Genomic DNA, 144,179 nt, shown 5'->3' on the forward strand with positions numbered 1-144,179 from the left:
TTCAGATGTGACAATGGCTCCCCTGCTTCTGCCTTTCTGCTCCCTGGCCAGAGTTAGGATTGCTCTGTTGCTCATTAACCACTCATTATGTCAAAGCTTTCTGCATCATTCCCTGCTGAATGCTTTGTTATTATTTTCCCCACATTGCTATGATCAGTTTCTTCACAAACTCTCAAGAAGCATTTTTTTAAAAAAATAACAAAAATAGTCCTCATCTCAAGGCTGTTCAGTGCATCTCATTTGTATCACTCCAACACTTCCTTGTCTACATGGCGTCAGCTCCTTGGATATCTCTCGGTGGTTTTCTTCTGAGATGTCACCTCAGCCTTGGCCATTGATTGCCTCCGTAATTATAGTTAAGGCAAACTGTCATGGACAAAATACTCCATTGCATTTTCCCCCCAAGGTGGGGGGCAGAAATTCCAACTTGTTGCTACGAAACAACGATGCTCTTGAGAAAAGCCAAGATGAAACATATTTTTTCATTTCTTCATACGCCAAAAGTGGAAAAATCTGAAACGAAAGAAGAACGAAGATTGTATAAACAGCTGGTACAACTCTAGGATTCTTGACCCATCACCCTCATGAAATCTAAGTAAACCCAACAGGTGTTATTCAGTGCTAGTCCTACTCTGAGTAGACGTACTGAAGCTAATGGACACAATGAACTTAGGTCTATTCATTTTAATAGGCCTACTTTGAGAAGAACCTAGTTGAGTACCACGCAATGTGTGCCATGGTTCTTGTTGTCCCATTTCCACCTCTTCATTGGCTGTCAGCTATGAGGGCGGGGGGCAATATCTAATGTCATGTGGAACCGGGAGTGAAGCAACAACTCTGTGAGTCCTGTAACATGTATTTATGAAGGGAGCAATCCTAACTCGCCCCCCCAGCTTGGTGAGGCCACTGCTGTGCCCATAGCCCTGCCACATATGGTGGCTGCAGTGGCAGGTGGCAGGCAGAGAGACTGCTGTGCCAGCCTGTGACTGGACCCATGTTAGGCCTGATGTCATCATGCGATGGCAGCAGGGAAGGCTTGGGATTCAATGGCTCTTGGGCTACCATAGCCCCTGGTACCTGTTAGAATTCCTGCTCCATGATTGTAGTCATGTGATTTTTGTCTATCACATGACGGTATATGTTTTGACTCCACAGAGTGGGAAGTGACGGAGACAGGATGTCTGTGTTACTGTGTTCCATGAAGTGGAACTATTGTCCTTTGTTCTTTTTCTCTTTGCTTTCTGATGCTAGAGAGAGAGGGAGCCATGTTGCAGTGCTCTGTGTGTGTTTATATGTAAATAAAAGTAGATTAGCCAAAATGCTGAGTTGCTGAGGTCTGTTATGCAAGTTGCACAAACTCTGCAGATCCCTAACTGTGCTGATGTCTGTTGGCATCGGTCACTGTGATGTTCGGGCAGAAGAAAGCTTTTGAAGCTCCCGAACGATCGACCAGGAGGGAGGGAACATGCCAGTTGGGCATGTGTCTCTGCCAGGGTCCTACTCGAGAGTAGGACGAGATTCTGACAGTCCCTCCCTGCTCCCAGAAAGGCCTGCATGTTTGGTAGATGGAAAGGGAAACTTTGAGCTAGCATCATTCCATAGGTGGTAACTGATAGGCAGCTGACTGAAACTGCCTGGGCTTGGTGGAGGGACACCTCCATGCCTTCTAATTCCACCCCACCCCAATCCAAAGGGGGTTTGGATTGCTTTGTTAAATTTGCATTCCAACAGTTTGACTTCCCGCCCGTAAGGCACACTCCTTCATTGTATCGCGAGGCAGATACAATGTTAATTCAGAATTAAGCTCCATCGATTTCATGTTTGCAAAATAAGTGTCTACCGCAGCCTTGGAATGGTGGAGAGTAATTTTATGGGTGGCGGTGGAGCAGGTTAAGGCATTTATATTCAACCCTTTAACTCCCTTCCTCCCAAAGAGGAATAGTTTCTGTGTGCTGACAGCCATCACATTTAATTTTTAAACACATATTGGATTTCCTATCATTTTAAACAACAGCACAATTCAATCGTCAAATCATTAAAAAAACCATAACAAACAAGGCGCGTAAACAGCTCTCACACACTTATGTAGCTTCCAATCAAGGAATAAGTATGCAAAAATCAATTGTTAAATGGCCCTGCTTAAATCCAATGGCTTTTATCCAAAAAAGACCAGTCACTCTCAGGTCCTGTAACAGACAATGAGACAAGTTAGTCACAATTAATTTAATGGATTTCAATGGGGCTTTGGCATGGACAATCTTCTTTTGATAGAGGGCTATTAGATTTACATACCCTCCAAGGACATTAATAGTATAATCCTAAATCCTAAAGCTTTAGAGAAAAGAATTCACTCTGCCAAGTAGGGGAAGCAAACAGTGCAGAGGAGACCCAGCGTCCAATCTCCAAGCGGTGAGATTCCAGGGGTTCCAGGCACTTACCCAGAGTTTGGTTCCCTTGGAATGGAGGTGAGGTCACATGAGACTGTGGTGTCTTTAGTATATATGGTTTATATACAACCTGAACATAAGGGGCTCACTGCATCAACACCCCAAAAGGTCTTGCTTCTCCCTTGGATTCCAGCACAAATCGAGCCTGAGCCTGTGTCCCAGCTTTCAGCCTACTTTCAGCTCAGCTCACCCACAACTCCTCTCCTATTGTTTTTCTAGCTACCAGCCAGATGGTACTTTTACCTTTACTGCTTCCTTGGATCCAGCAGGGCTCCTTTTATGTTTTACAGTTTCCTTCTGGCTGATAATTTCGTTTTTAGGCAAATTGCTGGTTAATAGTCCAGAATGGTTTGCTGATGGAAATTAATGTTACAGAGGGTTCATTTCTTCATGCAAAGCAATAACTCTGCCAAGGAGCTTTGGCACCATCCCTAAATGTCTGCAGTCATCTGAAGACACTGTGGTTTAAATGTCTTAGTCTCAGACTCTGCCCTCCGCCTACTCTGTCAGCGCAGTTTTCACACCAGTTCTAATGACAGTAAAGAAGGGTTTGGTGCCATCTTCTGGCTTTCACAGTTATTTTAAAGGACAACTTCCTGGGAACGGATAATATAGTCACTGCATTAGACCCACAAGAGTAGAAAAACAGGGGGCAGAGAAGGCAGGGACTTCTACAGACCAACTAAGTCCCCCATCACAACATACCTATTCCTCCCAAACAAACTAAGGAAAATCCCCACAACAACAAACAGGTTTACACAGACCGTGCTTAAAGCATGGAAAGAAAAAGAAGGTAAACTGTCCCCAACCCCATCCCCACTAATACCCCTGGCACAAAACCTCCAGATAAAAACCTGGCAGGCCAAAGGCTTATACCGCCTAGCGGACTTCTACAAAAACAACAAACCCTTATCAACACAAGAAATAAAAGACAAAGTAGGAGACACCCAAATGCCCTGGCTAACACATCACCAATTGCATGCCCTCTTAAACAATCCAGTAGTAAAATCATCAGCTAGGCCCTTGACCACCTCCGAAAACCTCCTCCTAACAACAAAAAGACATGGCAAAGGGATGGTATCTGCAGTATATAAAATATTACTCCAAAATCCCACAGACCCCCTAGACATGATCAAAAAAACAATGGGAGGACAACATAGGCTATGAGATCAACCCCATCCAATGGACTAGAATGTGGTCTAAACCTCCCTTTAAATACATATCAGTGAAAAGGAAATAACTCACTCTGAAACTCACTTACAGATGATACCTAACACCATGGAAACTAGCGCTAATACGCCCAGGAACCTCAGCAAAATGCTGGAGAGGATGCACCTCCACAGGCACATACTTCCACATGTGGTGGGAATGCCCCCAAATCCAACTCTTCTGGACAGCAATCATAAAAGAAACATGCAAAATAACTAAGCATGTATTAGAAGTCACCCCAGAACTGGCCCTACTAAACATCTTCTAAGATAATAATGCCCACTCACATCATAAAGAGCTCATAACCCACCTACACTCAACAGCTAGAAATATCATAGCCAGACACTGGAGAGACCTGTCAGGAGTAAGCATGGACCGGGTCCTGCCGCAGCGGTGACGCGAGGACCCTCAGAAACCACAGGCGCTGAAGCCTGTGGACCTGGTGACTCGGCGGGCACCATTTGCGCCCTCTCTGACCCGAGAAGGAGCCTTTTTAAAGGCTTCGGAACGGGGGACGGGGAGAGGCGTGGTGCTGAGAGTTGACTGCTACTCCTACTGAGTGAAGCCGCATGCCATGGTCGGAGAGTGCTAACTTCTTCCTTTGAACATTTGGACCAAAAGTAAAAGCCCGTGAGTAATACGGAAATCGGATTTATAAAAGAAAAATTTATGTTTGAATTTGGCACGATCGGGGAAGGCGCAAAGAGGAAGTCCGTCTCCCCACCTTGTAAACAATTTGAAGCAAGGACTAAATAACTAAGGTCGAGAGAACATCTCCTTTTTATTGGATAAAGTTATTAATTGCACGATTCGATAGTATAAGTAATCTTGCTGGAGGATAAGAGTTAATTTTGAGAGCTGAAGTGCCACCCCCCCCGGGACCCGGGAGTGATCCGCGAGAGGAGCCTGTTGAGGAGACATAGAAGATTTTGACAGCTGTCAAACTAGCTGTCAAAGTTGGAAAAAAATAGAGAACTTTGTTTCTGTTGTCTTTGCTGGTTATATGCGTTACAATATAGTTATAAATTGCTGAAAACAAAGAAGAACTGAAACAAGTTAACTGGACTTTTGGGCTGGAAGTGGAAGGAATACTAAATAACCAGAATCCCTCTAGAGGGGGTTCAGGGACATTACAAGAATGGCTACAGGTGGAAAAATACAAGCTGAACTGGACAAGGCTTTTTTTCTCTTGGGAAAGTTGCAAGAGCAAAGTGATGTTTTGGCTACAAGTGTTACAACTTTGAAGTCAACAGTAAATAAACTTACTGAGTTGGATAAGGACTTGATTCAAAAAGTCCAGGCAGCTGAACAATAAAAGAAATCTGAGAAATTTGAGGAAGTGGAGAAAGAGATATATGCTGATCAGGATGAGCAGGAAGGAGGGGCTGTAATGCTGCAGATGGCAAAGGAGAGCCAGAAGCCTGTCAAGATGGATACAAAGGAAAATAAGGACTGGATGACGAAAATTTGGTTTGAATTGAAGAATGAGGAATGGAAAGATCTCCTTTTGTGGAGATCTGAAGATCTATGGATTATAAATTTGATTAAGGTGGAAGTTGGAGCTTTTGGGACATTTGGACTTAAAAGGATTAAGAAACAAGATCTGAGCTCCACTTTTGAATATGGAGGTCTGGCTGGAAGAAATATGGACATTATTGGGACAGAGCACCTCCGAGATTTGGTGTTTAATACAAAGGACTACCAAAAAAACCGGCAGAGAGGAATTGAGAGAGATTTAAGAGCCTCGGACGTGAGGTCTCCAGGCTGATAGCAGATGGACTTATGGACATTGGTTTGGGGATCGAAACCGGGAAAGGGAGGGTGGGGTTTGGGAATCCAAAGGGCGTAAAAATATATTATGACTCTTTTTATTTTTGTTTTGCTATTAGTATAAAAATGGGGAATTCGTGGAAGGGAAATTGGGTCAACCTTAGAAAAAGCTTTTAAGTATAAGGATTGATGTATATAAGTTAAAATTTCATATATAAAATGAATTAAATATAATAATGAATTAAGGTTAAAAATTGGGGATAAGAACTTGTTGAACTAACATTTGGAAATGGAATACAAGAAGGGGAGGCGAGGGGAAGTCGCGGAAATAGGTTATTGAAAATAAGGATTGTAAACGTTGAGTGTTTTTTAATTCTGTTTTTTTTTCCTTTTTTTTCTTTTCTGGATTTCCCCCCCCTTCTTTTGAAAATCTTAATAAATATCTTTTTTTTAAAAAAAGGAGTAAGCATGGACCATTGGTAGCAAATAGTATGGGAAACAGTCTTATTAGAAAAACTAACCAATAAACTGAAACTGACACGGGGACAAATAGAAGAAGATGACTTCACCATGGTATGGCTCCTTTTTATAACATACACAGCCCAACAAGACAATGACAAGAATCCCCTGACAGCATACAAATCAATATGGCTAACCTGATACAAAAACACCTGCCCACCCCACTCACACATGAAAACAAAGTTTACCACAGCCAATTCCAAACAAACAACCATACCCTAGACCAACCCCAACTTCTCTCACCACCAAAGGAACACAAGCAAATGGTAAAGAGAACCTGCACAAGCGATGATGACACAAAACCCCACACATAGATTAAGTAAAATAGAAACATCACCATCCGACTCCACCCCCACTCAACACTCCCCCTCCACCTCTTTCCCCCTTTTCTTCCTAATGTCTCAACAAATGAAACTGATCTGTAGAAAACGTAACTTGAAAAAAGAGATATTGCACATACTTTTGTAAACCAAGAAATCTGTAACAACAGCAACAATGGTACAGAACAACTACATAGATAAAAATGCAGGCTTAGGTTTGAAAGCAAAAAATGAATGAAATGGGGAAAATAATTTGGGGGTAGCTGTGATTCCTGCACTCAAGGGGGTTGGACTACATGGCTCTTTGTATCCCTTCCAACTCTACAATTCTATGATTCTACTTGGTGACATCTTGGGCTTCTTGAATGAACAGACAGAAGGGGAAGTGGCAATCTTACCTGCATTTTGCTGATTTCAGCATCTGATTTTGCTGAAAGAATTGGGTTGCATTGCCTCCGGTGATAAAGTACTGCTTGTCACACAGGACCCTGGTCTCCTGACCCTAACACTTATCTAAGCTGGGGTGTCTCCTTCCAGTTCTATCCAAATACAAAGGGGTACTTAGAATGCCCACCTGGGATACTTGGCCTGCATGGCAAACTAATTCTGGCTCTCATTGATAAGAAAAAGCCAGAGGTCACTCCCTCCAAGGAGAGGTGAGAGAGCCTTTAAAAAGCCTTGGTCCCTGACCACTGAGCCACATTGTCTGGGGACTGCTGGGCATTGGAGTCCACAGGCTCCCCAGCTCTGTACTAGAGGGAATTTTAGAAACTGCAGCTTGCCATGCCACAGTGTTAAAAGGGGTGGGGAAAAAATCTGAACTTGCAAAAATATTGATGAACACATGCCTGGGAGCAATTCTCACTGAAGCCAATGCAACTTTATTCATGGTTAGGGCTATGCTGTGAAGCACTGGTGATTATCTTTAGCACTGCAACCTTAAAGTAACAGGATTCCTATTTTGTATTATTTTAAAAGTGGCCATCCTAAGTGATTTTTTTTATTATTATTATCTAAAATGGTATGGAATGCCTTGTCCACTAGATGTCTCTATTGGCTTTCCATATTCATTCTCACGAGCTCTGCCAAAAGTTTATTCTACATTTAAACAAGACACACACAATAATTTAAATAATTAAATGCCAGGTTCTCCCCCCTCCTCTTCTTTATTCAGACATGATGCACAATAAAATCCCTCTGATTCAATCATCCTCAAGCTGTAATGCAAAATGTGGTCACACACACACACACACATGATTCCTTAAAAGTATATTGACAACACATGGTGTCCTCCAGAGAATCATGGGATCTGAAGTTTGTTAAAGGCATTGGGAATTGTAGCTCCGTGAGGGATAAGCTGTAGTTCTCAAGATTCTTTGGGGAAAATTGGATCATAATTTAACTGCACACATGAATGAACTTTCAAACTACATTTTCATTGACAAGACAAACGTGTGTGTGTGTAAAATGTAAGATGTGATGCACGGATATCATACTGATCATGAACCAACTGATTTCAATAGGAAAGAGATAAAAGCAAGCCTATATTTCCCATTAAAGTAAATGGGACTTGCAGCACAATTCTATACAAGTCTTCTGAATTCAGACTTGCTTCCAGATACATTTTCTAGGGCAGAAATGGGGAGCCTGTGGACCTCCTGATGTTGTGGTACTGCGGTTCCCATCATCCATGACCGATGTCCATACTGGCTAGAGATGCTACGTCTAATGTAGAACATGGTCTATGTTCTGATTGCAGCTTTGATTTGTCTGGAATGTTGCATGTGTGGATGAATGAATGGAACTGATAGTTGGGAGAATGTTTCATCTCTCCCCCCCCCTTTGCCCTTCCTAACGTTGGAATGTGGCCCTCAAAAGGTTGGCTGGATTCAAATCCAGCCCTTGGGTGGAAAGTGCTTCTGCATGCCCTACCCCAACCTAGTAGAAGATATAAACCTTCACAACTTGTGGCTTCCTAATCTGAATGCAGCCCATCTGTAGGTTGTCCATGTACTCATCTTTACAGAGGGCTGTCCTCTTCTCAAAGGGCTGATAGATGACAGTTGTATGTTTCAAAGACTATTCCCTCAGAAGGGCCACCCAGTCCAGGGCTGGTTTAAAGACAAAAAACAATAAGAGATACCATGGATATTTGTAGCTGCAGCTGGAGAACAAGCCAGCTACAGTCTTTCCCACTATGATAAAAGGGACTGCATTTCCATTTGTTTCTAAATTTGCAGCTAGATATATAAATGGTCAGATGCATATTTTATGAAATCTGCATACTTTTTTTTAGCGGTACATAAGTGGCCACCTACTTTGTGACTTTGGTGGCTAATAATAATAATAATAATAATAATAATAATAATAATAATAATTTATACCCCGCCCATCTGGCTGGGCTTCCCCAGGCACTCTGGGCAGCTTCCAAAAAATATTAAAATACTGCCCAGAATAAAATTTAAGATTTTGACTGATGCAAAAGATAGGGGGGGTTTTGCTCTGCCGGACTTAAGACTTTACTATGAAGCAGCAGCTTTCTGCTGGTTGAAGCAATGGCTACTTCTTGAGGATACAGACATTTTAGACCTGGAAGGGTATGATAATAATTTTGGCTGGCATGCATATTTATGGTATGACAAGGTAAAGGTTTATAAAGGCTTTAAAAATCATATCGTCAGGAAAGCTTTGTATAATGTTTGGAATCGATATAAGGATTTGTTGGAAAGTAAAACACCCAGATGGTTGTCACCAATGGAAGCTAGAGCGGTGAAAAAACTTAACATGGACTCTAATTGGCCAAAATATTGTGAAATTATAGAATACGATGGTGAAAAGGTTAAATTACAGAGCTTTGAGAAACTAAAATCCAAGGTTCGAGACTGGTTACATTATTATCAGATAAATGAGACTTTTAAGCAGGACAGGAAACTAGGATTTCAGAAGGAGAGGTCAAAATTGGAAACAGAATTGTTAGAGACCAATACTAAGAATCTGTCTAAAATGTATAACTTGTTGCTGAAATGGAATACACAGGATGAAACGGTTAAATCAGCTATGATCAAATGGGCACAAGACTTAGGTCATGATATTATGTTTGCTGACTGGGAACAGTTATGGACCACAGGCCTTAAATTTACGGCATGTAGTGCCTTGAAAGAAAACATAATGAAAATGATCTATAGGTGGTACATGACCCCAGTCAAGCTTGCAAAGATATACCATTTGCCCAATAATAAATGCTGGAAATGTAACGAATGTGAAGGAACTTTTTACCATCTTTGGTGGACCTGCCCAAAGATTAAGGCCTACTGGGAAATGATCTATAATGAAATTAAGAAAATCCTTAAGTGGACATTTGCAAAGAAACCGGAGGCTTTTCTCTTGGGCATGGTCGGCCAATTGGTACCAAAGAAAGATAGGACATTTTTTATGTATGCAACTACAGCAGCAAGAATCCTTTTGGCAAAGTATTGGAAGATGCAAGAATTACCTACTCTGGAAGAATGGCAGACGAAGGTGACTGAATTTATGGGACTGGCAGAGATGACCGGCAGAATCCGTGATCAGAGGAGAGAGACAGTGGAAGAGGACAGGGAAAAATTCAAAATATATCTTAAGAACTGCTGTAAAATTTCAGACTGATAAAATGTCAAGGGGTAAGAAACAGAGAATTACGGCTGTAAATGTTTAAGTTAAGAAAACCTGAGGGAAGTTAAATATAAAAATGGAATGAAGGATTGCTAAAAAATTGGAAACAAGGGTGCAGTGAAGGGGAGGTATGGGGAAGTCATGTGTTGTCTGTGTATGTTTTTTGTGTGTGTTTTTGTTTATGAAAATTAATAAAAATTATTTTTTTTAAAAAAACAAAAAATATTAAAATACTGAAATACATCAAACATTAAAAGCTTCCCTAAACAGGGCTTCGTCATTCCCATCAGCTCATTGTGCTAACCCTTTTCCAGGTTCCTGACATACTGCCCGGGCAGAAGGATCACCGCTGAAGATGGCTTGAAGCACGAATATTTCCAGGAGACTCCGCTGCCCATCGAGCCGTCCATGTTTCCAACGTGTCCAGCAAAAAGGGAACAGCAGAGAGTGAAACGTGGGATGAGTCCATGGCTGCCAGAGGGGGGCTTAGGATACAGTCAGCTGGTAAGTTTCCTTGTAGTCGGCGAAGCTCTGTGTAAAAATTCACCATCCTAAAAGGCCTAAAAAGTGACTGAATGCTTGCTCCTCTACTAAAGTCAAAACCTCATCCCTAAAAAAAAAGAGAGAGAGAACAAAGATTCTTCCTGACATGTCACCTTTCTATTTATTTTTGTATAGAGATGAAATCCAATAGTGTGATCCCCAACCTGCATTCTGAAGTGGTAAAGCCGAGATCTGAGTGAAGAGATCTGGGCCAGTGATTATCCCATTTGGAGCTCGGCTGCTGAACTGTGGCATTTAAGTACAGCAAACCCAAAGAGTGGGAGGATGTTCCCGCCGCCCTTCACACTCTCTCTCCTCCTGTAAATGTTTCTTGACCTGCCTCTTTATCCTGCCCAGGAGATCCATAACTGCTAAATGTATTGCTTTCCACTTCTTTGTGTGCTGAAGTTCAATGCAAAACCTCTGCTTTATTTGGTGCCTGGTCCATTGCCAGCCTTCCTTGTGATATTGCCATCCTTGGAGGCTCACAGTGTCACTGACTGATGGATTTTTTCTCTCCCCCCTCTTTTTGCAATATGTATCTGCTTCAGTACATGTAGGCTCCCCATCTGATCCTTGTTAGCTGAGCTTTGTTTTTCCTCACTGGAATCAGGAAACAAAAATAAAACAGTCCAGACACCTCTCTCTCCTCCAAACCTCCCTCCCCACCCCTTTTTGGCTGTTTGCATAAATGATGCCTAGAGGAGGTGGTAGTGTGGGAAAGAGTCACATGACGTGCCTTTGAAACAAGGATTGCTCTTTCTAATAGGGCAGCTCAGCCACATAACCCTTCAGCTTATTTCTACTGTGGGATGTTTCTCATAACAACCACCTCCCAGATGTATTTGCTTGGACTGAAGTCTGGCAACAGTTTATCTCTTCTTTTCCAGCACTCATCCAAGCAAACTGGGCGCAAACTAAAGTTAGTAGCCACCGGCTATCAATGCTATTTTAAGCAAGCATTTTATGATCAACTGTAGCCACCAGTTCTATGGAAGCATAGAAAGAAAGAGTCCTCTATCAATATGGAGAACAAGCAGTGGGGGTGATGGCTATTGGGAATGGTAGGAAGCTCAGAAGCAGAAGAGCCCATGATCCTGGCGGAGCCAACTATTCCTGGTTTTTGGCCCCATTTTCGCTGTTGAGTTCTGCAAGAGCAAGACTGACACTAAGGCGGGGATGTCTGACAGACAGTACCACCCAATGGACTGGTTGTAAAGAAGGAGACAAGGCAGGTGATGGCTGTTGCTGGAACAATTTGCCCTCCAGAGAACAACAAAATATAATTGATAAATATATGAATGATGCAATCTACAGGTGAACGTTGCAATACTAAGTTTAAGAAGCTGGCAGAATCTACATTGACTTGAGCGGATCTTGGGTTTGGCTTGTGCTGCAAGACATTAAACCCTGACTGTTATAGAAAAGATGTCAAATATAACCCCATCTTGAAAGTCTTCCCTTCTTCAGCCTTAGCTGTGCATGAGTGTCAGGGACTGGAAGGACACTAACAAGTGCGCACCGGGGGCAAGGGGGTTGGAGGCCAGTGATTTGTGGAGACCTGTACCAGCCAGGAGGCAAGAAACAGAGGCAGGGGAAGCTTCAGAGCTGGAGTGTGGAGCAGAGGATGGTTCGTAAGAAGAGGAGGAAGAGGCAGGCCATCCAAGAGAGGCCAGGTGCTTCCCCACCCCCTCCTGCATCCCTGTCTTCCAGAACCAGGAGGGGATTGAAGAGGGAAGAACAGAGACAGCTTCCACACATGTAATAGTAATAGTAATTTATTATTTGTACCCCGCCCATCTGGCTGGGTTTCCCCAGCCACTCTGGGTGGCTTCCAACAAAGATTAAAAATACATTAAAATGTCACACATTAAAAACTTCCCTGAACAGGGCTGCCTTCATATGTCTTCTAAATGTCAGGTAGTTGTTTATCTCTTTGATATCTGATGGGAGGGTGTTCCACAGGGTGGGCGCCACTACCGAGAAGGCCTTCTGCCTGGTTCCCTGTAGCTTAGCTTCTCGCAGAGAGGAAACTGCCGGAATGCCCTTGGCGCTGGACCTTGGTGTCCAGGCTGAATGATGGGGGGTGGAGACACTCCTTCAGGTATACTGGACCGAGGCTGTTTAGGGCTTTAAAGGTCAACACCAACATTTTGGATTGTGCTCAGAAATGTACTGGGAGCTAATGTAGGTACTTCAGGACTGGTGTTATATGGTCTCGGCGGCCGCTCCCACTCACCAGTCTAGCTGCTGCATTCTGGGTTATTTGTAGATTCCGGGTCACCTTCAAAGGTAGCCCCACATAGAGTGCATTGCAGTAGTCCAAGCGGGAGATAACTAGAGCATGCACCACTCTAGTGAGACAGTCCACTGGCAGATAGGGTCTAAGCCTGCGTACCAGATGGAGCTGGTAGACAGCTGCCCTGGATACAGAATTGCCCTGCGCCTCCATGGACAGCTGTGAGTCCAAAATGTGTGTGAGCAGTCTGTCAGGGGGAGGTACATAAGCTGGTGGAAGGAGAACGGCTCCCTGTTGCTGCAACTGCTCCATAGAGGGCAGACCAGGGATTATATCCTGGATGCTAGACTGGTGTGTATGGGTGTTCGGAGCTGTAGAAACCACTGTAGTTGTCCACATTTGACAATAAAGAGTTAACTATCTGCTGTGTGCATTCCTTTGGCTGGGAGGCACCCATGACAGAGATTGCCTTCCACTTTGATCAAAACAGAAGGCACTGCCTATGGCAACAGATGAAGTTCAGGTTAGGAATGAGGAAGTAAATGAAGATCTTCAGCAGCCAACACATAATGCTGTTTTTAGGTACAGCAAATACAGGTTGAGCAGGAGAAAGCACACACACAAAGCCCTTAGGGGGAAAAAATCCAAGACTGTGCTTGGGGAAAACCCAGCTCAAGCTTTTTTGCTGCTCTGGAAGAATTAAAGCATTGTGTTCCACACACTGCATTCCCGGCATAGAGTATCCTGATGAAGAGGAAATATATTTTATGTTGCCCTTTCAATGTTCCCTCTGCACCATTCATTTTAGACTCACAACAGCCCTATGAGACTGAGCTGGTAACTAGGAGTACTGTGTTTTTTTTACCTCAGGTGGTTGTGGTGAACTGCATTAAAGGACTCCCTGGAAGATACAATAGCCATCTTCAAATATCTGAAGAGCTGTCATGTGGAAGGTGGAGCAAGCTTGTTTTCTCCTTCTCTGGAGGGTAGGACCTGAACCAATGGCTTCAAGTTACAAGAAAGGAGATGGAGACAAAGCATTAGGAAGAACTTTCTGACAGTAAGAGCTGTTTGACAACGGAACAGACTCCCTCAAAAGGTGGTGGACTTCCCTACGCTGGAGATTTTAAAGCAAGGATTGAATGACCATCTGTCACAGATGTTTTAGTTGAGATTCCTGCATTGCAAGGGGGTTGGACTAGATGGCCCCTGGGTCCCTTCCAACATGGAATTATATGATTCCATATTTGAAGCTTAATTCTAAAGGGAGAGTCACCTTACCCTGTAGTATATCTATATATTCATTATTAGAATGATGCATTTTTAAGTCAGCAGCCAGGGCTGTCTTAAGCATATCTGGCGCAGTGGTGCGAAGATCCCTCTGGTGCCCCCCCTTTCCCAGAGTTGCCGACCTTTTTTAGGGAGGATGGTGCTGCCGGCGACGTGCCCAGCTTTGTGGGGCTGGGGGAGGTGGGCAGGGGCTGGAAGGCAGCTCCTCCAGCGGGTAAGAGACAGGCTGGACGTGACAGCTCCTGGCTCAGCTGGCCGCTTTGTGCCATGGTGGCCACAGCAGGCGGAGGCTCCGGGTGCGGCGCGGCATGGCGGAGGAGGGCGTGGGCAGTGAGCTGATGCCAGGAGGTGCTGCGTCCAGCCTCTGCCTCTTCCCTGGCGCCGTCCAGAACTTGGCGCCCAGGCGCCCTGCGCCACTAGCCTCTATAGGTAAGACGCCCCTGTCAGCAGCAACATCGGAAGGGGGTTTGTTGTACCAACTCAGATTGTTAGTTCAGTTAGCAGTTACTACTATCTGCTTTTTCTGGTATTAGCAATCCAGGGTCTCCAGCAAAAAAATATTTCCCATCACCTTCTACCTGATCCTTTCAATCAGAGATGCTAGCCAATGAACCTGAGGATTTCTGCATGCAAACTATGTGCTCAGGTTAGGACTTGCCTAGACATACCAAACATTATTTATTTATTTATTTATTAGTGGCAGCTCTAGTTGTAGTGAGCAGACCTTCTGGCTGAGCTGTGTATTCTAACAACACGAGCCCTGTTCCTTCTTACCTGGCTGTCTGTTTCCCCCCAAAACCAGAAGCCATCCCCTGAAGCCTGTTGCAACAGTGATGGGGCTGTCCCAAAACATTTAGTTGCCTGAAGCAGAACAGGAAGGTGTACAATACCAAAGCCTCACTCAGTTATTCTGGCACCTGAAACAGAAAACCCCACAAGCCTCTTCCTTTCCCTGGTTGAAAAGAAAAATAGACTAAATAATTAACAATTTGCTGTCCCTTTGTGACACTCAAAATCATCCACCTGAGGATTCTGCCTCCCTCTGCCTAATGGAAGCGCTGGCCCTAAACAGCAGTCTGTAAAACCCAAGGTTGATAAGCATTTTAGTTCTTTTCAAGAGTTCATTAGCAAAATAAATAAAATAAAATAAAGGTGGAGATTTCCACCAAGATGTCCTACAATGAGAATCTGAAAAGGGATTTCTGAAAAGGGCTACAATATATGAATACAGTTGTGGTTGGTGGGGTGGAACAGCATTGTTTACCTGGCTTCCCAATGTGGAAGTTGCTATGAGAAAGAGGGGCGAGACAGCAGGGAGGTTGGTGTGGTTCAGGCACGGTGGGAGGAGCATTGGGTTGGTTCTGCCACTGTGTCCACACCACACTGACCTCCACTCCTCATTCCCTCCTCCTCTTTGTTGCCAGTAATGACTTCCGCATTGGGAAGAAAGCCATGCCACCCCACCGGCTGCTACTGTTTGAATGGTATTCTATACATGCCTAGGGCCTTTGAGTTTCACCTGCCTGGATTAAGTGTTCTCTAAAGTTTCTCCATCTCTGGGTCAGAGTTTATGAAGTTATTATAGTTTTTGCAATCAAATGATAATATACTGTAATGGTTCTAGGGGTTGCTCGTGCATAAGTCGTCGCCACACCTGGCTGAGTCACCTGGGTGAACCCTTTCTGTCCGGACAGCCACCCATCCGTGGCTGTCTCAATTGCTGGCAGAATCCGTCAGTGGGTGTTTCTTGAACTTCTTCCAGCAAAGAAGTTATTTGACGCCAAGTCTCCACCTACTCTCCCTGCGCGGAAGTCTTCTGCGCAGGGAGGGTGTGGGCAGTGGAGGACCCGTGCTCTCCCCACTGGTCTCCGGTGAGGAGTCATGGAGCCTCCTCACCGATTCCCCCATTTGGCCCCCTTCTCCACTGGTGCTACGCTGATTTCCTTCCCCCGCAGATGGGCTGCCTATCTCCCTCCTGGGACGCTCTCCGGCATCCCTCTGGAGCACTCCCTCCTCCTCTGGCTCCGATGGCAGTTCCCTGACATATACATTGGAGGAAGGTATTTCTCCACTTCTGGGGGACTTTGTCCTTCTTCCCCTAAAGAAAGGGTGTGTGTGTGATTGTACAAATCAGGCCTCCACAAATACAGGTCTCATCCCATGTCCCAAACAGAAGCCAGACTAGTGAATATGATCAGTAATTGCTGTTCTTGCTTTCAGTGTGCAAAAGATAGCCACTCACAATAGATGCATGCCTTCCTCTGGTGTGTAGGTCAAGATCTGGGCTACATGGCTTCTCCACAGCTGGAAAACAACTGTAACATGCCAGGCACCCACCGCTGAAGCCGTCTAAACTCTTAACTATCTACCTGTTATGAAATAATAAATAATTTTGATGAAGCTAGAAAAACAAAATACATAAATACCTAGGTATTACCAAAATGTATACCTACTGTTTTACTAAAGGACTTTCGACTTTGTGCACTCATTTACCAAAGACGTGCTGTGCCAGCGGCGGCGCTTGTCATTCACAACAGCGGTGTTTGTCAGGCTCATTGGTGGTGTTTGTCATTCTCAATGGCGCCGTGCATGCAAAATTAACTCTTACATCAAAATATCATGTTACAGATTGTATTGAGCTGCTATGCGGCAGCGAGGTCAGCAGCACCTTTGACACCTTGGGGGGCAGCTAAAATAAATTTGGGGGCACTCGGTGGATCTTTGCACCCAGGGGCGCCGACTTATAAAAAATATGGGGGGGCGGGGGCCCATACCGACTTATAAAAAATATTGGGGGGGCCCAAGACCTCCAAACCGCTGCTGCTGGGGGAACGAAAGGGGCGAGCCCCGGGCTGCCCCGACCTTAAGTGAACCTGTGAGGGCCCGCCCTTTGCGGCAGCCGATTGGCTGCCGCCGTGGGCGGTGAATATTAATGAGCTAGGGGGAATCCCCGCTTCTCGTGGGGCTGACGCCAGCCCTGCGAGATTGTTGATGGGTCGAGATCGGGAGTGGCTTTGTTTTAACTCATTACTGAATGTATTTTAAAAGGTAACTATCGTCAAACAAGGAAAATAAAAAATACCAACATAATTTTGTGATTTTACAAAGCATAATATAACTAATAATTTTCTTAAATTATTGGGGGGGCTGAGCCCCCCCAAACGAATTTTTGAGGGGGCTCGGGCCCCCTCAGGCCCCATGGAGTCGGTGCCTATGTTTGCACCCTGGCAGTGCATATGCTAAAGATGTTAGTGCTCCTAGACCTGTACCTGTGCTTGGAGAACTGAGCAACCCCATAGATTACAGCTCTCCCTATTCAAATGTTGCTCCAGCAACCAACAGACACTGCTTTCAAATAAACCTGGGTGTATTACTAGGTTATGTCTCTGATATATCCACTAAAAGGAAGTAACGAAAAGGGAAACCAGAAATAAAGCAAACAAGCTTTGTCCTCCCCTCCCTTCAGAGGTAATTACCAGAAACCGCCTGGGTAACTTCCCTTTCTCATTGAGATATGAGCACATACGAGGAAGAAATGGTCAATTAATTAATAATTGTTCTGGTCGAGAACTTCTGAGAAGCAGAGTGGGAAAAGGGAAAAGCTGTATTGTGGAAAAGCAAGTGTTCTTCATAAATAAACAACAGAATGGACTCTTGTGGGAAACTGCTGAAATAAGGAGAAGCGATGGAGAACGCAAAAGCTCTAGATGTCGTTCCACAGGTAAAGGAATACATTCTTTCTCCCTTTAGCTGCCAGTGGCATTTGCTAGGCACAACTAATATGAGCCTGCTTGCAAGCAACTTGTAAACAGCATTGTCTGGGATTTTGTTATATGGAAGCCCCACACTCATGGGATGTTACAGATTGTCTAACATAGGAAGAGGAGTCCATCAATTAGGAATTAAGACTGCAATCCTGTGCACCTCACTTACAGGCTGCTGGGGGATAAGAAGTATCAGTTTGAGTTAGCTCCTTACAGAGCGATCATACAGACTTCTTAATGCAGTATACTTCACAGGATCCACTTTTGTCCCATTGTCAAGATTAAGCAAGCTTAAGTGATTTGGAGATAGCAACCTAAGAGCCTAGATAATCATTAAGTAACTGTTAGGGACCAAAGTAGATGTGATGGGCACATGTGCATTTATTCCTCACTGCTCACTGTTGCTTTGTATTTTCTCTGCCTTGCTTCAGTACAGTGGTACCTCGGTTTAAGAACAGTCCGGTTTAAGAACGCTTTGGTTTACAAACTTCACAAAACTGGAAATAGTGTCTTGGGAGATAGATATAAGATATATGTTCAAAAATACAGTAAAGGTTCACTATCTATGCTAGCATTCTATTGATGTTGGAGAGAGACTGAGTTGAGAAATAAGACCAAGGGTCTTATATGAGAATGTATTAGATAAAATGTAAAGAAATATACAATAATAAGAGTACATTCATTTGTAAAAAAGGAATATACAACGGGATAGAGAGGAAGTCCAAAGTGTTGGTACATATATGATTTTGGAATAGTTTTTTGTCCTTGTTTTTTCCCTTTCCCCCTTTTCTTTTCTTTTAGTATATAAACTTTGTATATATGTTGAAAATTATAGTATAAGAAGTCTTGTTGTGTAATATGATAATGTTTACCGATGTAACATAAGAACTTTAATATTTTTTTTTTTTTAAAAAAGGGAAATAGTGTCTTCGTTTGAGAACTTTACCTTGGTCTAAGAATGGAATCCGAACGGTGGAAGGGCACTGGTGGTGGGAGGCCTCATTAGGGAAAGCGCGCCTCGGTTTAAGAATGGTTTTGGTTTAAGAAAGGACTTCCGGAACAGATTAAGTTCATAAACCAAGGTCACTGTACTCATTAAATCATAGAATTGTAGAGTTGGAAGGGATCCCAAAGATCCCTTGTCAGATTTAGGGCAGTGCAGGCAGTTTCCCCCGCATATGGCACAAAACTGAGGGGGCGCAAAGTTGAGAAGATCCATAATTGAGAAGTTCCTTCTGGGGCGTCAAATTTTGGCCTCAAACAGGATGCTGCACTAACAAAGATTGCCAAAGTCTGCCCCGACCAAGGATCATGGAGTCCAATCCCATAGCTAAAGAATCCCTGACAGATGGTCATCTAACTTCTGTTTAAAGACCTCCAGTTGAGAGTCCACCACCTTCCAAGGTAGTCCAGCTCCACTGTAGAACAGCTCTGACTGTCAGAAAGTTCTTCCTAATGTTTAGTTGGATTCTCTGACTAAAGTGAGCTGAGCTGGGGTGGGAGTGGGGAGGTTACAATGCTTGGAGCACTCACATTTAGTGAGAGACACTTTTATCATAGACATTGGTTGGGAGAAAAGAGAGAGGGGAGATGATAAATGTACCTTTCCCTGTCCATCTGTTTTTTAACACAAAAAATCTTTAATGATATATATGATATATGATATATGATATAATATATAATATATAATACACACACACACACACACACACACACACACACACATATATATATATAATGTTTGGATCAATGGACCTGCATCTTCCATTACATGTTTAAAAATGAAAGATACACTTTCTGCGGAACAGATACAGATATATGGAAATGGCTGGATCCTCACATCTAATTTGGCCCTAAGAACACCATTAGTGCCTTCATCTTCCAGTGTGCAGATCCAGGAGTGCAACAGCTGTAAGATCATCAGCAATCTTTGGTACTTTGGTACTACTACAACTAATCCAGAATGCGGCAGCTAGACTGGTGACTGGGGGCGGCCGCTGAGACCACATAACACTGGTCTTGAAAGACCTACATTGGCTCCCAGTACGTTTCCGAGCACAATTCAAAGTGTTGGTGTTGACCTTGAAAGCCCTAAACGGCCTCATTCCTGTATACCTGAAGGAGTGTCTTCACCCCCATCGTTCTGCCCGGATGCTGAGGTTCAGCGCCAAGGCCTTTTGGTGGTTCCCTCATTGCGAGAAGCAAAGCTACAGGCAACCAGGCAGAGGGCCTTCTCGGTAGTGGCCCCTGCCCTGTGGAACGCCCTCCCATCAGATGTCAAAGAGATAAACAACTAACTGACTTTCAGAAGACATCTGAAGGCAACCCTGTTCAGGGAAGTTTTTGATGTGTGATATCTTAGTGTATTTTTGGTCTTTGTTGGAAGCCGCCCAGAGTGGCTGGGGAAACCCAGCCAGATGGGCGGTGTACAAATTATTATTATTATTATTATTATTATTATTATTATTATTATTATTACTTAGGGTCTTAGTAGGGAGAGCATCTGATTTGAATACGGAAGGTGCTATGTTAGTTTCCACCATATCAGACTAAGGCTACAAGAAGCCTCTGTCTGAAGCCCAGGTGAGCCGATTCTGGTCAATGTAGACCCATGTTTGAAATGGACCAAGTTCTGCTTGCACAATGGGACTTTCCCCACTCCCCACCCCACACATGTGCAGCACCCTCCCACAGAGCAGCTGTAGGGGGGCATGTGAGGGGAAGAATATTTCCTTGTGCAAAGAGCTGATGCAAAGTTTCCCTCAGGGCTACTTGAAATACGATCCCTAATGCAGATTACTATTATCTGATTAATTGTGGCAGCGGGCCCATGATTTCATTAACCACGGATTAAAAATTAGAGCTTTAAAATTGGTTTTTAATCAGAAATGCTTCCCCACGAGATAGTATTTCATGTTGGAGTCAGTGTCACTAAAACAGAATGTTTGCTGGCGGAGTACTCCAAACCCTCTTTGCGCAGGGCTGGTTCTGGTTGTTGGGCTGCTGCCTTAGGTGATGCATTTTAAATGGTTTTCCAATTAACTAGTAAGATTGGGTTTTGTACTCTGTTATTTATTTATCTTATTTATTACACACACACACACACACACACACACACACACACACACATGTTTGATGGTTAGAAAACTTCTAAGTGGGTAACATCATATTGGTATGATGGAAAACAAATTTGTGCAGATCAGCTGATTGGATTAGAAAATGCACTAATTCAAGATACCACAGCTAATAATCTGTGTTGCAATGCAAACATTTAAATTTTCTATTTTGTGCCGCCTTTCCAATTGTCATTCTGCAGTTCCCTTATCCACCAAAGCAAATGTCCCACACTGTCTTGATCCCCATGTACTTTCTAACTAGCTGAAATCAGGGATGGTGGATTTTCCCAGATTATACAGTAGTAGATTAATCAAGCTTTCAGCTGCCAATGTGTACACTGGCTGCTTAAATCCTATTGGTGCCAACAGTGCTCCCCCCAAAAAAATATATTTAGGGGTACTCTCATTTTCCTACTCATATGGAAATACTTCCCCTCAACTTAGATTCACAAAACGTTTAGGGGTATGTGTACCCCTGCATCCCCCTAGAAAAAAAGCACTGGGTGCCGATAGCTTTTAACCAGCTTAATTTAAACCAGGGTTGCAGTTTAACTTTTATTTATTTATTTTACAGAGTACTCATGTCTCTGAATTGTCCCACCTTTTTTTCTTCTTTGCTGGATGGTGGAGAGCTGGTGAATCTCTGCTTCATGCTAGTTCATGGTCCTGTCCTGTTAGCCAAGGCTACCTTTTTGCTAACAGTCTGTGATTTATTTTTTAATTTATTTTTGCATTACTGGCTTACCCACTTTGTAAACCGCAGCATCCTTAACTTCTTATCTGCCATGATTTATCTTGAAAAATGTACACTCGTTTTAGTTGCGAAGAGAAATATTAATTGGTGGGGCTGGGAAATAGGGGTACTCCGGTTTATGCTTTGATTCTATTTTGCTCCCGGTGTTCTACCGTCATAGTAAATTGAAAAGGGGGGAAAAAAATATAGAAGATGGTCTTTTCTTGTAACAATGAGTGGTAACTGGGCACATCGCTCCAAAGATCCTGGATTGCTTGGTGGTCACTCTGCCACGGCCAACAGTGATATAAAGCAATCATATATTGCACCAGCAGCAAAGTCAACAGCCAAACAATATCCATGGAAGCAAATATTATTAGAGGAACATGGACAGCATATCTACCATTGACCGACCACTGTTGAGCCTGCACAGAAGGCACCAATCAACGTTAACAGTGATACCTGATTGACCCATGGTAAACCAGATGTAAACTGGCTTCTTCATGTGAATCTGGAGTGGTGAGCATCCATTTAAGTTCACTACAAGACCTCCCTACTAACTGAGCTTTTCTGGAAGGTCTTATTTAACAATTTCTCCAGCCCCTGAACAAAATTACATTGAAATGTAACATTTATGAAAAAAAGAGAGTCTGTGAATCGAGCTGCGAAAGATCTCTTTGGAGTCCATGAATATACATACCAAGAGATATAGATTAATTTTGCCTTATTTAAATGCAATCGATCACTTGCTGTATATATACAGTGAAAAATCAACCCCTAACAACCTTGCCAAGGACCGGTGGGGGGAAATCAATTGCATAGGAGAGGTGGCCTTTAACTAAAAGTCTAACAAAATTGATAAGAAGCCTGGGGAATATGGTGCTGCAAAGTGGTTGATTAAAACTAAGTGAACTATAAAGGGAGGAGGAAGAGGTCATTTGGCTTACAGCCCTGATACCAAGAGCTGCAGTCTTCTCAGCATTCGCAAGATACAGAGCACTAGGGTTAAGGGAAGAGATCTACAAATGAGGCCACGAAATATCCAAATAATCTGTGCATAACCAGGCAATCTGTTGTGATTGTGCGGATGGAAGCTTTGTCTGTGACGAGCATTGTAGGGGCACCCACAAAAGCAACCATCACCACAACAGTGAGGCCAAAGCTAGGCATGCTGGGAGATGTGTGGCTGATGCTGAAAGCACTGGACTCCCTCCCAGAGTAATGTCCGCTGCAGGCTTTCCCAACCTTGTGCCCTCCAGTACTTTTGGATTTACAGTCTCAGGTAGGGTGGTGAATAATCAAGGATTATGGGAGTTGTAGCCCTAAACATCTGAAGGCCAGTAGCTTGGTGGAAGGCTGGTCTAGCATTACAAAATGAGCAATATCACTGTGTGGTAATCAGGGAGGGATGGATATGTCAATTTTTGGTTTCTTGCAGTTTCTGCATGGCTTTGCAATATTTCTTTTAAAGTCCTCATGAAAACTTGTAAGCATCATAGTGCAAATTTCTCCAAATGCACACATTTTGGTTTGTCATTTTGCTTGCTACACATTTTTTTTTGCATGCAATTTCCTGTAATATAATGGCATTCTTATGTGTTACTTTCACGAATGTATGCATTTTTATATTTCCCCCCTCCAATATGAACATTGTTGTACGCATTATTTGGTTGGAGAACTGTGTCATAATATTTGGAGCAGCACGAAATTTTGCAAGATAGCTGTGTTTCAGTTTGCATATTGTCCTAGCATTTGGTAGGTTTGCATTAAAATCCAAACTAAACCAGATTTCTCCTGCATCCCAAGCTGCAAACTTTAGGATAAAGTGGAGACATTTCTTTTCCGATACATAATTTTCCAAGAAAATGGCAGGGGGCTATTTTGGGGTTGTATCGCTGACAGAAAAGCCCCCATGTGACAAGTAGATCATTCAACGCATAATCCCCTCTGATGAAAGTGCTTCTGTGTTGATGCAATTTTGGCAGACCGCTGGTTAAAAGCCATTTAGATAATTGTGGCTCCAAAGTTGGTTTGAAGCATTACACCTATTTCCAGAAAGTCTGCCCATGTTTGATTTAACTGCTGGAGATATAATCCTAAATACGCTTGGAAGTACATTCCACTGACATAATGGGCGTGACTTGCATTTCACATGGAGGCTTTCAATTTATTAAACCCCTTGAGGGAGCTGGTGCTGACGCCAAACGGACTTATTAACTCAGAGAAGCAGCCAAGGCTGGACTGCGCTAAAGAGTCAGGTCTGGTGTGCTATAACAGGATGCTGGCAAAGCAGAGACCGCAGCTGACTGTGGCAGCGGAGCCTACATTGGGGAGAGTGTTGTAAATGAATGATGGCTCAGAGTATAAACTGGGGAGTCCAAATTTCACTACAGTCATGGACTTGTTAGCTTTTTTAAAAAGCCACTTTTAATTTTTATAAATTTATTTATTTGGTTTTTCAAATTAGAATTTTACAATCACATATCCAACATAGAAAGTAAAAACAAGATTCCAAAGAATCTCCTGGACTTCCCTCCTCCTTTGTGGGTCCTATTATTTATCGTTTCCTCCTGCATCTTTTATAATAACCCAAATCTTGTACATCTTCATTATATCCAAAATCCACCATTAAACTACAAGTGTTATTCCAATCATACTAACAATTTCAACCGTTTACAATGGTTTTTAAGGTAAATTATAATTTCCCCCAATTCCTTATTAAAGTTTTGGTCTTCCTGGTTTCTGATTCTTCCAGTCATTTTTGCCATTTCAGGATAATCCATCAACTTAATCTGCCATTCTTCTCTGGTCGGGACTTTGTCGTCTTTCCATCTCTGGGCCAATAACATCCACACAGCTGTGGTCACATATATAAATAGTATTTTCTGCTCCATTGGGATTTCAGGACCTAGAATTCCTAAACAAAAGGCTTCAGGGTTTTCTTTTGTTCTTTTTTTTTTTTTTTTTACAAAAAGTTATTTTAAACATTTCTCCCTCGATTCATTATATATCATTTCCCAAAATTCTTTTACTACCTTACATGTCTACTACATATGATAGAAGGTGCCACTTTTGCCTTCCCCCCTTACATTGCAATAATACTGACCAGCCTTATAGCATTAGAATGATGAAATAATGTATATGCAATGCATTGAAGGTCTTTATCCAACTCTAGTTATCTTTTGTGGTACCTAGCTAGCAGCTCCAGATAGTGACAGAAGAACACAAGAGTCGTGTTGGATCAAATCAGTGCTTCTTCTTCTCCAACCAGATGTTTCTGGGAAGCCTATAAATAGGACACAAAGGCAGCAGATCTTTGCTGTTCTTGGTCCCAGCAGTTGGTATTCAGTGCCATGCAGAATCTGAATGTGCAGGTTGAATTTGTGACCAGTAGCCATGGATGGGCTAGTAGTTGGTATTAAGAAACTCAGTTCAACTGGAGCTCTGCTCATGTTCTCAAATCATGTCTTTACTTTGGCTCGGCTCTGAGCAATGAGCATGGCACCATTGAAGGGAACCATGTGATAGTTCAAGCTAAGTAAACTCCCATCCAGAGAAGCTCTAGTGGTTCCTACAAAATAGCCTATCCATAATAGTTGGGGAATTCCCTGGGGAATTTTCCCACCATAAACTAGTGTGCATGGTTGATGAGATGAACTTTAGAAGTTTATGGTCCATGTCATGTGGGAGTAGGTAGCCTGTGTGAATTACATCCATTATCCATTTTGCTATTTTCACTTCCAGTATTAGTGCTTCAAGCTGATAAAGCAGTTTCATATGCAGACGTTTTGAAGATCTCAGGCCACAGGGAGGTTAGGCTGGCCTCAACCAGAGCCAGGGCTTTTTCGGCTGTGGCTCCAGTCTGGTGGAACGCTCTGTCATAAGAGACTAGGGCCCCGCGGGACTTGACATCTTTCCGCAGGGCCTGCAAGACAGAGCTGTTCCACCAAGCCTTTGGCCAGGGCACAGCCTGACCCCCTCCTTTTGCAATCCTCACATAACTCTAACTCAATGGTTGCCATTAATTTAATTTGAAGTGATTTTATAATGAAATGATTTTAGAATGTTGTATTATTTTACTGTTGTTAGCCGGTCTGAGCCCGGTTTAGGCTGGGGAGGGTGGGATATAATTATTATTATTATTATTATTATTATTATTATTATTATTATTATTATTATTTAGGTTGATCCTTGCTGCTTCCTGCTTATAAGAGATATAAGCAAGGCAATGTTGGTGTTTCTAAACTAAAAATGTGCATTGCAACTAGGTCCGCAGAGTTCAGTCATCTCCAGAAAAGATACCCAGACCGATATTTCATTGAAAGGATCTGTAAGATAATGGTTCACATGTGCACATGCACTAATAGTGAGGATAACAACATCCTCCAAGATGTCTGCAAGAGACACATCCATTAAGTTCTGTAGGGACTGGATATGAATGACAATGCACATCTGCATCCATATGCATGTGAATGCACAGATATCACTTGCTAGAGTACACAGAAAGCTGTCTTAAACAGAGTCAGACCATTGCTCCATCTAGCTCAGTATTCTCCACACTGACAGTCTGGCAATGGCTTTCCAGGGATTCAGACAGCGGTCTCCCAACCTTACCTGGAGATGACAGGGATTGAACCTGGAACCTTCTGCATTTAAAGCTGGTGCTCTACCACTGAGCTACAACCCTTCTGATTGTTGGAAGTGAAACAACAGTGCTTGCAGTAAGTTACATGAACCAGTAGGGGACCTATAGAAAAGGCAATCTAGGGAAGGGTTACCAGACGTCCCCATTTCCTGGGGACAGTCCTTGGATTTGCAAATAAGTCCCTGGACATATTCCATCCCTGGAATGTCCCCAGATTTCATCTAATGTCCCCGGAAAATGCAGCAGCGGCAGTCTCAGCAGCCCGGAGCAGTTGTCTCTGGCTGGCTTCAGGAGCTGCTCGGAAGTCCCCATCTAGGGTGGATCTAAACACAGGAAAAACAGCTCTAAATAAGTCAGAAATTAGATCGTTTTAACAAAAGAAAAATATGTTGTTGTTGTTGTTTAGTCGTTTAGTTGTGTCCGACTCTTCGTGACCCCATGGACCAGAGCACGCCAGGCACTCCTGTCTTCTACTGCCTCCCACAGTTTGGTCAGGCTCATGTTTGTAACTTCGAGAACACTGTCCAACCGTCTCGTCCTCTGTCATCCCCTTCTCCTTGTGCCCTCCATCTTTCCCAACATCAAGGTCTTTTCCAGGGAGTCTTCTCTTCTCATGAGGTGGCCAAAGTATTGGAGTCTCAGCTTCACAATCTGTCCTTCCAGTGAACACTCAGGGCTGATTTCCTTCAGAATGGATAGGTTTGATCTTCTTGCAGTCCATGGGACTCTCATGAGTCTCCTCCAGCACCATAATTCAAAAGTATCAATTCTTTGGCGATCAGCCTTCTTTATGGTCCAGCTTTCACTTCCATACATCACTACTGGGAAAACCATAGCTTTTACTATATGGACCTTTGTTGGCAAGGTGATGTCTCTACTTTTTAAGATGCTGTCTAGGTTTGTCACTGCTTTTCTCCCAAGGAGCAGGCGTCTTTTAATTTCATGACTGCTGTCACTATCTGCAATATATATATATATATATATATATATGCTTTCGTAGATTTTCACGGGTACAGGAATGCAGGTTTTGGTGTCCTCGGGTGTCTTCCCGTGTAAAAGTTGGGGTGTCTAGGCGACGTTTCGACGAGGTCTCACTCGTCATCTTCAGGCTGGTGCTTTCGGCTTCTTGTTACTGGAACAGAGCAGGATCTCAGTGTTTGAGTTCCTATAAATACTGTAGAGGGGGTGTGGTGTATAGCCTCCAATGTTCTGGGCAGAGAGGAAGTTCCCAGGCTAGTGTGCCTTTTCTTCTTTTGTTCCTTAATTACTTGAGAGATATCTTGAGTGATTTCTTGAGTGATATCCTGAGTACCACTTAGGTGGGTCATTAGGTGTGGATTAGTTGTTAAAGTCTTTGTGTCTTGACCTCTTGAACTTTGTGAAGAGTTTTCCTGAGAAGATGGCTGTACTGTACTTAGTTGTGCTCTGGCTTGGCTTCGTGTATAGGGGCGAGCTGTGGTTTTGTGGCTTGTGTCAGCCAGATCTGTGTAGGGATTGCAGGGGGGTGCAGCATCCGGAGGTGCCACCATGGATTGGCTACTGGATGGTGTCTGTAATTCATCTGTGGAGAGGGTCTGGGTTTGGGTCTGGTGTGGTTGATTGGTGTTGGCGTTCTGTGTGCCTCTGGATCTGGTGTCAGTTTTTGTGGGGAGGGCTAATTTCCAGATGTCTGGCAAGCGGGATGTGTCGTCACGCTTGTTCATGTTGTGAGGGTGTTTCTCTATCTCGATGGCTTCCATGATTATTCTCTTGTGGTGATGTTCCGTGTTAAAGAGCAATTTGGAATCTGCAAAATTAATTTCGTGTCCTGTTTCTTTCATGTGTTGGAAACACATGTTTCTTTCATGTGTTTCTTTCATGTGTCTTTTCCAACACATGAAAGAAACAGGACACGAAATTAATTTTGCAGATTCCAAATTGCTCTTTAACACGGAACATCACCACAAGAGAATAATCATGGAAGCCATCGAGATAGAGAAACACCCTCACAACATGAACAAGCGTGACGACACATCCCGCTTGCCAGACATCTGGAAATTAGCCCTCCCCACAAAAACTGACACCAGATCCAGAGGCACACAGAACGCCAACACCAATCAACCACACCAGACCCAAACCCAGACCCTCTCCACAGATGAATTACAGACACCATCCAGTAGCCAATCCATGGTGGCACCTCCGGATGCTGCACCCCCCTGCAATCCCTACACAGATCTGGCTGACACAAGCCACAAAACCACAGCTCGCCCCTATACACGAAGCCAAGCCAGAGCACAACTAAGTACAGTACAGCCATCTTCTCAGGAAAACTCTTCACAAAGTTCAAGAGGTCAAGACACAAAGACTTTAACAACTAATCCACACCTAATGACCCACCTAAGTGGTACTCAGGATATCACTCAAGAAATCACTCAAGATATCTCTCAAGTAATTAAGGAACAAAAGAAGAAAAGGCACACTAGCCTGGGAACTTCCTCTCTGCCCAGAACATTGGAGGCTATACACCACACCCCCTCTACAGTATTTATAGGAACTCAAACACTGAGATCCTGCTCTGTTCCAGTAACAAGAAGCCGAAAGCACCAGCCTGAAGATGACGAGTGAGACCTCGTCGAAACGTCGCCTAGACACCCCAACTTTTACACGGGAAGACACCCGAGGACACCAAAACCTGCATATATATATATATATATATATATATATATATATATATATGGAAAACTTCATTTAAAATTTCCTGCTCTCTGGTGCCATCTGGTGTTGCATGTTTATAGTGCATCCAATTATAGTTCATCCAATTCGCCGTTTCTTTACTAATGAGCCGAGTAGCTATTCTTTCCTTGCTGATTCTTTCCTAACTTCTTACACATTGTTTTCTCTTTACTTCTTTCCTGCTTCTTCTTCAGCCTGTGAATGTTGAGCCATCCTTTTATTAACCTCATCACTCCACGATGGCCATAGTTAAGCCTGTACTCAGAATGGCTTTGTTTGCCAGGAGTATTAAACCTTCTTTATTCTTTCAACCTGCAGTCTCCCCAGACTATTTATTTCTGCACTCCACTGCAATCTATATCTCTTTACCAAACTCCGAATGTGGCAACAAGGTCGAAATTGGACAAGATGTCTAATGAGACAAGCATTTAATACCCCTCGAAAATGACTCGGCTAAACTCAAGCGCTGGGCTGGCTGTTAAATCCATCCCTGTCTCTTTACTCACAATTCTACAATGCTCATAAGCCAGATGGACTGCGAATCTTGGTTAGGTGTCACAAGACCTTTTGCAACAGGGTCATCCCATGAGTGGAGTTATGATGCCAATCTAGTCGGCAGCTGCACTTCGTCAAAACATTTGGCAGCTAAAGTGCTCGGCCAAACGGAGCAAGAAATAATGATCAAACATCTCCAAGGAAATTGCTTGCCAGTAGTGTCAGAAAGGCAAGCAGCGAGTAGCAGCAAACAGGGTGTTGTGAGTGTGTCAGGGCTGTGTTCCAGCAGATGTGATACACCTTCTGGTTTTATTACGCCTGACTAGATTATCCCAAGCCTTTATCAACTAAGAAAAGAGAGGGGAGACCTGCAGGTCCTTTGTCATTATTACTTTGCTCATAGAGCCAGATCGGATGTAGTGTTGACTGACTGCTTAAGAATTCAAAGAGGACACGGCGGGATGGCAAAACCCCTCCCCTCCCTTTAGGAGTGCAAATTTCCCCGACTGCTTTAGCCATGCTTAAACATTGCACACTTCCAGACTGTCCTTGCTTCATGGGTGGGATTCATGCCCAGATTTGGGGTGCACAATTAGTGCGGATCTGGCACTCTGGGGCTACAAACCTGCTTCCAAGAAAAGAAAGGGAAAATGGACTTTTGCAGTAAGGAAAGTGAGGCAGAAAGTGTCCTGCAGAGTGTGGGACGGCCAGTGCTTGATGTGACATGCCTTAGGCTTTCCCGTCTAACAAATCAGAATGACTGTGCCATAAGCAACTAACTTAATACAACCTTTTTGAAAACTTTGCACAAGCAAATCAGAAGGAGTGCTCCATAAACAGGTTGCCTGGAAGCACCCGTTATGTTGACAGTGTCATTGACTACTGTTAAGGCTAATAAAGCACATTCAGCACACCTTTGAGTATTAGATACTGGGAAGAATCACAGGTTCTTGAATGTGCTAGGCTGGTTGCTGTTGGATCTTTTCCAAAGGTTTGCCCAGTTCAGGTGATGGAATACAGGGAGTCAACTGCCAGGGATTATTTAGCTTTCATTCTCCATTGCAGGGAGTTCATTTTGGCTCCTTTGAACTTTACAATTCTATGATTCAATGAACTATGAATGAAATATTGGAGGGAGCTTCGTTTGGTGAATGCTCAGTAATTTCAAGGAGATCCTTCCTCAATCTCTTGTGATAAGTAGATGCTGAACTGCTAATCTGAACATTCAGTTTGATCAGTGAGCAATAGCTGATTTTGTAGAGATGGCTGGATGTCAGGCATAGAAAATAACATTTTTTTCTCTCAACTCTGGCATTATACCAGGACTGGCTCCGGCTTTGGGTGATTCTTGGACCTAGACAGGCTTTAAAGTGGTCTCAGGGTGAGAATAAACATTGGGTGCCCTGCCCAATTCCAAACACACTAATCTCTGTTGTCAACTGTGCTTTGTTGTCAGATTGGGATCTGGAAAATGCAGTTACAAAGAATACTGCAAACACCGGTTGCTCAAAATTAGGGTTGTCATATTTCTGGACAGAAAAAGTTGTTGAGCTTTTTTTTTAGTTTTCCCCAAAGTTGTTGAGCTTTTTCTGCTGCTTGGTTAAATGGGTGTTGGGAGTGGTATGGCATTCTGACAACTTAAGAAACAATACAACGAATTGCCTTAGTTAAGAAGCTGAGCAGGGTTTCATAAGTGATGAGACTGTACAACAGGAGTCATGCACAGATAGGTTTGGAAAATCTAGAACAGGAAGGATCACCAAGAACAGAAATTGAAGCTCTTTTGGCCTGTAAACTGCAGTTAGTGCAAAATGCTGCAGCACAATTGTTTGTTTGTTTATTACATTTATAATATCCTTTACCTTCCAAAGAGCTCAAGGTGGTGTACATGGTTCTCTCAGGGGTGGAGGAATGGGGGTGGGGGTGGTCCGCCTCAGGTGTCACCACTGAGGGGGGTGACAAAATGGCGGGCGGCACTCACTGTGGGTCCTGCAGTGTACCTTAGCCACATGTTTCTCTTGGGAGTGACGTGGTAGCTTGGGTGCCCGCAGGCCCTGCGCTGCCCCAAACAGTCCGCCTGCCACCTCCCCCTCAGCTATAGGGCGGCTGAATGGGAGGAGGCAGGCAGATTCCTCAGAGTCCCTGTGGAGTGTCCTGCCCCAGCTCGCCCCACCCCACAGGTGGCTGGCTCCGCCGCTGGGCACAGGGCATGTGCACCACCCCAGATGCCCGATAGGCTTCCTCCACTGCTGAGTTCTCCTCCTTCCCATTTCATCCTCACAGCAACCCTATGAGGTAGGTTAGGCTAAGAGATGGTGACTGGCCCAAGGTCACCCAGTGAGCTTCATGGCTGAGTGGGCATTTGAACCCTGGTCTCCCAGGTCATAGTCCGACACTCTAACCAGTATGCCACACTGACATTTGTGCTCAAATATATTCACTGCCTGCCAGTGAACTACTGGGCTGAGTTCAAGCTGCTATCATTGATATATAAAACAGCCTGGGACCAGTTTCTTTATAGATTATGTTAGCCATATACAGTGGTACCTCGGATTAAGTACTTAATTCGTTCTGGAGGTCCGTTCTTAACCTGAAACTGTTCTTAACCTGATGCACCACTTTAGCTAATGGGGCCTCCCGCTGCCGCCGCGCCACCGGAACACGATTTCTGTTCTCATCCTAAACAAATTTCTTAACCCAAGGTACTATTTCTGGGTTAGTGGAGTCTATAACCTGAAGCGTATGCAAGCTGAAGCGTATGTAACCTGAGGTACCACTGTATGCTGATTTGAACACTTCAACAAGACTATTGAAAAGGTGATCTCCAGTTGATCATCTTGCAGTGGATAAACTGTGAGTGGCCAAATGAAAACTGGATTGCTGAGACCTAGTTAGGCTGGATCTTGTTCTTTTTCTTTTAAGTAACACAGGTCCTCCGACAATTGCCCAAGTAAGCTATACATTTACATCTCCTTTATTTCCTCCAAGGAGTTAAAGATGTTGTATGTGGTTCTCCTTCTCCCTATTTTATTCTCGCAACAACCCTGTGAAGTAGTTTAGGCTGAGAGACAGTGAGTGGCCCAAGGTCACCCAGTGAGTTTCATGGTTGGGTGGGGATTTTAATCATGGTCTCCCATCACTCTAGTCCATCACTCTAACCACCATGTTAAGTTGAAGGAAGGTCAGCACAATGCTTCCCTGTGACTTCCTGATTTTGGGTCTGAAACTTCTGTTGAACTTGAGTGAACTTCTAAGCAGCCCCTATGTCCCTCCAGGAGTCCAAGTCTCACAGCCTCGGCCAACACAGCCAACAGTCAGGGAACATGGGAGCTGTAGTCCAATAACATCCAGAGAACTGTAATTTCGCATACAGTAACTGTTTTAGTGCTTAACAGACTGGTTCTTTTCCACTGAACAAGGCAGGTCAAGTATACAGACCTGTGAGCTAAGAGTGCACCAGACTGTCTCTAAAAATAATTAGGTGCCACTGTTTAACAACCTGATAATCATTGTTTCAACACAAGGCTAATTGGATTATCATGTTAATAAGCAATATGATAATACAGTTCTTATTACTTTGGATAATTTTAATCACTCATTAAAAGGCACAGGGCATTATTACCTAGGTAATGAACAGATGCAGTGATATGTCAACAGCTTTCTATATTATTTTATGCATAGTTCATTAAGTAATAAACATTTGAAACTGCACAGGGGAACTCTGTGATGGCTCAAGGAGCCAGCAGCAGAAGGTTTGGCAGTTTGCAAACAATTACGGAACGCCGCTTTCTGCCTCGGAGATGGGGTTAAAATTTACAGAAAATGAAAACAAAAATAAAAATACGTAAGGGGTGTTATAGAGGTATCGTGGCTGTTCCATCAAAATCAATGAAGTTTGTGGTCTGCTGGCAAGAAAGAAAAAGATAGTAATCGAGTGTTAGGAAGCCGGTCATGCTGACCAGTCAATATTTTGTTAATTGAATGCTCAGTTGCCTGTTTATTATTTGATCACTAGCAAAATGCTCATTGTTATCATGGTCTGGATATATGTGGAGTTGTGGAGGCGATTATGGGGGCTACAATTTGTGCATTCTATGAACATCCACGGAATCTGTGCTGGTGGCTGCACCACCCAGTGTCAGAAAGTGTGAGTGAACGTCATGAGAGCCAGCGTGGTATAGTGGTTAAGAGCAGTGGACTCGTAATCTGGTGAACCGGGTTCACTTCCCCACTCCTCCACATGCAGCTGCTGGGTGACCTTGGGCCAGTCACACTTCTCTGAAGTCTCTCAGCCCGACTCACCTCACAGAGTGTTTGTTGTGGGGGAGGAAGGGGAATGAGAATGTTAGCTGCTTTGAGACTCCTTCGGGTAGTGATAAAGTGGGATATCAAATCCAAACTCCTCCTCCTCCTCTTGCAGTACTTAAAAGCAAGTGTTGATTCTGCCATCCCTAGGTTGCTACCTGCCAAACTCTGATCCACCTAACACAGAAATGGCCAACCAGCAACCGAGCATCGTGTTAATAATGTCTGATCTCCATTCATTTATATTTTGACTTTGTCTCACCTGCTGTGTTATGCCTGAAGCAATTTGCTCTGCAAGCACTTTTTCTGACGAGGGCTTGCTCGTGGCACACTGCAGTTTGGATTGGGTAGCTCCGTCTGCTGAAGGGTGAGCAGTACATAGCTCAGTGGCAGAATGTGTGCTTTGATCCCTGGCACCTTCAGTTTTAAAGGACCAGGTAGCTCTGGAGAGGTGCTGTAGGTACACAAAGTACTGAACTGGATGGTAAAAGGTAAAGAAGGTAAAGGACACTTGGTTGGTTAAATCCAGTCAAAGGGGACTATAGGGTTGTGACGCTTGCTTTCAGGCCAAGGGAGCCAGCATTTGTCCACAAACAGTTTTCCGGGTCAAGTGGCCAGCATGACTAAACCACTACTGGCACACAGAGGACCGTGACGAGTGCATGGAAAAGGTGTTTGCCTTTCCGCCGCAGTGGTACCTATTTATCTACTTGCACTGGCATGCTTTTGAACTGCTAGGTTGGCAGGAGCTGGGACAGAGCAACGGGAACTCACCCCATCACGGGGATTCAAACCACCGACCTTCCAACCAGCAAGCTCAAGGGGCTCAGCGGTTTAGACCACAGCACCACATGCATCCCTTGAACTGGATGGACAGATAGTTGGATGCATTTTTCAGCAGTTTCCTACACCTTGCAGCAAGGAGTCCAACTGGGTTGTATTTTGTCATTTTTAACATGATCCTGGAAAAGGGCAAAAGAAAGATGGAGGCAATTTACAAGCCACCACATTCTCCTTTGCAACCCTCCTCCCCATCCTTCTGTCTGCCTGTGGGGAGATTGTTTTTAAATAGATCACCTATATATAAATCGTGCAGCGCAAACTAGCATTGTCTTGGGAGCTTGTGCATGAAAATGCAATTTTTCAAAGAGCCCCCCCTTTTTTTGGAAAGGGGAGTGCACATTGCTCCCTATTGCCCAGGCTATATTTCATGCCATGTTCAAATGGGATGTGGGTCCGTGTGGAATGAGAGTGGGGGGAACCTCAGCATATTTCTCATGATGGGTCACTTTGCTGCAAAGGGCTTTTCCAATGGGCCTTGTTCTTTGCTACTTTATCATGCCAGCAATGCTGAGGCAGCGTAAAAGCCAGCCATGCCCTGTCAGCTCTGATGAAGTATTCTGTAGCTCCAATTGTAACAAAACTGTTTCCATACTTCTTCCTCCTTGTTGTTACTGTGGCAAAGCACACTGTCCCTTGCACCCCATTCTGACAGCACAGAGAATGTGCACTGGTATAATAAATGGCGATCTGCGAGGGAAAATCTTACTGAAGCTTTGCTTGGGGGTGGAGATGGGGAACCCATGGTCATATCTTAGTACGGTATTCAGGTCTAAGACTTAATTCATATGCAGAGAATGCTGCAATGTGGGTTACTGAATGAGCTGCTTGTTGATCTCATGGTGTTGATTCATGCTGTTGAAGGTGGTTGCTGCTGGCTGGCAGATTCTCCATGGCAGGAGACAGACTGCAGTGTGCAAACCAAAGGTGATAGGATAGAAGCACCATTGTCCACGGAGAAGCATCAGTGTTCATGGAGTGAATCTTTATTTCATATTTACAGGCTTTGCAGGCTTTTTGGGTAGCACTTCAAAAACCTGCCAGAACCGTTTGAGAAATGGAAATACAATGAATGCACAAAGTGAAGGGTGCATCACCTTAAAACTCTCCTAAATGTGGTGCCCCCAGCCTGGGTTCCTTGCTGCCATCCTTGCGTGAGATGCATGTCTCTATATGTAGGCAAACGACTCCTCCATGCACAGGGGGAGGAAAATAAAATAAAACCTTTCTGGGACTGAAAAGTGGCAAGAGAAGTTAGAGCCAGAAGTTAGAGTGAAATGCAGAGGGAGGGGAAGACATTAGGGCAAACCCAAAATGATGGTAAAAGGGAGTTCAGATGGCCAAGAAGCGGATGAGGAGCAAAGCGCCTCGTGAACAACATGCTCCAAACAGGATTGGAAGTAGACTTTTGAGGCACCACCTTCAGGTGACCTGAATGTGCAGTGCTTCCTTGCTAGTTTTCTATATGCAGGGAGTTGTTGTTGTTTTTGCTGTAAGCAGGTGTATATGTAATATGCAATGGGCTCTTGCTGCCCTTGGGGTTTGGGAAGGAGGCGTGGCAGGGTCCTAGAGCCCTCCCATCTGCTCCCCAATGCCCAATAAGCACTTGTCCAGCTTGGGGATGGAGGAAGGAAGACTCCAGTACCCTGTCAGAACCCTCACACCTCCTTCCTGAAGCCGAGCAAGTGCTTACTGGGATTTCAGAAGGTGCCCTCCTTGGCTGCAGCCTGGTGCGCCTACATAGCTTTGTTGTTGTTTAGTCGTTTAGTTGTGACCCCATGGACCAGAGCACGCCAGGCACTCCTGTTTTCCACTGCAGCTTGGTCAAACTCATGCTGGTAGCTTCGAGAACACTGTCCAACCATCTCGTCCTCTGTTGTCCCCTTCTCCTTGTGCCCTCCATCTTTCCCAACATCAGGGTCTTTTCCAGGGAGACTTCTCTTCTCATGAGGTGGTCAAAGTATTGGAGTCTCAGCTTCAGGATCTGTCCTTCCAGTGAGCACTCAGGGCTGATTTCCTTAAGAATGGAGAGGTTTGATCTTCTTGCAGTCCATGGGACTCTCAAGAGTCTCCTCCAGCACCATAATTCAAAAGCATCAATTCTTCGGCGATCAGCCTTCTTTATGGTCCAGCTCTCACTACATAGCTTACACCACCTAAATCCAGCTCTGCTGTAAGGGGCTACTCAGCGATGCAGTTTCCCAGGCCTGCTGGCTGCACCTGGAAGCTTATGTCAGCTGCCTGGACCCCAGTGCCCTAGCAGAGCCCCCCAGTTCTGATGTGTGCCTTGAGCCCCTTACAGTGTGCAGGCTCCATTTAAATTTCCCACAATGCCTTGGAATGACACTGTGCTAAGCACTCTGAGCAATGTGGGAAATTAAGATGGCAGCCACCAGCCATTGGGGCCACCATCACTTGCAGCTAAGTCTGGCGGGGGGTGTCCCTCCACATAAGAGGGAGTGCTGATCCCCAGGTCCTTTGCCCCAATGCCCACTCAGATATGGAGCCAGCTTTGCCACCTCCCACCTGGATTATGAAATAGAAGAGCAGACCTTGGAGGGCTTTTAATTTTGGAGGGCTCACTGTGGGCTTTTGCCACAATGGGAACCGGCAACTTCTGGAGCAAGGACCACACATATTGGTCTATTGTTGATGCTCTCCCGTTCCATTAAAAAACCATTCGCATGTGTTTGCCTCTTATTTCAGTGACATGTTAGGATGTGCTTTGAATATTAAAAAAGGGTAAAATAAACTTTGCACATTTAATTCCTCACTCAGCTGACACGCTGATCAAATCTACAATGCAATTTCAGTGATAGCTTTGTAATCCAAATGGTTTTAATGGACTAAACTGGCTTGATGATCGCTGAACGGAAGATATTGTTATATCTACATGAGTCACACATTTGGCATGAATATTTTACATTTTATAGTCTTGGGATATGAAAAGCAACATTTATTAACATTTCTGGCACTGTTTATATACATGTCTGCTGGCTTCATCTGCTTGCTTAAAAAGCTGGTTGATATTAATGGCGTTTGTTTGCCAGACAATTCCACATTTCTTCTCTTCTCATTGTCTGCAGTCTGTTGGCATCATTGTTTCTAGACTCATTACATCTACAGAGTTACAAAAGGACAGCAACAAAAGGCATTTGCTCATTTGCATCTAAAGTAGAACCTCCTTGATCCATGGCAGTATACCCTGATGTAGCAGATGCCAAGGACATACACTTCAGTTTTCCTGGTCTGCTTGTACGCTTCATGGAGGCAATCTGGCTAAGAAGCAAGTTGCGCAGTGGTACTGTCAGAGCAGAAATTCAGGGCAGAAGCCCAGGTCCACACTCAGCGGAATAAGCTGGAGACCCCCCCAAATGCAGCAAATAATTATCAAATGTGACACCTGATGACTGAGGAGGGGACAATCTGCATCCCTATCAGGACAAATTTAAACCTCTCATCCCAACTCAGTACTACATATTGTCGGAGCCCCGTAAGATCGAGCTGTAACGGCTACTCCTCCAGCCGTATCTTCGGAACCCATCCAGGCTCTCCTCCGACGGTGATTAACGACCTAAGTCTATACACATATACTGTATTTTTTGCTCCATAAGACACACTTTTTTCCTCCTAAAAAGTAAGGGGAAATGTGTGTGTGTCTTATGGAGCGAATGCACTGGATGGCAGAGGGATCCCTCGGCTGCTGCTGCAGCCATGAGCTGAGGGATGCCTCCACAGCCGGAGCCATGGCTCCCATCCATCTGGCTCTTGCTAGCTTTACAGCGAGGTGGGAGGAGGGATGGACGGGAGCCCCTTCCACCCCTCCTCCCAGCTTACTGTGAAGCCAGCAGAGCAAGAGCCACTGACAGGCTCTGCACAGCTCTTGCTTTAAAGCTCTGCTGGCTTTACAGCGAGGCGGGAGGAGGGATGGACGGGAGCCATGGTCCTCCTCCTGCCTTGCTGTAAAGCAAGCAAAGCACCTGTCCCAATGTCTCCTCCTCCTCTTCTTGCTCCGGCGTTGCCTCGCTTTACAGCGAGGAGGGATGGGCAAGGAAAGTGAGGGCTCCACAAAGCGGGACAGAAGCCATGTAAGCGGCTCTCGCTTTGCTTGCTTTAAAGCAAGAAAAGCGAAAGCCACTTACACGCTCTGTGAAGAATTTTTTCCCTTGTTTTACTCCTCTAAAAACTAGGTGCGTCTTATGGTCAGGTGTGTCTTATAGAGCGAAAAATATGGCCCTTTGATGGGGAGATGGGTAGTCATCCAGCTCCTTGGCTGGGGATTAGCCACCTCTGCTGTAATGGATATCAAAGAGTAGGAATGGACCCAGAGGTCATCTAGAGCTACCCCCACCATGCAGGAATCCCAACTAATTTTGTGGCCTTAGTGGTGATGTTGACTGTGGTGAAAAAGCCTGTGGCAGTGATTGGCTGAATTGCCTGATTCTCACAGTAGGTCAGGCATGGCAGAATAGAAGGAGATGCTAGAGAAAACACCAGGCCCCAGACCAAGGGACAAAGTGCCAAAGATTAGAGGGTTGTAAATAAGGCATGGAGAAACATGGACCACTTATAATATCTAACTCCTTGAAAGATTCTATCAACAGTGTCACCGAAAATGTTTACACATCACTTGGGAAGATAGGCAAACTAATGCCAATGTACTGGAAGAAGTAAAGATCACCAGTGTTGAAGCAATGATTCTTCAACATCAACTTCATTGGACTGATCATGTTGTGTGGATACCTGATTATTGTCTTCCAAAGCAAGTATTCCGAACTAAAAAAATGGAAAGCGTAATGTTGATGGTCAACAAGAGATTTAAAGACTCTCTCAAGGCAAATCTAAAAATATGTAGAATAAACATTGGCAACTGGGAAACATTGGCCTGCGAGCACTCCAGTTGGAGAACAGCCTCTATCAAAGGTCTCTTCAAAGACTTTGAAGATGCTCGAACTCAGGATGAAAGGGAGAAATGTGCTAAGAGGAAGGAACGCTTGGCAAACCCTCACCATGATCATCTCCTGCACAGAAACCTATGTCCCCACTGTGAAACGACGTGTGGATCCAGAACTGGCCTCCACAGTCACTTATGGACCCACTGTTAAAACTGTGCTTATGGAAGACAATCTTATTCAGCTACAAGTGATTGCCAAAGAAATGAGGCAGAGAGAGAAAGAGACACATCCTACTTTGCAAAGGTTAGCCCTCTTTTTGAAGGGTTGTGGGATTTGAGTCTGGTTTAAAGGTAAAGAACCTTAGACGGGAGAGCACCTTGAAGTAATATAATAATAATAATAATAATAATAATAATAATAATAATAATAATAATAATAATAATAATAAATAATTTATTTATATGCCACCCATCTGACTGGGTTACCCCAGCCACTCTGGGTCGCTTGCAACAAATTAAAACACAGGAAGACATCAAACATTAAAAATTTCCCTATACAAGGCTGTCTTCAGATGTCTTCGAAATCAACAGCTGGCCTACAGGCCATTGCCTTCTACACATGGGAGGTACTGCATTTCTATTTGAAGGACAGCAATTATTACTAAATTTGCACCTCTACATATAAATGAGCAAAGCTTATGGGAAAGTGTGCCTTGATTTCTCTCCCCCTCTTTTTGTCTTTTTCATTTTGGTGAGGTGTATGACGCCATCCTAACAGAAATAAGTATTTGTAAGGAAAAGTAGGAGAAAGAATGGGCAGGGATGGGAAATGCAAGCGGCTGGGAGCTGCAGAAGTGACAGATTGTACTGCAACATGGAAGATGCTTTAAATCACCTGTCAGTTAATGAGGTTTGAGTGTGAGTCAGCCAGCCTCTGTTCCAGGGGTTGAGCTAGAAGACCTTCAGGTGCCTCCCGGCGCTACAGTTCAAGGCTTGCTAGATTGAAAACAAGTTGCCACCGAGTTCAGTTCGCGGCCCTGTGTCTGGTTCATTACATCTGGTTTCACCAGTCACATTTTGTTAGACTTCTGAACAATCATCTGTCTTTGTGACATTTCACTGGAAGAAACCTGTTATCCATTGAAGAACGGGGCGGTTGGGGGAGGAAAAGAAATGTTCTCAGCACAACAGAGAGGAGAGCGGAGAAGAAAAACACACCATCTAGCTGCTAAATGAAAAATGTCAGGACGTACTTCTTCCTTTCAAGTACTTGTTTTCAAGTTTTAAAAAGAAATACTGAATTAATTTATTGCTGTCAGAAAGATCAGTTAAATCAGAAGTCTTCAGGCAAATAATTCCGAGAAATCTCGCCGACAGAAGTGTCATTTCCTTCTTTTATTTTGTTAAAAACACACACACACACACACACCAAAACACTCTCTTATCCCTCCAACATCTGCTTACAGATGTGCACGGAGGTTGTGAACAAAACGCGACATTTTTTAAGAGAACTCCCCCCCCCCGCATTGTTTTCCTTTCCTCTGTCTCTGGGGAATGCCTCCAACAGCAGTAAGCAAACTTCATAACTAATCTTTCAAGGGGGGGTGGGTCTACAAAGGGGGGGGGGAGACTTGTTTCCTTCCCGAAAATGCTTTGTCTTCATACATTATGAAGAGAATTAAGAAGGCCATTCCATGTTGCAGTCACACTGCAGGGAAGCAGAACCGTTTCAATTAAACGTACGTATGAGGATCTCTGACTAAGAGAAAAAGGATATCAGTTGCTGGGAAACAAAGTTGGGCAGTGTGCCACTTCACTCAGGTCCCGTTTCATAGAATCATAGAACTGGAAAGGACCCTGGCAATCATCTAGTCCAAATGAACTGCTTGCGGGCTTCTCCTGAGCATCTGATTAGCCACTGTGAGGACATGAAGTTGGGGTAGATGGGCCTTTGGCTCAGTTCAGAGAGCCAGTGTGGTGTAGTGGTTAGGAGCGGTAGTCTCGTAATCTGGTGAACCGGGTTTGATTCCCCGCTCCTCCACATGCAGCTGCTGGGTGACCTTGGGCTAGTCATACTTCTCTGAAGTCTCTCAGCCCCACTCACCTCACAAAGTGTTTGTTGTGGGGGAGGAAGGGAAAGGAGAATGTTAGCCGCTTTGAGACTCCTTAGGGTAGTGATAAAGTGGGATATCAAATCCAAACTCTTCTTCTTCTCTTCTTCATCAGGGACTTCATCTGTTCTCATCTGCTTTACACCAGAGCTAGCTCACCATTCTCCACTCCGACTTGCTGTGGATCCCGGGTAGAAGTGTAGGTGGGTTCCCACAAGACAAGACACAGTGATAACAGCAAGAACAAACAGAACCGGACAACAGGGGCAAAGCCACCTCTTATATAAATTCCTTAAGGCCTCGGACACTCCCACTCCCAATGTGATTGGCTCTCCAAACTTCCAAGCTGCGAATCATAAGTCAGAGTCCCAAATCCTGAAATGTTCTGTGATTGGATATCATGTATCAAATCAGAACACAGGGCTCAGAATCCTTAGTCCAGACTCAAGCTTAGGCAAACACAGACCACTGAATATATAACACACCCCATCACTTTTTGCACTCTAAGCATGGGCTCCGATCCCTCCCCAGGGAGGAGAATATAAGGAAGTGGCAATTAGAAAAAGAACCTCCTGTTTTTTTGACATTGTTGGCGCAGCGCAACTGACCGTTGCGCCTCCTTGGAAAGCCAAGTCAGAGCCCCTAATGGACACCTGGATTAATCCTGTCTGGAACACAGACATGGGTCGCCTTACACAGAGAAGGAGGGCTTTAAAGGGTGTCTCAAAATGGGGCAGCTTTGATGTCTGTTCTTTTGCTTCATAAAGAAGGGACAGCGTACTCTATATCTTCCGGCCTGTCATGGAGAGGCTGTATGGGGGTTGACTGAAAGTAGGGTAATGCATGAGGCACAGGATTCTTTCAACAGAATGAATGAGAGCATGCATGAGAGCAGAGTGCTTACCAATATTACACTGGTAGATACTTTCCCTGGTTCTTTGCTGTGTTTTGCTTTGTATGGGCTTGCAAATGAAGTGATTCTGCGTGGTTTTATATTTGTTGTTGGTAGTGTTTAATGAAAATAATAATAAATGGTTTTCTTTAAAAAAGGAAAAATAATGCCTTTATAAGCAGCTGTAGTTTCTTGAGCATTCATCCTCATCTGTTTGCAGGGAGATTAGATGATATTGCCTACTTAATGAGCATCTATTTCTGATTTGTTTGTGGGGAAGGTAGATGATGTTGCCTCCAAAAAGTGCTATCCCACACTTCCCAGTGCGTTTTCCTGTCACTTAACTTACTGCAAAAAGTATGCTTTTGCACAACTTGAATTTGTCAGTATGTGATTAAATACCCCCTCCAAATAGTGCCAGCCTGGAAGCAACCTGTGTGTGGCTGTGCACACCATGAAGAATTAGCCTGCAGCCATAGTCTTGAGCTGCCCATTCAAAGGTTGAAGCCCTCAGTGATTATAAGATTGATTCTGAGGTCTTACCAAACCTAAACAAAAGGATTTCCCTTTGAGAGAAGAATTGAAGGAGGAGCAGGAAGAAGGGATGCTTCTTTCCTTTTCAATTCTGTCATGGAAATGTTGCCCTGTGCATTTTCATACCTGCCCCCCAAAGCAGGCTCCAAAATGAGACTTTCTTGCCTCTCTATCTGTTATGTAGTGAAGTTTCACCCTGGGCCAGCAGGGGGATACTGTATATAGTTTTCACTCAGGTCTGTAGATAGTTTTCCCTCAGATCCGCGTCAGTTATTTTAGGCGGGAACACTGGGCTGTTGTTGTTACAATGTTGACAGCCGGCTGCCTATAAAAGCAGGCCGGCTGAGCTGTTTGCAGTCAGTTCTATTCCAGCTTACGAAATAAAGAGCTACTTGGAGAAATCGCTGTGTCGTCTGCTATGTCAACCCACAACTTAACACTGGCGACGAAGGTGGGATGGATGGACATCAGAGCACAGCCAGATGCGGCCAGCCTCTGAACTGAGCTGAATCACTGAGCTGAATCACAGAGCGAAATCACTGAGCGAAATCACTGGACAGAACCAATTCAGAGCTGACTGTTCTGGCTAGAGCACTGTGTTCCATCCATCGCCCTTCACGCCGGCATCGGAATCATGGCTTCACTTGTGCCTCTACCGCCGTTTGCGCCAGCCTCTGAATCATGGGATTCCTACCTCGCTCGGTTCGACTGCTACCTCCAAGCCAACGAGCTGACAGCAGTATCAAAGGATCGTAAGCGGGGCCTATTCCTCAGCCTCTGTGGGCCTGAGGTGTTTGAGACGGCCCGAGCATTGGTTGCGCCCGAAGCAGTCCAGGCAACACCATGGGACACGATCCAAGAGAAGCTCCGCAACCACTACGCACCAAAGCCGTCCAAGATTGCTGCCCGCCATGCGTTCTACCACCGGAACCAGGCAGAGGGGGAGTCAATCAACAACTACACCACCGCCCTGCGACAGGCTGCAATGCACTGTGAGTTCCGAGACTTAGACGATGCCCTGATGGATCGAATCGTCTGCGGGGTCCGGGACATCCATCTGCAACGGCGTCTCCTCGCCAAGCCAGACCTCACGCTGCAGAAAGCCATTGAGGAGGCTGTGGCCTCAGAAGCTGCTGAACGCTCCACCCAGGAGATCCGCAAGTGCAGCAGCCCGCGTCTTGCTAGGGAGCCAGTTCCGGTGCATCATGAAGAGGCCAGCAGTGATGAGGCATCCTCCAGTGAAGGCGATGACGTGCACCAGACAAAGTGGGAGCACAGGAAGTTCCAACAGAAGTCCAAGGGCCAACCGGAATGTGCCGGCTGCGGAGGCAACCATTCCCGTGCCAAGTGTCGATTCAGAGACGCCATCTGTAGGAAGTGTTCCAGAAGGGGCCACATCGCTAAGGTCTGCCGATCGGCTCCGTCTGACACCCCCCCTTCATCGACTCGCAAGTCCAAGCCTTCACTCCAGTCTGCCAAGGAAAGTTGTTTCGCTCTCACCAACTGCCGCTGCCCGTCTGGAACCACGATTGGCCAAACTGACTCGCCTACGCGACGCAAGCTGAACGTCACGGTGCTCATTGAAGGAGCTCCATGTGACATGGAGATTGACACCGGGTCTGCCCTGTCCATCGTGTCGTGGAGCACCATCAAAAGACTGGTACCCAGAGTGTCCAAAAGGCAACTCGACTCTCACCGCGTACACCTGAGAGACTACCAGGGAAACGACATTCCCGTGGTAGGTGTTGGCCGGTTCCGGATTGCCTTCAAGGATTTTTCGGGCCTGCTCCGGTTGGTGGTGGTCGAAGGTCAGCGGCCAAGCCTCCTAGGGCTAGACTGGTTTGATGCCCTCGGCCTGGAAGTCACCGGCATCAACTGCATCTCTAACGCAGAGACTGAGGGTCTGGTCAAAGACTTTGCCGAGGTTTTTGACGGCACCTTGGGGCAATATACAGGTACGCCCATCTCCTTTAGCCTTGATCCACAAGTCGCCCCCATCAAGCTAACTCCACGCCGGGTTCCCTTTGCTCTCAAGGCTAAGGTGGACGAACAACTGGACAAACTGATCGCCCAAGGAGTTTTGGAGCCGGTTGACCACGCCAAGTGGGAAACCCCCATCGTCACGCCTGTCAAGCCAGATGGGTCGGTGAGAATCTGCGCTGACTACAAGTGCACGATCAACAAGGCACTTCAGCAGCACGCTTATCCGGTTCCTGTTGTCCAACACCTGCTGCATTCCCTGGGTGAGGGTAAGGTCTTCGCTAAGCTGGACCTTGCCCAAGCCTATCAACAACTGCCAGTCGATGATGCCACTGCTGAAGCCCAGACGATCGTCACCCACCGGGGGGCATTCCGTTGCCGCCGGTTGCAGTTCGGGGTGAGTGTGGCTCCTGGCATTTTCCAAAGCCTTATGGAGCGTCTCCTGCAAGGGCTTCCGGGCGTGGTACCATATTTTGATGACGTCTTGGTGTCTGCAGACTCTCACCAGCAGCTGTTCGAGCGCCTCCGTGCCGTGCTGACCAGGTTCCAAGAGGCCGGGCTCAAGGTAAAGAGGGAGAAGTGCCAGATCGCCGTTCCACAGGTAGAGTTCCTGGGCTATCTTATCGATGCCTCCGGCCTTCACCCGACCACATCCAAGATCCGCACTATCCAGCAGGCCCCCACCCCAAAGAACAAGACGGAGTTGCAGGCATTCCTGGGGCTGCTGAACTTTTATAACATGTTCCTGCCCCACAAAGCCACAGTGGCTGAGCCTCTTCACCGACTCCTTAGTACAAAGACGCCTTGGGCCTGGGGTCATCGGGAGACGGCGGCCTTCAACGCGGTTAAGGCTCTCCTTTCATCAGACAGTGTGCTGGTACAGTACAGTGAATCCAGGCCGCTGGTCCTTGCCTGCGACGCCTCACCTTTTGGCATCGGTGCTGTCCTTAGTCACCGTTTTCCAGATGGAAGAGAAGCACCACTCGCCTACTTTTCCAGGACACTATCTCTGACGGAACGGAATTACAGCCAGCTCAACAAGGAGGCATTGGCACTTGTGGCTGGAGTGAAGAGGTTCCATGAATACCTCTATGGCAGGACTTTTGACCTCATCACTGACCACAAGCCACTCCTGGGCCTCCTCGCCGGTGATCGTCCAACTCCACCGGTCCTCTCGCCACGCATGCTGCGATGGACTGTTTTCCTGGCTGCCTACCACTACCGGCTCATCCATCGCCCGGGGAAATCGATGGGCCATGCCGACGCCCTCAGCCGTTGCCCTCTTCCAGCATTTGTGGAAGACCCGGCTCCAGCTTCATCGCTCCTTCTGATTGAGGATCTTCCGGCAGCGCCTGTATCAGCTGCCACTGTGGCCTCCGCGTCTGCCCAGGATCGCACCATCAGCCGGGTGCTCAACTGGGTGTGGAGGGGGTGGCCACAAGGGCCTTTTGCATCGGAGTTCCAGCCCTTCGCAACCAGACAACATGAACTCTCAGCTCATCGCGGCTGTCTGCTGTGGGGAGACCGCGTCGTGATTCCCCAGGGACTCCGTCAGCGCGTCCTGGAGGCTCTGCACGTTGGCCACCCGGGAATTGTCAAAATGAAGGCGTTGGCTCGGTGTTACGTTTGGTGGCCTAATATGGACGATGCCATCACTGCCTGGGTGTCCGCCTGTCAAGCGTGCCAAGAGTCGAGGCCTGCACCACCGGCAGCTAAGGGACACACCTGGGAGACGCCAAAGACACCCTGGTCGAGGGTGCACATTGATCTGGCTGGCCCCTTTCACGGCCGGACCTTTATGGTAGTGGTGGACGCCTATTCCAAATGGCTGGAGGTCGCCCTGATGCCCTCCACCACTACCGAAGCTGTCATCTGGGTGCTGCGAGGCCTGTTTGCAACGCATGGGTGTCCTGATGTCCTTGTCTCTGACAACGGACCACAGTTCACGTCAGGCACGTTTGAGCGGTATCTTTTGGGACTGGGCATCCGCCATGCCCTAACGGCACCCTTTCATCCATCCAGCAACGGGCAAGCGGAAAGAATGGTGCGCTCGGCAAAAGAGGCACTGGCGCGCCTGGACCGGGGAGACTGGCATGAGCGGGTCGCCGAATACTTGTTCGTGCAACACATCACCCCTCATGCGGCCACAGGGAGGAGTCCTGCTGAACTGCTTATGGGCCGCCGCCTCAGGTCACCGCTCGACCGGCTACACCCGGACTTTGCCGTGGCTGGACCCCCAGGCTGTGCCAACGCGCCGCGGTCATTTGTCCCAGGAAACCAGGTCTTTGCCCGGAACTATGTGGGGGACATTCCTTGGGTGCCAGCCACAGTAGTGGGAGTCACTGGACCTCGCTCGTACCAGGTGGCACTCGAAGACGGACGTTTGTGGCGACGGCACATAGACCAGCTTAGGCACAGGGTTGGGGACTTGGACACTACCGAGGTGCCCCCAACTGTGCTTGCGGCTCCAGAAGAGACACGTACAGATGGCGAGGCCCCACCTACACCTCCCTCGCAAACTGCCAGCGTGGAGCCGAACCAAGCCGCTTCAGAGGGTCTGCCAGACTTACCACAGACTCAGACCACTCCACTTGCGGAGGCTCCACCCACAGCAGCGGATCCAGGGGAGTTGGTTCCAACGCCACCTAGGGTCGCACCACAGCCTCAGCAAGAACTGTGTGGCCCTCCGGACTTGGCTACCAGTCCCCGGCGGTCTGGCAGAGTTTCCAAGCGCCCGACTTATTTAAAGGACTATGTTGTTGGACATGTATCACTGTTGGTCTAAGTATGGGAAATGTAACCAATATGCTTTTGTGCCTAATTGAACCATTACGCGTAGTGCTGTATATAAGGAAACCATTACGATTGTAACTAACGCCTTGTCTCGGTGGGGAGGGGTGTTATGTAGTGAAGTTTCACCCTGGGCCAGCAGGGGGATACTGTATATAGTTTTCACTCAGGTCTGTAGATAGTTTTCCCTCAGGTCCGCGTCAGTTATTTTAGGTGGGAACTCTGGGCTGTTGTTGTTACAATGTTGACAGCCGGCTGCCTATAAAAGCAGGCCGGCTGAGCTGTTTGCAGTCAGTTCTATTCCAGCTTACGAAATAAAGAGCTACTTGGAGAAATCGCTGTGTTGTCTGCTATGTCAACCCACAACTTAACACTATCCTTCCCTAAATATGCTCCTCTGAGCCCCCTGCACTGGCACCACCATTGGCAGAGGAAGAGGAGTGCAGGGGGAGCACACTGTCCCCAGGAGCGCGATCCTGGTGGGGTGCCATCGCGACTGCCCCCCGCCTGCACTGGGTGCCACGCCCCTGCAGACGGCTTGCCCCGCCCCAGGACACACGCCACACCCATGCGGCTGATGCGCCCCACCTCTGGGATGCCGCCCCGCCCCTGGGACGCACACCAGCCCCGCCCCCACCTGCTATCTGCCATTGGGCACCACATCTCTGCCAAGATAACATCTAGTTCCATCCTATTTTTTAAAATAAGCTGTGGGATGGACATATCTATCTATTTATGATCAGGATCACTTTTGCCTGTTTCTTACCCATTATTCTGCTCCAGTATGCTTCTGGGCTTTAAAAGAAATGTTTTAAAACACCTATTTATTCTAATCCATTCTGTTTCAGCCCAAAATCTCAATTTACTCTATGAGATGTACTATACAGTGGTACCTCTGGTTGCAAATGGGATCCGTTCCGGAAGCCTATTCGCAACATGAAAAGAACGCAAGCCGAAGCAGCGCGTCTGCACATGCACGGGTTGCAATTTGCCGCTTCTGCGCATGACGTCATTTTGCGCTTCTGCACATGTGTGAGTGGCAAAACCCAGAAGTAACCCTTTCCGGTACTTCTGGGTTGCTGCGAGACGTAACTTGAAAGAACGTAACATGAAGCGGACGTAACATGAGGTATGATTGTATATATGTAATGTATTGTAAGACTATTAATAAAGCTTGTTACACTGCAAAAACAAACAACAAAAAATATTACAAGATGCCAGTAGCCCTCCAATGGCCACCTTGCAATGGGTACCCAACCCAAGTAGTGTTGTGTCCCTGAAACCTCTTGCCAGTTGGAGGACTGGGGACCACATGACAGGGTTCTTCTATATCTGAACAGGCAGGAATATTTGTCTCAATAAAACTTGAGAAGTGTGAAACCCAGTGGATATTGATTTGCCTATTAGTTTCAAGATGTGCAGATTAGAGGTCATTTTGAACAGGAATTGGCAAAGACTAAGTTCATCAAGGACTACTGAATAACATTTAACTTGTTTTGTGTAATCCTATCTGGCCAGGATGGCAGGAAGTGAGGAGGAATTAAAGAACCTTTTAATGAGGGTGAAAGAGGAGGGCACAAAATATGGTCTGAAGCTCAACATCAAAAAAACGAAGATCATGGCCACTGGGCCCATCACCTCCTGGCAAATAGAAGGGGAAGAAATGGAGGCAGTGAGAGATTTTACTTTCTTGGGCTCCATGATCACTGCAGATGGTGACAGCAGTCACAAAATTAAAAGACGCCTGCTCCTTGGGAGAAAGGAGATGGCAAACCTAGACAGCATCTTAAAAAGCAGAGACATCACCTTGCCAACAAAGGTCCGTATAGTTAAAGCCATGGTTTTCCCAGTAGTGATGTATGGAAGTGAGAGCTGGACTATAAAGAAGGCTGATCGCCGAAGAATTGATGGTTTTGAATTATGGTGCTGGAGGAGACCCTTCAGAGTCCCATGGACTGCAAGAAGATCAAACGCATCCATTCTTAAGGAAATCAGCCCTGAGTGCTCACTGGAAGGACAGATCGTGAAGCTGAGGCTCCAATACTTTGGCCACCTCATGAGAAGAGAAGACTCCCTGGAAAAGACCTTGATGTTGGGAAAGATGGAGGGCACAAGGAGAAGGGGACGACAGAGGACGAGATGGTTGGACAGTGTTCTCGAAGCTACAAACATGAGTCTGACCAAACTGCGGGAGACAGTGGAAAACAGAAGTGCCTGGCGTGCTCTGGTCCATGGGGTCACGAAGAGTCGGACACGACTAAATGACTAAACAACAACAACAACAACATCTGGCCAGGAAAGGGGGAACTTGAAGGCAGATGACCCCCCCAAAATCCAAAGCACTGCTGGTCTTGCCATGGTAGACCAGAAGGTTAGGTGGCATGTGAGTTAGCCAAGCTGTTCCTTTAAAAAAAGATTTCCATTGTCTGCAAAAATCCTATTGCCCCCAGGATGCTCTCCCAGGGGCCATAGGATTGTGTTTGTTGATTTAAGACCAATAAATAATATCCCTGTTGAGTAATGTTATGAACAGCTTCCCCTGGTTTTTTGTTTCATTTACGTTTGACGGGCAACATTTTCCGACAAGTTTCAGAGATGGCTAAAACCCGGAGCGAATGCATTTCCATACACAAAACTAGCTGTGTCTCCTCTAAATATCTGATGTTACCAGTTTAGCTTCTTGCTATATGTTATGCAGTGCTTTGTGCAAGCAGAGAGAGACTCCGGCACAAAGCATTCAGAATTGATATCCTTCCTTCTCGCTCGGCTCAGCCAAGCCAGGGAGATTTCCTCGGAGCAATCTGAGCGCCAAATACTACCACCCTGTCTTTCAAAAACATACAAAGCCCTGTATATTTGATATCTTGTAGGCTCCTGCTTGGCTTCAAAGGGAGATTATGTTTGCTGGGCAAGTTGTCGATAAAACATAAAATATGAATGAAATAGTAATTTTATGACCGATACACTGCCAATGCAGTTGTCAAAAGCCTTGCTGTAGCCGGACTTGCCAGGTGGGTAGGGCAAACATCGTTCTCCCTGCTCAATGATTTTTTATTGTTCAAAAACATTCCCCCCCCCCTCTCAAGTTAAGCCAAGGAAAAATCTTGAAAATTATGAACATGGTGAAAAACAAAGAACTGAGCGTCGAAGAAGCCCTGGATTTAGCAGAAAGAGAGAGAAATGCAGAAGAAAAAGAAGAAAAGCAGATTGCATCGTGGGCGGTAAGGTACCCCACCTTCCTTCCAATATGTTTACTAACAAAACATATTTTATTTATTTATATTTATGTATGATTTTATGCAGTAATCATACATAATCAGAAGCTGCCACTTCTCTCTGCCACAGACTCTCCCAACTCACTAAGTGTCAAGGTGGTGTTCCCTCTTTGCAGTAGCGCTCCAGTACACTCAGTGTGATATTTAAAGTCTTTATTACATATATACAAAAGAACAGCTACAGTCATGTGTCCGAACCTGTCGAGTCAAACTTGGGGAGTGGCTTCCTTCAATTCCGGCGCCAACAAAGTAGGCGTGGAAACCTCGCGAGACGTCTTTGATCTTTACGTTTCATTTCCCTCCTTGCCTGTGCTGATGTGAATGATCCCCCCCCTTCCTAAGTCTGAACTTCCTTCTCCCAGCTCTGGTGGGTTATAGGGCTCTTCCCCATCTCTGACCCCCTGCTCCACCTGACTGCTCTCCACCCCCTGTTCTGCTTCATGCGTCATTTCCCTGTCTTCCTCTTCTGACAGTTCCTGCTCAAAAACCTCCCCTACTACTGACGAAGCAGTGCGTTCTGGCTCTTCCTTGACACTAAGCTCGGTTACCTCTTCATCTTCTGACACCTGCTTTTTCCCAACCTTCTCCCTCTTCTCCCTCTGATTATTGATTGTCATCCCACCACCCCGGCCTCTGAGTCTTCTTCCCTTGGGGATTCCCAAGCTGGTTCCTCCCACCATTCCTCTGCATCCAACCATAATGGGACCCAAACAACTGCCCAAGAAATTCCACATGTTGATGGCAGGGCTGCATTCAACCCATCCAGATCTTGCCTGGTGAGAGAAGGAAGACTGTCTCTGATGTAGAATCTTATTCTTCCCTGGAACTTAGCCATTCCTCCCCTTTCAAGGTGCCTCTCACCCATCCCTCAGAGGGGCTCTGAACAGTCTGAGATTTTGCTCTGTTTCAATGTTCTATTCCTTGGGGAAATGCTACAGGGAAAGCCAATAAGGCATGGCTGCAATTCATACATGGCAGCTACTGATTATCATTGTTCATTGCCTGTTCCTTTTCCTCCTCCCTTCTTTTTGCAGCCCTCTTTTCATTTCTGTTGTTGTTGTTGTTGTTGTTGCTGCTGCTGCTGCTTCCACCAATTGTTTGCTGCACGTGCTGTGTGGTGTCGCCCCAGCCTACCTGACGATGAAAGTTATGGCTCGTGTTCGGCAGCTCCGGGTCAGCTTGAATTGCAAGCACAGTACATAAAATTGCGCCACTGCATTGATACAACAGCCACAGTAATTGGCTCCAACAGCAGCCCATGGAATCGGGAGCGCTTTCAATAGCTCTTAGGAGAACTATTGAAAGTGTTTACAATTTACCAAGTTACTCAGATTGCAAACATGAATAGGATTAAATAGGCAACTTTGATTTGTGAATATGGAACACCTTGCTTCTGCATTATTCTGAACTATCGGCCTGCCCTTTATCTGTCTTGGCTGGTTTGCTTACAGATCCCTTCCTCTCCCTTTTATGCTCCAAGTTCCCACTGCTCACAAATCATTAGGATTTGTGGATGCTGAACACTTCCAAAAATCAATCCATTAAGGTGCTACAATTCATCCCAGGGCAGATGTGCTGCAAATCATGGAGACACAAAAGGGAACAGTGCAGTAAGATGAACAGAAGGGGAGCAATGACTTATTTAAGTACACTAATCTCTTGCAGGATTCCCTGGACTTGCCAAACAGCTCGCAATTCAACTTCATTGTCTACAAATATAACCGCTACCGGTGGCAGAAAAGGATTTTGCAGGTAACTCTACAAATGTAACTTCCCCCCTTTTCTAAACACAACAGTTTATGGGTGAAACTCCCCATGATTCGTGTGTTCTAACTTGCAGGTTAGGTGATGGATATCTATGATGAATCTTGCCAAAGTCAAAGGGCCAGGCCATTCCTTTCCACCGAATTATAAGTGGTAAAGTGTTGGAAGTGCAACAGAAGGGATTATTCAGTGTGTAATTTAAGGGTTAATTGCCTTCACAGTATTAGTCAACTACCCAAGAGGGTAGAGGTGGTGGTGTTTAGTGACCAGGCAGCATGGCGTGATCTTCACTGAGGTAGCATGCACCTTGAGGGAGTTTTTCTTCTGTATGTTTGGTTGAATGGCTGCCTGCAATGTAAGAAAGACAAAACCTCTTTGCTTATGTTTCCTCAAATCATACATTTTTGTCTAGATTTCCTGTGTTACCACAGTACAGTGTAACCAGGATTTATTTTCTCTCTTGTCTCCATCTGTGTTATTTAAGTGACTTTGCTAACATAAATCTCTTCCTGGACTTCCAGTTGCAGGTGGTATGTGTTTCTATGGAATTTCCCATCTAAAACATTTCAGCACCTACAGAACAGGCATGCCAATGAAAGCGTTTCTTCCTGATTTACTCTTTTTCTATGCAGGGATTTTAGTTTTTCATGCATGCATGCAGTCAAAAGTGTTGATCCAAAAACAGTGTGCGCGTTTCAAGACATGGAACAGGAACTAAAGCAGCAAACCTCACACCATTTCCCCAGTAGTAGGAGAAACTGACCTGAATCTTTGCAACAAATTCATGCACAGTACAACTGCATCTCACTTGTGTTTAACTTGTGCGATTTCATACCTTGAAAGCTCTACTTGCACTGGGCCTGCTTGGGTTTACTGGTGCAGAAAGAACTTTTAAGCCCTCTGCCTTACTTTGGGCCGGGGTGTGTGTGGAGTTCAAGGCTTGCTCAGCAAGCTAGTTCTGTGATGCTTTTGCAAGATCTCAAGGGTGCTCAGAGTTCTTGTGAGAGCATCCCTAGCTTTCTCTCTCTCTCTCTCTTACCCCCTCATCTGCTAGCACTGGGGCAGCTCCAAGGGTTTGGATATGTGATTTTCATGTATATACAGAACCTTTGGAACTGAAAACCCATTTAAGATGCAATCATACCATAATAATCAGGCATCTTCCACATCCATCTTTGGACAGAATCAGGCAGCTGCAAAATTAATTTAGCATTGTTTTGTTAAAGTTGGCATTCAGCACAGTGTGAATGTTCACTGTAATGCACACCCACAAACAGCAAAAAAACTGAACCTTTCTCATCATTCATACTTTGACCCCTAATCAATTTCCAGTCAATGGCTTACCAACCAAACCTTTGTTTGCCATCAGGTTCATTAGAAGCTCTGCCTCCCTTGCTGCTGAAATTTGGAAGTATTTAATAATTAGTCGGTAGGAAATCACAGTGTGTAGGTTTAGTGCTACTGCTTAGCCGTCCAGCCTGGAGTGTGTTCTCTCTTTCAGCCACTTACTACATTTTCACACATGATTAGAAATCAATGCTGTGTACTGGAGTGAGACAGTCAATACTCCTGGCTGTGATTTTCATCTCTGACTGTATCCTGCTGTGCAAACAACTCACAGCATAGGGGAATTCTTTGTTTGAAGATACCTCCTTAGCTTGCTTTTCATTGGTCATTTCCTAGCAGAATTACCCTGGTGGAGAGGTGGAAAGTACCTTAGGGTGAGGCATGATGTCATCACTTTTATTCAACACCGAAACAAGATATTCTGGCCCTTTGTGAACAATACATCATGGATAATCTTCCAGTGAGCTGCCTTCAGATAATCAGATTGCTTCTGCATGGTATCTATCTTGGAAAGCAGAAGTCAAACTGTGTGAAAGTATAGCAACCGACTGGTGTTATAATGGCTTGTCTAGCTATAAGCAGCAGCCTGCAAATACTACTGTCCTGGGAAGTACACTCATAATCAACTCCTTAACCTCTTTTCAGGTTCTGCATAGCAACTAGAGTCAGAATGGCTTGTCAGTCGGTACTCAGTGCATGTATCTGTTGCCCAGGAAAACTCAACCACAATAAATTCATTTGCCATATAACAACAAAAATGGAAGGAAGCCATTCTGGAGTGGAGCAGAGTTGGCAATCTCCTCTCCCTCTGGAAGCGGTCTTGGATCTTTAAGCAGCTGCCCATCCAAATTCAAAAGTACAAATTCAAGGGTAACTTTCCACCTCTCTGTCCCCCCCCCCCCGCAAATTCCCACAGCAGGAAGAGTTTCAGATGCCTAGCTCTCAAGGCAGTTTAAAACAAAAATACACAGCTACAGGATAGCAAAAGCAGTCGTAAGCAGTAAATTAAACTTAAAAAACAAACAAAAACAAACTGAACCATTTCCACGTAAATCACAACGAAACTAAAATAAAGATGCAAAACCCCAAAAGCCACAACATCTTGGCCCAAGAGTCTGTTCAGCAACCTCAGCTGTTGTAGTCAGTCAGTTGGGGTCCTTCCCTTCTAGGCCAGGTGGGAAATGGTCTGCAAGGCAGAGAGTAGGCCTTCAAGTATTCACAGCCGGATGGCAAATGGATAATTCATTTGCTAATAGTAAGCACCAGCAAATACTGGGTTAATTTAGTTCCGGACTGAGCTCAGCAGGGAGGCTCAGTGGGGAGGCTCAGCTTTCAACATCAAAGCAAAAACAAAGCAGCAAAAGGTTGCCCTTTAGCATGGCTGGTGGTGTACAAGCCCACTGGGCTTGGCAGAAGACAGACACCCAAGATCTGAAGCACCTGGATTTCAGCTGATAGGGGCTCGCTTGGAAGCTGCCTGCTCAGCTGTAGTTTCTAAGCGGGTGGAGCATAGCACATTTTGCCTTCTTGCTGAAACAGGCAAGCAGGGGGCCTGATCCTATGTAAGGTGCAGGGAGTAAATTTCCAGTGCATTCAATGAGGCTTGTGTAATATTGCAGCCTAATGCAGCTCATTTCAGTTCAATTAAAAGCAAACAAACTTTCGTGAGTTACTAAGCTGAGATAACAACCCCCACCCAGCTTTCCAATGATCCCTGTTTTCTTCACATTGGTACATCTTTCAATCTTTATTATTATTATGGCCACAGATCAGTAACTAAGTTACAGTCAAACAAATGCAATTTGTGATTTGCAGTTTACAGAGCAGCAAAAGAGTGTTAGGAATTAGCAGCACACCATAAAAAAGGACTAAGTAATGTGTGTGTGTTGTCACTCTTAGAATGCATCCCTGAGTGTTGGTTTGGTGGGTAGAGAGATTTAACCATCCCCGGGGCCACAGAATAGTGCCACTTGGTTAGTGATTTCAAAGCGACAAAAGGGGAAGGAGTTGTAAAAGTTATCTACCTGGGAATTTGTAAAACGGGTGTGATACATAAGGAATGAATGTCCTCGTAATGGAAGCAGTATAGTAATATAAGCGCCTTGGTGAATATGTGAAGGATATTCCTTGGCGAAGGATGCTTTTCAGAAAATGTGCTAGCATGGGATACTAGAGTGATTCTTCAGATTTCATTTTTCTCGAAGAATGAGCCGAATGTATGTTCAGCTTTGGGGGAAATGAGACAAAGAGGAGATGCAGATAGGGTGTCTATGTGTGTCGAGTGCTTTTGCTAAACGTATTGCTCTGCCATACTTTGACCACATCAGTGAGGCTGAGGGGGTGGGGTGTCTTGTCATCTGGGCAGCCCAGGACCTCCATACACACTGCCCAGCCTTGGTGCTGCTAACAATGTGGTTTGACTGGAGGTGCACTCCATTGTCTCTTGAGAAAGACAGATGCTGACAACTAAATACAAACAACTGGGGGGAGAGAGAGAGAGAACACAGAGGAAATCAACTGCTCCCCACATCTTCAGGTATGTCCATGCAGGGCCGTCTTACTCATAGGCGCTAGGGGTGCAGGGCACCCGGGCACGGGGCTCTCAGGGGTGCCAGGCTGAGAGTCCGGTGCTCGAGAGTTGAGTCCAGGGAAGAGCCCGCCCATCGGTTGGAGCACCGCGGTGGGCTCTTCTGCTGCAGGCGGCTCCGTGCCGCGAGTTTGGGGGCAACTGAGCCAGCGAGACACTGAGGCTGCTGGCCGGCTCCACTTTCCTGCACGCCTGGGACTGAGCACCGGGGACGGACGGACGCCAGGCAGATCTTTGCACCCTGGCGCCGCATATGCTGAAGACAGCCCTGTGTCCATACCACTCTTTGTGAGGCAGGGTATTCAGAGTCTAGACTTAATGGTCTCCCTCTTTTAGATTGCAATGCATATTGCTTCACTTCAGAGCGAGGCAAGCCACCTAGCTGCATTTGGAGTCCTTTCTGTTAAAAGGGCCCCTGGACATCTGCCCTCAAATCCTTCCTTGATGGTGCAAGTGAAGGTACTAGACTGAATCAAGCATTTGCATCTGGCTAATATCCTTCCATACAAGCTGAGGTTCTTGCCTTAGGTAGAGCAAGAGGCAGGAAAATTTCAAAGGAAATAACACTTCAAAATGATAAATCGATGCATATTTATCACAAGAAAACGGGATAAGGAAGCAGCAGACAGAATCAATCTCTATTCGGTCACTAACTTAAATAAATATGTTATGGTGACTAAGTGATGAAGAGAATGTTTGTCTTGATTATTATCATCAATAAAAAGATACATTTTCTCAGTCTTTTTTTTTTAAAAAAAAACCCCAAATGGCTGCGCATCTTAATTTGAGGAGAGGCTGTTGGCTCTTCACTAGGGAGAAAAGACTGGCCATGAAAAATACCTCACCAAGAAAAATCACTGTTTCCCCTGCAGATTGATCTGAGCACCAAGACAATTTTTAACATAGAGAAAGGGATAATCAAAAAACAGTTCCCGTTTCCCCAAGTCAAATCCTGTGCATACAGTGAAGGAAGACGTTTCAGAATTAACTTCCATGGACGCGAGGACTATATACTGGAAGCAGCATCGGTGGATGATAAAAATAAGGTAAGTGATGTTGAAAAGCTCCCAGCAATTCCATTTAGTCTGGCTGTTAACCAGAAGGTTGGTGGTTCAAGCCCACCCAGGGATGGTTGTGGGCAGAATTCCTGCATTGCAGGGGTTTGGACTAGATGATCCTTGGGGTCTCTTCTAACTCTATAATTCCATGATTCTACGAACCCTGCTTCTTCCAATGTTTGCTTTGCAGATAACACATCTCCTGAGTAAGATTATACAGAGTAACGCCTGCAGAGGGCTGACAGAACTTTGCTGTGGTGAGCCTGAAAAATGTGATGTGATCCACGAAGGAATTTTGGATCTACAGCTAGAGACGCCAAAGTCCATTAAATGGGTGAAGTACGAAACTTAGAGATAACTGAATTAACAACAGTGCCTTATTTACACTGCAGTCCTATGAATGTTTGCTTGCAAGTGAGTCCCATTAAGCTCTTAAGAAAGGGCTCATTTACATTTCTGCTTGCCCTATCCCTAGAAAGCATGGGCCCAAGCAGTTTTCTGCTTATCACATGCTTTCAAGGCATGGGTCCCAGCAGTTTTGCCTTTGCCCTGCTGTTTCCCCCTGGAAAACCTGCTCTCTAGCGCTAAATCGGAACAAACACCAATCTTTGGAAAACCCGATTCATCACTGAAGGTTGGGCTTCCCTGGGGGAAAACAGTGGGGCAAATGAAGGTGTGGATAATCCCTAAGTTTCTTTAGGACTCTGGCCTCAGTTAATTAATTTACTGAGAATGTTTTAAAACCCCATTTAAATTAATAAAATTCCCAAGATGGCTTGTGGTTTTTTTTAAAAAAATCAAAATCAAATACCATTAAAACACTCATTTTAAACAACAGCGTTAAAAGAATAATGAGAACATATAAAGTAATAAATCATATTGATAAACTGGGATAAAAAGCCAATATTAATTAGTGAATATGTTTTCGTTATAGGGAAGACTGTGACCAAGTGACATGAGTGCCTGTGATCCAACTGCTAAACACTGATGGGTAACTTTGGGCTCCCCAAACACCCTTTTTATTGTGCACCATGATGCTTTAGTCTCATGATGCTACCGGGGGGGGGGGGGTCTCAAATGACCCTGCTTTCAGTGCTGTTTGCAACTGCAAAAGTTTTTGGGTGGTCACACTGCTTCATTTCCAATTTGTGCATAACCTGTAACTTCCAGCTGAAATCCTGTATCCTTTTATACTGCAGATGTTCTGGGGTTTTGTTTTTTCCTGCTTTTGTTGTGGTCCACAGGCCCTCTGAGCAGCAGTAATGTGGTAGCAGTGGGGAAGCATCCCAGAACAAATTGAAGCAGAATAAACCCACCACTAATGTGCTATTATTGTGTAAAGAGCATCTTGCAAATTACACCCACAATAAAGCTCCCATCTTCCCATCTGTAGGGACCCCGTTCTCCTTTCTTAGAGTAGTTTCGTCTTTAAATTGGACTTGAACCAGATAGCCCTTCAAATAGTTGACTTTCCTTTGTAAAGCAGGGCATATGGCCTCCTAGATGTTAAATTACTTACTGCATTTATATATCACCCTTTTGCCCAAGGAGGTTTACAATGTTATGATTCTCCCATCATTCACCAGCAGATAAAAATAAAACCCAACCCAACCCAACCAACCCCTTCTCCCAGCCTTCCTTCTTCCTGAATAAATGGGATCTGAGCAGGCATGAAGTCAGGTGCCAATGGCGGATTTCCTCTGAAAGCAAATACTAGCTGCAGAAGATGGATTGTCTTCAGGACTGTGGCAGGGAAAGAAAGGGTTAAATTCCCCCTTCCCTGCTTACTCAATACCAGCCCCCCACCAGCTGACACAATTCCATTTTTAAAAAATCTTGCATGTTAGATTCAAAGATGCATTCAACGTGTGTAGCAGGGATGAGCAACCTGTAGCATGCTAGGTGTTGCTGGGTTCCAGCTCTCACCCTCCCTGATCTTTGGCCAGGGTGATGAGAGTTGGAGTACAACAGCGTCCAGACGGCAACAAGTCCTCCATTCCTGTAGCTTGGCCTTGAGTTTCTGGTCCTTTTCTGCAGATCTGATCCAAAATGCAGTGGTTTCATGCACTGAAGCCAACTGTTAAAAAAAGAATGACTCAAGCGAAGCGGTATCTAATGGGAGCAATGGGAGACTTTCGTTATTTGTGTGCTTTGCTGCAATACCGAATGAAGGTTAATTGAACCAGACATGTCTTCAAACACATTTTGGGTGCTTGGGGAGAAAACACTCACTGTCCCACCTGGCTCTTCTACATAGCTGTTTATATACCAAACGCTCCCAAGGCCACCCAAAACTCAGAACTAGCCTTCTTTGATTTCCGTCAATTGCCCCACAAACCCAGGGTGTATTCTTTGCTGTCTCTACCAGCTCCCTTTGCAGCTTGTTGCCTTGTGTTAGAATGGAGGTGTGGAGGAAACCTGGAAAAAGAACAACCTTTAGAAGAAAGACAAGGGTTATGATTTGAATTCCTAGAGCCCTAGAAGTCCTCTTTACCTCCCTGGCTTTTCTACAGAGTATTCCTGGACATTATATATTCCAACTCAAGAAGTAGAGAATCTTTCACTGGAGAGAGTTTTTTATGCACCACCCCAGTCTCCAGGAGACACCAGATGGGGCTGAGCTTTACTCAGGGTTTGGTTTCCTAGGAATGAAGGTCAGCAGAGACTCTGGTGTCTTTAGGATATATGGTTTTATTTACACATATATACAACCTTGGCATAGGATGGAAGGGCTCACAGCATTAACACTCGCACAGATTTTGCTTCCCTTTTAGGGACTCTCAAAATCCAGTACAGACCAAACACGTTTCCCTGTCTCCAGTTTTCAGCATCCAGCTTTTCAACTCTCTCTTTCACACACACACACACACACACACACACACACACACACAAACACACACACACCCCTCTGGCTAAACCCAGTGAGGGTGCTGGGAAAAGCCCACCCATTTGTTTCTATGACAACCTATTTGGATTTGTAAATCTCGGTACTTAACCAACCGGCCAAAGCCATTGCCTTGACAAAGGAACTGATTTGGTAAGCTTGCTCCTATATATTCTACTCCCACAGATAGAGGATCCCAAGAATTGGAAGGGGCCTAGGCCAGGTACCACCAGACTGATTCCCCCCCCCCCAAAAAAAAAAACTGACAAGAGAACCAGATGAATTGTTCCTATGGCCAGTCCATCTCCCCACCTTTTCCCAAACATTCACCTCCCCCGTCATTTCCTGAACTTCATTGTAAACCCTTCTTGTACTAATACCTCTCTTGAAGCTAATATCTAACCCTCTCTTGAATCTTAAAACTATTTCTTTGGAGAGAAAACACCTGAATTTGCATGCCTAGATTGGAACAGGTATCTCTCTGATTCCAGTTTTGGGTAACAGCATAAGCAGAAACATGAAACTGTCCCCCAACACACAAGCGAATTGACAAGGATGCCGTTTTTTGTAACACTAAATGCAAGAGATTTCAGTGGAAACTGCTCTTGGAAACTTTCAAGGCTGAATGGTGAAAAAGAGACAAACTCCATAATCTAAACAAAAACAGTAGTGACCGCAGGATGTAGTTTAGACAAATCAATGGAGAATAATCGTTCAGCCTGGACACTGAGGTCCAGCACCGAGGACCTTCTGGCGGTTCCCTCACTACAAGAAGTGAAGTTACAGGGAACCAGGCAGAGGGCCTTCTTGGTAGTGGTGCCCGCCCTGTGGAACGCCCTCCCAGCAGATGTCAAGGAAATAAGCAACTTGTTGTTGTTGTTTAGTCGTTTAGTCGTGTCCGACTCTTCGTGACCCCATGGATCAGAGCATGCCAGGCACTTCTGTCTTCCACTGTCTCCCGCAGTTTGGTGAGACTCATGTTTGTAGCTTCGAGAACACTGTCCAACCATCTCGTCCTCTGCTGTCCCCTTCTCCTTGTGCCCTCCATCTTTCCCAACATCAAGGTCTTTTCCAGGGAGTCTTCTCTTCTCATGAGGTGGCCAAAGTATTGGAGCCTCAGCTTCACGGTCTGTCCTTCCAGTGAGCACTCAGGGCTAATTTCCTTAAGAATGGATGCGTTTGATCTTCTTGCAGTCCATGGGACTCTCAAGAGTCTCCTCCAGCACCATAATTCAAAAGCATCAATTCTTCGGCGATCAGCCTTCTTTATAGTCCAGCTCTCACTTCCATACATCACTACTGGGAAAACCATGGCTTTAACTATATGGACCTTTGTTGGCAAGGTGATGTCTCTGCTTTTTAAGATGCTGTCTAGGTTTGCCATCGCCTTTCTCCCATGGAGTCTTCTCTTCTTATGAGGTGGCCAAAGTATTGGAGCCTCAGCTTCACAATCTGTCCTTCCAGTGAGCACTCAGGGCTGATTTCCTTAAGAATGGAGAGGTTTGATCTTGCAGTCCATAAGCAACTAACTTACTTCTAAAAGACACCTGAAGGCAGCCTTGTTTAGGGAAGTTTTTAATGTTTAATGCTGTATTGTGTTTTTAAGATTCGGTTGGGAGCCAACCAGAGTGGCTGGGGAAACCCAGCCAGATGGGTGGGGTAATAATAATAATAATAATAATAATAATAATAATAATAATAATAATGGCTAACGAAGGGCTGCAAGTCATGATGGCTGTGCATTGTCTCTGGTATCAGAGACAATGTGCATGTCTCAATGCAAGTTGCTGGGAACTGTGGGGAGCACAAGTGGGGAGAGGGATGTTTCATTCATGTCCTACTTGCGGGCTTTCCATAGGCACTTGGTAAGCCACTGCAAGAACAGGATGTGAGACTAGATGGACCTTTGTCTCAAGCCAGTATTAAGCAGCATTATACACTATTGATTGGGAACTTAATAAGATCTGGCGAAATGTAGTTGGCCACTAAGCAGAGAATGTGAACGGCTGAATAAAGCTTGGCATGTTGTGAACGTGTCAGAGATTACTGAGATAGTAAGACTGAGAGGACGGCATAAGCCGGAGCAGTCTGAAAGTCCATGATCCATCAGTTATATGAAAACTAAATACAACTCAATATGATTTGATGCATTTTCATTGTTGAAATGAAAAATAAGCTCAGGGGGACATAGATAAATGGCTAAGCATAATTTCCTTGAGAGATGAGAAGAAGAAATCTAGGGTGGCATTCAACTCAGAGCAGAGCAGCTGGAATCAATGGGCCTAACACAGTCATGTCCATTCATTTCAATGGCCCTGCTTTGAGTAAAGCCCTCCATAAAGTTGAACACCATATACTGTATAAACATATGGCAGTAGTCGTAATTTATTATTATTTTATGTTTTCCCTCTTTTCTTTGTCTAGGTGTACATTTATATTCCTTTAATAACATAAAAGGAGCATTTGGTGAGATTACTTTTTTAAATATATAGCAATGCCATCGACATAAATTGTAAGAAAACAAAAAAACAAAAACAAAAGGGCTTCCCTCCCTCACTAGGCAGATTTCTGCCTTCCCTAATAGAAAGTGCATTTGTCATACACAGGGAAGAATTCAGTATAACCCTATGGCAATCATTCTGTTGGCACCAGAGTTAAAGCCTGCCAGACCAAATGACCCCAGTCTCCTTCCCCAAGGTGCTGTTCTCTGGACCCACTTGAGCTACTTTTTTGGGGGGGGGCACAGGGGAGAATGGGGGGAGAGTGCGGAAAAGCCCAATTGTGTTAGTGAAGGTCCTTGCATGGGGGGCTTCCGCTAGAAGGACTTGCTACCTTAATTTGGCCCTTAATCCCGTTTGGCTTCTTATAACGAAGTCATTGTGCAGCGAAGTAGCGGCCTTGGGTGCTTCCAAATGTTTCTTAATTGTGGGATGAGCATGCAATATTTTTCACAGCATCCATGTAGCACCACTGGCATCAAAATGCCCACTCCCCTTCATGTGGATTTACCCTTTCTGGTTGAATATATAATACAATAAGCAACAACAACATTATGTATTGGAAGCGATCCTTTTGCAATTTCTTGCCTTGGTTAAGGCCCCATCTAAAAGCACGCTTCGTGTGATTAGCGATGATGAATAATCATATTGTGTCTGAAAAGCAGAGGACACAATAGACCTATTGAGGTGTTCTTAGTTTCTCGCATGAGTGGGAGAGTGAGTCTATATTTGCTGGCCTCTCTTTCTCCATCACATCCCTGTTTCCCAGCCCAGCTGCCCTCCATGTGTTTGAGAAGAAGGGAGTTATGTAGCTCCCTGTGTGATGTTGCACTCTGGTTGCACAGGGTTCTACATTTACACGAATCCTACATATATAGAGCAGGCTCTTCATTTATTTATTTTTGCATTTATATCCCAGATTTCCTCTAAGGAGCTCAGAGTGGCAAGCACGATTCTGATTTTTACAGCAATCACGTGAGGTAGATTAAGTTGGGAGACAGTGACTGGTCCAAGGTGAGCTTCATGACTTGAGTGGAGGCTTGAATTCTGGTCCTCCAGGTCCTAGTCCAATGCTCTAACCATTGCACCACACCTCTCTCCCCATACATGGATGGCCATGGGAACACAATGGATTTTTGTTGTTCACCTTGTGGAGCAAAGCCCAAGTTTGCTTCCTTCATCAAAGCAACTGTTTGTTAAACAGTGAACAATTAAACTGCAAGTTCTTTGTGAAAGGAATTTGAATGCAATAAGACAGCCAGCTCTGTTCAACAATACGGAGAACTCTGACTCTGCACACAGATGTACAGTGGTGCCCCACAAGACGAAATTAATTCGTTCCGCAATTTTTGTCGTCTAGCGAATTTTTCGTCTTGCGAAGCACGAAATCCCATAGGAATGCATTGAAAATCAATTAATGCGTTCCTATGGTCAAAAAAAGTCCAAACAAAGCCAAATTTGGTACAACAACAGTTTATTAACTGCTCTTTAAAGTCACACATACTGTAAAGAGCAGTTCAAAAATTGAAGGGAAAATAAATTAACTTTATAAACATGACAGAAAAACATTTAAAAATCAACAAAGTGTACAGTACATTTTCTAAGACTCTGGGGGACCACTCGAAGAAGGCTCCTCTTCCACTCTTTGCTTCTTGGTCAAGAACCTGTCCATAGTCTGCTGCTTTATCCGCCTTTTCAGTAGCTCCCTGAAAGACGACATGACCCTCGTATCATAAAAGTTCCCAGCGTCATGTGCCACGTGCTTCTCATGGTGGTGTAGATCTGCAAAAGTCTGCACCTCCTTCCACTTCTGGCAAATGTCCCTCAGTCTTTCGGAGGACAGCCGTTCCTCAGTTGCTTCCTCCTCTTCCAGTGAGGCCTGCTCCTGCGCAGCCTCTGCCTGCAGTTCGACCAGCTCCACGGTGGTCAGCTCGTCGTCGTGCCCCTCCACCAGCTCGCAGACGTCCTCCTCCGTGACCTCCAGGCCCATGGTCCTCCCCAAGGCAACAATGTCCTGCACCACTGTTGACTCTGGTGCATCAGAGTCACTTGGTGCCACACAGTCCGGCCACAGGCTGCGCCAAGCGCAATTCAAATTTCTCTGGCTGATCCCTTTCCAGGCTGTGTTGACCATCTTCAAGCAGGTGACGATGTCGAAGTGGTCCTTCCAGAATTCCCGCAGGGTGATGGTGGTGCAGTCAGTCACCTCGAAGCATCGCCTGAAAAGCTCCTTGGTGTAGAGTTTTTTGAAATTGGCGATGACCTGCTGATCCATCGGCTGGAGCAGTGGCGTGGTGTTAGGCGGCAGGAACATGATGTTGATGAAGCTGAACTCCTCCAACAAGTCCACCTCAAGGCCTTTAGGATGGGCAGGAGCATTGTCCATCAGAAGCAAAGCCTTCAGCGGCAGGTCGTTGTCCAGCAGGTACTGCTTGACAGCAGGGCCAAAAGCAAGATTGACCCAGTCCACAAACAGCACACGTGTGACCCAAGCCTTGCTGTTGGATCGCCACATGACACTCAGCCGCTCCTTGTCGATCTTGTGTCTCTTGAAGGCCCGTGGGTTCTCCGAGTGGTACACCAGCAGGGGCTTGATCTTCAGGTCGCCGCTTGCGTTGGCACAGAAGAGCAGGGTCAGGCGGTCCTTCATGGGCTTGTGGCCAGGCAGCCTGGACTCCTCCTGAGTGATGAAAGTCCTTTTGGGCATCCTCTTCCAAAACAGCCCGGTCTCGTCGCAGTTGAAGACCTGCTGCGGAACGTAGCCCTCCGTCGTCACAACCTCCAGGAACTCCGCTGCAAAGTCTTCAGCCGCAGGAACATCAGAACTGGCAGCCTCTCCATGCCTGACCACGCTGTGGATGCCAGATCTTGTCTTGAACCGGTCAAACCAACCTCTGCTAGCCTTGAAGACTTCTGGCTCGGCTGAGGTTCCTGGCTGTTCCCGGATGAGGTCAGCGTGCAAGGCCTTGGCCTTCTCACAAATGACGGCCTCAGACACTGTGTCCCCTGCACGCTGCTTCTCTTCTATCCAGATGAGCAGCAACTTCTCGACCTCCTCCAGGACAGCTGGGCGGTTCTTCACGATCCTGGTGACTCCCTTGGCTGCATCAGTCGCCAGGATCTTCTCCCTCATCTTCAGGATGGTCCCGATGGTCGATGGGTTCCTGCCGTACTCCCTGGCGATGTCCGTCACACGCATTCCGCCGTCGTGCTTCCAGATGATCTCCTTCTTCATTTCCAGCGTCACCTTCTCCTTCTTCCTCTCGCCGGCCACCGCAGCAGCAGTCTTCTTGGGTCCCATGGCAGCACAGCTCCTACCTTCGTAAACTCAGAAAAAAAAAAAATCAGTGATGTGCTTCAAACCCAAAAAATACAAAAGCAGCCAGCCACCCACCACACAGAAATTAAAACCCAGAACCAAGGCCTTGAATCCCAAGCACCCCAACCTCAAATCCAAAATCCAAAAACCCCCCAAAAAGTTTTAAAAGTTTAGCTTACCAAATGGATGAAAGAGAAGTTCTGGAAAAGCTTCAACAATCAACCACCGAAGTCCTCAGAAACCTCAAATGGCTGCAAAATAAGTTTAGGAAAAGCTTCAAAAATCACCAATGTCTTCAAAAACCTCAACTGCTCCCACAGACACGCACCAACCCACCCACAACACAGAAATTGCAAACCCCTCCCCAACTGCTCCCCCAGCCCCTCCCCAACTGCTGCAAACCCCTCCCCAACTGCTTCCCCACCCAGACAAAAAAAAATTTCAAAAAATAACAACATGGCCAGCACTCAGAAATTCAAACTCAGAAAATTTTTCAAAAAAAAACAACCTGGCCCAGTGGTCACAGAAAATCATAAAAATTCCCCCAAAAACCCCACATGGTCCCAGATTTCTGCAGAAACCTCCCCAACTGTTCCCCTAGCCAGCCAGCACTCAGAAATTCAAACTCAGAAAAAAAAATTGAAAATAAACAACCATGCCTCGTGGTCACAGAAAATCATATAAATTCCCCCAAAAACCCCACATGGTCCCAGATTTTTGCAGAAACCTCCCCAACTGTTCCCCTAGCCAGCCAGCACTCAGAAATTCAAACTCAGAAAAAAAAAATTGAAAATAAACAACCATGCCTAGTGGTCACAGAAAATCATAAAAATTCCCCAAAAAACCCCACATGGTCCCAGATTTCTGCAGAAACCTCCCCAACTGTTCCCCTAGCCAGCCAGCACTCAGAAATTCAAACTCAGAAAAATTTTCAAAAAAAAACCAACCTGGCCCAGTGGTCACAGAAAATCATAAAAATTCCCCAAAAAACCCCACATGGTCCCAGATTTCTGCAGAAACCTCCTCAACTGTTCCCCTAGCCAGCCAGCACTCAGAAATTCAAACTCAGAAAAAAAAATTTGAAAATAAACAACCATGCCTAGTGGTCACAGAAAATCATAAAAATTCCCCAAAAAACCTCACATGGTCCCAGATTTCTGCAGAAACCTCCCCAACTGTTCCCCTAGCCAGCCAGCACTCAGAAATTCAAACTCAGAAAAATTTTCAAAAAAAAACCAACCTGGCCCAGTGGTCACAGAAAATCATAAAAATTCCCAAAAAAGGCCCACAAGCCCCCAGATTATCGCAAACCCCTTCCCAACACCAAGTCCTTGAATCCCAAACACCCCAACCCAAAATCCAAAACCCCCCAAAAAAGTTTTAAAAGTTTAACTTACCAAATGGATGAAAGAGAAGTTCTGGAAAAGTTCTGGAAAAGTTTTGGAAAATCTTCAAAAGTGAGCAAAGTCTGAGAAAAGGCTACCAAACCACGCGCTAACAGTTGCTCCTCGAAGTCAAGTCGCAACTGCAGCTGCTCAAGCTAATCACCCTTGGTTTTAACGGTTTTTACACAAAGGAAACAAAGTCGCGAGACGTTTTCGTTTTGCGAAGCAAGCCCATAGGGGAATTCGTCTTGCGAGGCAAATCGCGGACGAAAAAACCTTTCGTCTAGCGAGTTTTTTGTCTTGCGAGGCATTCGTCTTGCGGGGCACTACTGTAGAGATAATGGATGCTTTCAGTTAGGAGTGGTAGCCAAAATGACTTGAATTCTTTATCTTTCAGCTAAGCTTTCAGGAGAGACACTAAATAAATCAGAACTAAACACAAAGGGTTGTATCTAATGCTAATTGTATTCAGACTGGACCCACTGAAAATAATGACCATGACTAACTTTGGCCTATTAATTTTTGTGAGTTTACTTACTTAATGCTTAATAATGCTTAGCTGGATAGAACCCACACAATCAGTAGTCAACTGGAGCCCTCTTGATGCTCCAGTATTTGCCCCACCCTGGAGTGGGGCTTGCCAATCCACCCTTGAGCCCTAGACTTCATATCCATCTGTAGTGTCAGGGCCTTCCTACATGTACCTGTACATGCAAAGCATCCCATGTAATCCAGAACTCTGCATGATTGTGAGTCTGAGTTATGTGCAAAGATGTCAAAGATGTTCACTTATGTGTTCCATCTCCAGAATGGAAATACAAAAATACAAACAGTGGTTGTTTTCAGTCTGCAAATGGTGGTTAATTGATGACTCCTGCCACCTTCCCTTTGCACTGAATTTCCTTTGCACTGAAATGAGCCAGTGTGGTGTAGTGGTTAAGAGCGATAGACTCGTAATCTGGGAAACCGGGTTCACGTCTCCGCTACTCCACATGCAGCTGCTGGGTGACCTTGGGCTAGTCACACTTCTTTGAAGTCTCTCACCTCACAGAGTGTTTGTTGTGGGGCAGGAAGGGAAAGGAGAATGTTAGCCGCTTTGAGACTCCTTCGGGTAGTGATAAAGCAGGATATCAAATCCAAACTCTTCTTCTTATTATTATTACTTAAGTATGTAAAATTCTGCCACGGTGGATAGCAAGATGAATAACTTTGTTTTTGTTTTTGTTGGAAGCCAGACTGCAGTGGAATGGAAGCAGCGCTGCATGTGACGAACACGGGTGTTAATGAAAACAAATTATTTCTGCTTCTGCAGTTGAACTCCCCCCTTCTCCCTGTATGTCCCCACAATCTGTTCTTGGGGTTCCCTCAACCCCCCGGAGCAGATCTGAGGAGGGGGTGGGTGTGGGGGAGGAGAAACAGGGAAAGTTCAGTAACTTGAAGGGACAAGTTAGTTTGCTACCACCCATTATTTCATTAATTTATGAATCACCTTCCCATAAGTCCCAAGGTGAGTTATATAAAAACAACTGAAAAGAGTTTTAAAACCAGTACAAAATATAACAATTAAGAGAGGTTTTAATAATAATAATAATAATAATAATAATAATAATAATAATAATAATATATTTATACCCCGCCCATCTGGCTGAGTTTCCCCAGCCACTCTGGGCGGCTTCCAACCGAATCTTAAAAACACAATACAGCATTAAACATTAAAAACTTCCCTAAACAGGGCTGCCTTCAGATGTCTTTTAAAAAGAAGATAGCTGCTTATTTGCTTCATATCTGAAGCGAGGGCGTTCCACAGGGTGGGCGCCACTACCGAGAAGGCCCTCTGTCTGGTTCCCTGTAACCTCACTTCTCGCACTGAGGGAACTGCCAGAAGGCCCTCGGTGCTGGATCTCAGTGTCCGGGCTGGATGATGGGGGTGGAGATGCTCCTTCAGGTATACAGGACCGAGGCCATTTAGGGCTTTAAAGGTCAGCACCAACACTTTGAATTGTGCTTGGAAACGTACTGGGAGCCAATGCAGATCTCTCAGGACGGGTGTTATGTGGTCCCGGTGGCCACTCCTAGTCACCAGTCTAGCTGCCACATTCTGTATTAATTGCAGTTTCCGGGTCACCTTCAAAGGTAGCCCCACGTAGAGCACATTGCAGTAGTCCAAGCGGGAGATAACTAGAGCATGCACCACTCTGGCAAGACAGTCTGCAGGCAGGTAGGGTCTCAGCCTGCGTACCAGATGGAGCTGGTAGACAGCTGCCCTGGTCACAGAATTAACCTGCGCCTCCGTGGACAGCTGTGAGTCCAAAATGACTCCCAGGCTGTGCATCTGGTCCTTCAGGGGCACAGTTACCCCATTCAAGACCAGGGAGTCCCCCACACCCGCCCGCCTCCTGTCTCCCCAAAACAGTACTACAGTCTTGTCAGGATTCAACCTCAATCTGTTAGCCGCCATCCATCCTCCAACCACCTCCAGACACTCACACAGGACCTTCACCACCTTCAAGGGCAGAGAAGGTCAGATGGGAGCTATCTTGAGTGTTATCTTTTAATGTAGGGATGGGGAACCTGTGCCACTCTGTATATTGTTGGACTGCAGTTTCCATCAACACTAGCCAATATGGCCAAGGGTGAGGGTTGATGGGAGTTATAGTCCAACAACCTCTGGATAACTAGAGGCTCCCCATCTCTAGGTTATATCATAACCAGGGAGCTGTCATTGAGAAGACCCCTCCCCACTTTTAATAGCCAGAATAAGAGTACAGTTAACCATTGAAAGAAAGACAGATTTGGAGGTAACTGAACACAGCTACTCTATTTTCGGGCTAGGGAACCTATAGCTATTTAGATGTTGCTGGGCTACAATCCCTGACTATAAGCTAGGCTGGCTGGAGCTGTTGCTGTTGGCACCTGTCTGTCTTGGGAGATAATGGAAGAGTGTACTTTTGGGGTAAAGTCAAACCATCAGAGACCCACAGGGTCTGCTGGTGGGCCGCAGGTTCCTCTTCCCCAGGTTTGTGCAACAAAGAAAATGTTTTGCAATATCTCTTCTTCATTTTCAGTCTGACGCCTATCCCTGAATTTCTATCCTGAAGTTCTTTTTTAAAAAACAAACCTCTTATTAATTACAGTGTTAATTTCAATTAGAAAAACATAGTTCACTTAATAAATTTAATTGAGAAAGCACAGAGCATTATAGCGCCGTATTAGTGAAACCCCGAACACTTCAAATGTTTTGAATGCCATTAAGACAGACTAGCAATTCACAAACCCTTTTAACCTAATAAATACAAAGCATAAAGGACCAAGATACATCAAAACACTGTAAATGTTTTAGGCTCCATTAATGAGGAATCTTTTAACCTCCTAAGGTTAAACCATAAAACAATAAGGTCCTTCGCAAATCCTTTTAAAAGAAATTATTTTCACCAGTATGAAATGTGTATTTTTGCATTGAATCAAAAGATCTACATGCACCTAACTACCTAGGTGTGCCAGCACCTTTTCTTTTCTTTTTCTTTTTTTGTCCTCTAGACACTTTGTTCAGCTGAGCGAACGGGAGCTGAGCTTACATTGCATCGACCAACGCCAGATGGAGACAGCAGCTCCTGTAGCAAAAACAATTAACTTGTCAAGTGGAGATGCAGTTGTCAGCGAGGAGGATGGTTCTGGCACCTTCATGCTTCGAACAAAGGAAGCCAAGTACTTGTAAGTGTATCTAATACAGCGGAAACAAATGGAATAATAATAATAATAATAATAATAATAATAATAATAATAATTTATTATTTATACACCGCCCAGCCCAGAAGGTCTAAGTCAAGGTTGCACAAGTGGTACCAACCATGCTAATTTATGCTAGTGAGCTTTGCGTAATGTTCTGTTGTGGATGCTGTGTAGGGAGGAAGAGAAACACACCCACACACCCACACACCAAGATTGCTGAGTAACAAAAAACAGAAAATTACTCTGGCTACATTTGCACCATACATTCTAAGCACTACGATACCACTTTAAACAGTCATGGCTTCCTCTGTAGAATTCTGGGATCTGTAGTTTGTTAAGGGTGTTGAGAGTTGTTAGGAACTCACAGAGCTACAATATGCAGATATTCCTGGGAAGAGAGATTGACTGTTAAACCAGTCTAGAAATTATAGCTCTGTAAGGGGGAATAGGAATCAGTGAGATGAGTTGGTGAAACAAAGCTGTGGGGAGTCATTCATGAAGCCGTTTCCTCCTTGAATTGCTGCATCATTTTCACATAAGTTTGATCACCTTTTCTTGCCAGCTGTAGTTTGCACACACATCAGTTACCACACATTGTGACATCCATATACACGTACACCCAAATTCAATAGGCTCTAATATTACCCTGGAGATTGTGTGAAAGAGCTGAAGGCTTGGGAATAAATGAATTGTTAGAAGTTTGGCTTTCTTAGTTTCCCTAAAAGTAAAGCTAGGCATGTCAGATTAGTCACTTGAATGCAGATACACAATTTTGGCATTGAATATATGATTGGATGTGTATGTTTCATATCTAAAATAAGAGGTGCTAAGTTTTCATCACTTATTGATGTGGGAAGGACACTCTGCACATGCTCAAAAGCATGTTAATATGCTGGACATATTTCAGTTCCAGTTCCTAGTGGCTAGCCAAGTTAACGTATCTCAATGTCAAAAACATTCTGTTCCTTGCTCACAAACCAAAGAAGGATTAATTAGTAAATTGGCTCACGTGAAAAATCTAAATGCTGGAGACAGTGTTTAGCTGTAGCTGTGTCTTCTCAGAATGTAGAAATGTTCCATTTGACCCCAGAGGCCACAAAATTATACGGAAATTGTTCACCTGAGTCAATATGTTGCAATATATATCTTTATATCTCAGCACTCTTGTTTCCTTCAAAGTCTTAGCAATTAAGTCAGCCTGAAAAGGTCAGAGTCAGCACTGCTGGCCTTCTTGACAAGTAAAACTGTCTGTAATATCAATGGGCATGAAACAGAAATGGTTGTGGTTGTGCTTATTGGCATTTCATGTGCACTATTTTGGGTTCACAGACTCACCGTTTTTGAATTGTAGATTCCGAATACCCTTTACTGTCCAGAACAACAAACTAGAGGACATTACCAAGCTCCGAAATGAGTGGATGCTGCTCATAGACAGATACTGCTCATTGCCAAAGGCAGAATCCCTGACTCAGGGGAACACCTCAGAAGTGGTGTGTGAGGAAGCTCACTGTTTAAATGAAGGGAAGTTGGAACAGCCCATCTGTTTCGGTTTGGAATCTCCTACAGCTCCAGAGGCTGTGACTTTAGCCCACACTCTACAGGAGAACCGTCCTTTGGTTTCAGCATTGGGCCAGCTTCCTGGAAGAACGGCAGGTGGGAAAGCCCCGCCTCCTTTTCCCAAGTTGTCCAGCCAGCCTCCAACATCAACAAGAACAAAAGCGTTCCACTGGGAAGTAGTTCCTCAGGAAAAGGTCTGAAATTATATTTTGCATAGAACAGGGCGCATAAAATCCACGAGTGTTTGATTCTCTGTTGTTGCAAGCTGTCATCATCATAATCATAATGTGATTTAACACGAGATTGTTCATCCTTCTACAGAATAGAAATGCTGTCCATGTTGGAATTTAGCAACAAAATAGAGAAAGCAAGTAGTATACCAGGGTGACCACTGAGGTTCTTTCCAGATGTTTTGGACCAAGCTTCCCATTGTTTCTCAGTATGGGAGTATGGGATAAATCATCCACATCTGGAGTACACCAAGTTGGCTACCCTTGTAGCACATACACTATGTCCCCCTCACATGCCTATTCAGATAACCCTGACAACCCAAGTGATGTAAGCCTCCTTGCAAAGGAGAGTATTGTGATCATGGTAGGCATTTAATGGAATTAAATTGGCGGGTGGGGAACCTATCCTTGCTGTCTTGAGTTCTTTAGGAGGTAAAATGGGCAAGAGACAAACACCATTGGTTAATAAATAAATGTTGGGAATAATCTATAACCATAGTCCCTATCCTCTTAGAGGAGGGCTGAACAGAAGCAGCCAGCATTCCATAGATCACGTGACAGGTGGGTGGATCTGGCCACCTGCTAATCAGCTGATGGCATCAGGTGCCAGGAAATGGTAACTTCAATATGCAGCTGCAAGATTCTTCCTTTGCAGTCACAGCTTGAACTGCAAAGAAACACGGCCTGAATTCTAGAAGTCAAACCGCAGCTGCAAAAATTCTACCCCTGCAACTATAGCTTGAATTGCAATGGAATATTCATCTGAATTCAAGCCAGGTCTGCAAAAGAAGAACCAGGGCTCCATTTAGAGTGAACTCCTGATTCTCCCTTTTGAATATGGTGCTTTTCCAAGTCATGCTTTTACCTGTCCCATAGCTGAAGTCATCTGATGCTGGGTGATGGACAAGTGGCTGTGGCTTGGCTGACATGGCCCTTGGGCCAAGTGGGAATACCTTGTGGGCCTAATTAGGACCATAGGCCAGAGGTTCCCCACCACTGTCCTAGATGTAATGATTCACAATCACCCTCTACCCCATTGAGGAATGTGGTAGCACCAAGCCACAGAGAGGTCATGATCCTATTTCATGAGTCAAGCTCTTTTATGGCCTATTTAGATGGAATCTTCACCCTGCCCACATACAGTCCCCTGGTAATCGTTCAGTTGGAGGAATACAGTGAAAAACACTATGATGGAATTCAAGTTCTACATGGATTCCTCAAGAAGAATCCCCAAACTCTTAGCCCCATGGGAATCTATTGTCTTTTTATGGTTACGACTGTCCATAAAGAATGTCATGACTACCATTTACACATCACAGGGTGACCTCAGGAAGAAAGTACTTGCAGTTCCTAGGACTCCTTCCATATGCTCAGTTAGGTGTTACAATACCCAGTCAGGAACATGGGATCCTACTCGGATGTCCTATAAGATAGTTATACATCCCCCTGGCTCACCAAATCCCATTTTCTTTGAATCATGGAATTCTCTAGTCTTGGGCTTCTAGGCTAATTATTAGCCAAGTTTGATCTCCACTCATAATTAGTTTCGCCGCAGTTTCAAAACTGGCATATTACACTTCCATGGCTGACCCCTTCCCTTTCTGGCTGAAACTTACCTGGCAGCAGTGGTAAGGAGGGCTGTTGCAACCTTCATTAGGCCATTACTAAGTGACAAGACTGGTGGGAAATGTTGTTTCTATGGGGTCTTCACAAATATCCTGGAAACTACAGTTCACCAGAAATCAGCTACCAAAAGATACATAGGGTATCTATAATTCTGAGGGTTCCTGGGGCTTTTACTACATTAAGGCTACATTTCACCATTGCAGGTACGCTTTTTTCGGGGATGGGGGAATGTGTCAGAGAGGAGTATGAAGGGTCTGCAGTACTCATCATATTCCCTAGTGGTTGGAGGATGTGGTGGGAGTGGGGATACTTCTCATTGCTTTGTGTGTTTATAAAAGCATCACTGAAAATATGATGAAACCTGGAGCTTGGAATATGTGAGCTTAAAATGAACTAATTTTGGACATGAGCTGAACTGCATGCAAAGTAGCTTGCATTAGGTAAGCTCATTCCAAATCAAGCCTTGGGAACTTGCCTGTCCTAATTATAGAGATGCCATGACATATTTACTTACAGCGTTTTAATATTTTTAGATAGAGAAATCAATCTGGACATCCTGCCACCTGGGCCAGAAAACCATAGATGTGGCTCGGCTTCACAACCAGTTTCGTATTCAAGAAGTGGTGGGAACTCATGGCAATGAGCCTCTCCTGACACAACAAATCATGTTAAACCCCAAAATTGCGCATAACTTCAGTAAGTGTGAAAATGTCACTTTGCTTACTAGGAGTAGCCCCTTACTCATGATTCCTAAGATTTTTAAGAGGCTCAGAAGGAAATGCTGCAGAATTTCAACTGAATTTCAATAGTTGTAAGAAGAGCAGTCCATCAAATGTTATCCTGTGATCATTGACATAAGAATATAAGGAGAGACCTCTTTATCAGGCCAAAGGTCTACCCAGTCTAGCATTCTGTTCTCCTAGTGATCAAACAGATGTCTGTGGGAAGCCCACAAGCAGTTCATGAGTGCAATAGCTCTCCTGTAACAGATGTTTAAAGGAATACTATCTTTGATCCTAAGGGATGCGGGTGGCGCTGTGGGTTAAACCACAGAGCCTAGGACTTGCCAATCAGAAGGTCAGCGGTTTGAATCCCCGCGACGGGGTGAGCTGCCGTCCCTGCTCCTGCCAACCTAGCAGTTCGAAAGCACGTCATAGTGCAAGTAGATAAATAGGTACCGCTCCGGCGGGAAGGTAAATGGCGTTTCTGTGCGCTGCTCTGGTTCGCCAGAAGTGGCTTCATCATGCTGACCACATGACCCAGAAGCTGTACACCGGCTTCCTCAGCCAATAAAGCGAGATGAGCGCCGCAACCCTAGAGTCGTCCGTGACTGGACCTAATGATCAGGGGTCCCTTTACCTTTATTTTTGATCCTGCGGTAGTACACAGCCATCGTGACAAGTAGTCATTGATGGCCTTATCTTCCATTTCTAATCCCCAATTTAAGCCATCCAAGTTGGTGGTCATAACTACATCTAGTTGTAGCAACTTATGTAGTTTAGCTGTGTGCTGTGTCAATGAGTGCTTTGTTGTTGTCCTGAATCTCTTGCCATTCAGCTTCATTTGCTGACCCTGAGTTAGGAAGCTGCCTTCTACTGAGTCAGACATCGGTCCATCTAGCTGAGTACTGTCTACACTGACTGGCCGAGTCTCCACAATTTCAGACAAGGGTTACCCCCTACCCCCTGCCTTTCTGGAGATGCCAGGGATTGAATCTGGGACCTTCAGCATGCAAAGCAGAGCCTCTACCGCTGAACTTTGGTCCTTCCCTCAAGTACCAATGGATGAGTCTGTCAACATCAGTTTCTCATTTTTCCAGTTTTTAGTTCTCCGTATTTCTCCATCAAATTGTGATTTTTTTAAATTTAATTTTTAATTTTAAAAAATCCACATGAAAATTTGTAGACATTTTGTATTTAGCTTTGACAAATATGCATATTTTTGTAAGCAAATTTCTCCCATATATTGTACTTTTGCATGTTATTTTCACTGCTGTGTGCTTTTTAATGCATGCAGGCACACTTTGTACACATTTTCTGGTTAGTGGACTGTACTGTAAAATTCAGAGAAGTGCAAAATTCAGAGAAATACAAATTTCAAAGGATAGTTCGTGTGTAAGCTTGAAAACTGCACCTTAGGTAGTTTCTCATTAAAATACAAACAAAACCAAGTTTCTCCCCCATGCCTACTCAAAAGTAAGCTAAACGCAGCAAAAGCAGTTCACCCTGCCCTTTATAATTACTCTAAATTTTCCTTTTCTCTTTGATAATTTTTGAATGCATTTCCCCTCTCAGTATTGGAACATGGTCAAGAAGATATGGGGGATAAAATTTTGTCACAACGCTAAATGTATGTGTGGTTTATAGTACTTCCCAGGATCCTTTGTAACACTTGAGGCAGCTATGCAAGGGGCCTCCAGCAAGCACAATTGGAAATCCTTTGTGTGAAGTATAAACCTGTGAAGGATTTGCATGAACTAAAATTGGAAGGGTGTAATCATTATGTTAATTGGGACACCTGGGCTGGGAAATTATTGCATCCATTGACTGGCACTAAAGTGGTGGTGGTGGGGAAGTACATTTAAAGATGTTGTTAGTGAAGATAAAGACATTTTAAAAACAGTGCTTTTTAATCCTCCAAATTAGTCTTGTTTCTTCCAGGAAACCACTCTTTTCTACTACGCAAATTGGGCAAGCCCCTGCTTTTAGCAAACTTACGACTCAAAACATGCTTGGGGAAAAACTGGACAAATTCAGGTGTGGGTAATTCAACAAGAGTATCACTTTTCATTCAGAGGCAGTGTACCCCTGTTTACTTGATGGTTTGATCACATGACAGTGAGAGCGATTGTCACCTTTCCACCTTGTTTGTGAGCTCCCAGTGGGAGCTGAGTGGTCACTCTGGAGAACGAAACAGTGGGCTCTGTAAACTCAATCCCAGAATCAGCAGCACAGTTTTTGTATTCTTAACTAAAATAATTTTCAAAGTAAGGTTTTGAGTGCCATCAGGAGACACTCTCTTGATTTATTCTTCTGACTAATGGATTGACTGCACTTCAATCAAATACATCCATATGGATACATCGATGCCATTCGTACTAGAATGCTAGGATACTATTTGTACAAGATATTAGAGCACTGACTCATCTTAGCTTTTAGTGGGCACAAGCACAAGCTAATTCTGTGGGCTGAACAACAGTATAAATGTCCCAGTGTTCTTTCTCTGCTTCCTCTCCCCCCTCCGCTCCCCTGTGCATTTATCTACAAGTAATCAAAGAACCATTCTCCCCCTCCAGACATTTTTCTTAAAAGTTTCCGCATAAAGCCAAGCCAGCTGAAAGAAAAATTATACATTATACATGAAGACAGTGGTGGACTTAGCATTGAGCAGATTACAGCACTAAGAAGGTAACCTTTTGGATAGAATTCTTTATTTATGATAGATATTACTTTTTGAAAACAGCATCATTTTGGGCAAATGAAAGGAGAAGCAAAAGGATGTGTTTACTGAAGCACCTGATGTACCTAGCTCCTTGCATTGGAAATTAGGGATGTAACTTAAAAAAAATACATATACTCTATTACTCATTGTTCTCTGGAGGAACCGTAAGCCACCTTGCTGCTTGTAATGCTGAGCTTTAAGCAAAGTGAGCAACAAAACAATTCAATCCAGTTGAGCCAAATGGCTTGGATTTAAAATAAATTAATCCCATGCTTGACATGATTATGGGCCACCCGTTTGCATTATTTTCCCCAACCCATCCAGAGACAGCTTGAAATAACTTTCCACAATGCCTTAGGGACATAGGAAGCCGTCTTCTCCTGAGTTAGACCATTGGGTCCATCTAATGCAGAATTGTCCACACAGATTGGCAACAGCTCTCCAGGGTTCCAGGCAGAGGACATTTCTACCTGGAGATGCTGGGGATTCAACCTGGGGTTTCTGCATGCGAAGCAGTTGCTCTAGCACTCAGCTATGGCCCTTCCCTGTTCACCTCTCTCCACTTGCTTTGTGTGCTTGGACTGGGAAGATTCCGTGGTGCTGCTTTGCAGACTATCTGAGGCAGGTGAAAGAGGCATGTGGATTTACAGTGGTGCCTTCTGGGTGATGCTAGACTCCAACTCCTGCCAGCATAGCCAGAGGTCAGGGATGATGGGAGTTGAAATACAGCAGCATCTGAAGAGCATTATGGTGGGTACCCCTGTACCACAGTACCTACTCTAGCAGTCACAAGGGGAAAGGAGAATACAGAGACTGATGAAAGAACTCTCTGTGTGTCAGAACAAGTTTGTGTTACTTGGTCTAAATAAATAGGGAGGTTTGATTGGTGCCAACTCTCTGTGTTCTGAATGCCAAGCAAAGGGCTATTTATTCAACAAGACATTGTTTTAAACTCTGGCATTTAACTGTGCTTTTATCTGCCACGTTTATGTTTGTATTGCATTATGGTGGGTATTGTGGCTTTTAAGTTTTGTAAACAGTGCAGGCAATTTGACTATGAGGCAGCATAGAAATGTATTACATCAAACAAACAAATGAACACTGCTAGAATTTGTTCCACCTATGGGAAGGCCCAATGAAACAGTTCTAGCTGTTGTTGTTTTCCCAATCTGAATGTGGGCAGAAGAGGAAAAATAGACATATGGAATGTAGTTAATTATTCAAGATGGCAGTGGTTAATGGATTTGAAACAAGCCAATACAAAAATGCTATATTTCCCCCCAATTAATTAAAATGGGCAAACGTTCATTGTTGTTTACTCTGGTTTAGCACACAAATGAGCCAATGTTTTTAAGTATTCTGTTGAAATTGTTACCATTGTCTACAAAATGCCCATATTTGATACTGATGTCTTGGAACCAGGAATGCTAATTTGTATCGATTTCCCATAGATACCAGCCCACTGCGAAAGATATAGAAATGTACACGTCGTTCAAAGGGTCTCCTTCAGAACTGCATCTGGTGGATCAATTTATGCTAGAAGTAAGAAGTATACCTATGGTTTAAGTTGTGGTTTTGTACATGCCATATTGTCTGCTTCTTGCTCTCTGTTGATTTTATGCTGAGTTTAAAACTTGGGACAATGCAACTCATCGAACTTTCTTGGAACAAAGAAATCCTTGCAGCAGCTGGGTTGCTTTATTTATTCAAACATCCTTATCTGTCTCCTTAACACAGAAGACTGTGCAAAAGACACAGTGTTAGATTATTAGAATTAAGTTCAAACTGAAATGTTAAAAAAGCATTTCTAAAACATTTCATTTGTGTTTTTTAAAGTACAGAACAGCAGTTGTGTGACTTAAGGTCAATGCATTGTTGAAGATGCATGTCTAGCTGATATGCCCCAAGGTGGGAGCTTTTACCTAGGGTTATAGTTCAATATGGATATATCTGGTCCCAGGTTCAGCCTCATCTTTGCTGGTGCTATGCCAAAACGTGTCCCCAAATTTCTCAAAACTTTTCTTCCACTGCGAAAGAGGCTGCCTCATTCTCAGGACACTTTAGAATTTTTTTAAACATTTTGTGGCTGTGGACTCGAGCTTTCGTTATTGTTGCAAGGTAGCTGTGGGTAGAATGGGCATACATGCATTTTTCCTTTCCATTTCTCCAGCACTTTGTAGTCTCTTGGCTCTATATGGGCAAAGCTCTGTCATCTTACTCTGAGTAAGCTGACCATTGAGCAGACTTCAGGGGTTTTCAGGAAACACTCAGGAAGGCTGCAGACTGCAGACCACTGGAGAATTAAACTGAAGACTGAATGAATGAGCTCTCACAAATGCTGCTTCACTACCTTGTAAATGGGTGCCTTGAAAGTGAGAGAAATTCAACAACAACCCTGTAGCTCATGCATGGGAATTCCACCAATTTCCCTCTACCTTTCCATTTTGATCATTTTTGAGCACAATTTTCTCATGAATTGACGAGGTGGTATCAAATGAATACATTCCATTGGAGCAAGGATTTATGTTTGCTCAGTGGAACTTCCCAGTGGAACTCCAAACCCTCTTCAAATCTGCTTCAGAGGGTTGTGGGAACCCCTAGAACAGATTTAACAAGGCAGCTTAAAATTTTCTTATGTAGGACAACAGGAATCTTTTCTGAGTTTCCTTTCCTTTATGCAGATGTGTAAAATACCTAATTTATGCAAGAAACTTGACCTCTTGCATTCCATTCGTGAACTACCAGAATCCATGGCTGAACTGCGGCCAGTAAGTATCATACCTTGATTTCTGTGGGTAAGAATATTATATTTGTGTGTGTGTGTGTGCCTTAAATAAATTTAAACATTGAGCTTGCTGTAATCCTATCCATACTTACATTGGATAAAGTCCTTTTGTACTCAGGGGACTGGGGTGAATCTGTCAAACTTGCTTTCTCTTGGTGTTTTTGTTTCCCCCCCCAGTCGTAAGTTCACATTAGCACATCAGTTTGGATATGCTAAATCGAAGTTATCATTAAGGGAACCAAATGCATGTTATAGCCAAACATAAACAGGCAAATATAAAATAAACAGAAGAATTATACATTTCAATACCTTCTTTTGTATATGTTATTTGGCTGGAAAACTGCATTGCAAGCTTTGGAGAAGCACAAATTTTGAGGGATGGCTGTATTTTGGTTTGCATTTTGTTCTAGGAAGTGAGAATTAGGTAGGTTCACCTTTAAATGTGAACTAAACTGAATTCCTGCCCCCCCGCCATCCTTACTCCTGAGTCAACATGCTTAGGGATGCACTATAAAGCACCAGATGCCCTCCATGTCAATTTTAAAAGCCGGCGTGTCTATCTACGTATGTGTGTGAGCAGAGATTTTCCTTGGAAAAAGCAACTCACCCGTCATGTCGTTGACATTCATATTGTAATAATGCGGGCAGCCTGATGTATAAGTTGTCATTTCACTGCATTATTCAAAAGAAATGTGGGGAAAGGTTTTGATGATCTATGTGTTGCTCCTGGATTTGATAGCCAAGAGAGTCATAACTAGCATGAAAGTAAATTTGAGATCGTCTAGATTTTGAAATACAATATGCGCTACCTGCTGGGGTATCTAAAATAGCCTTGGGCAAGTCAAAACCTGAGAGAGTTCATTAGCGGAAATAGCACCTCCAGAAGGTAATACCTCATGAACGATGACACAGTCCATGCCAATCAACACAGCTGATACCTTGTAGATATTGTTTGAGATTTAATTTTTGAGATATTTGTCATTCTTGTTTACCTATGGAAACACAGTCTAGGTGCCCAAGCAATACATCCAACATTGACTGTTTTGTTTTACATAATAATGAAAATCTGGTTTGGGGCTCAAGGTGTCCACAGTCTCAAAAAGACTGCCAGTCATCCAGTTTGAAGAGGCTGCAGGGAGGGAGTTGAACTTAACCTGAACCACAAAGGCTGGTTCAAAGAACCTCCTGCATTGTGTCAATTGCAACTAAGCATCAATGCTAAAACCTCTCTGGAGCCTTGAACCCGAACTAGAGCCAATTGCTCCCAGATACTGGTTGAAAATAACAGCTCTCTGTTGGGTGCTCCCAATGTCATTCTATTTTTGGAAAAGCAGGTATGGGGCACCGGTTTTGATTGGGGTCACAGCATGAGGAGAGAGACACTTTTCCCCACACCATAGCCCTGGTCCAGATTACATACACCCCTTATTTAACTGGAGCTGCTATTACTTGTGGATGGGAAAATATGAAAAATTAATTTTTAAAGTCCACATGTTTCTCCCTCTATGGCTAATAGCAGCTCTAGGGAGGCAATCCTTCTTTAATTAATGAGCTCAATATAAGGAAGGGTGAAAAATATACATCCATATTGGGAGAGACAAAAGAAACAAAGAAAAAAGAATATCCAACCCAACAAGATCTGAACAAGTTAAAATTGCACATCATTTTTTCATTATGGAAATCAGTTTTGAAAGAGCACATTGGGGTCAAAATAAGAATGAGTTGGGATTATTGACAAGTGTGCACTGGGAGAGTAAGAGAGAGTAACCTTTTGTACCCTGTTTTTGCCCTACTGTGTAGTTGCAGAAGCAGTGATTTGCACAAACCCTCCATAGGGAGACACCTGTGTTCCGGGTGCAGGGGGACATATGATTATGCACACAAGTGGCAGATAAGACAAGCTACTGCCTGTATTGAATATTCAGGCTGCTATTTCTTCCTGCTGATTTTTGAAACTAACAGTGTATCTCTTTGAGAACACAAAGCATGAAATGACTGGCATATTACCTGCCAATAATGTGTCAAGGGCCATCAAAGGCTGCTACTTCCAAGCAAAAGCAGCTTTGCAAAGGGGTAACATGAAGTGGAAAAGTTGCAGCAATGGTGGCATATTAACCCTTTCCTTGCCTGTTGGTTTTCTGCTCAGAGTTGCCCTTTCACAGTTATTCTGCCTGTGAGGTCCAAAAAGCAGACTTTTTCTTCACAGATCCCTCAATCTGTGTCTGTCACCCTACAGAGGAGGGAAGGGGAGGGAAGATTAGGAACATAGAAGCAGCACAAAGAGTCCAGTTACCCCTTCTCACCACTTTTACTGCTCCAAATTGCCCTTTCTGAAGCTGCTATTGTATGTAATTACTTTCCAAGTCAAGTGTAGCCAACATGTTGCCCACAGGACTAACAGAAAAGCAGCCTTGCAGGACAAATGGGGAGGCCTGTGGGGCAATCTTGGCGTACCAGTTTCCTCGCCTGTTATAGCACAAAAGTGCCTCTCCACATAGCAATAAACGTATTAATATTTGGGAAGCATTGCAGGAACAACTAATAATTGCGAGCCAGTGTGGTGTAATGGTTAAGAGTGGTAGACTCATAATCTGGGGAACCGGGTTCGCGTCTCCGCTCCTCCACATGCAGCTGCTGGGTGACCTTGGGCCAGTCACACTTCTCTGAAGTCTCTCAGCCCCACTCACCTCACAGAGTGTTTGTTGTGGGGGAGGAAGAGAAAGGAGAACGTTAGCTGCTTTGAGACTCCTTCGGATAGTGATAAAGCGGGATATGAAATCCAAACTCTTCTTAATAAAGTGGTCCAGTATAAATCTACCACTAATCCATTATTATTGCATCAGTGACATGTTGCACAATGTGCCCACAAGTGAATGCCGAAGATCCCTGCCATTACAGTGTGTGAGAATGTAGCAATCTTGACTATGAAGTCTTCATGGCAGATCCCTACAGAGGCCCCTTTTATGGCTTGAGATTCCCATGGTCTAGATTAATTCCTGACTGACCAGAAACAATACAGAGAGCCCCATTTAGTCACCCTTGACAATTTAATCAAACGATGCCTCCTTGTGTTCCAGCTCATAAACCAGAAGATCAGGGCATGCAAACAGCTGCAGGACAACCCGAGATTTGTTGCTGTGCTGGAATATATCTTAGCCATTGGGAACTACTTAAATGAAAATGCTGGGAGAGAGAAGGCCAAAGGCTTTCAGCTGTCTTCTCTGGCTAAAGTAAGTGGTTTTGCTGGGGAAAGGCTTGGATTGTAGGAGAGTACAATTTCCCTTTAAAAAAAGTGTTTAAATCTCTCTCTTTTTCTCCTGAGTGCAGATAAATAATACAGCAATGTTATTCCCTTCAGATGAATGTTTTCTAGATGATCCAAACCCTTCAAAGAAATGCGGAGACTCAGTGCAAATTACTCTGGCTAAGTCCAGACCCTCCAAGTGTCCCTATTTTCCAGGGACAGTCCCAGATCTACAGAAGCTGCCTCAGTTTCTGATTTGATCCTGGAACGTCCTGCTTTTCCTTAGGACGTCCCTATTTTCACCAGAGAAATGTTGGAGGGTATGGAGTTATGTGACCCCTGAGCCAAGAAGATAAGTAACTATACAACCTTTAGGAGACATCTGAAGGCAGCCCTATATAGAGAAGTTTTTTAATGTTTAATGCCATATATATATATATATATATATATATATATATATATATATGCACACACACACACACATACATACATACACACACCATATTTACTCGAGTCTAATGCACCATCAAATCTAATGAGCACCTCAATTTTCAGACCCTTGAAACCAAAAAAAGTATTTGCTGGTGAATGTAAATGTGCCATCAAATCTAATGCGCACCCTAATTTTCACAATGTAATTTGGCCCAAAAAGGTGAGTACTGTATTAGATTTGAGTAAATACCGTATATTGGAAGTTGCCCAGAATGGTGGCTTCCATCTGGTAGTCTCCACATTGTAGGAATATCATTTAAAATGTGTGGACATCTGCAAATAACAAAATTTTGTCCGAAACAGAAATTAATGAACAACAGTTTCTGGCCAGAATTAAGATGCAATAGGATATGCCCATGTAAAAGTGACTTTTTGGTTGTATTAGCTGTGATCCATTTGCAGGACTGATGATTTGCCTTTGAAAATGTTGGCAATAAGAGCAGTTTCCTTTTCCTCAAACTCTTCTGTTTGGCTGCTCCTATTACTGACTGCATATTCTCTAGGCAGCCTTGAACCTTTAAGCATATTATCAAATTCTGCCACATCTCTAAATAGAAGTGGAAGTTATTTCCCCCCCACCATGGCACTTCCCAGGGATTTCAGTATATTGAGTGAATGATTTATGATGCAAGCGACAATTCAGAGCCCCAATTTGGATGTTTGCCTTTTCTTATATTTCTGCTGAACTACCACATTTATCATTATGAAAAATATCTACAAAACCTTACTGTGCCAGACGACATCTTTCTCCATCCCACTACGGAGACTTAAAGCAATGTTTTACGTGAACTGTTCTTACTGTTTTACACTGGAGTGTGAAACCTTTTGTCACTGTCTAGGAAATATATATGTCCCATTTTCAATGTTAAAATCGCCCAGTGGGTTACTCCCAAGACCACATTACCTGCTTTCCTTTTTGTACATGGGTGTACAGCTATTCTTGCCAGTCAAGCCCCCTTCAGACATTTTCCCTCTCTGTATTTAAAGCATGTGTGAGGGAGTAGCACCCTCAACACCTCCATCCCTGCTGGCAACACCTTTGGCAATCTTTTCAAGATTTTAGCTTATGGTTGCCATTAATTTTGTTTTTAACTCATTTTTATAATGTTTTATAATGTTGTATTGTTTTAGTGTTGTTAGCCGCCCTGAGCCCGGCTTCGGCTGGGGAGGGCGGGATATAAATAAAATTTATTATTATTATTATTATAATACATTCAAGTTTTCTGTGGAAGATCAGAGAACCTGTGAAGCATCGGCAGTCAACTTGAAGCCCTCCAGATATTGTTGTTCTCCAGCTTTCAACAGCCTCAGCCAGCATGGCCAAAGGTCGGGTGCAGAGAGCTGAAGTTATTCAATTTTGGGAGGGTGCCCTGTTGCCAAGTGGTGTGGAGGAATAATTTCTGGAGGGGCCTTCTGTCTCTCTAGTGCATAAGCCCCCCACCCCCCAAAAAATGGAGGAATGGGACAAATACCAAAAGGTGAAAAATGCATAGGTTATTGTATCTATTTAAAATATAAAACCTTCAGAAGAATTATTCCCAGGAGTAATATTTACTCAGCAGAGAGGACCCTCTTGGTAGTTCCTCTGCCCTCAGAAGCTTGGTGTGTGTGGCAGCCTGGCAGAGGGCTTTCTTCAACCTTTAAAAGGCTTCTCAGAGCAGCTCAAAAGTGATAAGAACATCCCCCCAAAAGCCCCAAATAGCAGAGTAGTGTAAAATAAACTTTAAAACAGAGGCAATGTTAAAGCAGAACCCAAAAACAAAATTTATAAGTCAAATAAAAAGGTCTTCATTTGGCACCAAAAATACATCAACGTCAACACCAGGCATAGAATCCAATGTGGTGCTAAGTCTCTGTTTCTTTCAGTGGAAGCATTTCACAATGCAATGTTCCCCCTCCTCCTGTGCTCCCTAAATTTAAGGGTTTCTCTAACCTCCTGGAGTGGGTTTGGGGAGGACACAAGTCGGGTGAGGAGACAGGGGGGAGTCCCATTATGAAAGTGGAAAGTCTTGAGCTGATGGAGCGAGTTAGTAGAATACTGCTCATGGCAAGCTTCCCTGGAAAAGGTATGTCAGACATGGGTGTCACAATGGAGAAGGTCCTGTCTGAGATCACCACCTACCTCACTTCTGAAGGCAAGTGAAAACACTGAAGGGTCTCTGAAGAACATTGCAATAGCCAGGCTGGTTCTTAGCTATGGTAGTATTTCTCAGCTTTAGTTCCTAAGTGGCATTGTTGACACCTGTCTGTCTCAAGAGACAATGGAGTGCACCTCCAGGGGTAAAGTCAAACCACTGCATTAGCAGCACCAAAGTGACCTCCCCAGGACACATACCTGGGCAGGGTGTATGGAGGTCCTGGGCTGCCCAGATGACAAGACTTCTCTCGGCCTCACTGATGTCTTCCCAGGGAAAGCAGAGCTGTGCATTAGAGGTGTTGGGTAGTAGTGGGGGACACCTCTGGTGGGGGTGCTCCTTCTGAGGTAGTTCACCCTGTTATTCTAAAGCAGCAATGCTGCAGCAAGCAAAGGCTCTAACAGCTCAGACAGCTGCTAGTGGCTGTAAAGCCAGACAGGATGTGTGTGACTGCTGCCATGGAAACAAAGGGGCAGTCCATCCTTATTGAGCACAGGATATGAGCTCAGTGTGTGTCATATGACCTGTACAGGATGTACATAGGTGGAGTTTGGAGTTTCTCTCTGTTTTGTTGAAGAGAGCAGACATCTTTTACTATTTGACTGCTATAGACAGAAATAAAGCATGTAGTTACATTTCTGTCTGAGTCTCATTCCCCTCCCTGGGGACTATGCAGGGAGGAGGAGAAGGAGGAGAAGCAGTTGGTGTGTTTTTCTCACAGCCTGAGGAAAATCGCCGGAACGGACCTCGCCGGAGGGAGGTCAAAGGAATTCAGCTGGTGCCTGCAGATAGGCACATCCCTCTGACCGAGCCTGAATTCCAACACACCCACCTTTGGTCCCCATCCTGAACTCAGCTCTCAGCACACAACAGTGGCCATACCCTGGGAATGGCCATACCCTGGGAATGGCTTCAGCTGGCCAACTAAAACAAGTAAGGGTAGCCATTGGATCTCAAACCGTCTATGAGTTAGGGACTTCCCTTGTATCCCTTGGCTCTGGCAGATTGAGCGGACAAGACCAATGGCCTAGACGGTGGTTTCTGCACATGCTGTAGAGGGAAGTAAGGGACAGGTGGGGCTTGCCAACCTGGGAAGGAAGCCCATCTAGGAGAAGGATAATCTGATCCTAAGCCTCTGCTGCCTTGTGGAACATCTTCAGGAGAAGAAAACGCTAAGAAGTACACCCTACACATAAATTCAGATTGGAGTCCTTAAGGCGGTTGGATGGGGCCTTGTACACCTCCTTCTGGCAAATCCTGCAGCCAAGCTCGTATACAGTGGTACCTCTGGTTACGAACTTAATTCATTCCGGAGGTCCATTCTTAACCTGAAACCGTTCTTAACCTGAGGTACCACTTTAGCTAATGGGACCTCCTGCTGCCGCCGCACAGCCACCGCGCGATTTCTGTTCTCATCCTGGGGCAAAGTTCTTAACCTGAGGTACTACCTGAGGTACTACCTAACGTGTTTGTAACCTGAGGTACCACTGAATTCACAACATCCTTCACGAGGATGCAGTGAGAAAGGTAGTACAAGCCCTTTGCAGAAAGACCTCTGAATCCTGTTAGGTTGAATAGAAACTTAAAGCAATCTTAACCCCACTTTTTCTGCTCTTATTAAATTTTCCTTAGAGCTATAACATTTCCCCGCTGCCTCCATTTTTGAAAATAATACACCCCAAATCTAGGCAAGCCTGTCAATTACATTGCTGTCTTCTGTTTGTAGTTATCATTGCTACGAGGGAAGGAGAGGAATTTCACCTTGCTCCATGCCCTTGTGGAACAGATCTTCTTACATGAGCCTGATTTGGCTACATTTTCTCAGGAGTTGACAGAATTTAAAGCTGTTTCTGCTGGTAAGAGGATTGTTTCCCTTCCCTCCTTTCTTGCAAATATTGCTTTTCTCAAAACACCCATTTCCATATTAGATATGTGAGATACTTATCTGAGTTCACCATCTGACTTCTTTTCTGCTTTGCCACAGCTTCCATCAAAGGTCTCAGTGCTGAAGTTGAAGGTATGTAAATATGGTTTCAGAATTCACCGAAAGCATTTTTCACACATTGTGAAGTCACCTGGAACTGGGTTCCATCGTGTTCAGCTTGTAGGTCTCAAAGAGAAGAGCTTTTAGGGTTTGTTTGATTCTTTAATAATAATTAAAAAATACATTCAAACTACTGAGGGGGGTGGTTGCCATGGCAATATTTTAACCCGTCATGTCTCTGCAAGGGAATTTGAGGAGAAATATCTAAGTAATGGCAATGAAGTTTCCAAATTTCTCATAGAGAAGTCAATTTCATTTTGCCTTAAACCAGTGCTCCATTGACCTTTAGAAGAGGTATGGGAGGCAGAAGAAACTTAGTGTGTTTGAGAAACAAAGACTCGGGAAGTAATTTAAATCAAAACTTTGAGTTAGGCATTGAGATAATGGAAATATGCAGCAAATCATCCCAGAACTCTCCTGTCCCCTGGACTAACCAGGTAACGTGTCCCCATCCTGGCTCCAGTGCTCTCTGCTCTCTGCTAGGCATGTAAGGAAGAGATTCTAGTGTTGGCCAAGGATGCAAGGAAAGTTCCTGAGACATCTTGCTGGCTGCTGTTGAAAACAGGATGCTGGACCAGATGGTGCCTCCAACAGAGGGCTCTTCTTATCTCCTTACAGAAAATCTCTCTGGTCTCATTCTGAAGAAGGCACCCAAGTAGTGCCAATCCCTGCAGGAGGCCTACTGTGGAGGTTGAAGGAATCATGGTCTTTATTTTCCATTGCTCAGTAATAGAGTACCTGCTTTGTGTGCATAATATCCCAGGTTCAAATCTCCAGGGTACTGCTGCCAAAATACTTTGCCTGTCAGAGTAGATCGTACTTCTCCAGATGGAGAAACTGTCTGACCGGCTAGCATAAGGCACCTTCCTATGTAACTTTATGATTGTCCTCAAAATTCCACTTGGAAAGATCTACTAACAACTTTAGTTTAGATTTCAGAGCCCAAAAACCTTTGAAGATTGAACAGTCAGAAAGAATTCAAAGAGGCATGTGTGTGTGTATCTTACAAAACGTATTACATGCAAGAAAGAGTAGTTAATTAACCAACCAACAAAATAATTTACCATTTCCAAAAATGCATCCTGTCAGATGCCGAGAATCAAATATACAATTACAGTACTTTTACCTTAACTATAAACTTCCTATAACGTATACCAACATATAATCAATTATTGTATCAGCAATATATCAAATTCCTTTATAATAATCTGTATTGTTGGATTCCATTCACACATTCCAGCTGCCTTGTTTGGATGTCTCTGAATGTTAGTTTAATGATCCCCATCCATATCCAAATTTTCCTTACTAATTCCTTTTTTAATTCCAGCTTCTTTTGACTTTGACTTTTCAAAAAGTATTTTTGGAAGTGCAAGGATTTCTGTGTTTCATATTTTTGAATATGTATTTGGTCCCAGTGCTTATATCCAATCCCAGTTGAAAAGGGACCAAATTTGCTGGCCAAATGCAAGATAGAAGTTGGGAGTGCTATGAAAGAGAATTTCAAACCAAATTGAAAAACCATAAGGTTTGATGGGAAAACTCCCTTTGACTGATTGCAGTGAGATATTGATCAGATGCTTGCAAGTAACCAAAGGCATAAAACTGTCAGAGAACTTCAAACTGGGGTGGGGTGGAAAAGATCAAGAAGAAAAAGCAATGATTTGGGGGAAAGCCAGTAGCCTACTTTATTGTGTTGTACAGAAGGTATACTATGCATGTTATGAGAAGCTCACGATGGACAGTCCTTTTCCCATTTTGATGCCTACTGTCCTCAAGTGTTGAATAGGATATTGCAGGGAGAAGCACCACATGCTCAAAGGACATACTTAAAGGTTCGCATTAAGCTATCATTCTTCTCTGATTGATCATTGATTGATTGATTGATTGGTGAGTGCATGAGAAGTATCAGCTCCTGAAACAAATAGAATGAATAAAGTCAGAGCAGTGTGAAAGGCAAAATGCCTCATTTTCTTCCTTTCTGTTTTGTGATTAGTTTTACGGAAAGAATTAGACAGCATTGCTGAGTGCAGAAGACTAATCAAACCCAAGGTTATCAAGGCAGGAGCTGTGGAGTCACAGTTTTACAAAGAGCTGAAGGTAACTGTGGTCAGGATTATGTTTAAATGGGTATATACCATGCAGAATATCAGAGATCAGATGTGAAGGGATTTTTTGGATGTAGGGAAAGAAGGGTTTATGACAAGAATGGGGAAATTTTGAATGTGGCCCTACAGCCCCTTGCGACTCTTCCTGGACCACTCACCCTCTTTCTAAGCCACACTTCTCACAGTAACATATGCTTTCTGGAATGAATGAATTACTGAACTGAGATAATGCATTTTGCTTGCTTAGATGGAGGATAAAGAGGCATGAACAGATTTGCATGGCTGAAATGTGTCCTGCTGTATGTAGGTATGGGTCACATCCACAGAGCTGCCCATTTTTGCCTCTAGCTTTGCATCCTCCATAGTCTGTGTCCCCCAGAAAATTCCCCATGGGGGAATGCAAAAGATTCCCCACTCCTCGTTCACAGAAACTTGTCTGCAAGTCACCAAAAAAATGAAAAAACCAAGCAAGATCTAGACCACAGACTCTGGGATGTCCACTAGTGATATTTGGCAGCCCACCATGCACTCAGCAAACCTCTTGGATTTTGTCCCTTCCTGGGACTCTCTGCACAGAGGGGCCATCTGACTGGTCATGATCCATGTCAGTTTGATGCCATTCATGTTACATGTTGTAGATTCCTGTTCTAGAAAGTTGCATGGCTACAACTCCTAGCATGATGTAGCAACAACGTTAAAGAGAAGGAAATAAGTATTCAATCTCTGTTTGGCTATTTCCCTCATCCTATGACTAGCTTCAAGTTGTCACAACATAAGAAGAAAGCTTGAAAGCCTCACCATCACTTGCCAGAGCAAGGAGATGCTGTCAACTACCCTACTGCTCCAGGAGAACATGTTACTGCTATTGCTTAAAGTTTATGTTCCATCTAAGCCCACCATCCAAGACACCACTGCAATGGAGCATTTTCCTTCTTTGTCCAGGATCTGAAGATGACCTGTCATGTAATTTGGTATAGCCAAGCCAATTGTCAGTCTTGATCAATAATCCTCTGCGTATGCTACAGATTCATGTCTATGTGATTGTGTGTTGCCAATTTCTCCTCTAGCTGTAGCCATATGCATTTCTTTGAATGCCACACCAGAGGGTTCTCTGACCTTGAGGAATAGCGTTTCAGAGGGTTATTACTGGAATTGAATTTATTATCTATTTACAGCCCAGTTCATACTTATACCATGGTGAGATAAGCAGCTGGCTAGCATGTGTCAATTTGCTAAAATAAATATCATCATCATCATCATCATCATCAAATGAATACAGAGAAGAAAGATACACAGCATAACAATGTTTTTTAAAAAATTAAAATACTATGGCTGCAATCCTAGTACCACTTACCTGGGAGCAAGCCTCATTGAGTAGAATAGAACTTACTTCCAAGCAGATGTGGTTGTTTTGATGATGATGATGATGATGATGATGATGATGATGATGATGATAATATTTATACCCTACCCATCTGGCTGGCTTTCCCCAGCTACTCTGGGTGACTCTCAAAGAATATTAAAAAGATGATAAAATATCAAACATTAAAAACATCCCTAAAGAGGGGTGCCTTCAGATGTCTTCCAAAAATCAGATAGTTGTTTATTTCCTTGACATCTGATGAGAGAGCGTTCCACAGGGTGGGCGTCACTACTGAGAAGGCCCTCCGCCTGGTTCCCTGTAACTTCACTTTTCGCAGTTAGGGAACAGCCAGAAGGCCCTCGGAGCGGGACCTCTGGTTAGGGTTGTTAGCAGATAACATGGTGGGCTTGTCCCCCTTCCTAGTGCTGGTATGAGAGGAGAGGTTCTCCACTCCTTGCTTAAGCCTTCCTCTCACCCCACAACTATGATGGAGAAGTTAAAGGAGTGGAGGATGCCTGCATATATGTGTGTGTGTGTGTGTGTGTGTGTGTGTGTGTGTCTGAGTGTGGTGCATGTGTGTGCGAATTCTGAACATTGAAGTTTGACTCCCTCCAACCCAGTGTTTGTGATTTTTTTTTATTGATGTTTGTAAGTGGCTTTGAGGTCGCATTAGACTTTAATGTGACACTCATTCCAGATTGTGCTTTATGTTTCAGGATTTGATTCAGGCATATGAAGGCGACCTTTCTCAGTTATTTAGAAGCTGTCAAGAAATGAAAAAGGCCTATCACAACATACTGGTACGTTTTATTTTAAAATATAAGTGTCAAATAAGCTGTTTTCTTATCAACAGTGACCTCTAGAAATGCAGAGAAATATCACCTTTGACAAATATGATTCATAGTGCAGCGTTTAGGCTGCATTCTCAAACACCCATTCTAGGGAGCGAGCTCTTGAGAACAGTGCACTTTTGAGTAAATGTGCATTGGATTAGGTAATTATTGAAGGCAGCAGTCCTGCATACATGTATTACATGGGAGTAAATCTCATTGCATATAGGAGGCATTTCTTCTGTTCCAGTAACTATGCTTAGGAATACACCATCAAAGTTTTAAATCAGATTGCTGCTGTTAATTTAATCAGCTTGCACAGTTTACCTTAAAGTGTCTCAGGGCTTTTTATAAATAAATAAATAAACAATACTTAATTAAAGTAACAGGGACTTCTAGCAAATAACACTAAGTGACACAGACAAAAACCTTTATTGTATGGAGATTCCTAATGCATTTCCTGAATGAAGTGACTCTTTGCATCAACACTTATTATCTTTGAATTTCCTTTCACGGGTGATGAATCCAATTAAAAAAAATATGATGAATGCATGGCTAATGCAAAGTAGTAGGCAAGAAGAAGGATGCAAAACAATTGTCCATAATTTTCCAGCTGCGGTAAATCTCAACGCATTGCACTCTCTCTGCACATCTTAACTGAACATGCTGTACCTACTTTATGTTTCAAGTTCATTTTCTCGCAGTGGCCACTTTGGATGTTGCCTTTAGCAATGTGAGAGCTGCTGCAGCAAAGCTGCAGCAAAGCTCCAAATCCAGTGTGGTGTAGTGGTTAAGAGTGGTAGACTTGTAATCTGGTGAACCGGGTTTGCGTCTCCGCTCCTCCTCATGCAGCTGCTGGGTGACCTTGGGCTAGTCACACTTCTTTGAAGTCTCTCAGCCCCACTCACCTCACAGAGTGTTTGTTGTGGGGGAGGGAGGGAAAGGAGAATGTTAGCCGCTTTGAGACTCCTTCAGGTAGTGATAAAGCGGGATATCAAATCCAAACTCCTCCTCCTCTTCTTCTTTCCGCTCTGTTTGTCAGTGGAGGAAGTATGGATGGCGAGCTTGCAGGGTGGATACTAGTTATTCCATAAAGAAGAAAAGGTGCTCTACATATGCTCTCTTCTTTATTACCACTCCATGCAGCCCAAGGATGAACTCTGATATTGTTGGGAAGAGGTTCCAAGGCTAGGATCCAGTGAGCCCCATCATGGATGTTCATGGCTCTTACTTTCTGCTGTAGACATCTGAGCCAGCCTGAGGTGGCTAGTTTTCACCGGGCCCTTGATAACCTCCATGGTGCTTGACTATTTAGACTGTGAGCCAAAGTTCCCAAGCACAATTCAAGGTGTCGGTGATTATGTATAAAGCCATAAATGGCTTAGACCATGGCTATTGGAAAGACCATCATTTATCCTTTGGGCTTGGAGATCAAACATAGTTTTCCAGGCCTCTCTAGTTGACTCCTTGAGTGTTGCCTGGCTGGAACATCTCCTTGAGCTCCAGTGATGTTTCTGGCTTGTTTGGATGGATGGAGGACAGAGAGGGCTGTGAGAGTATTTGTAATAATTAGCCTACTGTAAGATTCACATTTGTTGCCCCATCCACTTTTGCCTCTGGCCCTGCCCACCACTGTCATGTGGCCCCTGGAAACCTTCCCATAAGGCCCTGTGACCTTCAGACTGGAAAAGGTCAGAGGCTATGCTCCATGTCCTTCAGAGACTTATCTGGTTGGGATTGCTCTTCTCAGTATGGGAACAAAGGTTATGAAAGGTGGGAGAGCAGGTGGATCTTATTCCCACTCCCTCAGTCTCTCCCTAGTACCTGCAAACTCCTCCTCCTTTCCTGGGCGTCCTGCCAAGAAAAGATTATCCTGGTTCAAAATGTTTTGCTCTGGGGAGCCCACTGGGGCAAGAGTTTTCCCTAGAGGTGGTTACCTCCTGGGGCTATGACCCAAAGCCACTCCTTAGACCACAGCAACTCCTCGTGAATTCTCCCATCTGTGGTTTTTAATGTTGGGTAAGGTTTCCGCTCCCACTAAAGCTCTCCTGAAACTCTATGCATTTACTTGGTTTCCCGCTGCATGGGTTCTTCAGTGTAAAGTAAGTTGACTGCTTACACTGAAGCTCTTTCCACACTGCATGCATTTAAATGTTTTCTCCCTTGTGTGGGTTCTCTGATGATGTGAAAGGCAACTGCTTACACTAAAGCTTTTTCTACACTCCATGTATCTCCATGCCTTTCCCCACATCACATGTACTGAGGATGCAGCCTTGGATCACAAATGATAACTCTCAAACCTAATTTGCTATGCCACTGTGTAGCTACACTTTTTAAAATAAAAGACAAGAGAGACACTGAAAAAGACCTTGACATATTCTTATGAAAAGGTTCTTTTCAGTAAAACCTCACTAATTGCATTTTTCTGGGTCCAGCATTGCTTTAATCTTCTGCTCCTGTTCAGGTGATGCTCCCAAATGCTTGAGGGGCCTCACCATCCCTTTCTGTAATGTTTTATGTAAAACTGAGAAGCAATCACCTCTCTACATACACATTCTCATCTGCAAATAACATTGAATATGCTCTGCACCAGAAGCGGCTTCCTAGAAGGAGTGGAGCTGTTTTGCTAGCTTCCTGGAGGGTGGGTTGTTTACTGAGATGAAAAGGGGACCATGGTGTGGACATCAGCATAGTGCGCTGGCAGGAGTGTTGGATTGGTTCGGCTGGTGCATTTGCACCACGCCAGACTCCCTGATGCCTCACCCATCCTCCTCATAGTAAGTATCAATAATCCACCTGCCAGGAAGCTAGTGCAGGGTCTCTGCCTTACTCAGCAAGCTCTTTCTGCTCTGCACCTTAAGGTAGGGTTACCAGCCGTCCCCGGATTTGCATATCTGTCCCCGGACAAAGTCTGTCCCCAGAATGTCCCCAGATTTGGGGGGGCCACTAGGGGGCACATCAGAAGATGGCTGACAATAACATCTCTCCAACCCACACGAGGTAATTTGGAGGCTATGATGGGAGTAATTAGCCTCCCTACTCCCCCCCCCCAGGATGGTGGGGGGACTGCCTTGCCTGCTGTGTCCTATACCACCCCCGAATTTGTGGGGATGGGGGCACTAGGCACAAAGCCCTCCTGTGGGATTCCGGTGCTCCTGGACGCCGTCCCTGATCCACGCCACTAGCTGCAAGAACTTCAAAAGAAACAATTTGGATGAAGGAATGCACATATTTCAAGGAAGGAGGGGGAGTAAAAGACTGCTAACAGAAGAGATCTCTGATAAAACAAGACAAGATTAAATCATGAGAAGATACGCCAAGACACGGTATGGCAAATGACTGATGGGGGAGGGGGAAAAAAACTTTCCTTTCTTTCCTTATGTGATTAAACAAGAATCCCCTCCCCTCACGAGTCAGAAATGTCGTTTTAAGGACTTAAGCTGTGGATTTAAGGCTGTGTGAAGATAAACTTTCGAACCAAAGCATGTTTTAAGAAGAGCGTGGAATGTATAAGAGCTTTGGAATGATGCAGTTAAAAATGCTGTCGCCATATTGGGAAGTTCTGTTGGAGGACATAAGTCTGAGAGGAGAAATAGAGAAATAGAGCTGTTTTTATATTGTGGGTGAAACTCCTCAGTGGGACTTAAGAATGACAGTTCTGTAATTAATGATGGAAAGAGCGCTGTTATCTATGAAGGCGATGATATATGGAGACCATCTCGATTTGAGGATTGGAAGAACGGAAAAATTCACACAGGATTATTATTGGTGTTTATCGGCTTAAAGAGACTATCAGAAGAGATCATAAAGAAAAAAGAGAAAATATATGAACAAGATGTGATGTGGAAACAGCAATATAAGACTGGGTAGAATTATGAACCCTGTTTGGACTGATTTGGACATTAACGCAGTAGCAAGAAGATGATCAGAATCCCCCTTCGGATCTTGAAATATGGGTCCACCCAACAAAAATTTAAAATTTGGCTTTGTAATTCGGAATTTATGTGATGTGATTTAATTTGATTTGATTGGCCAGTTAATAAAAATTTATTTTTTTAAAAAAACAGAATGTCCCCAGATTTGCAAATCTGTCCCCGGGAAATGTGGCAGCGGCAGCCTCAGTAGCCCGGAGCCAGCCTGGTAGCGCAGTTGGTTCTGGCTGGCTTCAGGAGCTGCTTGCTGCTGTGGCACCCGCCATTTTTCCTCTCTGGAAGTCCCCATATGATGTGTCTTGTGTGCAGTTTTTCTACTGGGCAAGGTGCAAAGCAGTTCTTTCACACCCTGTGAAACATAAATGTGCAGGTTTTTAAAAACTAGGCTACGGCGTGCTGCCCACCTGCGACTCCCAAGCCTCCCCTGATCTCCTGCCCCCTTCCTCCTTTGTTTGGACAGATCAGGCGAGGCTTGGGAGTCACAGGTGGGCGGCTGTTGTCCAGTTTTTTAAAACTCTGCACATTTATGTTTCACAGGGTGCAAAAGAAGGGCATTGCACCTTGCCTGGCAGAGAAACCGTGTGCCTTGCACCCCTCCTGGGCAATGGCTGCCCGCCCATGACTCCCAAGCCTCCCCCAATCCGTCAAAACAAAGGGGGCAGGCTCAGGAGTCACGGGTGGGTGGCATGCTGTTGCCCAGTTTTTTAAAAACTCTCTGCATTTATGCTTCACAGGGTGCGAAAGAAGGGCTTTGCACCTTTATACAATATGCATGTATGCTTGGGCCCAGGGTCTTTTGCCACACCATCCCCACTACTGACTCCCTGTTGCTACTCAGCTTCAAAAAACAAAAAAACAAAAAAAAGGGTCCCCGGATTCATTGAAAAAAATCTGGTAACCATACCTTAAGGTTGCAATCCTGCGCATGCTTGATAGGAAGCCAATGCTATGAAAGTCAACAGAATGCAAAGTTGGATGGATCTGTTGATTTCAGTTTCTCTCTGTTTCATTTCCCCCTCATTTCTGCATCAGTTTATTTAAAAAATTCTCTCTCTCACACAAATTATTTGCTTTTTAAGTGCATTTTATGCACACATTTGCAAGCAACATTCCTGAATTATCACATTGTTTTCACTCAAATAATGGAGACCTTCTTCACAAAATTCAGAGAACTGTGAATTTCAAATGGTAGATGTGTTTCAGTTTGTTTATTGGTTCAGGAAGTATCAGTCAGGCTGATCCAACCCCTTCACATCACTAGTGGATTGTATTTCCATTGAGTCTCACTGAGGTTTACTTCTGAGTAGGTGTGCCTAAGTCTGCAGTATGAGTTATGACTAATCTTTGTTGGATTGTACCTGGAGGCTGTGATTTTCCACCCATTTCAAATGGGTGCTTAAAAATCTGTTGCAGAACACTGACACAGCAGCTGTTCAGAAGCTTCAAGCCATATCATGGCTTGCAGGGCAGCAGCTGAAGAAGGAGCAAAAAGGGTTTTCTTGTGTGTGTGTTTGATCCATCTTTTAGATTTAGGGGAGCTAGTCTCAAACGTTTGTTGGGGGAGACCTAGGTTTTTTTGGGGGGGGAGTTATTTGTCCTGTCTTCACGCTTTTTATGATGGAGGACCGCTGTAGCCACCCCCAACGACATGTTCTCAAGATGGAGGGTGAGGGAACAGCTGCAGTCGCCTGCGGTTCCTGCGCAATGTTTGCCATCTTGCCAAAGGTTGCAGGCAGCTTTACCTGCAGCAATTGCATGTTGGTTGCCCTCTTAGAAGACAAAGTCCAGCAACTGGAGGAATGTGTAGCTACGCTCCAAAGAATTAGAGAGCTGGAGCTCTTCTTGGAAGCAACAGAGCACACCGTCTCCACCAAGGAGGAGACAGGGGACTCCCCTGAGAAGGAGGCTAGTTCACCAACACAGGAGCCAGATATATGGAGAAAGGTGACTCAAAGAAGTAGGAGGCCCAGGGTTCACTCTGATTGTTTAGAAATACACAATCGCTTTGAGGTCCTCTCCCCTAGCATGGAAGACGAAGAGCAGACTCCATTTGAGGATCTCTCCCTCATTACAGTTGATCAGGTATATGAAGACGAGCAGCAAAGTCAGTCCTCAGGGAATGTGCAGGCGACCTTGGAACGGACAGCTCACGGAAGAAGCCCGACCAGACCTAAGAGGAGGCGTGTAGTGGCGATGGGGGATTCCCTACTGAGGGAAACAGAAGCAGTGATCTGTGGGCCTGACAAGATGTCTCGGGAAGTGTGCTGTCTCCCCGGGGCTAAGATCCAAGATGTAACTGAACGACTGCAAGGAATCATAAAACCCACTGACAAATACCCCTTCCTCTTGGTTCATGTGGGAACCAATGACACTGCAAGCAATAGCCTCCAGAAGATCAAAAGAGACTATGAGGCTCTGGGCAGGAAATTGAAGCAATTAAATGCACAAATTGTCATCTCATCTGTCCTCCCAGTTGAACGACGTGGCCCAGGGAGAGAGGGAAAAATAGTGGAAGTGAACAGCTGGCTTCGCAAATGGTATAAACAGGAACGGTTTGGATTCTTAGATCACGGACTGCAGTTTCTTGAAGATGGACTTCTGGCAAGCGATGGGCTGCACCTCACAACGGTTGGGAGGAATGTTTTTGCCAAAAATCTCAGAAACCTCATCAGGAGGGCTTTAAACTGACTAATGTGGGGGAGGGAGACAGTGCTCCTGAAGGTAGGAGTCTATCGATTGATGAAGATGATCATCCAAATGTCATAGACCAATTGGAGCAAACAGCACGCAGACCTAGTGGTGGGAGGAAAAAATCCTGAAATAAGAGACACGGGGGAATGATTAATGGACTTCAATGTCTGTACACTAATGCGCAAAGCATGGGAAATAAACAAGATGAGCTTGAGCTCTTGGTACAGCAAACTAAATATGACATAATAGGCATCACTGAAACCTGGTGGGATAAGTCCCATGATTGGAATGTAATAATGGAGGGATACAATCTATTTCAGAGAAACAGACCAGACAAGAAAGGAGGAGGAGTGGTGTTATATGTCAGGGATGTGTATACCTGTGAAGAGATCCAAGATTTAGAACCTCAAAGCCAAAGTGAGAGCATTTGGGTCAAAATTAAGGGAGAGAAGAATAACAGTGATCTCATTGTGGGAGTTTACTATAGATCCCCAAGCCAAACGGAGGACATAGATGATGCCTTCCTGGAACAGATGGCCAAGCATGCAAAAGGAAGGGAGATAGTAGTAATGGGGGACTTCAATTACCCGGATATTTGTTGGATGTCAAACTCAGCCAAGAGCATAAGGTCAAACAGATTCCTCACTGGCCTTGCAGACAACTTCATTGTCCAGGAAGATGGAGAAGCAACAAGAGGAACAGCCATTTTAGATCTGGTCCTAACCAATGTGGATGACCTGGTTAGTGGGGTAGAAGTGGAAGGATCATTAGGCGCGAGTGATCATGCTCTTCTGAAGTTTACTATACAGCGGAAAGGAGCAGCCAAGCATACTAGGACTCAATTTCTTGACTTTAAGAAAGCCGACTTCATAAAACTTAGGGAAGTGCTGGGTGAGATCCCATGGACAGTAATATTAAAAGGAAAGGGAGTTCATGATGGCTGGGAGTTTGTTAAGAGGGAGATAGTAAAAGCACAACTTCAGGCAATACCAATGAGACGGAAACATGGAAGGTGCCTAAAGAAGCCAGGGTGGCTATCTAAAGAACTTTTAACTGAGTTAAGATTAAAAAAGGATGTGTACAAAAAATGGAAAAGGGGGGAAACCACCAAAGAGGAATTCAAACAAATAGCCAGCACGTGTAGACACAAAGTCAGAAAAGCTAAAGCACAGAATGAACTCAGGCTTGCTAGAGAGGTTAAAAGCAACAAAAAAGGCTTTTATGGGTATGTTCGTAGCAAAAGGAAGGACAAAGAAACAGTGGGGTCACTCAGAGGAGAAGCTGGTGAAATGCAAACAGGGGACACAGAAAGGGCTGAACTCCTCAATGCCTTCTTTGCCTCAGTCTTCTCTGATAAAGAAAAAAATGCCCGACCTGAAGAATTTGGAGCAAATGATTCAGCAGAGGAAACACAGCCCAGAATAACTAAGGAGATAGTACAAGAATACTTGGCTAGTTTAGATGTATTCAAGTCTCCAGGGCCAGATGAACTGCATCCAAGAGTATTAAAAGAACTGGCAGATGTGATCTCAGAACCACTGGCAGTCATCTTTGAGAATTCCTGGAGAACAGGCAAAGTCCCGGCAGACTGGAGGAGGGCAAATGTTGTCCCTATTTTCAAAAAGGGGAAAAGAGAGGACCCAAATAATTACCACCCAATCTGACATCAATACCAGGGAAGATTCTGGAGCAGATCATTAAGCAAACAGTCTGTGAGCACCTAGAAAGGAATACTGTGATCACCAATAGTCAGCATGGATTTCTGAAAAATAAGTCATGTCAGACTAACCTGATCTCGTTTTTTGACAGAATTACAACCCTGGTAGATGAAGGGAACGCAGTGGATGTAGCCTACCTTGATTTCAGGAAGGCATTTGACAAGGTGCCCCATGATATTCTTGTAAAGAAGCTGGTAAAATGCGGTCTTGACTATGCTACCATTCAGTGGATTTGTAACTGGCTGACTGACCGAACCCAAAGGGTGCTCATCAATGGGTCCTCTTCATCCTGGAGAAGAGTGACTAGTGGGGTGCCACAGGGTTCTGTCTTGGGCCCGGTCTTATTCAACGTCTTTATCAACGACTTGGATGATGGACTCAAGGGCATCCTGATCAAATTTGCAGATGACACCAAACTGGGAGGGGTGGCTAACACCCCAGAGGACAGGATCACACTTCAAAACGACCTTGACAGATTAGAGAACTGGGCCAAAACAAACAAGATGAATTTTAACAGGGAGAAATGTAAAGTATTGCACTTGGCCAAAAAAAATGAGAGGCACAAATACAAGATGGGTGACACCTGGCTTGAGAGCAGTACATGTGAAAAGGATCTAGGAGTCTTGGTTGACCACAAACTTGACATGAGCCAACAGTGTGACGCGGCAGCTAAAAAAGCCAATGCAATTCTGGGCTGCATCAATAGGAGTATAGCATCTAGATCAAGGGAAGTAATAGTGCCACTGTATTCTGCTCTGGTCAGACCTCACCTGGAGTACTGTGTCCAGTTCTGGGCACCACAGTTCAAGAAGGACACTGACAAACTGGAACGTGTCCAGAGGAGGGCATCCAAAATGGTCAAAGGCCTGGAAACGATGCCTTATGAGGAACAGCTAAGGGAGCTGGGCATGTTTAGCCTGGAGAAGAGGAGGTTAAGGGGTGATATGATAGCCATGTTCAAATATATAAAAGGATGTCACATAGAGGAGGGAGAAAGGTTGTTTTCTGCTGCTCCAGAGAAGCGGACACAGAGCAATGGCTCCAAACTACAAGAAAGAAGATTCCACCTAAACATTAGGAAGAAGTTCCTGACAGTAAGAGCTGTTCGACAGTGGAATTTGCTGCCAAGGAGTGTGGTGGAGTCTCCTTCTTTGGAGGTCTTTAAGCAGAGGCTTGACAACCATATGTCAGGAGTGCTCTGATGGTGTTTCCTGCTTGGCAGGGGGTTGGACTCGATGGCCCTTGTGGTCTCTTCCAACTCTATGATTCTATGATTCATTACTATAGCTTTTGAATTAAACTGTGCAACTACAGACTACTATGTTACAGTCTTTGAGGTTGGTACTCTTCTGGCTATGGAACAGCCTTCCCAGAACAGAATTACCTGGTGGTCATTTTGGTGACTAATGACTACTTTTTTACAAAATAAATAAATCACATTTTAAGCAACTAGCATTCTAAACAAAAGCTGGATGGGGTTTGTCTAAATTGTCTTGCACAATTTTTCTCCGCCTCCCTTCAATTTTTTAATGCTCAGATTTTTTGGGGGTTTGTTTTGCTACTTGGATTTGAACATTTTGTTCTGAGTGGCTGTGGAAACACAACCAGATGGGCAGGGCATAAATAATAAAATTATTAATTATTATTGATAGGATGCTCATAAGGGACTGTTTATAAAACAAGCAGCCAAGCAAGCACATGCTTTGGTTGGATGTGCTACTCTTTCCACTGAACATCTATAGCAAACAGCGTTCCCAAGCCTGTCAATACTCCTAAGACAAAACAAAACAAATTCCTTCCAGTAGCACCTTAAAGACCAACTAAGTCAGTTCTTGGTATGAGCTTTCGTGTGCATGCACACTTCTTCAGATACACTGAAACAGAAGTTTCCAGACCCTTCTATATAGTGAGAAGGTGGGGAGGGGTATTACTCAGAAGGGTGGTGGGAATGGGTGATTGGCAGATAGCTGTGATGAGCCTGTTGACGACTCTTAACGACTGCAATAGGTCTTACAGGAAAAAGCAAGGGGTGAAAAGGTGAAAAATGGCTTTGTCATGTATAATGAGATAAGAATCCAAGGTCTTTGTTCAGACCAGGTTTCTCCATGGTTTTAAGTTTGGTGATAAGTTGTAATTCAGCAGCTTCTCTTTCCAGTCTATTTCTGAAATTCCTTTGTAGTAAAACAGCTACTTTGAGATCTTGTATAGAATGTCCTGGGAGATTGAAGTGTTCTCCTACTGGTTTCTCTGTCTTGTGATTCCTGATGTCCGATTTATGTCCGTTCATTCTTTGGCGTAAGGTCTGGCCTGTTTGTCCAATATAGAGAGCTGAAGGACACTGTTGGCATTTTATGGCATACACAATGTTAGACGATGAGCAATTAAATAGTCCCGAGATGGTATGTGTGATGTTGTTGGGGCCAGTAATGGTGTTGTCCGGGTGTATGTGGCAGCAAAGTTGGCATCTGGGTTTATTGCAGGCTCTGGTGCCAGTGTCCGTGTTAGGTCTGGTTGTAGTATTATTGTGGGTTAGGAGTTGTTTAAGACTGGGTGGCTGTCTGTAGGCAATGAAAGGTCTTCCTCCCAGAGCTTGAGAAAGAGAACTGTCATTGTCCAGGAGAGGTTGTAGATCTCTGATGATGCGTTGTACTGTTTTAACTTGGGAGCTGTATGTGATGACTAGAGGTGTTCTGTTATTTTCTTTTTTGGGTCTGTCTTGTAGCAAGTTCTCTCTGGGTATCAGTCTGGCTCTGTTGATCTGTTGTCTAACTTCATCTGTTGGGTATTTTAGTTCTAAAAAGGTTTGCTGTAGATCTCTTAGGTGAGAGTCTCTGTCTGTAGAATTGGAACAGATGCGGCTGTAACGTAGTGCCTGGCTATATACAATGGACTGTTTGGTATGTTTGGGATGGTAGCTAGAGGCATGTAGATATGTTTGTCGGTCAGTTGGTTTACGGTATAAGGTGGTGTCTATGTGCCCATCCTGTATTTTTATAGTAGTGTCCAAAAAATGTATTTCTTGCATAGATTGATTCATTGTTAGGTTGATTGTGGGGTGAAAATCATTGAATTTCTGGTGGAAGGTGTTCAGGGTCTGTTGACCATGTGTCCAGATGATAAAAATATCGTCAATGTATCGCAGGTACAAGAGAGGTTTGAGTGGGTAGGAGTTTAGGAAATGTTGTTCTAAATCTGCCATGAAGATGTTGGCATACTGTGGGGCCATGCGGGTGCCCATTGCTGTGCCGCTGATCTGAAGGAACAGGTCATCACCGAATTTGAAGTTGTTGTGGGTAAGGACAAATTGGCAGAGTTTGGTGGCAAGGTCCGCTGTGGTTTTATCTGAAATGGTGTTCCTTATAGCTTGTAAACCATCGTTGTGTGGGATGTTGGTATACAGAGATTCCACATCCATAGTAGCTAGTATAGTATTGTTGGGAAGATTATTTAAAGATTGTATTTTCCTCAGAAAATCTGTGGTGTCACGTACATAGCTGGGAGCACTGATGGCATATGGTTTCAGAACAGAGTCCAAGCTATAAGAACTGACTTAGTTGGTCTTTAAGGTGCTACTGGAAGGAATTTGTTTTGTTTTGACTATGGCAGACCAACACGGCTACCTATCTGTAACTAATACTCCTAAGAGTATCCCACAGCTATTGGTAGCAACTGCATTATCAACAGTGTAGATAAATCTATTGGTTGCTGCGCTTGTTACTCCCCAATTTTGGGGTATGTGTGCGTGCTTCATCATAAGGCAATATGATGGGATTAACATCTGATTCGCGTAGGATTGCCTTCAATTTACTCTGCTGGAGATCAACACCTTCTAGATGTTTGGTCGTTAGCTGTAGAAATAGTATCTTTTCTTCACTACTGCTTAATTATTGGCAAGCCTTTCGTGGGCTTCCATCACCCCAGAGGTGCAATTAGGAGCTCATTGTGAGAGCTATTGATTAGTCACTGATAGAGGAAGTTTAGTTGATTGGTGAGTGAATTAGATTTGGAATGATTTGTGACTCTTTGCTTTGGGTCCCTGTAAGAGTCTGTTGTCAGATTATGCGTTTTATTGATACGCCAAAATAAAGAGAAACAGAGCAAATGAATAATCAATTGACCATCAGAACAAAGGATAAGGAGACTTTGCTGAAACCATTCTGTGCAATTGATGATGGGCCATAATGCAACTTCGCTTAAACAGCAAAGGAACAAATTCCATAGTGTGAGTTTGCTTTTTAAGCAATGCTGTATGGTTATTTGATGAGGGTTCAGTAGTGAGGTTCCAACTCGGTATGAAGGAGAAATTTGATTTCATCTGAAGCAGAATCTATTAAATTCTCACTTTCCCCCCAAAATATATGTCAACTGAAACATAGCTACCTTTCAAAATTTGCACTCATCTGAATTTTGCTATGCAGTTCACCAAGAAATGTTTTTAAAAATGCATATATTAAGGGCAATGGTATATATAAATACAATTAATAAATATATTGGTGAGAGCATAACAAAGAAATACATTATATTAGGGCAAATTGTTTGGAAAAAATGTGTACATTAGTGAAAACTTCATATAAAGATGTGTTTATTAGGTGAAATTTGCACTAAAACACTGATGGATTTTCATGAGGCTTATTTTTTATGGCTGCAGAATGTGGAGAACTATATTTAAGATCAGAAAAATAAGAAACTGGGAGACCCAAAAGTAACAGATCCTTCCACCCTGACTTCCAGTTTCTCTGATTCTAACATGGGCATGCCACAACAGCCCGTATATCTGAAAAATGCTTTTGCAATGCCTCTCCACCATTTTTTCTCCAGACAAAATATATCCAACCTTTCCTTATAGTGATTGGACTCCAGGTCCCTCACCATCTTTTGCATTAGTACTTATTTGACTGTATTGAACAGTTTGGATGTTTGGAATTATGTATTGTTTTATGTAACTTCTTTTAGTGGTCACCATTTTTAGGGGGGGAAAATCCTTTGAACAAATGGCATATACATTGGCTAAATGAATAAATATTTGTTGTCCTCCTTTGAGCTGCCCATAAGTTCTACCATTTCTCTTGAGATAAACTCTGGACACCCTTCAGCTGGTTTGGATGGTAATGCCAACTGGAGGATATGGGAATTGTAGTTCAAAACATCTGGAGGGCAGTAGGTTGAGAAAGGCAGTTCTGGACCCCTAAGAGCTGTACCTGAATCCTCATCATCCCACCCATATAATGCAATTGTGAAAAGCACAGAGCCTCCACCAGGAAAAAGATGGCAATATTTATTTCCACCTCCCTTTTCTTATCCTAAATGCTTGGGGCAGAAATTGCAGGTTAAGACATACAGAATGTTGTAGATGTAACCAACAACAGACAGAGATAGCTTTTCCTTATGCTGCATCCAAGAACTGGGCAAATTCCAAGTGTGGATTTAATGGCTAACTTGTTAACTCTGGCCAAATTGTTCTTTATCCAAATAGCTTAAAAATGTTAATGTGATTTTCTCACTTAGGGCAGTGGATTGGCTGAACAAACTGTGGGAAACAGATGAAGTTGACAAGTTAACTATCCTGATTTTAATTAGGGAATGCACTGAGGATACAGGTGTGCTTATATATTCAATAATAGTATCCTCTTTCTGAATTACTGGAATAATAATTGAAAAGGAATTTGATGTGATTTAGAATTTCTCAAAGATTATATACTGCAGGTGTAATTCAAGAGTAAATCCTTGCTTTTAATTTTTGTTGTGCAAGTGAAATAAACTAACTACCCATTACTGTATTTAATCCCAAATAGTGGTGGAAATAATTTTTAAAATCTAGTATTCTTTCAAATGATGCCAGGGCTCAAATTAGGGTGCCTCTCAGGAGAAGGGAGTTCTATCATTGTGAAACAATCACCAAAATGACCTATACAATGGTGTGCGGTCAGTGAACCAGGAGGACTAGGCCAGTCCCCTAAATGTTTCCCTGGCACCTTGTTCCCAAAGCCTCAGAAGGTCCTGCCCAGCTTGGGAAGGAGGTGTGATGCTCACATGCAAAACTTCGTGACATCATGCACACTCCTCCCACAATCATCCTCACAAGCTGGTGCCTCTGGCCCTAACTGTTCTGCTATGGAAAATTTCACCGCATAGGCTCAGGTTGTATATATGTGTAAATAAACCATATATCATATAGACACCACAGTCACCACTGTGCCTCATTTCCAAAAGGAAACACAAGCCCTGGGTGAGCGCCTGGGACCCCTGTAATCTCACACTTGCTTGGAGATTGGTGTGGCATGCATATCAATAAGGAATCAATACATGACATCTTAAAAAAGGAAGAGGCAATTGCCCTTGTTTAAGTGTGTTGGGCCCTGTATATTTTGATCATAAAGAGGCCTGATTCTTACTTTAAGATACATGTGGGAAATGCAGGAGAGAACATAGAGGATGGAATAGCATTTCTGCAATGTGGTGGATCTGCTTATCTTGACCTTCCTGCCATCAGTTGCCATCCTTATACCATTTGTATGCAAGATGCTTCCAGCAATAAATTCTGCTTGTAAACCATTTGGGTTTGGCTTTTTGTAACAGAACCTTCCAACACAGTTTAAGTGCCATTTTGCTTCCTGGGCCTTCATTGTGACAAATCCTACACTCACATAGCCGAAGCAGGCTATATTTCAGCTCGTCACTCTTGCCTGATCTTTTCAATCCACAATAATCTTTACATGGCTCATATGTGAATAACATTAAACAGCTAGTCATTATTATTGTTATTATCTTGCAGATGAAATTTGGGGAAGCAGAAGATCGAGACTCAGAAGAGCTTTTTGCCTGGATTTCAACTTTTATCAGTGATTTCAGAAGAGTCTCAGCCGAGATTATACCATGAGTCACTGATTCGGCAAAACTGAACAGTGTTGCCTTGAGGGTGTCAGCAGAAATCAGATTATTTGTGGGGTTATTGTTTTAGTCATTTGTACATCAACGAATTTCTGCTTGAATGTAACTTTCTTAATGACCTTACAGACCCTGTGCTGAAAAACAACTGCTGCCAGGAAGGCCCATACGGGATCCACAATAGTTCCTCCAGCTAGGGGTAAATTAAGGAAAACAGGACAGTTGATTTGTTATCAGGCCTGAACCAGTCTCTGAATGTAAGCCAAGAACTTCCTAACTTTGTGAAAGACCATGGACTATATGTGATTTGCCACTTTTTCCAATGTGCTGCCCTTCAGATGTTCTGGAGCTGTAGTCCAAAAACATCCAGAAGGCATCAGCTTGACAGAGTTTTTTTCAGACACAGAAGAACAGCGATGTTCTACTGTAGCCCTTTATGGGCCACCTTTGGTATAAATTATAGAAATCTATCACTTTGCCCTTATTGTATGTGGATATCAGAGCAGTGCTTTCTACTGACCTCAGGTATCCTGAACTAGAGAAAACAGTATCCACGTGTACAGGTGCCCTCAGTGCTGGCCCTGGACCAAAGAGTGCCCCAGGTGAGGAGCATCCTCAGTGGCCCTCTACTGAATACCATTTTTCTGACTGCATTCATAGCACAGTTGATTAATGCATAGATTGGATGCATGGCTTGTCCCCGTCATCCTATCCCTGATCACACAGATCACTTCAGTGCAAGCTGATTCCACTGACTGGGCAACTGTTGTTTTAAAATGTGCTCATAATAAAAATAAACAATGCTGCAATGCTGATCACGAAAGTAAGTATTTCCATCTTTTCAAATGAAGAAAAATTGGTTGAATTACTGTTGTTTTAGCTGTTGAGTTCCACCCCCAAGCCTAGCATCCTAGGTCAGGGGTGGAGAAACGTAGTCCTGGGGAGCAGGAAGATTTTGTGGCAAAGCCTACTGGGAAGAGTTGTTGTGCTCACTAAGCCTGAGCTCTTTTGTTCCTTGGAATAAAGAGTTCACTTCACTGACATGTGAGTTATTGCTGACCAGCTCCCAGCTCCCACCTTGACATCAAGGTGGGTCTTTACAGCATAACCAGGATCCTTGCTCCTCGTTTTGCTGAATACAGGCACTATTAGCACTCATGTCCAGGTCTAGGGCTCAAGACTTCCTCAAATCTCACTTGCAGCCATCAGCATTTGACTGCCAACATACAGCAGCAGTCAATGTGTGATAGATGTGCAATACATTTCTCATATCAGGTCAACTTAAAATTCACAAATACATAACAGTGAATTCCAAACTACAGTGGTACCTCGGGTTAAGTACTTAATTTGTTCTGGAGGTCCGTTCTTAACCTGAAACTGTTCTTAACCTGAAGCACCACTTTAGTTAATGGGGCCTCCTGCTGCCACCGCACTGCCAGAGCACGATTTCTGTGCTCATTCTGAAACAAAGTTCTTAACCTGAAGCACTATTTCTGGGTTAGCGGAGTCTGTAACCTGAAGCGTATGTAACCTGAAGCCTATGTAACCTGAGGTACCACTGTATGGCATTGCATTTCAGGTTTGTTGTTTGCTTAGTCATCCCATGCCTGGAATGGAAATCAATCCAGTGAATGTGATTGGTTGCTGTTGCTTTCTGTCTGCAAACAGTATGTAACTGATGACCTTTCTTTGTCCATTGGCATTGTGTTTCCTTTGCACTGAAATGAATGGAGTGGAAAAACGCAACAAGGTCACTTATGCACTTAATCATGTAGGTTACATAAATTCAAACCAGTAGGCAGTGAGATGAATAGCATAGTTTTGTGTGGAAGGCGAATTGCAGTGGAACGGTGTCAAGGACTTACAGAATTACAGTGTCAAGGACTTCCGGGTTGGCGCCTCCAGCAATGGTGGACTTCCTCCGATCGGGAGGAATTTGCTCCATGGAAATCAGAGTCTGACCGCCACGGCGAAGGCGGAGACCCATTAAAATCACAGGCGGGAGAAGCCTGTGAATGTGGGATTCGGCTGGCACCTTTTGCGCCTCCCCTACTCACGGGGAGACCTGGTTTCGGGGATCCAGAGCGATGTGGGGTGAGCAGTGCGGTGCTTCGAATTGACTGCTTTTTTCACGGAGGGAAGCCGCATTGCTGTTGCCGGAGAGCGCTGACTTTTTCCTGTGGACAATTTGACTCTAAACAACTACCCGTGAGTAGAACGGAAAATTGGATTTACAAACGTCTTAATTTGGTACCGAAACGGGAAGGTTTCAAACAGGAAGTCCGCCTTCCCTTTTGTAAATAGATTGAAGCAAAGAAGCTGCAAGCTAAGGTCTTGGAAAGCCTTATGTAAAGGATTAAATCTCCATCAATTAAAATCATTAAACCCCCCTTGGAAGCAGGAGAAGAGGGGGGAAATTTTGGATCGTGTAAACCTGCAGGAGAGAGTGATAAAAATTAAATTACCACTGCTCTGAACCTGGAACGGGCTGCCAGTAGATTGAGGTTTTGGGAGAGTTCATTGACTGTGAATAAAACGTATGTTGACAGTTAGTTAAATAAGAGAAATACAGTGGTGCCTCACAAGACGAAAATAATCCGTTCCGCGAGTCTCTTCGTCTAGTGGTTTTTTCGTCTTGCGAAGCATCCCTATTAGCAGCTTAGCGGATTAGCGGCTTAGAAAAAGGGGGAGGAAGGGAAAAAACTCACAAGACTCACAAGACGTTTTCGTCTTGCGAAGCAAGCCCATAGGGAAATTCGTCTTGCGAAGCGCCTCGAAAAACGGAAAACCCTTTCGTCTAGCGGGTTTTTCGTCTTGCGAGGCATTCGTCTTGCGGGGCACCACTGTATATTGTTTCCATTGTCCTCTTCTGTGTTTAAAAAGGAGGAAAAGTAACTGAAAATTGAAACTAACTTTACTTTTGGAACTGTGCTTGAAAGGATTGATACAAGTGGAGACTGTTTCCCTCTAGAGGGAACTTTTGAAACTGTTACAAGAGTGGAGCTGGGGAATCTCCAGCTGCAGGATAAGAGCTGTGAGAATCAAGGATTGACCTTGGACCATTTAAGAATGTCGACAGGAGAAGCCTTAGTGATTGCATTATGCAAGATAAGCTATTCGTTGGAACATCTTCACAAAAAGACGGATGTTATGGCTACTAAAATTGATAATTTGGGACAAAAAGTGATTAATTTGGGACAAAAAGTGAGCACCAATACAGAAATTATTCAGGATTTGCTGCAGGAATCTACTTTAGCAGAACAAAAAGTGGAGAAGGAGAAGGAGAAAGTTGTTGTTGCCTTACAGAGGCAAATTGAGGACTATAAGTTGAGGCCTTTTATGATTGAATCCAGAAAAAGTCAGATTTTGAGGATCGAAGCCCGGCCTGGACTGGAGAAGGAAAGTTGGAAAGATCCCCCCATGCAGGGATTAACTGACTTTTGGGACATGGACCTGGGTCAGGAGGAGACTGGAGTTCTGGGGGCCTTTGGATTTGGAGGAATTTTGAAACATGTTCTGAAATACTTCATGGACGTTAGCTTCAACTATGGAAATTTGGCTGACCTGTTGAGAAGGAACGAAAGTATTGATAGGTCAGAGTTTCCCCGAGATCTGCTCTATAGCATCAAAGAATATGAAGAAGACCTGCAGAAGGGACTTGGAAAAGAGTTAAGAGCCTCGGACATAAGATCTCCAGGTTGATGGACTGTATGGAGTTGATGGAAGTGACTGGCAGAGTCCGAGACCGGGGAGAGGAGATGGTGGAAGAAGATTGGAAAACTTAAAGTCTATATATAGAAATATTGTAAAATTAATGAGTGATAGAAAAATGTTGGAATGAAATTTTATGGCCTTAGTAGAAATACTATAAGGAGTTAAGCTTAAATAAGTATATTAATTTTAATGGAAATAAGATTAAAAATATGTTAAGACATTTATATGATAGAAAATAGAGAAAGATGGAAAGGAATTGCTGAAACAATTAATGGAAGTGGAATACAAAGAGGAAGGTGAGAGGAGGTCGATGAAACAAGGGAATGAAAGATAGAATATGGAAAAGGTATGATGTATGTTTTTAAATTGTTTTTGTTTTGTTTTGTTTTGTTTATTGTGTTAAGGTTGTGTTTTCTATTGTTTATATACTGTATTGTATTTTTTCTTCTTCTTTGTTTTCTTTCTCTTTTTTCTTTTTTGTAAGCTTTAAAAGTAATAAATATTATCTTAAAAAAAAAGAACAGTCACAGTGTCACATGCTATGGATCCAGGGTGGAACAGAAAAAAAACTTGGAGTGGAATGCCCATCCTGGGCTTCCATTTAAGAGTAAGTATCTGGATGAGGGCATGGCTGGTTGGAAGGAAGAAACCTTGAAGAGGAGCACCTTGAAACTAAAGATACATTGCAATGTCTCATTGTCGGTTCCAATTATGCATGATATTGCCCTACCTTTTTAAATTAAAAAGAGAGAGAGGCTAATACCAGTTTTAGCGTAGTCGGAGTGATTCAATATACTAGTATTGTGTTGATGGAAGGGGCAAAATGTTAGGAACATAGGCAAAAGTTACAAAAGCAATTAGTTTCACAGAATCGTCACAATGCATTTTACAGCTAACTAACTTGCCTCTCTAAAGAAATTTGCACTTCCCCCAAATATTCGCCAGTTTGAGTGTTGGTTTTAATAATCACACAATAAATGGAAGGTCGGCAAATTGCCTGTGAGATCAGGGGGAGGGGGCATAGGACTTGCAAATGAACAGAGAAAATTATTTTTATCGTGTGAGTGGAAAAGGGTGTTACATGTGCTATTTATAGAGACTGGGAAAGGATAACTGAGAAATGTTGTTCTGCCTTGTCTTTCTACTCTGCTCCTGAAATAGGAAGAATGAACCTCAGCCGAACAATGGGGCAGCTGCTAACCCTTAGATGTTCATGCAAGAACATTGATTTGGTGCCTATTGGGATGGTTGGAAATGGAGACTGCAATCTTCATATTACCATCCAAAACCCCAAAAACATAGAAATTCAGCAGGTGCCTTCTGTTTCAACTTTTAAACCCCTTCTGAAAAAACTGTCTATTCTATCAGGTAATTAAGAATGCATCTTTTCATAATATCTGATTTCCAATTTTGACTTTCTTACATGGTTTTTATTGTGAGGTTTTATGTGTAGCTGTCATGAACCTATTTGATATACACTGTGATAGATGGACTAATGGACTGACTGAGTCCTACTCTTTGGAGAAGTTCACAGAACATTTCCAAGATAGTATGAGGCAAGCTTGGGAGAGGTTTTATTTTTTTAAATAAATAAATAAATAAATAAATAAATAAATAAATAAATAAATAAATGGTATTGAGAAAGTGGTAGGTTTATAGTTTGATGGAATCCAAGAAAACTATTCTGTCTAGCCAATCACCCACCATGTATTCTCAACTTTTCATTCTTTTGCATTAGAATACAAGATTTACTTGAAACAATCTGATGCTTTTTTTCCTACTAGGAAGGGTTGGTCATACCTGGATTGTTAAACCGCATTGCCATATCCTTCAACATTCCTCAGATGAAAATAGGAGTATTTCTTACTTTGCCCCACAACTGGTCCTCCTCCACCCCCCATTTTTGTGTGTGTCCATGCCCCCCATAGAGAATTTCCTATCAGAAGAAAGCTGAGTGTCACCACTGCTACACCCATGGGACCCAGCACACATACCCTCCCCTGCCCTGAGAAAACTCCTTAATCCCAATTTTATTCTTTGGTAGATTTACAAAAAGAAAAGCACACACCAATAAATAAATTTTAGAAAGGGGCAAAATTATATGTGGATGCACAAAGCATTTTTTAAAAAATAAAAAAGACTCCTTGTGCCCTGCTCCCCCTTTCTTCCCACCCAGGGTGGCCTTGCCCAGAGCCGTCTTTCTATTGGGCTAACTGGTGCGTTGCACCAGGGCACTGGCCTCTCAGGGGCACCCCAGAGAGTGGGAGAGCTGCGTGGCTTCCCCTTTCCCTGCACGCCTGCCAGCTGTGCCCCATCAACCATATGACTGGCAGGCGTGCAGCTTGCCTCCCAAGCCTCCGCGGGAGGAGAGTAATCCCTGCAGAGGCTTAGGATGGAAGCTGCGCCCCACCAACTATATGGTTGGCGGGTGTGCAGCTTGCCTCCCAAGCCTCCGTGGGAGGAAAGCGATCCCCGCAGAGGCTTGGAAAAAGGTCAACAACACTGGGAAAGGGGGGGGGGGCGCTGGAGGGATCTTTGCACCACGGCGCCGGATATGCTTAAGACGGCCCTGGCCTTGCCTGCCCCTTAGAGCCAGTGTGTCATGTGGGGCTGGGCCTTGGCAGTGGCAGCCTCTCCTCCTCCCCTGCCCCTCCCAAGGGAGGAGACTCCCTCACATCCTCTGCAGCTACCATCGTCATCGCTTGGGACAAGCGCTGGCTCATCTTCTTCCCCAAGTTTGGCACTGGCGGGTAAACTAGGGACATTTTGGGATCAATCGTTTTCCAAATTCCAGTGTTGCTTCAAAATTACCGTATTTTTCACCCCATAGGGCGCACCGGCCCATAGGACGCACCTAGTTTTTTTGGGTGGAAATAAAGAAAAAAAAATTTATTCCCCCCCCCCCAGCCGTGGGGCTGGGGCAGGGGAAGCTAGGGCTTCCCCCGACCCCAGCACCCAGAACAGGCTGCTCTCCGCAAGCCGTGGGAGGGCTCCCACGGCTTGCGGAGAGCTACCCGAAGCCCCGGCGCGACTGCTCAGCGTGCCCGGGCTTCAGGATAAGAGGCAGCTCTGTGCAAGCCATGGGAGGGCTCCTGCGGCTTGCGCAGAGCTACCCGAAGCCCAGGCGCGACTGCTCAGCGCGCCTGGACTTCGGGGTGCAGGCAGCTCTGCGCAAGCCGTGGGAGCCCGGCAGGAACTCCAGCGGGCTCCCAAGGCTTGCGGATAGCTTCCTGAAGCCTGGAGAGCGAGAGGGGCTTCAGCGAAAGCCTGCATTCGCCCCATAGGACGCACACACATTTCCCCCTCATTTTTGGAGGGGAAAAAGTGCGTCCTATAGGGCGAAAAATACGGTAGTTTATGTGATGCAGCTGGACTATTTTTTTATTTATTATTATAAAAAAATCACTTTGCCAAACACTAACGTTGTTATGGTCCAACACATTCTAACCACCTTTTCTCGTCGCTTTCTTCTTTCCCTTCATTGCTGTTTTATAGGTTGTAACAACCCACAATATTCTACTTATGGCTACCCATGATGTCACCGCATAGAATCATGACATTATTGGCAGTGAAGGCAAGCAAGGCCCAGGGGCAGTGAGGGCATAGAAAGGGGCATCAAGAAGTGGCAGCAGGCAGAGTAATAAAAGGGTGCTGAGCAGCACCAAAGCAATGCTAACATTTTAAAAATGAACTTGCTAAACTTCTGAGAACTGAAGGATCCTTCCAGCTTGCGATCATGAATATGACGCAGTGAGTAGTTTTAGCTCAGTGCTAATTTTCACTTAGCTGTAATCCAGCCTGAGCCCTCAGGATAGAGTAGCAAGTAAATCTTAACTAACTAAAACTATCATTGGCTGTGAACCTATGCACTTTGTGGAACAAGCCGCTACTTGCCAGCTAATTAAAATGAGCCTAAAATGAGCCTCAATTGCTAAATTATATCAAAGTTCAACTCTCAGCGGAGTGTTAATTAAACTTCGCTAAACTTAAGAAGATAGCTGCATAGGTTGGCTCTATATCCGGTAGACAGATTTTGGAAGACCTTAGTTCATCTACCCACGCATTAAGAAGTAGCACTACTCTGTGCTTCGCCCTTCAATTTTTTAGAAGCTTGCTTCCCCTGAGAAAGTGGCCTTTGTTTTTCTGCCTCATTTGCACGGTGATTTAGATTTTATTTTATTTTTTTAAAAAAAGGATGGGTGCAGGGTTCAGCTTTCATTAGCGGTATGAGATGGCCAAGGGTTGTGTGTGTGTGTGTTATTTTCCATTAAGAACATCGCCAGCTCTCTGCAGCCTCCGCAGCTGGTTTGGAGGTATGGTTTGAAGATATAGGAATATAAGCAGCCCTGGGTCTCATCCGTGCTCGGATGGGAAGCTGCTTGGGAAGGGAACCGATCAGTGCTCAGATGGGAACCGCAGCTCTTTATTTATCAGATTTCCTCCAAGGAGCTCAAGATGGCAGCAGGCATGGTTTCCCTGCCTCTCCATTTGATCCCTGCAGCAACCCTGTGAGATAAGGTAAAGGTAAAGGGACCCCTGACCATTAGGTCCAGTCATGACTGGCTCTGGGGTTGCAGTGCTCATCTTGCTTTATTAGCTGAGGGAGCTGGCATACAGCTTCCATGTCATGTGGCCAGCATGAGTAAGCCACTTCTGATGAACCAGAGCAGCGCATGGAAATGCCGTTTACCTTCCCACCACGTGCTTTCGATCTGCTAGGTTGGCAGGAGCAGGGACCGAGCAACGGGAGCTCACCCCGTCGTGGGGATTCGAACCGCTGACCTTCTGATCGGCAAGCCCTAGGCTCAGTGGTTTAGACCACAGCGCCACCCGCGTCCCTACCCTGTGAGGTAGGTTCTGCTAAAAGACAGTGACTGGTCCAAAGTCACCCAGTGAGCTTCAGGGAAGAATGGGGATTTGAACGTTGGTCTCCCAGGTCTTAGTCCAGCACTCTAACCACTACTACCACATTGGATCCCATGATAGGAAATAGGTTATGTCTCATGATATCATTCTCTAAGCTTTAACTGAGGGATGGGAAACCAGGGAAACTTTTTTTTAAAAGTGAAGTCCTTTGTTTTAAAAACAAAAAGGTTACCACTGTGATTTCTTTAAAAGCAAAGAAGACTTTACTCAGGGACAGCTGTTGGGTACGTGGCAAACAACTTCTGTACCTTCCAACCTCTACAGGTAACCTTAGCTGAGGAATTGACAGGGTTTTCATTAAGTGGGACCATCAAGGATGTAGAGAGATGATTTGTAGAATGAAAATGAGGGCACTGCCACCTCAAGAGTAAGGCCAGTGCAACAAAAAAACTCTCACACCACCCGAGAGAAGTTATCCAAATTTTTCTTTTCCCTTTGCAAATTTTAGAATTTAATTTCTTTCTTTTTTAATTCATTGATAGATAATGGTTTGATAGAAGAAGAAAAATGTGGGGTGCTTTTTTTTGGCGCAGCATTACTAAGATGACTAGATTCAAATCTTCAAGTGCAGCAGAGTTCTGAAGACCTAAAATTAGCATTCAGCCTTAATGCACATAGTTATCTGAAGCAATGCAATGTTTTGCTTTTCAGCATACATTTTGAAATATGTTTGGCATAAATACAGATATTGAATAATCTTCCAGGATTTTCTAGGCTTTCCTTTTACTGTGGGTCATATTCCTCATCAAATGAATGAGGAATGCTATGCCGTTGGGTGGGGGAGCAGAATTAGATATCTTTATGCAATCCTACTCAGAACTAAGCCCTATTGAATTCAGTGGGACTTACACTCAGGTAAAGTGGCGCTAGGAGTGCAACCTGAACATGTTAAAAGTTTGAAATCTTCATATGCTTACATCATGCAAAGATAGCAAATGACCTTTTCCTTCAAATATGTACCCTGGGTAGCCACTGATGGCTAGAAGGTGCTTGCTTACATGAACGTTGATGGCTGGTGGCAACTAATTAGATAATAATATTTATTATTTGTACCCCGTCTCCCCAGCCACTCTGGGCGGCTTCCAACAAAAATTAAAAATACATTTAAATGTCACACATTAAAACTTCCCTGAACAGGGCTGCCTTCAGATTTCTTCTAAATGTTAGGTAGTTGTTTATCTCTTTGACATCTGATGGGAGGGTGTTCCACAGGGCGGGTGCCACTACTGAGAAGTCCCTCTGCCTTCACTACCGATGAAAGCTGAAGCACAAAACTTTGGGCACTATTCAGCTAGGTTTTACTCAGGAGTAGACCCACTGAAATGGATGAACATGACAGAATTAGTCAAAACAAAACAAATTCCTTCCAGTAGCACCTTAAAGACCAACTAAGTCAGTTCTTGGTATGAGCTTTCGTGTGCATGCACACTTCTTCAGATACATGTGTATCTGAAGAAGTGTGCATGCACACGAAAGCTCATACCAAGAACTGACTTAGTTGGTCTTTAAGGTGCTACTGGAAGGAATTTGTTTTGTTTTGACTATGGCAGACCAACACGGCTACCTATCTATGACAGAATTAGGTCAACTTTCAGTGAGACAATTACTTTCAGTGAGTTGAGTACCACCCTTTGAGTTATTTGAATGTGATGAGTGAAGGAGAAAGAGGTAGGACTTTTGCAGCTGGAAGAGATGGTTGTGCTTGCAGGGTGCATGTGTGATATAGGCATAGTGTCTATCTTTGAGGAAACAGGGGTATTTCAAAAGTCTAGGTATTTATGCAGCCACTTTCCCCCAATGCTGCACTTGCATATTTTTAGGTAAACAGAAACTGCAAAGCACAACAGTTCTCTGATACTCTTTCCTCCCAGGGAGCTCCCCACCAGGTTGGGATGACACATCACACAGCAATATGCTGAGGCCTTCTTTCCTCTCATTACCGATAGCATATAGTCCTTCTTCATTGCATGTGATGTTTCTTTGCCAGCCAATTATATTGAATGGCAATGGGAGACAAGGTAAGATTTAGGAAGCTGTCTTCTAAACGTCAGACGATTAGTCCGCCTGGTTCAATATTATCTACCCTAGCCAGCGGTGTACGCATGGACTGCAACTCTCCAGGGCTTCAGACAATCCCCCTATCTGCTGGGGATTGAAATTGGGACGTCCTGCACTGCCATTGAGCTACAGTTCTTCTCTAGCACTTGGATCAAGGTGGGGAAATGTGATGAGCAAGAGAACAGAAAACTTTTCAGGAAGATGGTATTTTCAGGTGGTTGCCTACGGTCAAGAGTAATGGATAGTATTACCTTGGAACTTCTTAACACACAAAGAAGTGGAGGGGAGCCATGGAAGCATGATGCTACAAGTTGCGGCAGGGGGGTTACTCCAGATGATCCTCTGAGTCCCTTCCAATTCTTGGGATCAGATACCTGTGGGGGGTAGAATGCATAAGAGCAAGGTTGGCTAGCAAGCTTGGATGAACATCATAATTGGTTAAGCACCATGATTAGCATAGCCAAAGAAGATGCCCTGTGCCATACAGCAAGTGGGTGGGTCTTTCCGCCACCCCACCTAGCTGCTAGGTAGGAGAACTATAGCCAGAGAAGTGTGTGAAAGCTAGAGACATGCTTGTTCTGTGCTGTGTTTCAGGGTGTTAAATGCTGTGAGCCCCACCATCTTATACTCAGCTTGTCTATACAGTCATACTTTGGTTTTTGAACAGCTTAGTTCTCGAATGTTTTGGCTCCCAAATGCAGCAAACCTAGTGAGTGTTCCGGTTTGTGAACTATTTTTGAAAGCCGAATGTCCGACAGGGCTTCTGATTGGCTGCAGGAGGTTCCTGCAGCCATTCAGAAGCTGCGCTTTGGTTTTTGAACGTTGTGGAAGTCGAATGGACTTCCAGAATGGATTCTGTTCGACTTCCGGGGTATGACTGCATGTGTAAACAAAACCACACATCCTAAAGACACACCCCAGTCTCTGCTGACCTTCATTCCAAGGAAGCCAAACCTGGAACCCCTGGAATCTCTCCCAACTTGGAGATTAGGGTGACCTGTAACAATATGTTGGTTTGGCCAACAGAAAAACAAGCAGATATACAAAGGTTTTGCCCGGCACCAGGGGTCTGAGTAGTTATTCCCCTCACCCAGGACCATGCCTTTCACTTCCCAATATTTCTCCTTGTTTGTGGCAATATGCCACCTTTAATCAAAGTTAAGCTGATTTCAGCGTGCACATTATTTTCTGTGGCTCATTAAGTTCCTCCCATTTGAAATGCTCTTCATTTATATGTGAATCATGTAAAACTACACTGAGCACAATTGCTATTTCCATGGTATCCGGATTCCCCACATCCCCAAACAGCATAAGCTATGGTCACGATCATTTTCTTTTTCTTCCTTCCTTTGGGTTATCGGGACCACCAGGAGGCCCTTTAGAAAAGGAGGAGGGGGGTTTATTTATTTTTAACAGTTGTAAAACCAGTTGGCATGTTTTTTTACACACACACACACACACACACACACACACTGGCAGAAAGACCCCTGCAAACAAAAAAAAAGGCATAAAGGAAACAGGGAGCAGGCAGGCTATAGAAATTCCTATCAGTTCATTTGCAAATGAATTTAAAAGAGCTTCTCTGTATATTTAAAGCAATGTAAATCACGCAGCAGCAGGTCACTCTCTTGACTCAAATTCTGTGAGAAAGCCACTTGTTGTGAACATAAACTGCTTTCTTACAATTTAAGGTGTGTCATGACATAAAACTACTTCTTCCCCTTAAGAGGCAGAATGGGGGCCAACAGAAAGCATCTCAGAACTGCTAGCCAATCAAAAATGGATACCAACGGCTGCTATTGTGCAGGGGAGAGAGGGGGGGAGTGTGTGTAGGGAAATATCCCTAACATAATGCAGAGTTGAAGGACCCACTCTGAAAAATGACGCAAGAAAGGAACCCAGCGTTCAGTGTTTGCCTCACTTTTTTCCAGCATTGAAACCAGGCAATGGAGAAACAATGAAACTATTTCATTGGCATATAGTCAAGGCTGTGCATATCAGATGTGAAAACTGGAACCTGCAAAGAATAATATGATTGGGGGTTGTTTATTTCTTTTTTAAAAAAATCTATTGGAATGCAAATGCCATAGGCAAACCAAAGCTCAGCTCAAGTGGACCACTCTCCCTTGACTGCATGAGTTGCACATGGTAAAATATTGCATGGGGGCGGGGATTGCATGCAGAATTTTTATGTTGAGCACATGTAAACCACCTGAGACCTTCAGGTATAGGGCAGTATATAAATTCAATAATTAATAATAATAAGAAGAACATAAGAGCAGTCCTGCTGACTCAAGACCTAAGTTCTATTGAGTCTAGCATTCTGTTCCCTCCAGTGACCAACCAGATGCCTATGGAAAGCTCACAAGCAGGACCTGAGTATGAAAGCCCTCTCCTGTTGTTGCTCCCCAGGGACATATTCAGAGACACTCTGGGTGTTCTGGAGGTAACACCACCACCACCATCACCATCAATTACCTGCCCTTCTCCCAAAGGTCCCATGGAGGGTTGCAATGTTAGAACACAGTATTTAAAAATACAATTTAAAGCAAGTCACAATCACAAAAATAAGGTGGGTCCTAAAAATATACACCCCAAGTGTCAAGGGAGTAAAGAGATACACATCTTCTGGAGAATACTGAAGACATAAGGAAGGTGCCAGATGTGGGGAGGGTGCTCCATTACCTAGGGCCTGCCACAGAGAATTTCATCTCCCAGGCAGCCAGCCCCCTGAGCCTCTGAGGGTGAAGGAACTACCAAAATGACCCCCTCTGCTGTAGGGAAGGGGATGGTCTTTCATGGCAAGTAGCAACTGATAGCATCGTTCCCCATCAATTTGTCCAACACCCTTTTTTAACCATCTAACTTGACAGGAAGTGAGAGCTGGACCATAAAGAAGGCTGATCGCTGAAGAATTGATGCTTTTGAATTATGGTGCTGGAGGAGACTCTTGAGAGTCCCATGGACTGCAAGAAGATCAAACCTATCCATCCTGAAGGAAATCAGCCCTGAGTGCTCACTGGAAGGACAGATCGTGAAGTTGAGGCTCCAATACTTTGGCCACCTCATGAGAAGAGAAGACTCCCTGGAAAAGACCCTGATGTTGGGAAAGATGGAGGGCACAAAGGAGAAGGGAAAGACAGAGGATGAGATGGTTGGACAGTGTTCTCGAAGCTACCAGCATGAGTTTGACCAAGTTGCGGGAGGCAGTAGAAGACAGGAGTGCCTGGCGTGCTCTGGTCCATGGTGTCACAAAGAGTCGGACACGACTAAATGACTAAACAACAACAAACTTGACAGCCATGGCTACCTACATCTTGCAATAGTGAAAACCATAGTTTATGCGTGATGTGAAGTAGCATTTAATTTTGTCTGCCCTGAATCTCCCACTGGCTATTGGATGACCTTGAGTTCTATGGGAGAAAAACATTTCCCCACCCGCTTTCTCCATGCTGTGGGCATAATTTTATACACCTCTCCACACACCCCGTATCATTCTCCTCACCCTCTTTTGAAAGAAAGGACACTCACAAACGATCCTCAGCCCCCTCAAAAAGAAAGTAAGTGCAACTAAAGCTCAGCACCTGACCTGAATCTATGGGAATTTCACTAAAATTTTCTCGCCACTTTTGATCATTTTGAATGCAGTTTCTTTTCTTATTAACTGATGGAGAATGGTTAAAGTGATGAAGCAAGATAAAATCTCAGTACAGGACTAATAACAAATGGACAAAGTACATTAGGAACCATTTCTTGAAATAAGGGGCATATGACTCTCACATGATGTTCCTCTGTTTTCTTCAGGTGAGGAAACTGCTCTAGAGAAGAGAATCATGCACATGCTTTCCTGGATGCATGAGGTTCCTTTAACTGGAGATGCCAGGGACCTTTTGCATCCAATTCACCTGCTCTATTCCTGGGTTATGCCCCTTCCTCTATTTATCTGCCTAGCAACATTGCTCTCCCTATCCCTTATTTCTCTGTCTTTCTTTCCGGTATGCTTGGGAAACCCCCAACTTCTTCTCTCCTCTTTTTCTACAATCTGCACGATATAATCAAACTTAGGCACTTTTCTGTCCCATTGATTTAAGCACATGCTTTAAACTCTCTTAGTGAAATCAATGGAACTTAGCATTGCTTTAGTTTTGTCTAAATCCTGCTTGTAATATTCACTATAGACCTGACAATGGTGTAACCTTCATTCATCCATGACCACATCAGAGAAACTGCCTCATTTCTCTTGATCCCCATTTTCTGCCCTGTCGTGGAACTTGTGTGTGTTTACCGAAAAATGGAGGCAGACCTGGGTTACCAGTTCTTGTGTTCCCAGAGGTTCTGAATCCAGTGTTGTTATGCTTCTTGTTTACATCAGGTTTTGGTTCAATTGGTGCAACCGAAAAAAGAGTCTCATTTGAAGGTCTACTATTGCCTCCCCCATTCCACCTTTACACTGTGAACCAATGCAGGCACAAGGGTTTCATTTTCCATCCACTCATCTTGCCTGATGAAGTGTTCCAGAACTTGCAGATTATTTTGTCATATTGTTATTGAGCTACCAACCATGCTGTAGCTATCAACTCTGCGTTACAAAGATGTCTGCAAATGAGACATGAAGGCTGGCGATATCAACTCCACCATGTGGGAATCCCTTGCAGATGACTGCAGGGCCTGGAGACAGACAATCCAGAGGAGGAATGACCACTGGGAGGAGGGCAGAGAGAAGAAACGCCATTGTGCATCTGCAGCACCACAACTGGACGCCTTCATCTGCCCCAGCTGCGACAAAGCATGTCTCTTCGCATTGGTCTCTACAGCTACAGCAGGCACTATAACTCTCCAGCAGTTTGACTTCATCTTCAAAGGCACACTCCTCCATTGTCTCCCAAGACAGACAGATGCCAGCAATACATCAGCTAGGGATGTATGGATCTCCACTAGCCATGATGGCCATGCACTGCCTCTACAACTGGATGCAGCAGTGCTTCTGAATACCAGTTGCTGGAAACCACAGGAGGCGAGATTCCTCTTGTGCTTGGGTCCTGCATCTGAGTGGCCACAGTGAAAATAGGATCATGGACTAAGATGAGCCATTAGCCTGATTCAGCAGGCTCTTCTTACATTCTTAAGGATCTGTTAGGCCCCCCACTCTCAGTCTCTCATTTGCTGAATTCTTCACATTTTTACATCAGTCTGAGAATTTTTTTTAAAGCTCCAATAAAAATTCACCAGTGCTTAAGTGCAAATTTCTCTTAATATACACCGTGTGTATGTGTGTGTGTGTGTGCGCGCGTGCACGCGTGTGCATGCAATTTCCACCCGTATATTCATTTTTATGTATATTTGACCCCAATATTTTTGCACACATTTCTTCGCTACAAATTGGAGAAGTGCAAATTTTGAAGGATAAGTTGTCTTCGATTCATCTACTGTGCGAATTAGATAACTTGCTTTGAATGTGAACTGATTCAAATTTCTCCACCATCCCTACTCCAAGCACACTCTTCTAGTCTGTTTCATACTGCTGTTTTCCTATGAGAAAAAGCGACATGCATTAAAATGAAGGAAGGGAAGCTGCAAGTGCTAAAGCCCTTGTATTACTGGAAGTCTCTGCATGTGGATGAAAAGCTCAAAATATGCATATTATTTGCCTGGATGCTAAATGCTTCAGTTACAAAAAGTTCTGCCATTTTATTAGTATTCAGCAGTTGAGCTAAAGAACGCTGTGCCAGTCTTTAAGGGCTGCCAGGGGCTAGTTCACTTTGGAAAGTCTTGCTTTGCTTTGCTTTTTTAAATAATTTCAACAGATGAGTCTTCTTGCTAAAAAGGGTTGGTGATTCTTTTTCACTAATAATAATAGCAATAATAGCAATAATAATAATACATTAGGCAGAAATGTAATAATAATACATTAGGCAGAAATGTTGGCTGCAGACAAAGAGATGGAAAGGGAAATTTGACAGTTTGTGAATATTAAAGGCACTTTCTTGATCTAACACTCAATAATTGCTAGATAAAAGTAATGTACATTGAGGGGAAATGACTAATGCACACATACTGTATACTATTGATAGCAGGTTGTATCTCATGCTAGTCATACTCTGAGCAGGCCCATTGGAATTAATGGTCATGACAAATTTGGCCTATTGATTTCAATGGGTCTAGTCATGTAGAACTTAATTGGAGATGACACAATGCTATGACACAATGGAGTGGGTCAACATGGTATGGCTCCTTTGGATCAGGGAAGGGAAACAAATGCATTGATTGTTGTAAACTACTCTGGAAACCAAGCTTTCTATGGAATGTTTGAGGGCAGAGGCAGTTTTAGGATAGCATGACTGGTGCTTTTGCACTGGGTGCTGCACTGCAGGGAGCTTCACAACAATGCTGTAGAACAGAGGTGGTGATGGTGGGCAAATTTTAGCATTGCACAGGGTGCCACTGAAATTTGAGAGCCCCAAGTCTGCCGCTGGTTGAGGGAGTTGGGTATGTTGAGCCTGCAGAAGAGAGCACTGAGAGGTGATATTGATAGCCATCTTCAAATATCTGAAGGGCTGTCACATGGAAGGTGGAGCAAGCTGTAATATATGTGAGTGCCTGCATTTGAAAGCTTCTGCTGTCGTTGATAGCATTTCAAATTTCCCAGCTGAGGCAGTTATGCTATTTTGCTTCACGTTAGGACCTAGAGTCAAGTATTGCAGGAGGCGGGGATACAAAGGGAACCAATTGTCTTGGACCCAAAGTTCTGGAGAGAGATATCAGAAGAGATGCCCATAGTTAGAGTTTGTGCCTCTCAGTCCAACATCCAGATAGTGAACTGGTCTGAGAACCTCCTATTGGGGGTCCTCCTGGGCTGCCTGTAGACATGAACTACACCAATGAATCCATTTGGGTCCTACGTGGGAAGATGCTTTATACTGAGTCAAAACATTGGTCAATTGTTATGGGTTAAGGGGGCTGCTTGTGCGTAAATGGTTGAGCTCTCAACTCATGCAACCAGTTTCTAAACTCTCCCAGTCCGCGGAGCCATGGGTGCCTGGCTACCTCAATCGCTGGCAGAATCCGTCAGTGGGCGTTTCCGGAATTTGCGCCAACATAAGAGTTCCTTAACGGAAACTCTCCTTCTGGATTCTCTGCGTGACAGTTTCCTACGCGGAGTAGGCATCCCCAGCGGAGGTCCTGAAACCTCTCCGCTGTTCTCACTGGAAGTATCTTGGAGCCATCCCTCCGACTGAGTTTCTGTGGGAACTCTCTCTCTCCCCCTGCTGGTTCCTTCCTCAGCATCCGAGGCTCTCCTACCCTCCTTGAGCCCTTCCACCACCTGACTCTCCGATGGCAGTTCCCTGACATCCACCTCCCCTCCAGGACCCCCCTCACCCCCCGTTTCCCCCTCTTCTCTGGGTGGTGAGGCTGGGGATCCCCTGAAAGAATCCTCCTCATCTTCGGATGACTCAAAAACCGCCCTCCACCTACTACTGTCCCTTCTTCCCGAATACTCTTCCCCATCTGATTCTTCTTCCTCTTCTTGTCCTGATTCTGGGAACCCCTCGAACTCCCCTTCTTTGTCAGTGGTGCCGAAGTGTTCCTCCCAGAACCTAGCCAAGGGCTGAGGCTTCTTTGGGTACCGGAGATGAAACGTTCCTACTAAAACCTCATCATCAACCGTTTCTGCCGGTACCCAGGTATTTTCGGACTCCGGTTCCCCTTCCCATGCCACTAAGTACTCCACCTGTTTACCCTTCCACCGAGAGTAGAGTATTTCTGCTACATGACTGCTGCTCTCCCTCTCTTCTACTTCCGGTGTCGCGGGAACCTCACCTTCATGTCCCAAAATTTCCCGCCCCTCCCGGTATGGTGACAGTAATGACCTATGGAATACTGGATGCAGTTTCATGTTGTCTGGCAACCTGAGTCTGAAGGCCACCGGATTAACCTGTTGTATAACTTCGAAGGGTCCCAGTCGTTTCGGCCTCAATTTTTGTTTCTGGGTGTCTGGCGGTCGAGAAATTGACCTCTACGTGCAGTAAGCTCATGAGCTTCCTCCAGAACCTGGACGTAAATTGTTTCCCTTTGTCTGAGACCACCCTCAAGGGGGCGCCATGCAACCTAAAAATGTGTTCTATAAACAACCTGGCGGTTTCTTCCGCTGTCACCGCATGTGAGCAAGCTATAAAGTGGCACATCTTGGTTAACTGGTCTACCACTACCATTACCGCAGTCTTTCCCTTGGATTTTGGTAAATCCGTCATAAAATCGATGGAAACTGCCTCCCATGGCCGTTCGGGTGTGAGTAATGGTTCCAGTAACCCCGCCGGTGCCGCCCTCTCCCCCTTTGCTCGCTGGCAGCGGTTGCACCCCCTTACATACTGTCAGGGTTTTAGGGAGAGAGGAGACAGAGAGCGAGGGCGAGGAGGAAGAGGACGACAACGAGCCGAGGTTGTCCCAAAGTCCGTCTAGCGAATCAGAGGATTCCCAGAAGGGAGCCCCCCTGGTCAGGCCAAGGGGCAATAGAGAGGGAATCAGTCAGAGAGAGGGGAACGAAGAGGGAATCCCCAGTGGGAGTGGCAAAGCGGGACCAGCTCCCCCGTCGGAACGGAGTAGAGGGGGGGGAGTTGCCAGTGTGTCAGAAAGAGCAGGACAGGAAGGAGGAAGGGGGAGGAGTTCGGAGCAAGACGTCCTGCCTGAAAGGGAGGAGTGTAGTACCGAGAGCAGCGTAACTGTAGAAAGGAAGGTCAGAGGCAACGTACGCGCGCCAAGTTCAAATATAGAGGCGCGCGGAAATGAGGAGAGCTCTGAGGAGGAGCCTGGTGCCAAAGCACGAAGGAGGGGGGAGCAGGCGGGAGAAGACTCAGCCTCTGGGGAGTCCCGGAAAGAGGGAAGACAGGGGGGCAGGAAGACCCTGCGGAAAAGGAAAGAGAGGAAAAGGTGGAGCAGTACAAGCCTCTTAAATTGGTGCAGGGGAGGGACGGACTCAGAGGGGACTTCTAACATCTAAGGGTAACAGATGCGGAGCCACGGAGTTTGGATGTAATGACGACAATGATCTTCAATAAAACCTTTTGTATATAGCTTGGACTGGACTTTGGTCTCTTGTGAGCTGGGACCCAGGGTGGCTCTGACAGAAAGTCCCCTCCAAAGAACGCAAAATATTTTTTTTGCAAAGCTCACGAACGGTGACAGCCATGACTGCGGAGGAGCAGTTGACAGCGCTGCGAACTACAGTTTCCGAACTCACTGCTGCAGTCCTTGCGTCTCAGAAGAAGCATGACGAAATGGAGAAGCGCTGCCAGGACCTGCAAACAAGGTGGGAACGTGCAAGCAGGGAAGGGTTCCCAGGGTCCAGATCAGAGGGGATTGGACTTGGACAGAGGGGGGGCAGCCTAGTCACCCACTTCGATGGGAACCTGAAGCACTACCCCAGTTTCAGAGCAGACGTTTTGTATGCATTGCACTTGCTTCGTCATGACTTTAAAGATGAGGAGGAGAAAGTGGGGTTTATTGTTTCTCACTTGCATGGGCCGGCCAGAGACTGGTTGCGCAATTTGTGGCGTGAAGATGGCCCTGCCCGCCGCGATGCAGATGAATTCATTAAAGCGATGGATGCCTGCTTCCAGTCAACTGTAGATGTGGATCTTGCACGCAGGGAAATTTTTGGATTGCGGCAAGGCAAAGCCACTGTGCGTCAGTACCATTCTAGATTTTTTGCTTTACTGACTGCGCTAAGCTGGGAGAAGGATTGTGCACCTGTGAGGGATTTGTTCTGGGAGGGGCTCAGCGGTCCCATTAAGGATGAACTTGCCAGGGGAGACAGACCCCAGACCCTGGAGGAGCTTGTGCAGAGGGCTTTGGCGATTGGGATACGGCACGAGGGACGTCCTTGGCACACTGAGGAAGAACGTCAGGTGCGTCCACCAGCGAGGACGTCTTCTTTCATCCCCAGGGAGTTCAGTCAGTCACATCCTTCGCCACTGGGAAGGCAGGGGGAGGAGCCCATGGAACTTGGTGGTGCTAAGGCTCAAGCAACAGCCAGAGCCCCAGCTTCCGGTGCAGTGAAGGCAAAGCCTCCTAGAGGGACCAGGAAGTGTTACATTTGCGACAGTGCACAGCACATGGCGAAAGAGTGTCCCCAGAGGCTGCAGAAACACACTGCAGCTTTAGCAACTGTTGCAGCAGAAATGATGCAAGCAGAGCAACCTCAGGGAAACGACAGTGCCTGGCTGGAAGCAGAGCTGCTGGGGCTCAGCCAGGCGAATCTGTAGAGCAGTCCCCAGCGCTTTTGCAACGCACAGACCCTTTACCACCCAAGCCAGCGGTGCAGCTCACTGCAACACTTCAGTTGCCGAATGGAACCACCCTGGAAGTCCCCATCACGATTGATTCTGGGAGCAACGCAGATTTTGTGGGGACGCACTTTGTCAAGCAGCATCGCATAGCGCTTCTGCCAGCGACAACACCTCTGAACGTAGTCACGGTGGATGGCAGGAAATTGCTAGGAGGACAAGTTGTGCAACAGACGCCTCCCATGGTGATGAGGATTGGAAATCATCGAGAAGTCATCAGCTTCAATGTCACCCGCCTTTCAGACACGCCTATAGTATTAGGCATGAGTTGGCTGGAGAGACACAGTCCTGCTGTAGCGTGGTACCAACGGCAGATCACCTTTTGCTCATCGTACTGTGCTCAACATTGCATCCAGTCCAGCCAGGAGGAGGGAGCTGAGCAGCAGTTGCAACTTGGCATGGTGCAGGCAGTACCCCGCAAGTACGAGGGGTTCCTGGAGGTTTTCTGCGAGAAGGAAGCTGACCAGTTGCCGCCCCACAGGCCTTATGATTGTGCCATCGACCTGGTGCCAGGGGCGCAGTTGCCGACTGCAAAGCTGTATTCCATGTCTGAGGACGAGATGCAAGAACTCAGGGAGTTCATAGAGCACAATTTGAAGCGCGGATTCATCCGAGAATCGAAAGCGGTGGGGGGCAGTCCTGTTTTCTTTGTAAAGAAGAAAGACACGCCCCAGAAAAGACTCATTGTGGACTATCGATTCATAAACAGTAAGACCAAACCCAAGGCCTTCCCCATGCCCAAGATAGATGATCTCCTGGCAACCGTAAGGAAGGGGAAGATCTTCACCAAATTGGATCTGCGTGGAGCGTATAACCTCATACGCATCCGGGAGGGCGATGAGTGGAAGACGGCCATGTTCACGCCTCTGGGCACGTACGAATACAGAGTTATGCCATTTGGTCTCCAAAATGGATCTCACGTCTTCCAAGCATTTATGCATCACGTGCTAGCGGGACTTCTCTACAAGAAATGCGTGTGTTTCCTCGACGACATCCTGATCTTTTCGGAAACGGAGGAGGCCCATGAGAAGGACGTAAAGGAAGTCCTGCAGAGACTACGGGAGAACAAGCTCTACGCCAAGTTAGAGAAGTGCCAGTTTGATGTGACGGACGTGGATTTCCTAGGCTACAAGCTGTCCGACAAGGGGCTGGCCATGGACAGCGCCAAGGTCCGCGCGGTGTTGGACTGGAAGAGCCCTCGCAATCGGAAGGAAGTCCAAAGATTCATCGGCTTCGCCAACTTCTACCGCAAATTCATCAGAGGTTTTGCAAAGGAGACGGCAGCGATCACGGACACTCTCAGTTCCAAGAAAAAGAGGTTCGTGTGGACGGAACAGGCGGAGCGCTCTTTTCAGAAGCTTAAAAGCCTTTTCGCCTCCGAGGAGCAGCTGCTGCACGTGAATCCAGGCAAGCCCATACGACTAGAGACCGACGCGTCAGACAGAGCGGTTGGAGCCGTACTCCTGCAAGAAGATCCACATGGAAACTGGAGACCCGGTGCCTTTTACTCCAGAAAGCTCAGCAAAGCGGAGCAAAACTACACCATATGGGACAGGGAGCTGTTAGCCATTCACGCAGCTTTCAAAGCGTGGCGACACTTCCTCATAGGAGCCAAGCACACAGTACAGGTCCGCACGGATCACAAGAACCTAGAGTATTGGCGCACGGCGAAGCTCCAAAGCCAGAGGCACATGCGCTGGGCGGAATTCTTCGCGGATTTCGACTTTCGGATAGAGTACGTCCCAGGAGATTCCAACGTTATAGCCGATGCGCTATCCAGGAAACCGCAATATCTCGATGAAGCGGCGCCTGTAGCAGCCAAGCACATTTTCGCACCGCAGGCGTGGTCGTGCGCTGCCGCCACAGTAGATCTGGACGCGGTGCGACGCGCGTTGCAAGTGGATCAGTTCGCACAGTCCAAGATGGAGGAATTGCGCAGAGGTGTGCAGAGTGGCGAAGAGTTCCAACTACGCGACGGGCTGCTAACTCGCAAAGGTGCCCTCTACGTGCCAAGCGACGAGCTTCGCGCAAAGGTTCTGCAGCAGTTGCACGACGCCCCCAGTGCGGGCCACTTCGGTAAGGAGAAGACAATAGAACTGGTGGCAAGAGACTTTTGGTGGCCCCGGATGCGTGGAGAGGTAGCGGATTACGTCGCCAGGTGTGACACTTGTCAGAGGTTCAAGCCAGTACACCAGAAGCCAGCGGGGCTGTTGGAACCGCTGGAAACGCCACAGCAACCGTGGGAGAGGGTAGCTCTGGACTTCGTTACTGACCTGCCCAGCTCCAGGGGGAAGACGGCGGTACTGGTGGTTGTGGACCTGTTCACCAAGATGGCGCACTTCATTCCATGCGCAAAGGTGGCGACGGCGGAACAGACTGCCAAACTCTTCATCGATCACGTGTTCAAGGTGCATGGGCTGCCGCAGTCCATCCTGTCCGACAGGGGGCGCCAGTTTGTTTCCAATTTTTGGCAGAAGCTTTTAGGTATCCTGAACGTCAAGATCAACCTCACGTCGGCGAGACACCCACAAACCAACGGCCAAGCTGAGAGGGTCAACGCGATCATGCAGCAGTACCTGAGATGTTACGCCAACCAGCGACCAGCAGTTTGGGTGGACTACCTGCCGATGGCAGAGTTTGCCTATAACAACACGAAGCACGCGTCCACGGGGGTGACGCCGTTTTTCGCGAACAATGGTCGTCACCCCAGAACCTTCCCGGGGTTCGTGGCACCGGGAGAGGGGGTGCCGCAAGGAGCCGACCAGTTTGCAGCGGAGCTGCAGGAGGTGCACGAAGAGTTGCGGAGACATTTAGAGCTGGCCAAGCAAGCATATAAGGTGCAGGCTGACAAAAACAGGAGAGAGGGAGAGGAGATCCAGGTGGGGGACTGGGTGTGGTTAGCGGCCCAAGCGATGCCAGCCAAGTCGTTGGCCAAGAAGAAGCTGGGGCACAGGCAGTTAGGGCCGTACCAGGTGGAGGCTAAAATCAACCCTGTAGCCTTTCGACTAGCCCTCCCCGAAGGTTCCAGAGTGCACCCGGTCTTTCATAGATCGGTGCTCACTCCCTACAAGGCACCGCACAGGTTTCAGGAGTCTGACACAGTCACGCAACAACACACTAAGTCACAGGAGAGGGAGAGGGCGCCTAGGGCCGAACCACTCAACGAGGTCACAGAGATCCTGGACTCGAGATGGGGGCAAGAGGGAGTAGAATATTTTCTAGTCAGAGAGGGTGCCCCAGTCAGTGCCAATGGTTGGGTGCCGGGCTACGCCTTAGACGAACCTCTTTTAAAAGACGAGTTCCATGCCCTTTTCCCTCATAGACCCATGCCAGCCGAGTACTTTGATGACTGGCTCTTTACGCCCACATGTTCAGGCAGCACTTTCCACGGCTTTTCTTCAGCTGAAGAAAGGTCGCCGGACTCCAACTCGCCCAGGGGATCGTGTTCGGGGGTGGACACAGAACCCTCTTATTGGTGGGATGAGCAACCAGAGGAGGACTGGCGCAGGAAATGGCTGACGGGACCTTGGCAGGCAGCACCGGACCAGGTACCAATGGAGGAGGGAGAAGAGAACACCTTGGGTCAAGAACCCGAATTCGAACACTCGTACAACGAACTGCAAACAGAGGAGATGGAGGTGCAGAATCTGTATCCTGCGTCCGCCTCCGAAGAGCGGCAGCTTCCACAACCTGCACCCGATGAGCGGAAGGGGGGAAGGGGGGGCTTCGAGGGGGGGATGGATGTCAGGGTTTTAGGGAGAGAGGAGACAGAGAGCGAGGGCGAGGAGGAAGAGGACGACAACGAGCCGAGGTTGTCCCAAAGTCCGTCTAGCGAATCAGAGGATTCCCAGAAGGGAGCCCCCCTGGTCAGGCCAAGGGGCAATAGAGAGGGAATCAGTCAGAGAGAGGGGAACGAAGAGGGAATCCCCAGTGGGAGTGGCAAAGCGGGACCAGCTCCCCCGTCGGAACGGAGTAGAGGGGGGGGAGTTGCCAGTGTGTCAGAAAGAGCAGGACAGGAAGGAGGAAGGGGGAGGAGTTCGGAGCAAGACGTCCTGCCTGAAAGGGAGGAGTGTAGTACCGAGAGCAGCGTAACTGTAGAAAGGAAGGTCAGAGGCAACGTACGCGCGCCAAGTTCAAATATAGAGGCGCGCGGAAATGAGGAGAGCTCTGAGGAGGAGCCTGGTGCCAAAGCACGAAGGAGGGGGGAGCAGGCGGGAGAAGACTCAGCCTCTGGGGAGTCCCGGAAAGAGGGAAGACAGGGGGGCAGGAAGACCCTGCGGAAAAGGAAAGAGAGGAAAAGGTGGAGCAGTACAAGCCTCTTAAATTGGTGCAGGGGAGGGACGGACTCAGAGGGGACTTCTAACATCTAAGGGTAACAGATGCGGAGCCACGGAGTTTGGATGTAATGACGACAATGATCTTCAATAAAACCTTTTGTATATAGCTTGGACTGGACTTTGGTCTCTTGTGAGCTGGGACCCAGGGTGGCTCTGACACATACTCTCGTACATCTTCCCTCACCTTGGGCCACCAGAACTGCCTGGTAACTAACCACATGGTTTTGTGTTGCCCAAAGTGCCCTGCGGTGGGGCTGTCGTGTAGTTGTTTGAGTACTCTACCCCTCAATTCCCCTTCCGGTATGTACAATGCCCCTTTGTAATACAACGCCCCGTTCCTTTCTTCAACCCCCCCCTGTGTTCTCCCCGGCTCTCCTGAGCCCTCTGAGCTTGTCTTGGGCATATTCATCGTTCTCTGTCCCTTCTATCAGTTCCCTTTGCCCCACCAATGCTGCTCCACAAACCCAGTGGTCCTCTGGGATAATATGCCTTTCCTTGGGCGCTCCCTCCCCCTCCATATACTCTGGCTTTCGAGAGAGAGCGTCCGCCCTGACGTTCTCTGGTCCTGGTACGTAGCAAATCTCAAAATGGAATTTGGAGAACTCCTGTGCCCATCTCACTTGTCTCTGGTTCAGTACTCGGGCCGTTCTCCAATATTCCAGATTTTTGTGGTCTGTGCACACCTGGACCTTGTGCTGCGCTCCAATCAGCAGGTGTCGCCACTGCCGAAAAGCTTCATGAATGGCGAGCAGTTCCCGGTCGTACACTGTGTAGTTCCTTTCGGATTTATTCAACTTCTGCGAGAAGAAGGCACACGGTCTCCAGTCCGACGCATCTTTTCCCGGCTAGAGAAGCACCGCCCCTACCGCTCAATCAGATGCGTCCGTCTCTACCCTCATCGGCTTCTGTAGATCTACGTGCAAGAGCTGTTCCTCCGACGCAAACGCTTTCTTTAGCTGTTCAAACGCTCGCTGCGCCTCTTCCGTCCACGCGAATTTCTTCTTACTACTGAGACAATCGGTGATGGGAGCCGTTAAGTGGGCAAAGTTTTTGATGAACTTCCGATAGAAGTTTCCAAACCCCAGGAATCTCTGCACGTCCTTCCTGTTTCTGGGTGTCTTCCATTCCAGTACCGCTTGGACTTTACTGGGATCCATGGCCAATCCCTTGTCTGACAAACGGTACCCCAGGAACTCCACCTCTCTGGTATGGAACTGGCACTTCTCCAGTTTTACCCACAGCTGGTTTGCTTGCAGCCTGCTTAGGACCTCCCGGACATCTCGGACATGCTGCTCCTCGTCCTCTGAGTAGACCAACACATCGTCTAAGAAGGCCACACAGTTCTTATAGAGCAGAGGTCCCAGGACGTGATGCATGAAGGATTGGAAGCATGCTGAGCCCGCCTGTAATCCGAAGGGCATAACGAGATACTCAAAGGCCCCCAAGGGGGTGAACATGGTGGTCTTCCATTCATCCCCCTTCCTCATCCGTATCAGGTTATACGCCCCCCTCAGGTCCAGCTTGGTAAAAATCTTTCCCTTCCTCACTCTGGTCAGAATGTCGTCAATCCTGGGCATGGGAAAGGCCACTGGTTCTGACACCGAATTGACGGCCCGGAAGTCCACGACCAGCCTGGGTTTATTTGAGTCCTTTTTGTCCACAAAAAACACTGGGCTGCCCCCCACCGCTCTTGACTCCCTGATGAACCCTCGTTTCAGGTTCTTGTCTATGAACTCCCTTAACTCCTGCATCTCCCTGTCCGACATAGCGTACAGTTTGCCCACTGGTAGCTGGGCTCCCGGGAGTAGGTTAATTTGACAGTCAAAGGGTCCATGTGAGGGCAGTCTATCTGCTTCCTTCTTGCTGAAAACATCACTCAGGTCTGCGTATTGTGGTGGTATTTCTCCCTTTTCTCCCACCACCATCCCTGCCAGACTTGCCCTAGCCAACTCCTGAGTTTCTCTTCCCTTGCAGTGTTCTAGGCAATAAGCTGACCCAAAAGAGACTACCCGCTGGTGCCATCCCACTAGCGGGTCATGTAATGCCAGCCAGCTCATTCCTAATATGATGGGCGGCCCCGCCAGGGTGGCTACGTGAAATGCAATGACTTCTGTGTGCCTTCCCACCCTCACTGTCATGGGGACCGTTTGTTGGCTCACTCCCCCCCCCCCGAAGTTCCCTCCCATCAATCGTGGTCACCTGCAAGGAATTGCTCAAGGGCAGCGTCTGTATCTGGTGCTCTGATGCAAACTCCTTACTCATGAAATTGCAGGAGCTGCCTGAGTCTAACAGGGCTTTTATCGTGAGTGGATGTCCATTGGGTAGCTCTAGCAGCACCTCTACAACTAGAGCCACTCTTGGGGGTTCAGGCTTGGGCACGTTCACTGATCCTTGGCCTGGCTGCTGTGCCCTGTCGCTGGCAGCCAGGCATTGGCTTTTACCTGCTCCTTAACCCCCTCCTCCCCACTCCCAACAGCTCCCACCATTCCTTGCCATCCCTTCCTTTGTGGGCACACTCTGGCAAAATGTCCTGGCTGTTGACAGAGGAAGCATTTTTTGGCGCTCTTCCCCTCCTTCTTCCACCCTTCGCTGACGTTTGAAATTCCGTGCGCGTGCGCGCGCGCAGTCCCGATCTCCATTGATTCCACTGGCGGGGAAAGTTGCACCGGCATCTCAGGAATGCGGAAATCACTCCAACGCTCTCCTCTCCCTTCCCGCTTCTCCAGAGCCCTTGCCTCTTGGCGCGCTCCAATCGCAAGTGCCGATTTGGTCAGCTGATCCATGGACTCTGGATGGGGCGCGCGGGAAAGTTCATCTTTCACCGCCGGGGCTAGCCCTTCTTCAAACAGCATTTGAATCGGTTCCAAAGACAGGTCCCACCCCAATTTATGTATGAGCATGGTAAACTGTGTCCAATACTCTCGGACGGACTGATTCCCCTGTTTGCATCCCATTAACTGCCTGCGTACCACGCCCTGTTCAATCTGGCTGGAAAACATCAAGTCCATCGCGATAAAGAATTTCCTCAAGTCTTTTAGGGCATCATTATTCGATGCCATCGGGGGCCTCACCCATTCTCTAGCTCCCCCCTCGAGGTGCCCAATCACAAAAGCCACTCTCGATTCCTCATCGGCAAAGTCATCAAACTGCAGGTTCAGTGCGTACTGCATTTCTGTCTTAAAGGCTTGGTAGCTTCTTGGGTCACCCCCGAATTTCTGTACTAACCCTGGTACCTTCCTTGCGATGGGGGTGGGCTTCCCCTGTGCATCCTGAGCTCTCTCCTCGAGACGCGCCGTTAGCAGTGCCAGCTGGTGTTCCAACGCTCTGTTTCTCTCCTCCAGAGTTGGTCCCGCTCCAGCTCCTCCCGCTGCTCCGTCTCCAGTTGGGTTGCTCATGATGCCTCTCTTTCGCACACGCAGCGTCGAAGACTGACGGATTGCTGTTATGGGTTAAGGGGGCTGCTTGTGCGTAAATGGTTGAGCTCTCAACTCATGCAACCAGTTTCTAAACTCTCGCAGTCCGCGGAGCCATGGGTGCCTGGCTACCTCAATTGCTGGCAGAATCCGTCAGTGGGCGTTTCCGGAATTTGCGCCAACATAAGAGTTCCTTAACGGAAACTCTCCTTCTGGATTCTCTGCGTGACAGTTTCCTACGCGGAGTAGGCGTCCCCAGCGGAGGTCCTGAAACCTCTCCACAGTTCTCACTGGAAGTATCTTGGAGCCATCCCTCCGACTGAGTTTCTGTGGGAACTCTCTCTCTCCCCCTGCTGGTTCCTTCCTCAGCATCCGAGGCTCTCCTACCCTCCTTGAGCCCTTCCACCACCTGACTCTCCGATGGCAGTTCCCTGACATCAATCTAGGCCTGACTAGATTCTACACTGACTAGCAATAGCTCTCCAGAATTTCAGACAAGGAGTCTTTCGCAGGTCTACCTGGAGATGCCATGGACTGACCTGTGACCTTCTGCATGCAAAGTAGATGTTCTATCACTGTGCTATGACACCTTCCTACTGGAAGACTGCCCAGATTTCAGAGATGATCTGGCAAAATTATGCTTCAGGCAGGCCTGCAACTATGTCCAGTTTCCAAATAAAACCAGAATGGTTGTAGTTCTCTACTCATTTGCCATGTACCTGTGTATTTTCACTGGTGACGGTAGCTGCTTCGGCTGCATCAGGGTTAAGAGGAGGTTGTGTAACTTGGGTTTCTTTACAGCCTGACAGAAAAACCTGGAAAAAACATCTCTATAAATAAAATCTTTTCCAGTTTACTAAGCACCACAGCATATTCCATTTCACACAAAATGTGCCAAACTTATCAGGTAACTAATTTGTAAACACGTATAGATGTAGGGCAAATTACAAAGGGAAGAAGTATGAAGCCCAGTGGAATTCTGTTTTTATAATTTAAAAAAAAATACCTAGCAACACAGGAATATAGAAAGCCAACCTGTATACCAAGTCAGACCACTGATCCACCAAACTCCAGCACACAGAAGAGAGGTTTTTCTACAGTGGTTCCCCTAATTATGGAACTCAGTTCTGCATTATGTCAGGCCAGCTCCCTCTTCAGTCTTTTTAAAACGGGCCTTAAAATTTCACCTCTATACCTTGGCTTTTAGGGATTAATTTAGGATGCTGGATGTTATGCTGCTGATTTAAGTGAATTACTTTGTATTGCATTGTATTATGTCTGTCTGTCTCTCCTTATCTACCTGTCTTAGGGGTAATGTAAGTTGAGCGGTTAATGTTCATAACAACCAGCCATTATCAGTTCACATAGGGAATCTGCTGATGAAGATGGAATCTTCCACATTTCCTGGTCGTTATATGTACTCTCCAAAGGACTTTGAAGAATTTGCATTGCTTGACCACATTTTATATATTCTCTGGCTAATATGCATAATCCCCAACCAGCCTCAGTGGAATGTGCATATCTCAACATTCCCTAGTCATTATGCATAACCCCCACCTCTTTCTTTCAATCTAGCTTTAGATGTTTTATTGATATGTGCTTATTTGATTGTAAAACTGCTTTGAGAGGGAGTTTTGTTGACAAGAAGCAATACATAAGCCCAATCAACCAATGAGCAAACTAGCTAGCAAGCAAGCAAGCAATAAGCAAGCACCCAGCAGCCAACCACACTTGGTCAGTGAGGATATTGCTTTTGGCTTGGTGGGTCCCAGGCTACATAGGCCTCTTCTCAGATCATCAGTGACAATAATCTCTTTTAGCATTAAAACCCAAGTGATGTGATGGTCAGAAAATTGCAGTTAGGACAAAGACACCTATTCAAATTCTTGCTAAGACACACAAACCCTGCCTACATGACCTTGGGCCATCTAACCTACAGTGTTACTTTGAAGATAAAAGGAGGAAGGAGAAATCTACTACATACTGCCCTAAACTCTTTGGAATGAAGGTTCATACAGATATATGTATGCTAGCAGTGTAAGTGAGATCAGGACTGCTGCTTCAGTGCTCATCTTGGCAGGGGGTTGCACTCGATGGCCCTTGTGGTCTCTTCCAACTCTATGATTCTATGATTCTATGATCTGTACTACAAACTGGAACAAGAATTCAGACTAGTTTGATTGTCCTGAAAATGTCCCCACACCCCCAATTAAATCAACATCAACCATGGAGATGCTGGTTTTCTGAGGGTTGTTGTGACTCTTATGTGGTAGGAGGCCCTTTCTGAAGTCTCTTGTTTGGGATGAATGCCGGTGAAACCAGTTTGCCCCACTTTACACACATGGCATCTTGGCACATCTCATTATCAGCTCATATTTACAAAGTAAACTACATACATAAATGTGTTCAGGATGGAGATCTAACGAGCAATATTTGCTTAGACAACATTACCATCTGTCCAGTGATATTAGCCACTAATCACTTTGGCTTGGGGAAGTAATATTCTCCTTGAAGTGCAAGCCAAACTGGGGAAAGTGCTGAATTTCACCTTTGGCAGATATACTTAACTAAAGTTGATTGTCAATCAGGGAAGATTCAGGGCGGGACATTATAAGCCACATAGAAGAACCAGAGTCATTCTGTGCTGCTTTTTTACTTCCTGGTAATGCTATTCCTGCTCTTTAACAGGGTTGAATTTGCTTCTTTTTCTCTCTGATAGGGAAAGGGTCTTGGGGAATCACATGGGCAGGAATGCTTAATGGGAGGGGAGCAATCTGGATGTCATGGAATCCTGCTCCACCCATCCACCTTCTTTTGCGGCACCCAGCCTCGCTCCCTCTACAATGTGGGCTTTTCCAGGGGCTAAGAATTTTTTTTTTTTTGGAGGTGGGGTGGGGTGGGGGAAGAGACCTGATTCGCTTTTGAGGTGTTCCCTTTTCACTTGCTCCACACTGTAGGATTCTTTGATTCATATGCACATCAACACCCACCGCAAAACAATTTAGGGCCCAAATCATCATCTTCATCACCATTACAGTACATCTGAAGGCAGCCCTGTTTAGGGAAGTTTTTAATGTGTGACATTTTAATGTCTTTTTAATCTTTGTTGGAAGCCGCCCAGAGTGGCTGGGGTACAAATAAATAATACTACTAATAATTACATAACCTTCTGTTTCTTACAAAAAGTCAAGGGTATCTAGAACATTTTTTTGACGCATCAAGATTTGAACACACAGTTCCTACTTGTGCCACCTATTCTCACACATGTTTATGGGAAATAAGTCCTTCTGAGTCTAGTGGAGTTGAGTCACAAGTAAACACACACAGGAATTTATGAACTACAACACCTATCATCTCTGACTATAGGCTATGCTGGCAAGGGATGATAGGAACTGTAGTTCAAACCACGTGGAAGGCCACAGGTACTTCACTCTTGCCCTTCATCTTCCCATGCACAATGTGGAAAGCCAACTTCTTGAAAAACCAGGTAATTTCATCTAACTGATAGTGAATAGTCATGTAGCTAAGAAAGTTAAAAATTCAGCAAGGCTAGAAACTTGCAACTCAAGACGAGAGAAATGTGATGAGATGAAAGGAGCTGGCAGCTTGGGAATGAGAAAGGAACCAAGGTTTGTGTTACCCAAAAGTAAGCAGAATTGTTAAGGCCCTTAGGAACAAATTAGGATCATAGAACACAGAGGGTAAGTTTGGGATTGATTCCTCTTAAAAAAAGAAGCAAACTTCAAGCATCTTACTCAAGAGCCATCCTCTGAAGCCAATGGGATTACTTTAAAGGAAAGGTGGTGTTGGGGCCTGCAACCTTTGAGGTTAATGTTTCAAAGCACTTCCCCAAGTGATTTAGAAATCTCCCTGAACACTATTGATGCAAAGCTGTATTTTATTGTAAAGTTGTAAAAGGGAACAGTTGCTGGGAAAGAATTTATGGTAAATTGAAATGTGTCCTTCTACCCTTTGCTTGTTCTTTTGTTAGCTGTATACTGAAAGTTTTGAAACAGTCTGCTTGATGCAGAGAATGCATTGATCGTGTATTTATGGCACAAAATTATTTTTGCTAGACCCCAACTCAATCTAGTCCCTGATTTAGGCTGACCCAGGAAACATTTGATCCAGCTTCAATCCAGTCTAGAATCTATTTGTGGGATCAGGTTAATATTTAATTACAGGTGTTTAAACCCTAAATAAACATAAGGTCGGGCGGGGGAAGAAGGATATGAAATAACTCCTTATCCCAACCACAACCCCACCATGAATGAGAGCAAGAGGATTCAATCCTGTGCTTTGAAAGCACATTTCCTGCAGTGAAGGAAGCATGCTACATTCCCCAATGTGAAGAAGCATGCTACATTCCCCAAGACTGAATTCTCCCCAGATCTCTCTGGGCAGAGGAACTCAACATAGGGCAATATGGATACCACCAAATTGGCCCAATTAGGCGGTGGGGCAGAGTCAGCCCAGAGATTGTACATTGCATGCTTCTGAAAAAGAAATAGAAACAAAGATATGTTTCTGGGAATCCATGCATTCTGATTAGAGAATGTGCATATTGCCCAGAGCATGTACAAAATGCTGTCAGAATATGCACATTTCACAAAGTGTGTTGGAGCTTATGTATATTGACCAGGAAATATATATAATTCCCTCTTCATGTAAGAATTATGTGCACATTATCCAAGAGGCCTGTTGAATGTGCATAATTAGCAGTTAAGCACATAAACTGCTTAACTTTCATTGCATCTCTCTCTCTCATCTATCATCTATCTATCATCTATAAACACACACACACACACACACACACACACACACACACACACACACACAAACATATAGTGTATGATAACAAAAAGTTCTTTGGACTGCATACAATAAGTGAGTGTGAAAACAATTCAAATGTAAAATACAACATTAAGCCAAAAATGCAGCAAGAAAATAAAACCCACAAGAACCCAAAAGTTAAAATATAGATTTGAAAACCTATAGAACCAGACTACATGAATTATTTCATGTAGTCTGTGAAACAAAAAGGCTTCACCTGATACCAGGTGAACCTCTCTGGAAAGCTTATTCCATAACCAGAGTACCACTATTAAAAAGTCCTCTCCTCAGTGGTTACCCACCTCACTTCATTCAGCAGTAAACCTTAGAGCAGGATGCTCAAAGAAGATGTTAAGGTTCAGGTAAGCAAATGTGGGAGAAGGCATTCTTTCAGGTAGCCCAATCCCAATTCATTTGGGACTTTAGCAGTTAAAACTAACTAGCATTTTAAATCAAACCTGGAAACAGGCTAGGGGCCAGTGCAGCTGACAAAACACTCTATTCCACACCTACAATTTCTGAATCACTTTTAAAGGCCATGTATGTTACAATAAGGGATGCGGGTGGCACTGTGGGTTAAAACCACAGAGCCAAGGACTTGCCGATCAGAAGGTCGGCGGTTTGAATCCCCATGACATGGTGAGCTCCCGTTGCTTAGTCCCTGCTCCTGCCAACCTAGCAGTTCGAAAGCACGTCAAGTGCAAGTAGATAAATAGGTACCGCTCCTGCGGGAAGGTAAACGGTGTTTCTGTGTGCTGCTCTGCTTCGCCAGTGGTCATGCTGGCCACATGACCCGGAAGCTGTACGCCGGCTCCTATGGGCAATAAAGCGAGATGAGAGCCGCAATCCCAGAGTCGGTCATGACTGGACCTAATGGTCAGGGGTCCCTTTACCTTTACTATATTACAATAGTCTAAATAAGTTGTTACTGAATTATGGGTAATTGTGGTCACAGCTAGCATATTAGCCTAAGCTGATAAAAGGTGCTTCAGGCCTGCAGAGGTCACTTGAACCTTTAATGGTAGTTGTGGAGCAATACGCACCTCAAAACTGTGAGCATGATCATTTAGGGGAAGTGAACCCTAGTATTTAGGGGAAGTGCTGAACATCTGTTTCCTAGCACAGTTCCAAAGAACTGTCCTCTACACCCAGGCCTAGACAGCCTCTGCCTAGTACACTTGTAGGGTTATCTTCTCCAATTTGAATCTGGCTAACTACTAAGTTCCTCTTTGGAAGTCTTGCTCATTTCCTCATTCCTCATTTTTGGAGGCACAATAGGTAGCAATGAAGAGTTGGGTCTTTTCAGATTTGGCACCTCATCTTTGGAATTCCTACCCTTATTCATTCACCAGATGTGTTTGCTGATGGTTGCTTAGCAGACATGTAAAGATATTGGATCTATGAATTCTGTCATTCTGTGTTTTGTTTGTTTTATCTACCTGCCTGCTGCATTTGTATCCTGCTTTTCCCCTAAGTTGCTCAAAGTGTTGTACAAGGTTCTCCTCTCACCTCCATTTTTATCTTCACAACAGTCCCTTGAGGCTGAGAGATAGCCCAAGATGATTCTGTGAGTTTATGGCTGAGTGGAGTCTACTACCCTCATCTCTGCCACCTTAGTCCAATACTCTAACCATTGCATTGCACTGTTTTCAATTTCACTGTGGATCTTAGTGTGTTATTATTTTTACATAAGTATTTAACCACCTTGGGAATCTTTGAACGAGAGGTAGGCCATAAACATGTTAATAATAAATGAACACTCCCTGTTGCCTCTTTCAAAGACTTAAACAGATGTTAACCTTATTTATGTCAGTGGCTGGAAGGATGTGATACAG

The 144,179-nt window shown here is 45.0% G+C and overlaps 1 protein-coding gene across 3 annotated transcripts; it reads left to right on the forward strand.

Moving 5' to 3' along the window:
• Nucleotides 1-17,378: 17,378 nt before the first annotated feature.
• Nucleotides 17,379-109,550, forward strand: LOC309344847. 3 transcript variants are annotated; one of them, XM_081867674.1, is made up of 17 exons: nucleotides 17,379-17,709; nucleotides 50,886-51,020; nucleotides 52,740-52,826; nucleotides 57,645-57,818; nucleotides 58,021-58,169; nucleotides 71,454-71,627; nucleotides 72,997-73,396; nucleotides 75,592-75,754; nucleotides 78,354-78,465; nucleotides 79,951-80,041; nucleotides 81,181-81,267; nucleotides 84,362-84,514; nucleotides 88,882-89,011; nucleotides 89,140-89,172; nucleotides 91,193-91,296; nucleotides 93,384-93,467; nucleotides 108,611-109,550. In XM_081867674.1, exons 1-17 carry the CDS (start codon nucleotides 17,674-17,676, stop codon nucleotides 108,713-108,715), a joined length of 2,217 nt encoding a protein of 738 aa, XP_081723800.1. In that variant the 5' UTR covers nucleotides 17,379-17,673; the 3' UTR covers nucleotides 108,716-109,550. The 3 variants fall into 3 exon arrangements, with proteins under 3 accessions (XP_081723800.1, XP_081723801.1, XP_081723802.1); XM_081867675.1 differs by lacking the exon at nucleotides 108,611-109,550 and adding an exon at nucleotides 107,344-108,541; XM_081867676.1 differs by lacking the exon at nucleotides 50,886-51,020.
• Nucleotides 109,551-144,179: the final 34,629 nt, after the last annotated feature.

Source organism: Podarcis erhardii (assembly GCF_964252035.2).
Source record: "Podarcis erhardii genome assembly, chromosome: 6".
Classification (NCBI taxonomy): Eukaryota; Metazoa; Chordata; class Lepidosauria; order Squamata; family Lacertidae; genus Podarcis; species Podarcis erhardii.

Coding starts and splice junctions, on each gene's coding strand:
- LOC309344847 (XM_081867674.1), top strand. CDS start 17,674: ATGGAGAACGCAAAAGCTCTAGATGTCGTTCCACAG. Junction 17,710..50,885: donor CTCTAGATGTCGTTCCACAG/GTAAAGGAATAC, acceptor CCCCCTCTCAAG/TTAAGCCAAGGAAAAATCTT. Junction 58,170..71,453: donor AAGTCCATTAAATGGGTGAA/GTACGAAACTTA, acceptor TTTGTCCTCTAG/ACACTTTGTTCAGCTGAGCG.